The sequence below is a fragment of the Camellia sinensis genome, chromosome 9 (assembly GCF_055761805.1).
Source record: "Camellia sinensis isolate YWXY chromosome 9, ASM5576180v1, whole genome shotgun sequence".
Lineage (NCBI taxonomy): Eukaryota > Viridiplantae > Streptophyta > Magnoliopsida > Ericales > Theaceae > Camellia > Camellia sinensis.
In genome coordinates this window covers 23,031,861-23,176,039 of record NC_138969.1, presented here as the reverse complement: position 1 = coordinate 23,176,039, position 144,179 = coordinate 23,031,861, and the positions used below count along the sequence as shown (strand labels likewise).

The following is a 144,179-nucleotide window of genomic DNA, read 5'->3' as shown; positions in this document are numbered from 1 at the left end:
TTCAACAGCAAAAAAAACCATCAAAACTTAATTCTTATTTCTCAACCTATATTCAAATGCTTCAGTACTTTATTAACTATTTCAAAGCCAATAATTGCTTCAATTGCGAACTATACAAAACAAAAATGAAAGAAAAGTAAAGAAAAAAGACATGTTGGCATTGAAATTCGTGGAAATACTAAAAGAATCAGAGAAAAGAAACAAAGATACATAAAAAAAAAAGTGAATTTTTACCTGGTGGAGGAGGCAAAAGAGTGGATTTGAAGTTTAAAAAGTTGGGTTTTGGAGATGGGTCTTTGATTTTCAACTTCAACTAGTCTCTCTCTCTCTCTCTCTCTCTCTCTCTCTCTCTTCAACATTTGGGTGTGCGTGTGGCTCAGACGAATGCTTCGGAATTCCAGAAACCAGTGAATGGCGGCTGAAACTTTTCCACAGCAAAATAACAAGGTTGATTATAATTACACCAAGACCCCCAGTTATTAGCTAATATTAATATTTTCATCCGGCTAAATTCGTCTAATCAAATCGATTCGTCGCATTTTGGATGGATTTGTGATGATAAGAAGATAATTGTGGATTAGTTTTTTTCAATTCGTCTAGTTTTGGATGGTTAGTAGATTTGAGATTCATTTGTCAACAACCGAACTGTCAAATCGCGGCATTCTTAGTAATTTGTAAGACTTTGTGTTTTTAATTTTTTTAGATATTCGGTTTGTATTTTCAATTGAAAAATAGTTTAAATATTCTATTGTATTTTCAATTTATTTTTAATTTAAAAATTCTTTTATCAAATGTTAAGGGCTTATTTGGTGACCATTTCGTTTTCAATTTTTACTTTATATTTACAAAAAATTTAAAAACTGTCATAAAAACTTGTTTGATAACTTTTTTGGCTTATAAATAGTTGTCTCAGTTTGTAAATTTGAGAAAAAAACGTAAACTCAAAAAATGAGGTTATGTTAGTTTTTAAACAGAAATTTAAAAATTTGACTAACAAATTTTTTTTCTAATTAATTTTTTTAAATAATTTTTTTCTTTTTTCCAATTAATTTTTTTTCTAATTATAATGTGTATGATCACGTTGTCATAAATAACAAAAAATAAACATAAATATTTTAGGCATGAACAAACATATTTTTTAGTTTGTGTTTTTAAAATTTTTCAAATATTTTGTTCAAACCAAATGTGTTTGTAGTTTATGTTTTTCTTAAAAAAAAAAAAAAAAAAACTAGTTTAAAATTTTTTTGTAAGCATACACCAAAAACGTTACCAAACGCGACCTTAGTGTTAATATTTGATATTTTTGTGTGAAAAATATAATACTTAATTTTGTCATTTTAAAAAAAAATTCAAATAAATAGTTTTTAAATAAAAAAAATAATGAAATAGTTTTGATAATGCATGATTTTTTTATACGAATTTATTATTGATATTTGACAATTTACTTGATAATCTTTTGGTTATATTGAGTTTGATTGTTATAAAAAAAAATGTTCACAAGTTGTATTATGTTCAAAATTTGCATCAATCAGATAGACGAATGCGGATTGATTTTTTTCAATACACCAATCCGTCGGACGAATGACGGATTATAGGTTTTCTGACCGCAATTGAACCGCAAACACCCATAGGTAATATCATTATCTCAACCCCTCATTTATTAGGCTCGTTTGGAAAGTTGGTCATTTTAGTTGGCTTTTTGAATTGTTAATTATTTTAGTTTGATTAAAAAAAATTGTATTTTAAAAGTTGATTGCTTTTTTTTATAATTGATTGATGATTGTGAGAGAAAAAGTGAAATGATTATAGTTTAAATGTGACATTTTATCTTATTAATTATTTTAACATATTTTATCTTTATTATATATTTTAATTTAAAAAGTCATTATTAAACAGGGCCATTATATAATAGTTACATCAACCCTTTACTTATGAATCTATGTGCTTGTTTGTTTGGCACAATTTATTTTCAGCTCAAGTCAACTTATAGCTTAAAATAAGTTATTTTTGAGTATTTGGTATAGCTTAATGGTGTAGATTATACCTTTTTATAAGCTGATTTTTAGTTTTTTCTTTGATTAGGGGAGGAGCTGCTTTCCCATTTCAGCTTTTAACGGAAAGTTGAAAATCGATGAGCAAAATTACTTAAATGCCCATCGTCAATTTCAACTATTACCAAAAACCCAAGTATATAAACTCATTTTCTCAAAACATTGTTCATTTGCTCACTGGAGAGAGAGAGAGACAAAGTGAGAGAGAGAGAGAGAGAGAGGCGATTTCTGGCAAACAAACCAGAGCTCTCTCTCACTAACCGCTATCTCTTCTCTTTCTCTCTCTCTTCACGATTTGTCTTCTCTCTCTCTCTCTCTCTCACTCGCTCTCTCTCTTAATATCTACTCCGTTGTCACCTTCCGTTACCATCGCGATCGCAATTTGAAACCTAACCACTGCCATCTCTCTTTCTCTAGTTGCGTTGTTTTCCAGCGTTGTTTGCCACCGTCAAGATCGACCCGTGCTCTTTCTCTCTATTTATGATCGCGATTGCGATCTGAAACTTTAACCACCGCCATCCCCCTCTCTCTCTCTCTCTCTCGATCTGCGTTGTTCTCCGGCGTTGAAACCCTAGCTACCGGCTACGGTTAATAAATTAAAAAATAATATGTAATGAATTAATAAATTAAACAAAATTAACAAAAAGAAAGAAGAAGAAAAAAAAGAAAAAAAATCAACAATTTTTATATTGGTATCAATATTAATTGGTATTAATTATTAAAAAATTAATATTGTATATTTTTGTAATGAATTAATTATTAATTGATACTAATTAATAACAATTGTTGATTATTAATATTAATTGATACTAATTAATAATTTTAGTATTAATTGATACTAATTAATTTATAATGGAAAAAAAATTGTTACAATAATACGTCCATTACATTTTTATCAAATGTATCAATTTTTATATTAATTGCTACTAATTATATTAACTTTTATTAATGAAATAATTTTTTAAAATTAAAACTGAAAAAAATGACAAAATTATCATATAAGGGCAAAAATGACAATTATACAGTAAAAACTATTTTACAGTTTATCAACCAAATACTACTCTACTGCTTAAATCTATAATTTCACAGTTGCACCAAACAGGTTAACAGCTTATGTTCACAGCTATAATCTGTTAAATTATAATCTATAATCACTTTCTCACAGGTCTACCAAAAGGGGCCTACAGGTATTAACCACCTTAACTATGGCTTATTTTAGAAAGTAAGTTAAAAATTAATTTTTTGATTTTTTTTATAAAAAAAAATATGTAAAAAAATAGAGATAATGTGATTCAAAAAATTCAAAAATTCAAAAAATTAGCTTTAGTCGAGTTCCTAAAATAGGCCTATATATACTGTATAAATATCTTTTTTTTAGGTTAAAATACTATTGTATTTTTTTTTTTTAATAGTTAAAAGGGTTAAAATTTATAGACTCAAAGATGAGGGGAGTAAATAGATTTTATCTAATAGTTGAAGAGTCTAATTGTAATTAATCCAAACAAAAACGCAATACTATTAATATTGGTTGTTTTTTTTTTTGGCTTTGAGGTATTAGATATTGCTGGTAGTAATATGATGTGAACAAATTTCTACATCATGAACATATTTACATTTAAAAAATGTATACATAATTTTTTTTTAAAAATGATGTGATATTAACATTTTTACACACTTAAAAATTTCTGCATACAATAAATTGTACTTTAGAAGTCCTCAATGCAGCTTGGGTGCTTCATATGCTTAAATTATATTTTACACTTTTTATTGAGAATGAATAAGGACAGTAACACACCAATTTCTATATTTATTTACACATCTATAGAGAGAAAGATGTGACACTTTCCCTCTCTCTCTCTCTCTCTCTCTCTCTACGTATGAAGATGAGGGTGGTTGTAGCAAGAATTGTGTTCCCACATTATTATACTTAAATAACTTGCTATTCAACTTAATAAACTTGTATGTCTTATAAAAGAATCAAACTATTTGAACTCTTTGAGATTATCTCGGAAAATAAACAAATCAAATTTAAACAATTTACTAGACTCTTCCGGTTTACAGTTCTAGCATTAGAGCAATGGCATTAGAAAATAGAAAGTGAGAAAATTTATTGCTTATGAGCGCATCTATACAATTTGGTTCATATGATGGTTTTGTGCAAGAAAAGGAATAATCTAGTGACTTCAATAATGGCAGTAAGTTTGAATTCTGAGTTTTGTTTTTGTAGTCTGATGGAGGGGGCTTTGGATGGATGGTGGTGGCGGCGGTGGTGGGGGAGAGGTGGAGGTTGAAGGGTGGGAGTAAACAGAGGAAAAATAACTCGAGCACCTCTTCCTTTCAGAACCCGGAGTCTCCGAATACTATTTTTCACCATTGATGTTTTCAATACTGATGAATACTATCAAATTTATCATTCATCATCCAAAAAGGTTCTAGTTTTCGAGAAATATACATAAATCCCACTAAAGTTCTGAAGCATCATCTTGGTAAACTTGGCACCAGAACCAGAACCAGAATCAGAATCAGAATCAGAATCAGAACACAAAACCGGAACTCTTAAACAAGACCTGACAACTCGCTACTACATCTCATCAACTTAAAAGTTCAACATGTTTGCTGTTGGGCTGAAAGGTACATCACAATCTACTGGTTTGGCACGACCAAGAATGGCCTCCAAGGTCTGTGCATAGGCACTTGAAAATCCCATTAGTGCCTGGAACACATTGGGGAGGCTTGTTCGTAGGTTATTCAGAATCATGGCTCGGGTAACCTGGACTGAATGATGATACTTGGCCTTCTCGTCATTCATTCGTTTTTTCAGAGCCTCAACTTTAGCGCGCTTGACTGATAAAGGATGCTTTGGATTCAAAATGGAATTCGCATCTTCCACATTAAAGTTTCCCTCGAGCTTCATCTCCATTTCAGACAGAGAACTTAACTCCCTTTGCAGTCTTTTCTCAAGCTTGTCCGATTTTTTCTGCAGGTTGAGTTCTTCTTCCTGCTGCAAGACTATAGAATGTATAACTGATAAAAAGGTCTTAATGGCCTCTGATGCTACCTGTAAACATGGCAGATTGTCATAAAAAAATTTAAAAAAAATAAAATAAAGTATTTGTAGAACATAGTAGAGATAAATGAGTTGTAATGGATTCTTATATAATAAAGCATGTGAAAGAGTAAAAGGGTGACCTAGTGCATCAGGTTCCCACTAAAGCACAAAAAGAGTGGTTAAAGCAATGATAAATGGTTTTATAAATTTGATTTCATGGCCACCAGATGGGAGAACAAAGAATAACAGTTATAAAAGATCCAACAAATGAGAGAATTCAATCATTTATTATATTTGAGTTCTTCAGAAAAGTAACCTCAGCCTATGAACATCTGTTTTTTTTTTCCCTAAAACAAGCGAGATATTTCCAATCCATTATAAAATATTGACCAGGTTGAACTCTTAATAAACAGTTCTGGTTTGTGGAGTGTCCAAATGCTCTTGATTCAAATTCATTCACAGTTATACAACTAGACATATCTCTTTACCCAAGTGATTGCTATTCCAATAAACAACAATGATTGGATGTTCCTAGATCACCCTATTTGAAAACCTACAAAACAACTTCCACAATCCAAAAAGGACATTATTGTGTAAGCTGATCTTAATTCAACCTATCATCATAATTTTCTAACTGCTCAGATATCTAATGTGGTTATTAGTCTAGTTTTTTTATAAAAATAAATAAATAAATTTGCAAGACACAATTTGACTACCAACATACCACCTGAGTCTGGAACTAGCAAACATAAGCCAATTATTGGTTCTACTCCTCCCTGAGGGCTGCAAATTTTCTAAAAGGAAGTGGACTGAACCATATATATGTATATATGTATTTGTATTTGTATGGTGTTAATTGATAATGGCCCCGTTTGGTAACACTTATAAGTCAACTTATTCAGTTTCTTTGCTTGAAAACAAAATTTTGCCTAACTGTTTTTTGTTGCAATTTTATATTATAACTTATTTGACATTTTCAGCTTATTTGACCCCCCATAAAAAGAGGTTTTCTTAAGCTACAATTTGTAGCTTTTTTTAAAAAATTACTTTATAACTCTTAAATACATATTAATTATAACTTGAGAGCATTCTGCATATTTGTACAACAAAAGAAGTTATGTAACAGCTTATTTAACCAAATAGGTTCACCTTTTTTCACCAATTACCAAAAGTTGAATCGAACCAATTTACAATTTATTTCAAGTCTTTTAAGATAATAATTGGGGAAAAAAAAAATTATAATCATAAAAACTAATTTAGAAGTGATACCAAACGGGACCTACATAGAAGTCAGATATCAGCTATTATGTAATAAGAAATGTAAAGAGCTTGAACATAAGATCAAATAGTATAAATACCTTATCCGGGAGCCTGTCAAGGGTCAGCTGCCATTCTTCGCAAAGGGTATGCACTGCAGATGAGCTACCACTCTGTTGAGAGTCCTCTGCAAAGCACTCAGTGAGTTGTATCCACCTGCAGAGAGCTCTTACATACTCTCCTTGAGCTTTTATAAGTTTGCAGAAGCTATTGTACCATGAATTAACCTCTGTTTTTAGCTGAGCTGCAGCCTGGCGATGATAATTAGTAGTTGGTTCGACGCTTTGCTGATTTGTGAGATGACTCACTTGCTGGGATATATGATTCTGAACTTGATGGCACTCATAGATTGTTCTCCACATACTCGTCAGCCTGAACAATTAACAGAAAATAATTTTAAAAAACCTCTGGAAATGGAGAATATTCAGCATTTAGAACATGCCAACATGAAATAAAGGGAAAAGGACAGCAACAACAAAAATAAAAAGAGGTTGAAAGCTAGATAGGGAATTTCTCTCTCCAGACACAGAACAGGGCTGCTCGCGGGTCGGTTTTGGCCAGGTGCGGGTCAAAACCGACCCGACCCGCACTTATGCGGTTGGGGAAAAATGGACCCGCAACCGCCCGTGATGCGGTTCGCGGTTTGTGCGGGCGGGTGCGGTTCGGTTTGCGGTTTAGTGTTTTTTTTTTATTTTTTTTATTTTTAAACTTAAGTAAATTTGACATTTTTTGTTACTTTCTAAACATTTTTTTTTTTTTAGAAGAGTTATAAATTAAATTACAAGATATACAATTCATGATCATAATAAATAGTCCACATGTTAGATAAGATGATATGGAACCATGCTTGAGGATAGTAATTAATCTTCCTCCTTAGCTTGCAAAAACAAACCCTTAAAAGTTAAACTAGTAACACTAATTTAAATATGCAAAAACAAACCCTTAAAAGTCAAACTAGTAACACTAATTTTAATAGTGGATTAATCTTCACTGTTTAGTTTTTAATATGCAATAATGTAATAATAGAATGACAATTCAAAATATCATATTTAACTGTGTCTAATAGACTAATGGAATATAATGATTTTTTTTTTTTTATATATATAAATAAAACTCAAACTAATAACACTAATTTAAATATCATTAGATCATGATAATGTATATAAGTGCCCATATAATAAATTTTACTTTCATCCAAAATGTAAAAATAAAAATAATAACTAGTTATCTCCATCCATCCAAAATGCAAAAAATAATAATAATAACTAGTTATTTTTTCTTAAAAAAAAAAGATGCGGGTTGCGGGCGGGGCAGGTTCGACCCGAACCCGATCTTTTGCCAATTTCTTGACCCGCACCCGCCCACCTACCTACATCGAAACCGCCCAAAGCACTGCGGGTAGGGTAGGGTCGGGCGGTTTGTGCGGGCGGGTGGGTTTGTTGCCCAGCTCATGTCAACATTGAAGTGGCTAAGGATTCATTGATTTTCTTGTTGTCTTTGAATTAAATATTCATATACATGAATATCAAATAATAATTAACGTGTTGTATGTTGTCAGTGAGGGGTGTACCCCATGACAAAAATTCACAGCTATCCTTGTTCAACTAATGTAAGATGTGAGATAAATGACAAACAAACCCATATTCCCAAACAAATCACAAAGAAATAGTCATTTTGGAGAAATTATTTTCAGCAAATTATAATTTTTAACAATCACACCTAAAGTTTACCCAATTTAGCACCAAATCAAGAATTAGTAAGAAAGAATGTTTAGTTGTAATATCCAGATCCCTACCCAGAAATTATTGAGATAAGCTGAGGATGCAGCTCTTCAACTATAAGCTCTGATATGGACGAACAAGACCTACTAATTGATTCTTCCAAATGTATTATGTCAGACTGCAAACTCTCAACAATAAATCGAGTTTTCTCAGTCTTCGTCCAGTCGTGGTCTTCATCCTGTTGCTTTTGGAGGAGTGAGGATTTCTTCTCATGCTCTAACTTAGTAATCTCTTTATCCTACAAATTAAAATAATATTTACCACAAGAGAAGAAGGATATCAGAAAAGGACAACAAAGAAAGAAATACAAAGAAAGGGTAAATTATATTGACAACCCTTGAGGTTTAGTAAAAATACAATAAGCCCCACAAGTTTGGCATAATTACACCAACCTCCTTTTTAGTAAGGTTGAAGTTTCTGAAACTAATACAGATGGTGTGTAAACACACAAACAAACAAACAAGGCAAAATGTATATTTTGATGTAAAAGATATGACAACATCATTTTCTCATCCGCATGATAAGATACGACTAACAAATTACTGATAAAAGGGCAGCTTAGTGTAATGTCAATTAAAATCTCAATGGAGTTCGATGTAATTATGCCAAAATTGTGAGACTTTATGTATTTTCCCCAAATCTCAAGGGACATTAGCGTAAACACCCAAAAGGAAACATATTACACCAGTAACTCATCTTTGATCCTTGTAGTGGATCATAGCTGCTACACCCAGACAATTCTGAGCAGTATCTGGCAGAAACATATATCAAAGATCTAATCCTCATATTCAGTAATTCAAGAAATTTCAGTTATTTAAGTTCTCTTTTTCTATCAATCAAATGCAGTACAGTGATTAACAAGTGCAATTGTGGTGGGAAGATTTCTGTCTTGGAACTGCAGTAAATTCATAAATTTTATTTTGTTTCCTGTCATTCTGTTAATATGAAGTAACCCGATTGCCATCCAAGAAGAAGAAGAAGAAGATAAACTTCAGAACATAAATAAATAAACAAAACAAAAAGAGTCAAAAGAACAAAGAAGTTTCTTGATGGAAAGTAAAAGGAAGATTGTTGTTTCTGTATTAAGAGTACACTCATGCCACAAAAATATTGGGAAGCTGAAATCCATATTAATGACAAAAACCTACTGAATAAAGCAATGTCTTCGATACTAATTCATCCCAAACAACAACAACAAATTGGCTTGAATACCCATTGAAAGAAATCAACTATAGCGGTAGAAATTCACTCCTACCATGTTGTTCAAAGTGTGAAGTAGAAGCTCAAACACCCACAAATACATTTATGCACAATCTCACACTGTATTGAGATGTGGAGGAAGAGCTTTCAAGCCAATTCTATTTCACCAATAGAATAGATGGGACTGTTATTTGGAAGTAATATAATGGTAATCACAATCTGAAATAGATGTGGAGTAATCAGGGTTTCAAGTAATATGATGGTTATCACAAGCCCTTTAAATTGACTAGGACCCTTATCATGAGCAGTTTCTCAAAAATAACTTCCACCCATTAAGGATATAGCCGCCAAAAACATCCAATGATAACCACTTGAAAATTTGATGTGGAATGTGAACAAGAACAACCCTTAGTCTCCTAATGGAGATGTGACTAACATATCATCCTCAACTTCTTAAGAATTTTAAGCAGCAGGATCCCACACACACAGAGACAGTAATATAATGGTATAAATAAAGGTGTACGTAGAGACTCTTTATGGACTAATCAACCAATTAAAATTATTAAATAGCAAAAATACCTTAACATCCTTGTAGAGTCTCTGTTCTTGAGCATATAGTTTTTCAAGTGTGATGCAATGAGCACCGGGCCTGCATGGCTCACTAGGACCACAGAACTCTGCAGCACTTCTTGTACATTGAAGTGATTTAGAAGACCAACTCCACGTCAATGCATTAAAGACCTTGGCAGAACTGCCCCTCCTCTCTGGAAATGGTAGGTACTATAAGCTCCAAGAGACACTTGGAAACTAGAAGAGCAAGTAATTAAATAACAATGAATGATTCAATACATGTATACAGGTAAGACATTTAGAGATTCAGCAGCTATATTCTTCACCAGAATTCAGTAATAAAACAAGAAATTTGATGTACAAGAGTATGTTTCACAATGACACCATAAACATCTATATCCATTTCAGAAATAGTACCCACCAAAAGCAAAAGGATAAATTAATTTCATAAAAAAATAAGGAAACACTTATTATGCTGGAATTGCTCTTATCTCAATACTGTCTTCACCATGGTCCAGGTACAAAATAAGAAATGAGTAGAGCAACTAGAAGAACTTCCTAAGCCATCACTCTTGTACAATAGACACAAATGCTGTTATAGATATAGGAACTAACCAGCTTTTTTACAGAAAATAAACAGGCTCAACAATATAAATATATAAAAGAGTAATACAAATGAAGATGTTACGAGCAACACTAAAGAAAGTTGATGGTAGCTAAGCTAAGCAAGTCTCCTCAGACAATATACAATGGAGACTAAAAAAAAATGCTATACTGTTTCAATGGAGCAAGATGATAAAATATTTACCCTTGTTGTCTTTTGAATTCTGCCAACGGAAAGTTTCACTAGAATTGATGTCCACAAGAATCACTATGTCCTTGACACCTGCTGATGCTTTCAGGAAATAATCATCTAACTCCTTAACAATACCTGCCAATGTTTTCTTGCTCCTGCAGACTACCATGGCCATATCTGCAGTGTCTTTAGTGTGCCAGCTAACCATTGATGAGCTATCGTCACCCAACTCAATGGTCTCGTGCTTCTCAGGAAGCAGATTTGCAGCATTTTTGTCAACAATATTTTCCTCTTGTTCTTCTTCCTCAAATTCAGCGTTGGCCTCTGCCCAATTTTCCTCCTCAATTGGTTCTACAAATTCTCTCTTCTCTTCACAAGGAAGTGAAGAAGGGGAAAAAGGGTCCCAAAAATCCCAGGTTGAGCTAGGAACTGGGGGAGGCGGCGGTGTGCAACTAGTTTCCTCACCAACCTCTACGATTTCTTCTTGGGCAATTTCCACCCTTTGTTTATCCTCGAACATCCTTTGTTTATCCTCAAACATCCTCGAGTCTGGGCTAAAAGTTGGGGGAGGAGGAGGGGAAGGAGGCAAAGGGGGAGGTGGTGAGGGAGGCAAAGGAAGGTCGCCAAAGGAGGTATTTTCAAGTTCCAATGACTCCGACTCGGTGAACTGACGAAGGGTTACTCCAGTATTTTTCAGTGATCTCAAATAAGTCAATTGGGCATCAGCAAATTCTCCTCTAAACCCCACCAATTGTTTCATTAACATCTTCCTATCCTTGCAAATCCTTACCCTCTCTTCTTTATCAATTCTTGAAGCAACACAGCCCATTTCTTCAATATGGATATCGTAAACAAAAGCTTTTGCTATCTAGCTTAACTAGTAAACAAAACAGGTCTAAGAAAACCAAATGCAGGTCCAATTTTGTGTAACAACACGCCTTAAAGATCAAAAGAAGCGCAAAGTAGAGTTAAACCTTACAAATTCTAAATCGGTTTGTGTGCACTTTCTTTGGTTTTGTTGAGTTCAAATGATCTTCATGCCAATGATCTTCATCCCTAAACCCAAAAAAGTTGTTGCAGATTATTTCCAATTCAGCATGCTTTCCCTGTTCTCTCCCAATTCATTCAGCAAAACAATCTTCATAACCACAATCAGAGCCCCAAAAACCTTAAAATTCCCATTATTCTAATCCTAGACTGTTACATAAAAATTGATTCAGAAACCTCAAAGCAGAACTAAAGAACATCAAACAACAATACCCATTTTGCAAATCCTGAGAACTCACAAACCCAACAAAAGCTCTCACCAAAATTCAAAAGATGGGTAGTCTTTTCATTTATCTGATTCAGATTTTGCCCATTTTACTGTGCCAAACTTTAGATCTTCATCCAATGAACATGACCATAGTCACTCCACACTCCACACTCCACATCTCTTGCCTTTTTTTCCCACTACATGAACAGTCATTCCAATGACCCAAACACCTTAAAAAAGATAAAAACAGCAAAAAGCAAAAGCACCCATGTCCAAAATCTCCATATTTCCACAACCAAACGAGCCTTTTCCCAAAATGTTCAAAATTTTAAAAATAAAAATAAAAATAAATAATTAAAAAATCAAAATTAAAAAATCAAAATGTGTCTGCTCAAAGCTCAACTGTTCCCTTTCAACTAGTCACGAGAGCCCTCTTGGTCTTTTCTTTTATATTTTGCAATATTATAAGATTGAAACAAAAATGCAATAAAATAAAACAATGGTACTGAGGCAAAAACTGCTAAAAGGACAGATCACTGAAGGAACTGCAAATGCTGTAGTTGTTGTTGCCTTTGTCTGCCAAAAAAATAAAAAAGAACTTAAATTAGGGTTTTGATAAAATGCCAGAACATACAATGCACAGAAAAGAAAAGGTGAGAATCTTCAAGAGAAGGTTTGAAAGCAAACCACTCAAGTGTGTACTCTGTTCATGCTCTACAAAGAGAGAACACCCAATTCAGATAACACAGAGAAAATGTAGAGAGAGAGAAAGAGAGAGAGGGGTGAGCTCGAAACCCAAGAGACCATAAGAAGCCTCCCAAGAGGAGGCGCATTTTAGCGATAAAACTCCAAATTCAAAAAAATGATACTTATTAGTACGGTGTACAAACGCCGACACTACACATGCGAACACGATGGTATAGGTGTGTGGAAGGTATTTTGAGAAGTTAGTAAAAAATTAATTTTTTAATTTTTTTAGTAATTTTTTTTGACAGAAAATTGGATTATTTTGAGAAAAAAAACTGACTTTTTTTAATTAAAAAAACTAAAAAATTTAAAAATTGACTTTTTACTATTGTTTCCAAAAGACCCCCATAAATCACAGTGGTAGAAATTCCATTGGAATGCGTATATTAGCATGGTAGGGGATTTTTTAAGGGGCTGTTTGGGCAGTAATGCACTTTTTTTTCTTTTTTTTTTCTTTTTTTATCAAAGATAGAAGGTTAATTTGTTAGTAAAACTATGTTGCAATTTTAAAAAGTTGTCGCTGATTCATCATCAATTACAATTCCAAACCTTTCACTCATTGCTCCTTAAGGCGCAACTATAAATATATTTATTTAAATGTACTTATTTAATAAATATATTTATATATGTCATATCATTATTTTATTTTTTATAAAAAATCAAAAAATGTCTAATAACCAACTCTAAATTAATATGATATGTTTGGTAAAATAATTTATTTTGTAAAATATTTTTAAAAAATTATAAAAACAATTTGATAAAAATAAATATTTATTTTTTATTTTTTTAGAATTATTTTTTAATAAAAATAATAAATCATATAAAAATAATTAATACATTTATTTTTAACTAAACCAATTTTTAAAAAATTATAAAAAAAAATATTTTGAAAATCCAACCAACCAAACCAATTTTCAAATCCTAAGGAGAATTAGCGTTATTATAAAATTTATTTTTAAAATGTGAGTTGTTTGTGTTATGAATTCCATTCCCATCTCCCTTTGTATGAAACCAATATCGCTTTTTAAAATTATGTTCTAAAAATATAATTTTAATTTTATAAAATATAAAAGTTAAATTTGTAAAGCATGATTCTTTTTGTAAATCAAACATATATATGCTGGCGGTGTTTGGGAAGGCATGAGATAGGCTATTTTAGTCTGAAGTTTGAAAAAAAGCTTTTTAGCCTTGAACAGTAGTTGAACCGTTGATTTATATTTTTTTTTTTAAAAAAAATGTAGCTTGGCAGCCTACGATCAGTGGCACTGTAGCCTACTTGCCCCACTGGTAGTAAATTACACTTTTGCCTCTTTACATCAATTTTGAAAAAAATGAAATTAAGGATAAATTTATCATTTCAATTTCAAACACATTTTTTAATATAACAATTCAAATGAAAATTCATCACATCTTCTCAAATACAAAAACTAAAATAATTTATTAAAATAGTAAAAAAAATCTAAAAAATAGCTACTTCCCAAACACACACCGGAGGTGTTTGGCAAGAAAAAAATAGCCTAGTTTAGGCTAAAATTCACAAAAAGACAAAATAAGCTAAAATAGTTAATAAGACAAAATATCACATCAAACCCATAATCATTTCACTTTTTTTCTCACAAGCATCACATCCAACTACAAAAAAATCCAATCATCTTCCCAAACACAAAAATTTTAGCCTACTAAAATAGCCAAAAACTAAAATAGCCTACTAAAATAGCAACTTCCCAAACGAAGCCACTCTATATGATTCAAGTGGTTACAAAATAAAGTATATGGGTACGAATCTCACTCTATGGCTCCGTTTGGAAAAAAAAAAAAACTAGGCTTTTTTGGCTAAAATAGCCACAAAAAACGAAATAAGCTATTTAGCCACAAAAAATAAAACATCAAATCCAACCCATAATCATTACAATCCTCTCTCACAAAAAAAGTCAAAAAAGTCAAAAAGCTAAAAAATTCTTCCCAAACCAGGTTAAAATAGCCCAGGCTAAAATAACCAAAAAGCCAAAAAGTCAAAAAAGTCAAAAAACCAACCCACTTCCAAACGGAGGCTATGACATTTTGAAATAATGAATTCATCTCATATATGGAAGCATTTGAGGCTTTTCTATCTACACAAAAATTAATTATAAAACTAGACAATTCTTTCATATGAGTATGAGATTTATAAAAAGATAAAACTCACCTTATATGAAAGAATTGTGTCAAATTATATTATTAATTTATATATTCCTAAACTTTTACTATATTTCTTTGAGGCTTTGAAACTTTCTCGAATTCGATAGGGGCAAAGTATTTTATTTAGGGTTGTTTTAAGAATTTTAGTTTTTTAATTTTTTTTTTAAAATCTGTGTAAAAAATGTGAAAGCTAATGTGATTTGGCACCGTTTGGGAAGAAGAATATGGGGTTTTTTTTGGCTATTTTAGCCACAAAAAATAAAATATCACATCCAATCCATAATCATTACACTCTTTTCTCACAAAAAAAGTCAAAAAAGTCAAAAAGTCATTCCCAAACCAAATTTTTTAACCCAGGCTAAAATAGTCAAAAAGTCAAAAAGCCAACCGACTTCCCAAACCAACCCTAAAATGAATTAAAAGTTAAAATATAACTTTTAACCTTTTTCTCAAAATAGCCTTTAATGCTCTACACTTTGAAGTGGCATGGTCCAAAATTCACTAACTAATTTGGTAAAAGAATAATTTCAATGACTTTAATACGATATCTTCTAATGAAAAAGAAAGAGAGAAAACAAATGAAAAACGAAAAATCTATATATGCACGAATTGTTTGGAAAAAATTTAAATAAAAATTAATTTGATTGGGAATAACATGATCCTTTTCGTAAATTCAAATAAAATTTCCTCATTTTGTGGAAGAATTCAAAATTCTCAACCTTTTCTTTTTATAATCGGATATTTGGACCAGTTTATGCGTACCTTGACTAATCTCGGGATCTTAAAATTAATAACCAGATAAACGTCTAGTTATTCTAAAGTTTAGAATGTTTGGCCTTTATGAGATTTGAACCTATAACCTCTTTAATGGTAAAAAAAAAAAATTCCAACTGTTTAATATTTAACAAAAGTCAAATGTGCAACAAATATTTAGAAATTGCAATTTTGAGACGACAACTTCGAACTAAGGATTGTTTTCGAAAATCGGTTAAAAACTAACTCTCTTTTTTTTTTGTTGTAAATAAAATATGTGAGAAATAATCTAATCTAAAATAAATTAAAAATCAAAAATTAATTTTTAATCATCAAATGAGCCCTAAATACATTAGAAGGCCCAAATGCATGAAGGATCTTTATATTTTGACATAGGACAATACAAATTTGGTCCTTTCAGAAGCTTTATGGTTTTGTGAGGGCCCAATAATTGATTAAAGTAAGCACTATACATCATTGACTTAAAAATACTTGGTCACCCCACCAATCTCCATTCATTTTCATTTTTCATGAAAAATGCACATGGGCTACTAAAGAAGATTGGGCATGTACTTTGTTAAATCATTGTTGTTATCTCAACTTTTTTGGTTTGTCAGATTTGATATGTTTGGGTTTAAAAAGTCGAAATTTTTTGATTTGAGTTTTTTGAAATTATTTTTTAAAAAATTAATTTTTTTTTATTTTTCATAATTTTTTATTTGTATTGAATTATTTATAATATTTTAAATAATTTTTTTAAAATTTTTACATACACTTAACTTTTATATATATTTAAAAAGTATAACATTGGTGAAAAAAAATATTTAAAAAATTTACTAAACAACAAAAATATTTGAAAAAATGAAATTTTAATATATTTTTAGTATTATTGTGTATTTATTAATTTTTTATTATATTTTTTTTTACAAATATTTTACTCTTTAGATACATCTAAGTAAGGTGTATCTAAAAAAATATTTAAAAATTTAAAAATGTTCACTAAAAATAAAAATAAAAAATACAAAAAATAAAAAACAAAAAAAACCTTAATTTAAAAAAATTAAAACTAAGCACAGTGAATAAGTTTGCAATAGATTTAAATCTTTACTTGGCTTAATTAGGGCTGAGGAAGAAATCTGTATAATTCGTAATCCGATTAGGTCCAATCCAATCCGGTAAATTTGAATTGATTTTTTGAATTCGTGGTTCGTTCCGGTTTGAAAATTTAAAAATCTGTAGACCGCGGATCAATTTTAGATTAAACCCCATAATTCCATATTGGAACCGATCCGAACTGTATACAAATAGTTTATATTTATACTATAGATCCTCTCACATAATATCATTTCTTATTCCATATAAAAGCTAAACCAATTTTGTTATTACTTTTATTTGATACTATGTTTAGTTTTAATACAGAAGAAAATTCTATTTTGTGTAATGTGTATTCAGTTTTATTGTTTTTGTTTAATGCTATGTTCGTGTTTTATGAAATTAAAATGTTCTATTTTTTTTTTGTTATTTAATTATGTGAATTCGTAATCCTAAATCGATCCAATTCATATTCAAACGGATTATTTAAATTGATTCTATAATTTAAACGAATTAAATTATTTCAAATTTTTATGAACTATAAATAACAAATTGATCCTCATTTTACCCTAATTCAGACCGTTTCAGATTATGCTCGCCCCTAAGCTTAATTATTCTTCACAGTTCTAGGAAGTTACAGCTAAACCCAATACGTGCACACTTGGGAAATGAATTATCTAAAAAGGTGAGAAATGATTTGACATGGGTCATGCTTTGTTTTTAGGATAGTGGCTTTAAATCAATTGTGTTGGCCTCGTTTGTTAAATTTTATAATTGTGTTGTATATTGATTGTGTTAAATTTTATTAATTTATTAATGTAAATATTTTTTATAATTATAATTACTCTCCTGTTGATTAACCTTAAAAAAAAAAAACTAATATTTAAACAAAAATCAAATATACAAAAGGTATGGGAGTGAATATTAATATTATAATTAAAAATTAAAAACTTAGCCTATGTTTGGCAAGAAGGTTTGGGTGAGTTTGGGGCTAAAATAGCCACAAAAAACAAAATAGGCTATTTTAGCCACAAAAAACAAAACATCAAATCCAACCCCTAATCATTACAATCCTCTCTCACAAAAAAAGCCAAAAAAGCCAAAAAGCCAAAAAGCCCTTCCCAAACCAGGCTAAAATAGCCCAGGCTAAAATAGCCAAAAAGCCAAAAAGCCAAAAAGCCAACCCACTTCCCAAACGGAGGCTTAATTTCTTAGGAAGTCTTGGTTGAAGGCTCCTCGTTAAAAAATTATAGTAGTATAAGGACAAAGACAAAAAGTTTCTTAATTCCATTTTTATAATATTTTGTAGGCTAATTTTATACAGAATACCCTTATGCACTAACACACAACGTTAATTTCAGTTTTGGAATTATTTCAAAACTTAAAAATTAATTACCTTTTATATAATAAACTGGTATTTTGTAATCCTTCACCAAACTATTTTAAACAAGGCCAAGGATGTATATGAAATTGTATAGAATCTAAAATATAAAAAACTGGACAAAAATTCAATGTGCTTGCCATTCCTTAAAGAAAATGCTTAAAACCCTTAAAACATCACCCCCTAAATTCACCCCTAGTGATGAGAGATATAGTATATCAGTTGTTGTGAGTATAAATTTAAGGGTAATATTTTAAGAATTTATAGTAGGGTAAATTATACTAATAGTCTTTATAGTTTGGGACTTGTGTCACTTTAGTCCCTAACTTTTTAATTGTGACATATTTCACACTGAATTTTGAATTTTGTTCCAAATAAGGACAATTGAAGATATTATTAGATTTTTCAAGGATAAAATCATCAATTTGATAAAATATAAACTAATTTGAAAAAAATAAATGTCAAACAAATATTTTTGAATTTTTAAAAATTATTTATACCCACTAAAAATAAAATTATGTAAAATTGATAAATTTTTTAGACATTTTTTTTATCAAATTAATTTTTATTATGTGTTTGGATGATGATCATGTAAAATTAATTTTTAAAAATTAATCATGTAATTTTTATTAATTTTTATCAATTTTACATAATTTTATCATTGGGAGATAAAAATATTTTTTTGACATTTATTTTTATCAAATTAGTTTATATTTTATTAAATTGACGATTTTGTCATTGAAATTAAACAATGGTATCTTCAATTGTCCTCATTTGGAATAAGATTCAAAATTCAAGGTCAAATGTGTCACAATTGAAAAGTCAGCGACCAAAGTGACACGAGTCCCAAACTATAAGGACTATTTGTGTAATTTGCCTTTTATACTATTACGCATTATCAAAACAGTAAAATTTTACTATTTGTTCGACAGTGAATTTTCACCGCTTTTCCTCAGAGCCTAAAAATTAAATTACAAAATTGAAGGTTAATTGCAATATATATATATATATATAGTTGCCTACTTGGGGAAAAAAATTCCCTATTTTCAAACAAAAAATTTTAACATGCCCACACCTAAGAGCATCCGCATCAGTCTCAGCAAATTTTGAGTTAAATTATAACTCAAAATCTACTTTTGTATTTTAGCTAGCCTCTTTTTTATATACACATTCCATCAAACTCTCTATTTTAAAATTCTATTCCATTAAAATCTTATTTTTTATTATTTTATATTTTTTAATTTAATTATTTGTTTTAGTAATGAAAAATAGATTATAATTGAATTGGAAAAGTTTAATTAAATCATTATAATCCTTAAATGCTCCTCGTGTTTAACCATATTTTTTGGAGTGCAAAATGATGTTAAAACAAGTATAAAATAAGACCAAAAACAGTACTAGAGTAACAACAGAACAGTAGCAACATAGCAACACAGGAGCCAGCATTTTCCTTCTTCTCATGGGACATCCTGGGGGACATCCTAGGGGACATCCTGAGGGACGACCCCAGCTTTGTTCCAGTTCAGTTTTGCTGCCCACAACATACATACAAGGAAGCTTTGCTCCAATTCAATAATAGTGGTATCAACTGCTGCCCACAACATACAAACAAGGAAGCTTTGCTCCATTTCAGTAATGATGGTATGAGAGATAGTGTTCTTGCCGGCGGGAGAAAGAAGCGCATGAAAGAAAATATAATAAAAAATTAATTACCTTGTGAATAGTTCCTCGCTTCATCAGAAGAGAAACTGTAACTTTGTCAAATTAAATGAAGCCGATAGCGACTCTAATGCATCAACATATTTACAGTTTAGCTCTCTGCATTAGCGTCAAAGTCGTTGCAGCGACTCTGATGCTAATGCTCTAAGTATTCAACCTTATCATCTTCCTCAACCCTAAATTTAGGGCAACTCCCAAGAGTAACAGTGTGATGATGACCGAGAATCAAAAGGACAATTATTGTCATCTCTCTATCATACTATTAATGATGAACTTCCCCGTATGTGAATTAACTAATAATTTGAAAGAGCAAATTAATAATAATAAAGTTAGTTGAGGTTAGGTTAATTTGTGACTTTCTAAACAAGCTTACAACACACTAAATGATCAACTTATTGACTTCAAATGGTTTAGCTATCAGTTTGGCTTCTTCCAGAAAAAGTCCTAGTTGTCATCATATTTGTTATAATTTCTAATTCCTTGGTTGTTTGGAAGTGGCCATTCTCTGAGCTAAATGAACTAACCACTCCTTAAGCAACCACATACTGCAATGCAATCAATAAAATTATAATATATTTATAAAACCTATCAATATGGCAGCTACATTTGTCCTCCTTTGGAAGGTTCAATCCTAACCTTAGTCAACAAAAAAAACAAAAATGTGATTAGCTTATAGTCCTAGAGTTTGTTTGACAAGTAGTTTTGTACAAACCAAAGTTTGATCTCAAAAGAAGTAATTGTATAAGTTTAAATTTATATATAATTGTACACAATTATTTGCCTACGAAGTCTTTTTATTTTTTATTTTTTTATTTATAGGCATTTGCCTTTGAAGTCTTGATATGATATTATGTATGATATAGTTATTTTTATAAAAAAATAAAATAAAGAAAGAATATTTGCAATACACGTCATAAAAATTAGATAATCAATTATATAAAAAAGTAAGACACCACATGTTGTATATATATAGAAACATATATACTATTTAAATTGTAAAGTAGAATGGCAGAAGTTTCATTTTTTTTGTATATAAAATATTGTTTCACATAAAAAGTTTATAAAACTTTTCTTCATTTTATAATCTTTAATTATGGATACGAGGGAGATTCTCCAATGTGAACATAGGCGTGACATGGGCAATAACGTGCAGTGGCGCATTCTTGGCACTTGTTGTATACAAATTAGTTCGCGTGGGTAAGACACCATAATTAGAATTTCAAGTTTTGTTAATTAGGGTTGGCCTGGGAGGTGGATTAGCTTTTTAATTTTTTGATTATTTTAATTTGAGATTAAAAAGGTTCATTCGGAATATATTTTTTTATTTTTTTAACTTTTGTGAGAGAAAAAATAAAATGATTATGATTTAGATGTAACATTTTATCTTATTGGATTAAAAAACTTATTTTGTTTTTTTGTTGCTATTTTAGTTAAAAAGCTTCTGCTTAACTTATGTCAAACGAGGGCTTAGTAATCATAGAGCTGATTAATTGTTCATATGGCACAAGTTTGCATGATATTAATATCAATATATATATACGACTTTATGAATGTATTATCATACAAATAATTTTTTATTTATAAAAATATAATTATTTAGGCCTATTTGGAAAAGATGATTAAAAGATTATTTTTTTTGAAAAATATGTAAAAAAATATGAGAGACGATATAACTTCAAATGAATTAAAAATTGAAAGATAACTTTTGACCATTCCCAAAATAGACTGAGCCTCCGTTTGGGAAGTGAGTTGACTTTTTGACTTTTTGGTTTTTTTGACTATTTGAGTCTGGGCTCAAAAGCTTGGTTTGGGAAGGGCTTTTTGGCTTTTTAATTTTTTTTTGTGAGAAAAGAGTGTAATGATTATGAGTTGAATGTAATGTTTTGTCTGTTGTGGCTCAAATAGCCTATTCTGTCTTTTGTGGCTCAAAGAGCCAAAAGAGCCCAAATGAGCTCTTCCCAAACGACACCTAAGTTCTTTGATATATGGTGCAGCCATGTTTAAAAATTAACATATCCGAAAGAAGAAAAACTACAAGCATCGAATTTTAAGATTTTTCTTTGACATTGACTGTCATATTTGTTTGTTAAATTAAAGTGAGGTAAGATTATAAGTATAATTTAATTAAGTGATAAGATTAAAGTGTAACAATATTATATTAGAGATGTAAAATAAATTATATTTATTTGAGTATTAATATTGTAATATTAATTTATTAAAATTAAATTTATGAATTTATGTAAAAATCATCAATATACAAAAAGTGAATTTGTTATTTTCAAGTGAGGACAAAATGGCAAAATATGGAGGATGTATATATTTTGCTATGCTACTATGATATAATTTAAATATCATTGTGAGAAAATTAATATGGAATTAGTAGACTAAAATTACAAATAATTTAATCTTGATTATTGTGAGTAAAAATTTATTAAATCAACTTTTGTTGTAGAAACAAAAATATGGAAAAATAAAAAAACAAAATCAGGTTGGGAACATGGCTAAAAAGAAGCCGGTTGAGCCGAGAAGTTAAGAAGCGTCACGCGCGAGCAGCTTTTGAATTATTATAAATAGAGGCCTGACTTGCGTTATTATTATGAGTCTGTCTGTCTGTCTGTGATCGGCGCCATTTAAGGGCGCGCTAACTACGAGGGGCTTCGAGTATCGAAAGCGTAATCCAAAAGGCAAGCAAGCCTAATTTCATCATTATTAATCTTGTCTGCCTCTTATATTATTTTTTAATTCAAAAACAATCCCATACCAAAAATAAATAAATAAAAATCAAAAAAAAAATTATAAAAAATTTCTTGAATTTATTATTCTCGTTTTTTTAAAGATTGAGCTAATACTAAAAAGAAGAAAAAAAATGATGTTTACCCATTATTTATTATACTTTCTTTACCCTGTAATTTGTTATTACTGAATTATTTTAAGATTATTTTGGGAAGCACAAAAAAAACTGACACGTGTAAAAAGTAAAGATGTGATGTGGTTAAAAAATAGAGTAATGTTAGAGATTTCAAATATTCTATAAAAAAGTTTTATCAAATGTCTCACATGGGTGTGGGCTCCACATGTGTGGATCCCACACCTATGTGAGATATTTGGTAAAACTTTTAGTAGAATTTTTTGGGCTTCTAGCATTTTTGTAAAAAATAATAATAAACTAATAAATTGATTTTTTTGATATTTTCCAAAAAAAAGCTTAGGTCAAGTTTGGCATGTTGAAAAAAAGTCAAAAAATCACTTAAAAAATTAAAAAGTTATCACTATTCACCAAAAGTCAAAAAGTACGGCTGCACAACTCTCAATCCTAATTTTCCTCTACACACTAATTTATACAATTTTTTAATATACATTTTTTCATAAAAATTCAAAAAGTTAACCCAAACATCTATATTTCTTTTATCAATTTTTTAGTCCAAAAAGACAAAAAGTACACTTATTTAGGACACCCTAAACAACCCCTTAATATATCTTACATCTTATGTCTGTAACAAATTTAAGGGTTGTTTGGGATGATCTAAATAAGTGCACTTTTTGTCTTTTTACGAAAATATGTGTAGAAAAGTAGAAAGGTGATGTGATAGAAAAAAGATAAAAAGATGAATTATTTTAAAGATGCCAAACTTGGCCTTAGTAGTGACACATCATATAATAAATAAAATATAATAACATATTTTGATTATTATAATGTTATTGATTTTACTTTTCTTCATTTGAAATAAGAGTAAGGGGTTGTTTAGGATGATCTAAATAAGTATACTTTTTACGAAAAGATGTGTAGAAAAATAGAGAAGTGATGTGATGAAAAAAATAAAAAGATAGATTATTTGAGGTATGCCAAACTTGGCCTAAGAATGGAAACAAAACTTTGAACTTTGATAAGAAAATGTTATATAAATTAATAAATCTTATAATATTTTATTACTAATGTATTATATATGCAATAATAAAAGTTTAGAATCTAAAGTAATTAAGTAATATAAGAGACCAAAGTTCTACTAAAACTTCTACTAAATGTCTCATATGGGTATGAGATCCACATTATATGAGTTCCACATGAGATATAAAATTTTGGTAAAACTTTTAGGATTCCTAGTATTTTTTAAAATAATTATCCCACAATTTAAAACACCTCGTTGGTTGTGTTTTTGCTCAATAATACAATAAATACGTGTTTATATGGTCGGAAAAATAGGAAAATAAAAGAAAATTAAAAAACATGATTATTTATGTAGTGTTACGGATTCTAGTTAAAGAATTTAAGACAAGGCATATTGCAAAATTCAAAAATATAAAGGTACCTTTATGACAAATTTATTTGGTTTGTAATTATTTGTCTCCGATTAACAATTAAGGTTAATTAATTTGAAAAGTTGAAAGGTTTTCTCTCCTTATTTATTATTTTTTCTGTTTTTTTTTTTTTTGGGCTAAATTATTGTTTAAAGCAATTTTAACCAAGGCCTTGTTATGAACATTTTTTTTTTTCTTCTCTTATTTGAAAATATGAATATTAATTGAAAGTACAAATAAAACAAAAGAACAAGTTTAAAAACTTCATAATATTTTTTTTGTTACAGCTGAAAGCAAAACACACAGGAAAAGAAACACAGGACAACAAAGGGCTAAGCCCTCGTAGTACCAACTCCAAGCATTTCCTCAACTACTAGGACTCTAACAGTTTCGGGAGGATCTTTAGCCTCCGTTTGGGAAGTGGGTTGATTTTTTAACTTTTTTGATTATTTTAGCCTGGACTTAAAAGTTTAGTTTGGGAAGGACTTTTTAGCTTTTTAACTTTTTTGAATTTTTTTGTGAGAGAAGAATATAATGATTATGGGTTGGATGTGATGTTTTGTTTGTTATGGCTAAAATAGCCTATTTTGTTTTTTGTAGCTAAAATAGCCAAAAAGGCCCAAACCATGGCTTCCCAAACGAAGCCTTAAGCATTCCCACTAGGGATGTAATCAGTTCGGCATGGTCGGTATATAAGTAAAAAATTACACCGAACCGATAATACCGGTTTTATTATTTTGAATACCGATACAGGCCACTTCTCCTATCAAACCGCACCGAATCGAACCGATTGAAACGGTTCGGTTTGTTGCAATTTAATCGGTTTAAGATTTTTCAAACTTGAGTCACTTTTAAATATAATCATTAATCTATATAAAAATATTAAATTAGTTATTTGTCTACCATTCAAACATATCCAATCCATCCATTTAATACATTTCAATTTCTAAATTAACAAAAATAAAAATAAAAAAAGGTTTTAAAATACTAAGGTTTCAAGAATAATGAGTTAGAGTTAAAATTAATATAATAAGAGTTTACAAACTTAGATTATAAAGATGATAAGGTTAATTAATTAAGGTTTATTATACTTATTAATATCATTATATTATTAGATTATATATATATATATATTATAAATACGATATATGTTGAAACAGTCGGTTTCGGTTTAGATCGGTGCACAAGATGCTTAAACCAATACTGAACCGAAAATCAAAAATGAATCAAATTAAAAAATCGCACAAACCGATTCTTGTTAAAAAACAGACCAAATATAGCCGGTTTGGTTCGGTTCAATCGGTTTGGTTGGTTTTTTCGATTTTTCTTACATCCCTAATTACCACATGGTCAGTCTGTGCCACTCCAAGGTTAGCCAGCATATCAGCAGCTCTATTGCTTTCTTTCAGTGTGTGTCCAAGGGTACAATTGCATCTTTTCAGCAGGAACTTAGTATCCTCAATGAGAGCTCTAAAAGAGGAGTTGTGACTTGGACCATTTTGTATTAGGTCAACAACTTGAGCCGCATCAGTCTCTATTGCCATATTCATTGTGCCTTTCTGGAAAAGAATTGTTAGTCCACGATAGATAGCCCATAATTCCGCTTCCACACCAGAACAGTGGCCCAGATAGCCATAGTAGCCCCATACCCATGTACCAGCTTCGTCCCGCAGGTGACCTCCGTAACCAGCTTGTCCAGGGTCACCCTTAGAACAGCCATCAGTGTTGAGCTTTAATGTACCTGCAATAGGAAAACACCAGTTAATAGTTGTAGGAACTGTTGAGTTGGGATGGAGAGGAGAAAAGAAAGCCTCTTCAATCTCATGAGCATAGGTCCAAATACTCTTGAGACTAGCTTGAATGGGATGGTTCACATTTTCAAAAACCATAAGATTGCGAGTTTTCCAAATCTGCCACAGAGTGGCAGTGAAGAAACGGTACCACTTAGTTTCAAGAAATACATTTTTATTTTTCAAATTGGACGCCACCCATTCTGCTAGAGGTTGTCTGCAACCCTCCTCCCACCATTTAAAGTCTTTAATTTCAGTCCATATAGCTTTGGCACAAGGGCACTCTCGAAGGAGATGACTTAAATCTTCACTGTAAAGACCACATCTGGGACACACTTCAGTGGTTGTCATATTCCTCCTAAACCGCATTTGGTTGGTTAGCAGTCGGTCATGGAGGATGAGCCATAGGAAGCATTTGAGCTTTTGAGATATTTTAACCTTCCATAACCATTTCCAGATCCTCCCATCAGATTCCTGGTTAGAGATAATTCTATAAGTAGAAGCCGTGGAGAAAGTTCCGTCGGAGGTTCCAATTCAAGTGGGTGAATCAGTGTAAGTCATAAATCTGGGTCTGTGAATCTTAGTGATCTCTTGAAGATCTTGTTGGGTAACAATATTGGCAATGAGCTCAGTGTTCTAATTGTCTTCCTCATCCAGAAGTAAGCTCACCTTATCTCTGTCATTCACCTGAGTGGAAGGGTAATGTTAGGCAAAATGTTGCAAGCCACACCACCAGTCATGCCATAATGAAATGTTTTCCCCATTTCCTACATTCCATTTCAACCCATTTCTGAGAATGTTCCTACTTCAACAAATGCTTTTCCAAATATGAGAAGCTCTCTTCTCCATAGGCCAGTTGTAAATGCTGTGATTTCTAAGGTATTTATCTTGTAACACTTTGCACCAGAGTTTGTTTTGATCAGTAAGGATTTTCTAGCCTAATTTGGTCAGTAGGGCAGCATTATTATCCCTGGCTTTTCTGAGACAGAAACCCCCTTCCTCCTTAGTCCTACAAACCGTATCCCAGTTAAGTAAATGGACTTTCTTATGGTTATCAATGTCCCCCCAAAGAAAGTTCTTATTAATTTTATCAACTTCATCACAAAATCTTCTAGGTAGCTCCATGATTTGCATGTTATAACTGGGGATGGCAGACATAACAAATTGTATAAGGGTGGTTCTACCTGCAAAGGATAAATGTCCGGCCTTCCACCCTGAAAGTCTTGTTTTCAGTTTCTCAAGAATGTCATTAAATAAGCTCTTATTAATCCTCTTATAAAGAAGAGGGGACCCTAGATACTTACCTAAGTCCTGGGTGAGGGGAATGCCATATTGATAGCTCAAAGATCTTGCATAATTAGAAGAGACATTTTTTTAGACAAACATTTTTGATTTCTGAAGACTAAGTTTATGTCCAGACATCTCACAAAAATCATTAAGAACCTCCATGATGATGTTACAGTTGCTCTGGTCAGCTTTGGCAAAAAGGATAAAGTCATCAGCAAAAAATAAATGAGTAAGAGCAGGACTATTTTTAGATACTTTGATGCCCTTCCAATCCCCTACATCAACCTTAGAGCGGATCATATTGGAGAGTCTCTCCATACAAAGTACAAACATATAAGGGGAAAGAGGGTCTCCTTGTCTAAGTCCCATTTCATTATGAATGCCTTCTACAATTTCCCCATGCCAAAGAATGGAAGATTGGGTGTTAGTAACACAATTCATAATCAAATCAATCCAATTTTCATTAAGTTGGAATTCCTGAAGGGTGTCCCTTATGAAATCCCAAGATAGCCTATCATAGGCCTTTTTCAGGTCAATTTTAAAAATCATACCCTCTTTTTTCCCTTTCATGTGTCTAAGGGTGTGCAGAATATCCTGGGTGATGATGATATTATCAGTAGTATTTCTTCCAAGTATAAAGCTGCTTTGATTAGGGCTAATAAGTGTGTCAAGAAGTGGTCTAATATGCCCCACAATAATTTTAGTAATGATCTTATAGGGGACATTACAAAGGCTGATTGGTCTGAATTGTGTAATATTTTCAGGATTTTCCATTTTGGGGATCAAAACAATAAGAGTTTCATTAACTTCATTAGGGATCCTCTTATTATGGAAGCAATTTCGAACAAAATCACACACAGAAGGGCCCACAATATTCTAATACCATCCTTACCTGGTGCTTTAAAAGCCCCAATACTTTTAACAGCACTCAGAATTTCAGTATTGGTGATGGGTTTCAACATAATCTCATTATCATCATGAGTAAAAAAAGTAGTGTTAATATTACTCCACTGAGCTAGATGGTGAGCAGCCTCAAATTTAAAAAGGTTGGTGAAATAGGTAAGGATAATACTCTTATTTCCCTCCTGATCAGTAACCCAGTTCCCCTCATTATTTTTAAGGGCATTGATCTTAATTCGTTTGGTGATAGTGGAAATATGGAAGAACTTTGTATTTCTATCACCAAGAAGGATATGCTGAGACCTCGACTTTTGAAACCATAACATTTCCTCTTGCAGAAAAGTATCATTATAAGCTTTAATGAGTTCTCTTTCAAGAGTTAGGAGACTATGAGGGCAAGAGTTGGTCAAAGCTTTTTGAATGCCCTCAATCCTAGCAAAGAGAGTTCTTTTTCTTTTAAAAATGTTGCCAAATACCTCTTTATTCCACTTGTTAACTCTAAGGGTGAACTTAGAGGTGGAATAAAGCAGATTATTATGCATGTCAGACCAAGAAGAGGAAATAATATGAGAGAGGTCAGGATAAGACATCCAAGCAGCTTCAAATCTAAAGGGTCGATTAATGGGGTTAAGAGAGTGCATACCTTGGGTATAGACAACAAGAGGAGAATGGTGAGAATAAGTTCTTGGCAGCACTTTGACAGTTGCTTCGGGGAACATGGTTCGCCAATCTTCATTGCATAGAGCCCTATTCAGCCTTTCCATAGTATTAACAAGCCCTTGTCTGTTGTTTGTCCAGGTCATTCTGGGACCCGAGCTTCCTAAGTCTAACAACTTACAGTTGTTAATTCTTTTAAGGAGTTTTTGGGGCCTAGTCGAACTCTGGTTAGTTGAATAATTGCTTCTTTCACTCTGGTTAGCGTAGTCATTGAAATCTCCTGCCACCAACCAAGGTTTTTCCATACTGTTCGCCACTTCTTCAAGTTCAGTCCAAAGATTGTCCCTCAACAAAGGATTGGGGCTAGCATATACAACAGCTAGAACCCATTCCTCATAGTCCTCCTTGTGGATGGTGGTATGTATAACTTAGGGACCAACTGAGGTAGCTCGAACATTGACATGATTAGTGTCCCATAGTATCCAAATCCCACCAACTTTGCCTATGGGATCGACAATAGTAGAAACTGTAAAACCCAGCTGATTGAAGAAGTCTCCCATTTTGCTGAAGGCTACTTTAGTCTCCATGAGTATCAGTATTTCAGGTTTATGAGATCGAAGAATCTCAACAAGGTTACGCTTAAAGGTTTTATTGCCAGCACCGCGATAATTCCAAATTAATAATTTGAGCAAATCCATAGATGGAAAAATAGGGGGACAGTCAGTTACCCAATCCTTAAGGATACTACGTATCCGTATGTGGTCGGCCTTCGCTGCTCTTATGGAGGTTATTTGGATCAAGTGAAATGGCTTCATTGGGTTGTTCTCCCAACTTGGTTCGATTGTCAACCGTAGTTGCTCTATCCACCAAACGAAAGCGACGAGGTGAGCTGCTTCGGTCTCTGGTTCTAACAATAGTCCCACTACATTGGTCTGCTTCTGATGTTGTTGCACCTTTAGCCTGGGTGGAACTGATTGATCTTGCCTCTCTATCTTTCAATTCACTGGGGTTAGGGGAGATTGTTTCTTTCTGCTGACGGTCTTCAAGACTAGAAGTGTGAGAAGAACTGAGAAGGGGTAAGGCCACCTGGGTTGGCGTATGAGTAACCTCTACCATGGTTTTGTCGTGTGGGATAGTTCCCAGTACATTCAATGTCAGTTTGACTTATGTGATCCTGGCGGTCATTGGGGTGGCTGAGGGTGTGTGGGTGGTGATAGTCTGGGAGTTTTGACATCATATCACTATGTTGATATGTTGAACACTCTTCTATTGGAATTGAACTAGTTGAAAGCTGTAGCTGGGGATCTGGTTGCTTGGAGATGGGTTGGGTCTGGCCAATTTTGGTTTTACCTTTGGGGTCCGGTGTTAAGTGGGGTCCCATTTGAATGGGTTGAATTTCAGTTTGGGCTTTCTCAGCCCTAGTTCTTGTTGTTTTCTTGCCTCGAGCATGATCTCCTGGTCCACCTTGATAGTTCTCTTGGTATTTGAATCTATTGTTGTTTTGGATTGGACTAATCCCTTCTTGTCATTTTTTGCTCTGGGCCAGCTTCCGTCCCCGTTTTGTCACTAACATCCAAGGGCCAAAAGTGGTTTCCTCCTCCTGTTGCAGTTGCAGATGGCCGTTGGTTGTAGGCATGCTTGTGATTTGACCACTAACACCGAAACTGGCTAGTTTTTGCCCTGTCGCCGTTGATTGGGTGGCCTCTTTGAATCGACATGCTTTCTTTTGATGATCAATCTTGCCACACAGAAAGCAAAGTGAGTGCAATGATTCGTATTCAATATTATAATATTTACCTTCTAAAATAAACTTGGGTTTGAATGGTGTAGTGAGGTCCATTTCTATGCAGATTCTGGCGAACTTCCCCCTGGTGGCCATTGCTGTAGTCCAGTCAATTTTGAGAGGTTTACCAAGAGATTCGGCAATTGTAAATAGGACTTTATCCTGATAATACTCAATCGAAAGTTCTGGAAACCAAACCCAGATAGCGGTTTTGGTTTCGAGTGCCTACGAAGGCTTGAAATTTGGCTCCCAACGCCTCATAGTGAGATAATGGTCCATGATAACCCTAGGACCCCTTGTATAGACTTTGGAGTAATCATCATTTTCTGAAAATTTAAAAAGAAAATAGTTGTTGCCAGATCAATAGCATTGAACTCTCCTTGGAGCCTCAAAACGTTTCCCACTCTAGTACAAAGCATTTTATAGCCTATGCTCTTGCCCAGAAGCTTGACAATAAGAGAGCTCTCCCATGGTTTTCTAATTTTTTCCAAAAGTCTTTTCGGCAGTGAGATTTTGGGGAAACCCAAATGATCTGAATGGCTAGCCCCAATTGTGGAGTTATCTGATCTTCACTCGGCTCATCCTCTTCATCAGACGAAAGGATTTCAACTCTATCATCAAAGATATAATCCCCTATCTTGGGTTCTGTTAAAGCTGCCTTGAAGAATTTAGGTTGAGCAGACTGTGTAGGAGGAGGGTTTAGCATCGTGGATCTTTCCCTTAGATCCTCAGTTTCCATATCCATCTCTTGCTCCATCTGCTTTTCCTCCACTGAGTTTGTACTTTTAATTTTCTTTGTGCTCCTAATTAGATGATCCTCTTCCCCAGTAGACTTTTCATAGTTGGGTGAAGTGCTTTGGTCGGCGATCACCGTGAGAGAGAGTCACGTAACAAAAAACTTCATAATATGATTCCATACCACGCCTAAACATAAAACAAATGCATCACTCTAATGCATTAATAAGTTGTACATTATTTTAGTACCATGCATAATTGCTCTGACAATAACTTGCCTCGTGGTCAAATAAATTTTGTTCCATAATGGGTTGTTTTATGAAGTTGGTTAAAAATTATTTTTTTGATTTTTTTAAAAAATATATGTAAAAAAAAAAAAGAAGAAGATGATGTGATTCAAAAGCAAGTTAAAAGTCAAAATTTGACTTTTAATCATCTTTCTAAAAGAGCCAATTATAAGAATAAATTATAAATTAGTGGGACAATGCAAAAAATAATTATCTTATACATGAAATTTTTTATAGTGCAGCCCTTACACAAAGAAGAAGTTGCACAAAATATAAGAAAGACTTGTACCATTGCATCACTATGAAAATGCAAGTATTCATTTGGTAAATATTTTGAGGCTAAAAAAGTATAAAAAAATAAAATAAGTTATAGAAACCAATAAAATAAAATGTCAAATTCAAATTATAATTATTATAATTTTTCTCTTACAAAAGTTAAAAATATCCAAAAACAAAAACCAAACGAGACTAAAAAAGGCAGGTTAAAAAGTGTCAACACAAAAAAATTGTTTACCGTAGTCAATGTCAAACGAATCTTATTCTTTCACCATCCCACTCTTTTGCAATTTTCCCATAATATAACATGAAACTTTAAGGCTCTGATTGGTTATGTTTTCAAAATGTGATTCTACACTGAGTTTTGAATATGGTGTTTGGAACGTGTTTTGGAAACACATTTCCAAAACTCTACAGAGAAGTTTGTACCAGTTGCGCTTTTCAAAAAAAAAAAAATTTTGTAAATTTTGCCTAACGGGTCGTCCGGCCGGTTGACCGGAATAGTGATTTTTTTTTTTTTTGCAATTGATATGTTAATTTTTATATAATCAAAAAAATACTTTCTGAAATTTTTAAATTTTTTTATGTGCTTTAAAATAATTTTGAGTTGTATGTTTATGAGTTGTAAATTTTTGTATCAAATATCAAATGTCACATCAACAATTTCTCAGTCAAATCAAAACTCTTTTCAAAACTCTTTACCAAACAAATTTTCTACACTCAAATCATAATTCCAAACCCCACAAACTCAAAATACAACTCATAGGGTGTGTTTGATTGGACGGACTGGAAAAGGGGGGATTAGAATCCATCGGACTTGAGTCCTGGGACTGTGAATCTCCCGGACTATTTGGTCGGATTGGATATGTATCCTGTGTTTGTTTTTTCATGGGATTAGATGTCTGGATAGGACTATTTTCAGTGAATCCAACGTTTGGTTAGAAGGACTGGATAGGATAAATGAACAAAAGAATATTTTACCATTTTTCAATTGTTTACTAAGTAATAGCAATATTAAACATATCTTTAATATTTTAATTATTTTTAATTAAATAAATTCGTTTTTTTTTAAATTAAATAAATAAATAAAAAAATATCAATAAAATTTGTTTTAATTCCAGTTAGCCAGATAAGTGGAAGCAGTAGTACAAGTAGCAGTAGTTCTAATCCTCAGACAGATTCCCAGAATCCTCTCCAAATGTGCAGACATTGTGAAGGCCTTTCCAGAAATTTCAAGAAAATTATGGATAAAGGCAAGAAGGTCAGTGAAGAGCTAGACCAGCTCCGAGATGAAGAAAAACAATTGAGAGCAACCATTAGAACCTTAACCATCCAGCTTAAAAAATTAGCTCCAGAAAGAACACCTACCTCCTTACCTAGCCCAGAAATCAAACAACTCACCAGTGAGGAATTTGACCAATTGAGTGCTAGAATGTATTTCTTCAGGCATTCTATCATTCGATCCCTTTGTGAGAAAAGCCAAAAAATAGAAGACCTAAAACCCTATATTTATACCTTAGCTGGAGATAGCAGAAACGACGAGTTAGTCATTATTCAGCAGTTTCTTCAAGATCTCTCCATAGCAAGAGTTGACTGCCCCGACCTAGCTTACCAATGGACCTATACCTATGAAGATGTATCAATAAAATTTGTTTTAAATCATTATTGTATAACAAATCATTATTTTTTTTACATGCAAAACTTTACTGTGTTTGTTTATTTACACAATTAAATTTTTTTACACAATTAAATAAATAAATAACCACTAAATTTGATTTAATAAAATACTGTATAACCTGTATAAAAAATTTATATTATTTTTTTAATTAAAATTTTAAATAAATTTTAAATAAAACACATATTAAAATTTAAATAATGAAATTAAATAAATTATAAACAAAATTTTAAAATAAAAATCAATAAAATATCTATAAAAAATTATTTAAAAAATTTAAATAAATAAAACATCAATAAAAAGTTAAATAAAATTATTTTATTTTTAAATCGAGACATTTAAATTTTATTAAATATAATACATAATTAAATAGTAGAGGGTCAAAATGGTCATTTTCGCATCTAATCCCAACAGTGAATAGTCCCCCACATTCTATCCCACCCCCCCTAGGACACAATAGTCCCCCATATGGGGGACATGGAGTCCGGCCGGATTCCATGTCCGGCGGACTAAAAAAAAAATCAAACGGCGGATAAGGAACACTATTTGGATTGTAATCCAAATAGTGGATAGTCCCCCCCTCCAATCCCCCCAATCAAACACGCCCATACTCTCAAATCATAATTACAAAACTCTACCAAATGCAACCTAAAGCTTCGTTTGGTATCGGCTAATATAGTCAATTTTTTTGTGTCGAGACTTTTTTAACCTGATTTTTTTGTCTTTTGTGAAAGAAAAAGTGTAATGATTATGGGTTGTATGTGATATTTTGTCTTATTAACTTATTTAACTTATTTTGTGCTTTTTTAACCCCAAAATAATAACCAAACCAGTATTATGCAATTACTCAATATGCACAAATAGAAATCATTTTTTAATTTTCTTTAATTTTTTTTAAAAGTCTACACCAATCAATTAATTTTGGAGAAATCATAAAATAAATCACATAATTTAAATATTGTAATAAAATAAACTCTAACTTTTTAACTTTATCAATTTGAATTATAAAATTTTGATTTATTTTCAATCTAAAACATCTATTTATTTTTATTAAGCAAAACTGATAAAAAAATTCGTATTTTAGTCATTAAAATCAACAAAAAAAAGTATATTTTAGTTATTTTATATATACTTACATTGATTTTTGTGACTAAAGTACTCTGTTTTCGTCGATTTTATTTAATAAAAATAAACTAATGATTTAGATCGAAAACAAATTAAAATATTAAAATTTAAATTAATAAAATTAAAAAATTATTTTGTTATAAGGTCAAACTCTCTCTCTCTCTTTTTTTTTTTTCCATTAATTTTGCATGAAGTGCTAGACTATAAAAGTTCTGGCCTCTGTTCAAACTCATATCATTGTCCCATCCAAATGGATTGATTCCAACTATTTAATTACACATAAAAATTTAAAATTACCCATTTAAAAAGAGTAATCAACCATTTTCTATCATTATTTGGGTCTTGCTTATAGAATTTTGAAGCTCAGACAATATTAAAAAAAAAAAAAAAAAAAATTTAATCAGTGTATTTGATTTGAGTTTTTTGAATTAAATTTTTTGAAAACTTAATTTTTTGGTTTTCGTATTTTTTTTGTTTTTAGCGAATATTTTTAAAATTTTAAATATTTTTTTTACTTTTTTAGATACACCTTACTTAGATGTATCTAAAAAGTAAAAAATTTGTGAAAAAATGTTTTAAAAATTTAATAAATACATAAAAATATAAAAAATATACTGAATTCTCGTATTTTTTTTTTATATTTTTGGTATTTAATAAATTTTTAAAAGGTTTTTTTACAAAATTTTTACTTTTTAGGTATATTTATGTTAGATATGTCTAAAAAGCAAAAAAAAATTGTTTAAAATATTAAAAAATTCAGTAAAAATAAAAAAATACGAAAAACAAGAAAGTAAAATTTTTTAAAAAGTATTTTTAAAAAAACACAACCAAACAAGTTGATTCTTATTTATTTAAGTAGGTGAAGAGAAAATGACTTTAATTGATTTCCCAATGGTGATGGAGGCATCACTCTCTTTGCCCATAACTCCAATTATTTGAACAATGGCATAATTCAATTCAAAAAATTTTAAAGTTGTGTTTGTTTTAAAGATGGGTAATTTTTTTTTTTTTTGGTTTTTTTAAAGGATGGATTATTTTGAGAATGATGTTTTAAATTTATATTTTACAAATAATATCGCACCCATAAATGAACTTACACCCCTTATTAATATTATAATGTGAGGACAATTTGTCCTATCCCGCATCCTCCATTTTGATTCATGTAAATTTTTTTACATCCCTAATTACTATTATAATGCAAGGACAATTTGTCCTATCCCTGCGTTCTAATTTGTCCTATGCCTGCGTTCTCCAGGTGTTTGGAACTTGATTTTTTGATTTTTTTTGGTTTTTTTCATCAAAAGGCAAACTGATTACAAAATTAAAAAAAATAAATTCAAACAAAATATCACATCAAATTCTATAATCATTTCATTTTTTCTCTCACAAATATCACATCCAACTACAAAAAAAACTCAATTATCTTTTTAAATATAAAAAAAATTTTCTCCAATAATATCTTATAACTAAAAAAACTTACAAAAAAATCCACTTCTCAAATGTAAATTTTTTTTATATTTTAATAATAAAACAGAAAGAGATTACCCTCAACACTTCTCCATTCCTACCCACACATCTTGCTCGCGCTGCCCCATCCTCTCTCCATTTACCATCACTTCCATAAATTTTTTTGTTTAGCCCTTCTCACTTGTGTCCTATTTTCAAGTTTCAAATCATTTAAACAAAAATTATTAAATTATTTAAACAAAAATTATGTCTAGAGTCGCATCTCATTCCTACCATAACTTCCCTAGTTTTTTTTTTAAAAGGAAATTTACATGTCAAAGGCCTGTTAAAAAATTAATTACAATTTCATTAAAAAAATATATATGACTTTATTTTTTAACATTTATAGCTCTTGTTTGGCATAAGTTAAACGAGAATTTTTTGGTTAAAATAGTTACAAAAAAATAAAATAGGCTTTTTAATTCAATAAGATAAAATGTCACATCTGAATTATAATTATTTCATTTTTTTCTCACAAAAGTAAAAAAAATCAAAAAAACTATCTCAAACGAAATTTTTTAGCTCAGGTTAAAATAGTTAAAAAATTAACCTACATCCCAAACGTACCCATAATATTTTTCACTAATTTAAAAATAATTTTCCCAACCTCTACTGATATGAAATTAACCCTTTTTTTAAAGTCCTTTTTCCCAATTGATATAGTCATTTTTACATTAGCAACGCTCCATTAATGTATTTTTTAAATTTATTTTAAATATTATGTTATATAACATTATTGTTGAAATAATAATTAGAAAAATGTTTAGGACTTCTTTTTTTTGAGAGGTTTTATGACCTCCAATTTGATTTTGATTTTTGATATATGCAGAGAGTCTATTTATATATGTATAGACCTCACATTATGAATGGTTAAAATTACGGTGGGAATTGTAGGATGAGTGATGATTTAGAGCATTAAATTTGAAGTTTTAAAAACATCACTAATGAGGTGGTAATGTAAAAAAAAATAAATAAATAAATAAAATAAAATAAAGGTCAAACTATCAAATTAATGATAAGGTCCATATGATACCACATTATTAATGGTGTTAAATTAGTGGTTGGAAGTATTTTTTATTGTAGGATTATGTATGTATGTGTCCCTATCAATTTTAATAATTATAGGCCATGAGAAAATCATTCCATTGGATACTGGTCTAAAACGGTATATATCTCCATTCAAATAGGGCCCACTTATTGTTATTGCACGAGACCGAAGACTTTTCACAATTCATACTTGGAAGTAGGTTTTATTCTTAAATTAAGGTCGAGTTTGCGAAGTGAATAAAAAGTTAAAAAATTATTTAAAAAATTAAAAAATTAATATTATTTATTAAAAATTAAAAATTACGGCAGTATAACTTTTAATTTTAATTTTTTTCTACACATTAATTTATACAATTTTTTAATACATATTTTTTTATAAAAATTTAAAAAATTAACCTAAACATTCATATTTTTTCTTTAATCTTTTAGTTTAAAAAGGTAAAAAATACACTTATTTAAGACATTCAAAACAATTCCTAAATCTACCACATTTATATATGTGATATATAAATAATATATATATATATAGAAAAAAATAATAAATTATACAGAAGCTAAAGCGAGGCATCCACATGGCCTAGCTGTACAAACAGATACATGTTGGTACGTTACTTCCAATTTTCAAACAACCCCATCATTCATTAGAATAGAATTTTCCGCTAATAAATTCCAGATTATCTTTTTAGGACACATTTCGATTTGTTTGGCTTTGATTTTCAAAATTTTATATATATATATATATATTTATATTTTAATGTTTTTTTATGAGTTTTTTAATATTTTAAGTAATTTTTTTAAATAAATATCAAAAAATATAAAAAAAAATTAGTATATTTTTTATATTTTTGTGTATTTATTAATATTTTTTTATAAATACTTTATTATTTAAATATATCTAAATAAGTAAAAAAATTACTTAAAATTTTAAAAATATTTATTAAAAATAAAAAAATATGAGAGATAAAAAATTTAATTTTAAAAATAACAATGATAGAGACTACTAATTTTGGAACTCTAAAAAGACCATTAATGACATGACACTCAATAAAAAAAAATACAACACCAAAATCAAAATATCAAATTATTCATAATGAGACCTACTGCCACATCATTAGTAACAGCACTAATTAATACTCCACCTATTTTCCTTTTAAAAAATCAGGTCTTTCATCACAATGAGTATTTTCGAAGCCAGAGGACCCACATGTGTTTTGAAGAGTGTAGTTTTCAGAACAGCCATTAATTTACTAGAGAAGTCCCTTTTTTTGACAGATGGGTATTGCACTTCACTTTGTGTTTCCAAACCACTATAATACAAGGGATTGGAAATCAACACAGTGATTTTTTTAAGGCAATTTTGAAACTGTTTTTGTCCATAGACACCCATTTGAAACTGGTTTGGGTATGAGAGAGTTCAGAGATTTTGGTCAGTTTTGAGGCATATAGGGTTGGATTTTGGAATCTTCTAGTGGATTGAGTGAGCAGAAGGTGGGGCAGAAGCTTGGAGGGGTTGACCTAAAACCTGTCTGATTAGGGAATCTTTTTGGGTGGTTTTGGACTGAGATTTGAGTCTTGTGTGGAAGTGGGTTTTTTTTCTTGGTGTTGTTCTAGGGACAATTACTGGAAGCAAAGATTGTTTCTAGGGTTTTGGTGAGTGTTTCCGTCTATTAGGGGAAGTTTTGCTATAGTTGGGAGGTTTTGGGAGGTGGGTTCGATCAATCTTTGGTGGGTTCAAGAGTGGAGGCTGCATTTTCATGGTGTTCCAAGGATCTGAGGGTTTCTGGGTGAGATTTGATTTGGAGTTGTAGTTTTTGAGTGCACAAAATTGGTGGGTTTGTGTCTGTAATCATGAAAGTGCCTTTGGTTTGGGGCAGTTACAAGTGCATTGCCCTAAACTGAAGGGTTTATTTTGGTTGAATTGAAGGGTTTTGGAGTTGGAAAAAAGGGGTTTTGTAAAAGGTCTGTTTGGCTTGTGAATTAGCTTTTGTTTCTCACTGACGCTGTGCTCTGAAGTTTCAGTTGGCTTGAAGTTGCAAAAATGGCTTGTATGAAGTTGGGTTCCAAAACTGATGCATTCCAGAGGAAAGGACAGGCCTGGTATGTTCTCTGATCTCTGTAGTTTGCCTTCTCTGATATCTGTAGACTTCAATTTTTGTAAAATTCATTTGACCATGTTATTTTTATCCTGTGAATCCAACAGTAGGAGAGTTTCTCTTCATTTTCTTCTTCTTTTGATTCCTTTCCTTGCGTTTGGTCTATGTACTTGTGTGTTTGTGAATTCATTTGTAGATAATTATTACAAGCTGGTTGAAATTGTTCTGGTGTTCTTTTTTTCTTTTCTTTTTTCCTTTTTCCTTTTTTTTTTTTGTTTAATTTTTAAATTAAAGCATGGAGCATTATCGCATCATCTATTGCTTTTGCTCCGCAATTTGCATCTTTAATTTCTTTTCTGACTGGTCTCAGTTTTTGTGTATTAAGAGAACTTTAAGGCTCTGTTTGGATCTTGGACTTGGGGAGGAATTTGTAGAGGAAAAAGAAACTATAAGAGAAATGTGAATGACATTTTTCATTCACGATTCTCTTTACAGTCTTTTTCCTCCACAAATCTCTTTCCAAATCTAACATCCAAACACAGCCTAAGGTTTAGGTTCTGAATGGAGATTCATGTTTTCATTTTTTTACTTGTTCATGCTTTTGAAATTTGTTACCTTGAGTTGGAATTAACAGGATAAAATTGGGTGAATGGTCTCCAAATTCCCCATTGCTATGCTCAAATGGCATGGCTTGTTGAGTTCTTCAACTGTTGGTGGATGTATCTGCCAACAGAGTATTAAATGTTGTCCACATGTATATGTTGGGTTGTTTAGCAACAATCTGGTTGTCAATGACAATGTTATGATTTGCAAGCTATCCTGCTGAAAATTTTTACACCTTTTATCTTAATGGAAAGAAGAATTTATGACACAAAGCAATGAGTATCCTCTCATTGAATAAAAGAAAAAGAAAGATTAACCGATAGTTCTGGGAGGGACTTGAGCTATAGCATGTCTTACTTTGCTTTTACTCGTTTCCTTGCATCAAGTGCGATGTTGCCTAGTAGTTTGGCACCATGAACTTGACTGACAAGGACAACTCTGGTTTCAGAGGCATTATTGTGAGGAACATCCATCAAGTTGGGTTATTTGGATGGATTCACATTTTTTGGTATTTTTTGCTCCTGGCATTCTATGTAATATTCATGTGTATGTTACCATTACCCTATTCATTCAAAACTTCTTTGATCATGGCTTTCTTTTATTAATCATTTCATGCAAAGAGATTCACCCTAGCTCCCTTTCTTGACCATAAATGTGGTGCATGTTCATGAGATGTGACTTATAAATGTATGACTTCAAGCAAAAATGTTTGTTTTCCCACAATGTAATTTGACCTTTCTTGTTTGAATATTACTGTAGGTTCTGCACCACTGGCTTGCCAAGTGATATTGTTGTTGAAGTAGAGGAGATGTCCTTCCATCTGCACAAGGTAGTATATATATGTTTCAAATTTTAGTGAGTGATGTTAATTTAGTGGTGACTGGTCTCTGAGATTGCTTATAAATCCGATCTTGCTTCTTGTAGTTGTATAAGCTACACTTTATTGAGTTTCCAATCAATTATCTTGAGTAAAAATGATTTTACATAGTTTCATGGTGTCTTGTGTGTGAAAGATGGTAAGTGAGCTGGAGTCGCATGTTTATTGTGCTAACACACTCCTTATGTTTGTGTGTGTCCTTTTATTGGCATTTGCCAAGTGTCTTGTGATGATTCTAGGCCCCTAGGGTAATTGCTTCGATTTTTCGCTCTCAAGTCTTATATTTTAACCTTACAGATGTTGAGAGGGGGAGATGTGAGGAAAATACATGAATTTTTGAAATATAACTTCTTTAATTCCTGCATGATTTTGATCAATGATCTGGTATTCCAACTGATGGAAGTTGTGCCATTTTCTCAGATCTTGTCTGAAAATCAAGTTGGATACAGATCTTGCAGTTTGGGTCTGAACCCTGATTATGGATCAGGATGTGACAGGACTGATCTTGGATTTTGGTGGAATGGATCCTTTGTTGAATCAAATGGATATGCATGAACGCTGATACTATATTTTGCACATGTATTAAGGTCAGGTTTTCGGATCTAAGATCAGAGTCAGACTTCAGAGCAGAAATATTGGCTTAATGTTTAGGAATGCTAACCAGATAGTTAAATGGGTAATCCAAGATGAAGTTTGAAGGCTTGAGCAACAGCCAAATTAGAGTTTGAGAGTTTAAATTGGAGGCCAATAGGTAGGATGAAGGTTTCAGGGTTAATTTGGGGCTTGATTGCCTTGGGTTTTGGGACTGAAAGAAAGAAGAAGAAGGAAAATTCTATGACATATAACCCATGTCAAGCAATTTGCAAAATTACACTAAAACCTTATAAGATGACTTGAATTTGTCCAGCAACACTCTAACCTATAAAATATTATTATTAAAAAAAAAAAAAAAAAACTGATTTAACCTTACACAAGTTAATTACATCTGAAGTGATCTCCATGTGGCATTCTAGATTTGCTCTTTTGTTCTTTCCATGCTTTTGTACTGAAATGAGATATATAAAATCAGGTCATTGATTGGTTTGGGCGAGATCATACAAATCGAAATAAGGTTTTTGGATGGGTTTTCATCTGGTTTAGGTCAATTCCTATATGTCTGGACTTCCATTTTATCCCTACAATTATCGGCACATCACTTTGTGTAAATTTGCTCCTTTTAATTTTGTGTAAATTTGCTCGTGGTCACTTCACTTTGTGCAAAAATTTAAATGTGATTTGGTTGCAAGAATTTGAATTCATGTTTTTTGAACCATAACAAATGCGGTGCAAACCTGTACACATGTATGGGATTCAAGGAGGACCTTGATATGGAGATATATTTTTTTCCTCAAAACTTCATTTCGTTTTTGTGATCTCTAATGTCTTTTAAAATTCATGCAATGCAGTTTCCTTTGCTTTCTAGAAGTGGGGTTATGGAAAGATCGATCGCAGAATCATCCGAGGACAGTGAAGAGGGCTGCGTCATCAAGCTCCCCGACATCCCTGGTGGAGCTAAAACATTTGAACTCGTAGCCAAATTCTGCTATGGTGTGAAACTTGAACTCACTGCCTCAAATGTCGTGTTCCTACGCTGTGCCGCTGAACATCTTGAAATGACAGAAGACTACGGAGAAGGCAATCTGATTTCACAAACCGAAATATTTCTCAATCAAGTTGTCCTCCGTAGTTGGAAAGACTCTCTGAGAGCACTACAGACCTGTGACGATATTCTCCCTCATGCCGAAGAACACCATATTACAAAGCGATGCATTGAGTCTTTAGCCTCAAAGGCAAATACAGACCCAAATCTATTCGGGTGGCCTGTTATGGAGCACGGTGGGCCCATGCAGAGTCCTGGCGGGAGTGTATTGTGGAATGGCATAAGCACAGGAGCGAGACTAAAAAATTCTAGTTCAGATTGGTGGTATGAAGATGTGTCGAATCTGAGTTTGCCTCTTTACAAGAGATTGATTTCGGCCATGGAATCTCGTGGAATTAAACAAGAGATTGTTGCAGGGTCTCTCACTTTCTATGCGAAAAAGTACCTTCCAGGTCTGAATCGGCGTCAGGGGTCTGGTGAGTCGAGCAGTCGTTTGGCACCGGCCCCGCCATCTGAAGACGATCAGAAACTTTTACTCGAAGAAATCGATCGGTTACTTCCGATGCAAAAGGGCTTAGTCTCAACTAAATTTCTCTTTGGTTTACTTCGCACAGCCATGATTCTTCGAGCGAACCCATCTTTTGTATCGAACTTGGAAAGAAGGATAGGGATGCAACTTGATCAGGCGACTCTGGAAGATCTCTTGATACCCAACTTCTCATATTCCACGGAGACTCTTTACAATGTCGATTGTGTGCAGCGGATTCTTGAGCACTTTCTGGCCGTTGATCAGGTGACGGGTGGGGCCTCCCCTTGTTCAGTTGATGATGGACGGTTGATGGGGTCACCATCTTTGACACCAATCACGATGGTAGCCAAGCTGATCGATGGATACCTTGCCGAGGTTGCCCCCGATGTTAATCTGAAGCTCCCCAAGTTTCACTCTCTTGCCGCTGCTGTTCCTGACTATGCTAGGCCCTTAGATGATGGTCTTTATCGTGCAATCGACATTTATCTGAAGGTAAAATTTACTTTATTGCTACATAGAAAGATTGACCATGAGTAACTTTGTTGTTCCTGTGTCAATCTTAATTGATCTACTGTCAATGAAAGCACAATAGAGTCTCCCTCAGGATGAATTGGTAGGTTGTGTTTTGGTTCTAGGAATATTGAATCATGATTCCTGTCTTGTATTTCTTTAATGCATGGAAAAGCAACATGGATACGGACATGGGTACTGACATGGGATGGGACACAATTACTTTGAAAATGGTAAGATATGGACACACTGAGGATTCAACAAAAATCCATATTTTTTGACGATTTTTTATTTGCTAGTTATATTGATATAAGAGAGCCCAATATATATTTGGGTGTATATTTGGTTTTTTTTTCACTTTTCCTCTCTTTGTTTTCATATATTTTACTTTGATCCCAAATTAGTTTTTCTAAAATTATATATAAAAAAAAAAATCAGAAGACACACGTCCCTAACATGTCCTGCAAAAAAGTAGCAATTAAAAAATTGACACACCATGTGGCGTGTCAGTGTCTGACGCATGTTGGACACGGCACCTGTTTGTAGTGTCCGTGCTTTCTAGGATTGGGTTCATTCACTTTGTTAATTTGGGCTTATCGACCTTCCCTTTGTTTGCCATTCGGCAGTCACACCCATGGTTGGCAGAGTCGGACAGAGAACAACTCTGCAGGTTGATAGACTGTCAGAAGCTCTCCTTGGAAGCGTGCACCCATGCTGCGCAAAATGAGAGGCTCCCTCTTAGAATAATAGTCCAAGTCCTCTTCTTCGAGCAACTCCAACTTAGGACTTCCATAGCGGGCTGTTTCTTGGTCTCTGACAACCTCGACGGTTCAAGACAATTACGAAGCGGCTTGGCTGGATCCACCGAAGGAGGTTGGGCTACGGCTGTGAGAGAGAATCAGGTGTTGAAGGTGGGTATGGATAGCATGAGGATGCGGGTTTCCGAGCTTGAAAAAGAGTGTTCGAACATGAGGCAAGAGATCGAGAAGTTGGGCCGAGTAAAGGGCAGCTCGAGCCCATGGGGAAGCGTGTCAAAGAAGTTTGGGTTCAAGATGAGGTCACAAATGTGCAGTGCTCAAGAGGGGTCGGTTAGCAACCAGAATAATAACGGGGTTGGAAAGATTGAGAAGGCGAAAGACAAGAATGGAAAGCCCAAGAAAAACTTGTCATCAGACGGGTAAGAACTAAGAACTAAGAACTTTTCTTTTATTTTTTGTACTTTATTTTTATTTTTATTTTCTTGTTAATGGTTTTCAAGTTTTTATTGTTTGTATTTCTACTTTTCTTGTTTTTTTGAGTTTAGAAAACTAAAATCAATCGATATTTCTGTGTCATATTTGTTCAATGATGTTTTTTCATGATTTAAACCCTGCAATGGAGATGGAGTATGTAGCAAGTGTATTTTATGTTTGTTGACAGTACTTTGCATTTGAAACTGTACAAGTTGGTTCCTTAATAATTGTACACCCTACAATGATGAAATTCTTGTTGAGGCTATGTTTGGGAGTAACTTATTTTTGGATAAATTACACTGTTAGGTCCTTTTAACCATAGGAAATTTCACTTTGATTCACGTAGTTTCAATTCAAACAATATAATTTCAGTTTTGTTGTAATTTGATTCTTTTGTTACTTATCGTTAGAATTTTGAAAAGAAACACGAAAAAAAAAGAATAGCACTTTGGTCACTTTTTGCACGTGTTGTTTCTTGGTCCAAAATGTTAACCACGTGTGACATAGGAGCAATGTTGCACCAAAAATGAAAGTATGAGATTCAAATTGAAAGTGTGAATTAAAATGACATTTGGGTATGTGGATTGATGTTCTATTATGTATAAGTTTTGAATATTTATTATTAAATTAAAATTGAAAAGCAATTCAAGTGGATCCTTGAATTGGTAAACTCATTAATGACAGGATTGGTCGCAATCAGAATAGCATCACTATTGTCACAAAAAAGGCATTGTCTTGGTGAGATGAAATCCAAAATCAAATAAAAATCATTTTACTAGTTGCCACATACATAATATCACATCGAGATGTCAATTTGTTTTTTGCTCTCAATGAAATTGGGATATTTGAACCTCCTGTTTTATGGTTCTTGACATTTCATGTTTTTGAATCGAGGCTTAGCTCGGTTTGCTTTAAAATTCAAGCAATTAAGTAATAATTTTTATTAACATATGTTTTTAGTACAGATTAAGAAAATTTAAAAATATTATACATTTTTTTATTATATACACTTACACTTTTGTAAAGAATGTATAATCTATTTGAGTCTTTTAGCACAAGTTAACAAAATATTTCATTAATTGATCAATCAATTCATAGAAAGAGCAATTTACCTATGGACCTTGATAACGCGCTTGTGTTAAAATTTTTTAGAAGATTATTCTGTATGAATATATATATATATATATATATATAATAAAATATATATAATATTTTTAAGTTTTATGAACATGTGCTGAAAGACACACTTTGACAAAATTATTTAACTATTGAAGTTTATAGATCTCAATAAAATAAACACAATCACACCATGAAACACAAGATTTCAAAGTAAAATAAGTGTAATAATTTAGGGAGAAAATTGCGATAGTACTCATAATCACTAAGCCTAGTTTGGCATATCACAAAATGGGGTTTTTTTTTTACTAAAGTAGTCACAAAAAAACAAAATATGTTTTTCAGCCAAATAAGAGACAAAATGTCGCATCTAAACCATAATCATTTTATTTTTTTTTTCTCACTAAAGTAAAAAAAAACCTATCTCAAATGAGACTTTTTAGCCTCAGGTTAAAATAGTCAAAAAGTCAATTCATATTTCAAACGAACTCTAAATTAAATAGTTATAAAACACAATTGAAAGATCTAAAAGTCTTTTACCTAAAAAGTTTATCTACAATTGAATTTACGAATTAACTTGATTTATGATCTGTGAATGTTTAAATAAGTATGAATCAATCTAAGTGAGACAATTTATTTGATTTACTAAAATAAATTGAAATGACATAGAATGGAATAATTATTTCTTAAACTTTCATATGAAATAATTATTTCCTTGGAAATGACAATTTAATTTGTAATGTACTTTGTCAACATTTTTTTGATCAATCAAACATAAAAATAAATATTTTGACAAAATAATTATTTTATTCCGCTTTATTTCACTCAATCAAATATTACTTTTAATCAAATCATGATTTTATACTATAGATTCAAGATCAATGAGATTCATCAATTGTTAGAGATGATAACGGAGTGACGCAGGCGCCCCTCTTCAATTGGAGGAGATATCACTAATTTTCTCATGATTTTATCTAGTGAGAATCATCATCCCTTTTTTTAAAAAAAAAAAAATTCCCAATGGAAAAACATAAAAAAAAAAAAAAGGAAAGAAAATAAGACCAACCATCTCTGATTTAGAGAAAGAAGGTTGGGCCATCCAGTCAATACCAGGGCCCCAGGGGCCACTTTGAGGATTCATTTCATATGAATCAATTATGAAAAATAAAATAAAATTGATTCGATAGAAAAATATATAGGGTAAATTATATTTCGTCCTTATATTTGGTCACCTTTTTGTTTTAACTTTTAAAGTTTATTTTTTTTTCATTTTAATCTTTCATGTTTTAATTTTTTTTTACTTTACTCCTAATATTAATTTCTGTTAAAATTAAATAAAAAATAATACATTAACACATATGTAATATAAAAATATTTTACTATATATAATTCATACCTCTGATATAAACATGGGAAATCTTTTTTAAAGTCCTTGGTATTAAGATTTTACAGCATAAAAGGCACTCAATATTTTCATAATATCTAAGGTCCCTCAAGTTGATCCAGAGAAAATTCTCTCCAGAAAAATTCTGGAAATTTTTCTGGATTTCAGAATTTCTCTCCAGAGAAATTCTAGATTTATCTCCAGAAATTTTACTTCGGAATTTCTCTGACTTCAGAATGTGTTTTAACCAAATTTATCTGACTTTGGAATGTGTTTTAACCAAATTTAAACTTGTGTACTTTTGCCATTCTTTTTTTTTTTGTGTAATAATATTTAAAATTTAGCTTTGGTAATTTAGCTCACAAAACGTCTATTGGCAATGGAAGAAGAAAGGAAGATGTTGAAAGAAGCTTTGGCAAAGTGCAACAGTGAATTACAAGCTTCTAGGAGTATTTGGCAATGGAACTGAATTTTCTCTGGGTTGCGAATTTCTCTGGTAATTTAGCTCACAGAACGTCTATTTCGATTATTTTTCTTCATTTGAATTGAATTTTCTCTAGGTTGAGAATTTTCCAGAGAAATTCTCTAGGTTGAACCAGTGCTCTGCTTCAGAGAAAATTGAGTTGGTCCAGAAAATTCTTTGGTTTGGTCCAGAGAAATTCTCTGGATTCCAAAGCTTCCACAACACAAACAAACAGTATAATATATACATACGTACATATACGACTTCACCAATTTTACTCAGTTAAACTTCACTGAGTTTTAAATCAGTGGAGAGAGAGAGAGAGAGAGATAAATTCCACAAGTAAAGCAAAACCACTCACTCACTCTGCTATTAAGAGGGAAATGAAGAACAAGAACACAAATATGGCTTCTCTCTTTGGTCTCTTCTCCACCTTTCTCTTCATACTATTAACCACCGCCATCAACACCCCTTTTGTTGGAGCTTTTAAGGAATTCAGAGTTGGTGATTCTGAAGGTTGATGACAGCCTAGTGACAACCACGCCGCGTTCTATGACCAGTGGGCTGCAACCAACAGATTTCTTGTTGGAGATTCACTCCATTTCGAATACAATAATGACTCTATTCTTGTGGTAGACAAATGGGACTACTTTTACTGCAACATGAGCAATCCAATCTCTACTTTCAACAATGGCAACAACACTATAGTTAGCCTTGACAAGCCTGAAACTATGTACTTTGTCAACGGAGACCCTGATCACTGCAAGAACGGTCAGTGATTGGTTATCCAAGTCATGACTTGTATGCATAAGCTGGCGGCAACGGCGGCGGCGACGCCGTTGACGGTGTCGGGATCGTTTAAGAGTTCGAGGAGGCGAGCTCTGCAGAGGTTGCTGAGTTTGAATGCGGATGAGTTCTTGAATTTGCTGCACGGGTCGGATCCGATGACGGTGGAGCTCAATCGGCTGGAGAATGAAGTCCGGGGTGAGGAATAAGAGTTTATCTGGACAGGTCTGAGAATGGAGAAGTTTAGAGAGAGAGAGAGAGAGAGATAAGCTTTGATTTGGTAAGGTCAAATTTCTCTGTGATATGTTTAGAGACCTTAGACATCAAAAAATAATTTTGTGGATCTCTTCCATTACGAAAAGTGGGAGAGGGACCCTAAACTAATTTTCCCTATAAACATAAGGACTCAATGATTGATGCTGCCACCCTCAAACCCTCCGTTAGCGGTTGAATAGGAAGGTAAAAAGGAGTTTTGTTGTTAATATTATTCTCTCGTCCTGTAGTTCTTATTAGATTCCAAGATCTTGATGCAATTCGAGGAAAATAAGTTTGCTCCTGCAGGTTTATATCCCTCTAGAATGCCTTATAAGCCCTTCTATGTATCTCTCTTCTTTCCTAGTAGCTAGCTGGTTGGGGAGGTTAGGAAAGAAAAGCAAGATCCGACAAAATACTATTGATTCTAAGAAGACAATAATGAGAAGGACGACAAATCCACTCGCGATTTATTAAAGAGCAAGAAGCTCAATTGATTTGAATCCAATTCGTGAGATGGCAATGATCCTTAGTTGGTCATCGCCATAATGTAACCTCGTTTTTCTTTTATTAAGATATGTCTAGTTAGTATTTGATCAAGAGATTAATTGACTTTGAAACATAAAATAACAAGATTAGAACCTTATGTGGACTACGAACTAACAAAAAGAAGAATGCTTTGAGTTTGTGTGGGTGAAAATTTGACCACACTGCCCGCTTAGTGATCAGCTTGAGAGCACAGGCAGAATAGATGGTTTCAGTAACCTGTAACAGAAAGAAAAAAGCTCCGGCGGTGGTTCTTCCACCCGGGGGCACTCCGACGATCAAGTCAGTATATTTCTCAAAGATAATCAAGTATTAAACTCAATGCTCAAAACATAAATTGCATACCTTAGACCCACGGGGGTGCCTCTCTTTTATAATATACTCAATCCAAGTCCCACTAGAAGTATGACTTCTATGAACTCCAATTTACTGTTTACTCTGGACTCTTTGAGAGATAAAGATAAACTCCCTAAGAGCTTTATCCTCATCTTGGTTAAGTCCCCTCTTTTCCTTAGGACTCTTGCCCCTTATCTCGGATTCCGATATCTTCGGAAATGACCTCGGCTTCTCCGAGATTACCTCGGCTTAACTACCAGGGCACGTGGCACCTTGGCTGACACGTCAGCGTCACCATGCCACGTGTTGGTATTCAGAAAATATATCCCCACAACTGCCCCCTAGGTTCTATTACCTCGGCATTCTGAGGTGATGGAACCTATTCCGATATTTTGTCACTTCTTTTCTGAGTAATGGCTCAAAAACTGATTAGCCAAGATTATCTACTTTCAGCCGACGTGTTCTCTTCGGAGAACATGGCTTCGGTCGTACTCTCCCACGCGCATGAGCTGTCATGCATATCAAACTGTTCTTTTCACGTGTTTTGTATTCATTGGAGCGTGTCAGTGACGCGCCTGAAAGCTGTCTGTTCGTTCGTCTGCGCCGTCTGACGCGTGCGTTGCTCTAGGCGTAATAATTACCCTAATTTTGCCGCCGTTTCACGTTTTTGACAAAACTTTTCCTTTGCCTCTATTTTCCCTTCACTTTTTCATTCTGTCTTCTTGCTCTTTCTCTCTCTGAAAGCTCTTTCTTCTTCGAATCTGCCATCGCTTCAATCTCTCTTCTGGAACTGCTCTTAATCCCTCATTCTTGCGAAGCCTTCTTTGCTGTTGCAACCAATTTCTGAGCTCGGCGAACATTGCCCCGACTTCACTTGTTTCGGTAAGATTCATTCCCTTCAATGTTAATTTCTCTTTCTGTGCTTTTGTCTGCCTGTTGCCATTACTGATATTGTTCGAAGCCTTGGATTTATTTGTATCTTGAATTTGTGACTATACCTTGAACTTCTATACTTTTTCACCATTCTCTTTGCCACTGTTCTTGACTTTGTTCTTGAATCTGAAACTTTATCTTTGTTTTCTCTTTTTTGTATCTGCCTCAGATCTGTGCCTTCAATCCTGGTCTTTATAGTTCTTAGGTTTGGGATTTGTGTGTAGAACCTTCAATTTTAGGGAAAACTGAAATAAGCCTTATCAGCCATCTCTTAGATCTTTACCGAGGTTCTTGTAACCCTTCCCAAAAACGCCCATCTTCTGAAACATATTTTAAATTGACATAATGGGTATGTGGAGGCATAGGGTAAATACCCCAACAAAACTTGAATACTTTAGGCAGGAATTCTCTATCCCAGCCGATGTTCATCTTAAACTAGCTGGGGACAGTGATACCATTATGCCCACAGACCATACGATGCCCTTTCCCATTGTAGCTTTCACCGAATGTGGACTTCGGCTGCCACTTGATCCCCTTTTTCGTCAAGTTCTCCATTTCTATAAGCTGAACCCCATGCAACTTACCATTAATTCTTATAGGGTGATTAACGGTATTATTGCTTTAGCTAGGCAAGAGAACCTTAGAATTACCCTGGCCGACCTTCAATACTGCTATACCATGTGCCCCCTTGACCTGAAGGATAGGGGTTTCGTTTATTACCTTAAACCAAGATCTACTCAGTACAAAATCGTAGCCGACCTCCCAGACTCCAACAAGGAGGCTGGAGATGATTTTCTCATTGCTTCTGGAAATTGGGAATTTGGTCCAGATGAAGATGTCCACCTCTACCCTCTTCCTCGAACAATTACAGAGGGCAAGAGTAAGAGCCCTGAGTCAACACTTAGTTGTTTTTATTTAAGTCCTTAATACTTGTTTCTGACGTCTGTTTCTTTGTCCTGCAGATCTTCATCAGCCACCGAAAAATTTTCGTCAATCCTTCTTCCCAGGAACAGATCTAAAAACACTCCTTAATCTTCCAATCCATAAACGAAAGGCCCCACTGTTACTAAACTTCATCCCTACATACAAATCCACTTTACCCGACGTCCCAAGAAAAAGGAAGAAGAGTCTTTCTCCACCCACAGCCACAACCTTAACTGCTTCTACATCCCGAATAGATCAAGAGTCCACATCTGACCCAGCCGATCTTCCATCAACTTCGGCCCCCTACTTAATACCAATTCCTGAACGTAAACGTCGACGAAGGCTTGTAAAGACTGCCGAAATGGTTCGTCCAAGGCCTGTCGTTCAAGACCTTCTCGCCGATCTTCCAACTGATACCGAAGCCACACCAACGCAATCAATGCTCCCACCCAAACCAAAGAGAGTTAAAAAGGCTCAGCCTAAGGCCAAGGCTACAAATGCCGAGGCTGAGGATGCTTTGCCGATTGCTAAACTAGCAGAAAGCAAAAAATCAGCCTCTACTTCAACCAAGAGGTCTGCTGAGGGCCAACCCTCAGGGTCTACACAATCAAAGAGGCCAAGGTCATCGTCTGCGACGACCTCGGCGTCAAAGAAGCCCGATGTTCCATGGGCTCCTGAACTAACCCTGGAGGACAGGCCTATCATGGCCAGTGAAAGTGCCGACGATATTAACGTTGGTGTCGCCCTTAGCACTGCTCTTCTCCTCCCAAATGATTTGGAGCGAAATGCTAAACTTAGTGAGTATGAGAACTATGCTCTCATGCTCCAACATTCTGTTAATGTAAGTATTTCTGTTTGTATTTGTGTTTTTTCCTTCTGTTTCTTTCTGAGAAAATTTTCTGACACTTCTGTTTTTATTCAGGCTATCCAACATGCCCATTCATTTTCAATGCAATCCTTTGAAAATCGTCAGAGATTGGTTGATATGAAGAGGGAAGCATCTTCAATGAAGAGAGAGATAAAGGCCCTTGAAGTAAAAATGAAAAAACTGGAGGATCAGGCCGAGGCTGCAACGAAAGTCCAAACTTTAGCTCTTGAGAAGGCCGAGGCTGCTGAAGCCGTTAAAAAAGTTGCTGAAGCCGAGAAAAGAGAGGCTGAGGCTAGGAAGGCCCAAGCGGAGAAAGAACTCCAGCAGGCTCTGGCCACCAAAGAGGCCGAAGTCAAAGAGGCCGATGAAAAGGCCTCTGCTCAAGGCATGGCCGACGTCGCAGAAGACTACAAGCTTCAAGTCAGGCAGGCATGCAACAGGGGATTTTCCCTTGGTTGGATGTCTTTGATAAAGAAGCTTGATCTTCCTGCTGACTCGCCATTGCGTCAGGCCGACGCTATTCCTTTACCATTTCCTCCACCTCCTCCTGAAGGTGAATCAGAGTCTGAGGCCGATGCCGTGGATGAAGATGAAGAAAAAGATGATGGTGAGGCCTTGGTGAGAAAACCCAAGGATGCTGCCGAAGCCAAGTCCCCTCCTCCTGCTGAGCAGGTTATGGACTTAACTTTGGATGAGGAGGGTGATGAGGTTGAGGGGGCACCCAAGGAGACTGCCACTGGGCAGCTATCGTCCAATCTTCTCTTGGTAGAAAGAAGTGTGGAGAATACAATCGCAGAGATTGATGCCGAGATACAAGCGGAAAAAGTAGCCGACGTGGTACCACCAGAGTCGTCCGAGGTCCCAGTCCCTGCAGTGGCTAACAGTGAAGAATCTTGAGAAAATTGTCCTTTGTACTTTTTTCTTCTTTTTCTGTACTTTGCACTTTGTGCTTTTTTACTTTCTGGATAATGCAAAACTCCTTCTTTTGGCCGACGTGGTTTTTTTTTTTTTTTCAATATGTAACTGCAACAGTTCTTCCTCTGAATGTTTTAATCTTGTGATATTCTGTTGACTGCTTCTGCATAGTCTTGTACTTAGAAAATTTTTTGCATGCTTCCTTATGTTGCTTTATTTGTGCAATCTTCTCGGGATTACATATCTCGGATATAACCATAAGACTTTTACTTCGGCAAGATACTAACCTGCAAACTTTTCATAAATTTCAACAAGTATAGAACATATATTTCGGAATGTAAACTTTGCAAGCTTCTTCTCAATTCTTAACAAGTATTAAATGGTAATCTTAGTCTAACCTACTTGTAAATTGCTACAAATTTCAACAAGTAATGAACAATATACTTAGCCTTTATTTTAACCTGTAACTTTCTGTATACCTCAGCGGGTGATCATATGTCGGCTTAACATAAACTTGTAAATTGCTACAAATTTCAACAAGTGTTAAGCATCTTCCCTAGGGTTTATACAACCCACATATTGCTATGAGAACTTAAGCAATAACCTCGGCCTATCTTCGACTTGTAAATTGCTACAAATTTCAACAAGTGAAGATAAGGAATCAGCTTAATTCCAACTTGTAAATTGCTACAAATTTAACAAGTGAATTAAGGAATAATCTCGGCTTAACTTCAACTTGTAAATTGCTACAAATTTCAACAAGTGAAGATAAGGAATCAGCTTAATTCCAACTTGTAAATTGCTACAAATTTCAACAAATGAATTAAGGAATAATCTCGGCTTAACTTCAACTTGTAAATTGCTACAAATTTCAACAAGTGAAGATAAGGAATCAGCTTAATTCCAACTTGTAAATTGCTACAAATTTCAACAAGTGAATTAAGGAATAACATCGGCTTAACTTCAACTTGTAAATTGTTACAAATTTCAACAAGTGAAGATAAGGAATCAGCTTAATTCCAACTTGTAAATTGCTACAAATTTCAACAAGTGAATTAAGGAATAATCTCGGCCTAGCTTTGCCTGAGTTTGATATGTCTTCAATAAACATCCATGCATAACTTTATCAATCATACATGTTGAAAGGATTCTGAAAAGACTTTATTGATGATATCGGCCAAACAATGATGTTTATCTAATGATAGAAAAATTTCAAATTACAAGTATTCCAAGGTCTGGGCAATGCTTTGCCCTCATTGTCCTCAAGCCGATATGCTCCATTGCCTAATACTGAAGTAATTCTGTAGGGTCCTTCCCAGTTTGGGCCAAGCTTGCCCTCCCTGGGATCCTTCTTGTTCCCGACGACTTTTCTTAGGACTAGGTCGCCAACTTGAAAATCTCTTGGATTAACCTTCTTGTTGTAAGCTCTGGCAAGCTGTTGCTGGTATACTGCAAGCTGAATTGCAGCTCTCTCTCTTCGTTCTTCCAACAAATCCAGATCTCGGGCTAAGAGTACGTCGTTGGTGCCATTCTCTACTCCCTGGGTTCTGATCCCTGGGATGCCGATCTCCAAAGGGATAACTGCTTCTGTGCCATAAGCCATGGCAAAGGGGGATTCTCCTGTTGATCTTCTCGGCGTAGTCCGATATGCCCAAAGCACGTTGGGCAATTCATCTACCCATTTTCCTTTTGCTGCCTGTAGTCTCTTCTTTATTCCGTCCAGAATTACTTTGTTGGATGCCTCTGCTTGCCCATTGCTTTGAGGAAAACTTGGTGTTGAGAAATAATTCTTGATTTTGAATTTTGCACAAAAGTTCTTGATGAGTTTGCTGTCGAACTGTGTTCCGTTGTCGGCAACTATTGCTCTTGGAATCCCAAATCTGGTGATAATGTTTCTCCAAATAAAATTCTTGACGTCCACATCTCGAATTTTGGCAAGAGGTTCTGCCTCTATCCATTTTGTAAAGTAGTCTGTTGCTACCAGCAAGTATTTTCTTTGCCCAGTTGCCTGGGGAAATTGTCCAACCAGATCCATGCCCCATTGGGCAAACGGTCAAGGGCTGGATACTGGGTTTAGGTCGGCAGCTGGCTGATGTATCAAAGGTGCAAACCTTTGACATTGTTCACACTTCTTTACATAGGCTTCGGCATCCTTTTGCATGTAGGGCCACCAATACCCCTGGGTAATGGCCCTATGGGCTAACGATCTGCCCCCAGCATGGCTTCCACAAATTCCTTCATGAATCTCGTAAAGAAAATCTTCAACCTGCAAAGGGTGTACGCACCTTAAAAGTGGTCCAGTGAAGGACCTCCTGTAGAGATGGCCTTCCGCTGTTAGACTGAATCTGGCCGATTTCAGCCTAATTTTATGTGCTTTTTTATGGTCTTCTGGCAGCTTCCCCTCTTTTAGGAATGCAATGATTGCATCCATCCAGCTTGGTCCAAAGCCCACGCACATTGCTTCTTGTTCGGTGCTCTGTTTATCTATACTCGGGGCCGACATGTAGTCGATCATAATTGTCCTTGTTTTTCCAATTTGAATTGAGCTGGCCAGGTTGGCTAACGCGTCGGCGTGGGTGTTGTCATCTCGGCTAACTTGGAGTAATCTGTAGTTCTGGAATAGGGCTGCCAGTCGGATGACTTCCTTTGCATATGCCGACATTCTTTCGTCTCTGGCTGCAAATTCTCCTGTTGACTGGTTAACAATCAGTTGTGAATCACAAAAAACAATTACCTCGTCTGCCTCTGCTGCTGCTGCTAGCTTTAGCCCTGCAATTAATGCTTCATATTCTGCTTCATTATTGGAGGCTTTGAACCCCAGACGGATGGACTGTTCTACAATTTCTCCATCTGGAGATATCAGCAGTACTCCTGCTCCTGCTCCCTGGCGGTTTGAACTTCCATCGACGAATAGTCTGAATGAATCGCCGATGTAGATGCTGCACGGTGTAGACACCCCATTTTGACCGACCTTAAGACTCAGGCGTCACCGATTGAGCGCTTGGTGATGTTGCATAATGTGCTTGTTCAGAAGTTTCGGAGTTGCGGCCGTGAGCCCTGCCTCCGGACTCCCGAACCCTTTTCTGTGCCTTGTCTCGGTTTGCGAACCAGACTCGATTTTCTCTGTTTCTTTTCCTGAGGGGAGGGAGAGGTCCCGTAGACCATCTCTCAATGTCCGTAGGCTACATTTGGTGGCCGTAGGCCATTTTTCCCATTTCGGAGTCCGGTTCCCGGTTTTTCGGAGCCGTCAGGCCGTGTGCCTCGGTTCAGGACCGCTTAACCATCTCCTATTGCTCTGATTTTTGGCATACATCTTATTTCATCCCTTTTGAGGGACACTGGGGGCTGAGAAACCCACTTCGAGGTCGAATACCATTTTCAGTATTTAACAGCCCATTTTCGGGACCCCGAACTGCGTGTTTTGGCCCCGGAACTTTTGTTTTGCAACGGTTTTTGCTCATTTTTGGCAGGTACCTCTGTTTTATCACAAGGAAGGTCACTGGAGGGTGGGAGGCTAGTAATTGTTGCAGCAACCAGTTATCTCTCCTCCGGAGCCTCCCGGCGCCCGTTTTTCGCACTTCCGGGCTAATGTTGAATACCTTAGAGCTAGTGTTGCCAACTTTCAACCACATATCTGTGATGTACACACATGAGAGGCCCCTAAAAGTTCATGGCCGGCCATTAAGGTCACCTGACCCTTTTGACCCCTTTCTTCCGGGCTAATGTTGAACCCCTTGGACCTTTTTTCTTGAACTTTGAACCACATATCTGTGATGTACACACCTGAGAGGCCCCTAAAAGTTCATGGCCGGCCAGTAAGTCAACTTGACCCTTTTGACCCCCTCTTTCCGAGCCATTGTTGAACCCCTTGGGCCCACTTTCTTGGAATTTCAATTACATGGTTGTGTTGTACACACATAGGGCTACCTCCCCAATACCTGGCCGGCCAGAAAAGCTTGTTGACCCTTTTGACCCCTAGCCGGCCGGCTAGGGGGTGTGGCCGGCCGGCCACCTCCAGCCAAAGTGAGCGGCCGGCCGTGCTCTCCTCACTGTACCCTTTCCAGCTGTGGGGCAATATCCCCCAGATATTTTCTGTATCCGGGGGATATTTTGGGAGAGAGAATTCCTCTCCAATTCACCCCCCTTTTACACCCCTTTCTTGACCTTATAACCAGCTGAGGGTCTTCTTCTTTAGGGTTGAAAAATTTCCTCTCCAAGCACAAACCCTAAACTCCATCTTCTTCTTCTTCAAATCTTCAAAAAACCCTAACTCCTTAATCTTCATTCCTTCTACACCACCAAGCTCTACCACCACCATCTCATTTCCAGCAGCAAGGGAGGATTCTTGAAGGCTAAAGAAGCTGCAAATCAACCCAAGAAGCAACAAAAGCTTGGATCTTCAAGGGTAAGTTACACTTTGATCCTTTTGACCCTTTCCTTTGATCTATTTCTAAGCCTCATTTCTTTTTGGTTTCAAGCTTCGGCCCTAACTGAAAAGGGCCATATTTTGAGCTCATCTTCACTTCTCATTAAGGGCTCAACCCTGTTTGAGCCCTCCACAATACACTTGCTTCATTGACCATCTTGTATGTCATAGTTTTGCATGCTATTTTTGACCCATGAGCAATTTATTTTCAAGCATGTTGTAAACTGATATGAGGCATATTTTGAGCCCCTCTTCAACATTGGAGAAGGGCTCAACATTGTTTGGTGTTTCCATATGTCACTTGTAGTTATATCCCCTATTTGGCCCCATTTTTGCATAAATTAGTAGCCCTCTTTGCTTCTGTTTTTGGACCTTGGTCCGAACTGAAAGTGGTCTTATTTTGGCCTATACTTCATGTTTCATTCATACTTTTTTTCTGTTTGGAGATTATTTTATATACTTCATGTTATAGCACCTTTTGAGCCTTGTTTTGCATCACATTTTTAGCATGTTTGTATACTGATTTGAAGTCTGCCATATACTGTAAATGTTCATATTTTTGGTTCATCTTCAGTGTTATAGAAGGAAATTTTTCAGTTTGAGTTTTGCTTATACCACTTGCTTCATTACCCCTCTTTTGGCCCCTATTCTTGCATGCTATTTTTTCCATACCTATATTTGCTGTTTGGCCTTGTTTATAACTGTAAAAGTGCATCTTTTGGGACTGTCTAGCTTCTGTCTTTGCATTGCATGTCCATATTGTGCATGTTTAGCATAGCTATAGGCCATTTCGGGTGCCTAATGTTGCATTTCGGGACAATTTCATGCATTCGGTATCATTTCGCTACATTTTGGGACTGTTTTTCCCCACATTTTGTTGCTGAAATCCTGTTAGTATGCTTGCATATCATTTTTGCCATGTTTCATTGCATTTCATCATTGCCTCGGTTTGCGTGCCCGTGTGCACGCATTTCGAGGCACTCCATTTTTATCCGACGGCATCCGATGTGAGTGTGGCTGAGGCTCACTCATGTTGGTATAAGCCCATTTGTCATTTCCATGTCATTTTAGCATCGCCTCGGTTTGCGTGCCCGTGTGCACGCATTTCGAGGCACTCTATTTTTATCCGACGGCATCCGATGTGAGTGTGGCTGAGGCTCACTCATGTTGGTATAAGCCCATTTGTCATTTCCATGTCATTTTAGCATCGCCTCGGTTTGCGTGCCCGTGTGCACGCATTTCGAGGCACTCCATTTTTATCCGACGGCATCTGATGTGAGTGTGGCTGAGGCTCACTCATGTTGGTATAAGCCCATTTGTCATTTCCATGTCATTTTAGCATCGCCTCGGTTTGCGTGCCCGTGTGCACGCATTTCGAGGCACTCCATTTTTATCCGACGGCATCCGATGTGAGTGTGGCTGAGGCTCACTCATGTTGGTATAAGCCCATTTGTCATTTCCATGTCATTTTAGCATCGCCTCGGTTTGCGTGCCCGTGTGCACGCATTTCGAGGCACTCCATTTTTATCCGACGGCATCCGATGTGAGTGTGGCTGAGGCTCACTCATGTTGGTATAAGCCCATTTGTCATTTCCATGTCATTTCAGCATCGCCTCGGTTTGCGTACCCGTGTGCACGTACTTCGAGGCATCTCATTTTTATTGTATTTATCATCGCCTCGGTTTGCGTGCCCGTGTGCACGTACTTCGAGGCATCTCATTTTCATTGTATCTGTCATCGCCTCGGTTTGCGTGCCCGTGTGCACGTACTTCGAGGCATCTCATTTTCATTGCATCTGTCATTGCCTCGGTTTGCGTGCCCGTGTGCACGTACTTCGAGGCATCTCATTTTCATTATATCTGTCATCGCCTCGGTTTGCGTGCCCGTGTGCACGTACTTCGAGGCATCTCATTTTCATTGCATTTATCATCGCCTCGGTTTGCGTGCCCGTGTGCACGCACTTCGAGACATCTCATTTCCATTGTATCTGTCACCGCCTCGGTTTGCGTGCCCGTGTGCACGCATTTCGGGGCATCTCATTTTCAGCATTCCGTCATTTTCTCGGTTTGCGTGCCCGTGTGCACGTACTTCGAGGCATCTCATTTCCATAGCATTCTGTATGTTAGGATTATATCTTAGTTGCATTTCATGCATATCATGCATATTGCATCATGTTCGGAATAGGAGTTAGCCCGGGCACGGGAAACGAGGTACATTTCGTACTCCGAGTGACGGAGTGTGTCTCAATTCCCCAGTCACCGACACTCCGGATTATCCATGATGGAGTTAGGTTTTAGCTGTAGTTTCATGTGCATTCATCCTATATTGAGTTGTGCATTTCGATTCTTCGGCCATCATGCCTCGGTATGCGTGATTGGTGGCACGAGGATCGAGACATGCATATATCTGTGCAGATACATTGCTATGCCCCTTTCCTGCTCTCTGTTACAGCAAAACGAAGAATCAGCAACTTTTGGGGCTTGGCACGCATTTCAAGAAAAGGTGTCAACAGAGGCTAATTGGGGCATTCCGGTGGATTTCCGCGCAAGACAATCCGGACATGCATCATCCATCAGAAGCAAGGCAGTCCCTGGCTTGCACGCCAGTTTTATTTGCTTTATTAGTTAATTCTCTAATTAATTAGGATTTTGTAATATCTTGGACTGTAATATTCTTTTATTCGGGACTGTAATATTCGGACTGTATATTTATTCGGACCCTCCGTGTGAGGGCACAACTGTAATAAGTGTGGGTGAGTGTGATGTATGTCTTCCAACCCCACGTCTTTCTCCCTTTTATTTATCTGCTTATGATGGTTAGATTAGGGCATATTTAAATTAGCATACAGTACGACAGCATGTTTGCATCATTCATCTGTATTGCATGCACCGGGCTCGGCGCACCATACTAACTGCATCGTATTTTCAATTCCAAGTTGAATACATGATAGTTGTAGCATTTCATATACCATCTTAGAATAGCCGAGCCTGCTATAGTTGCATTTTTGCATGTGTTGCATTAGGCATTTCTGTATACATAGGGTCATGCATGATTTCTAATACAGCTTCTATTTTGGCTTGGAGTACTCGGTAAGCTTTATGATTTAGCATCCTTGCATGCGTGTGAGTGACTGCCATGAATAGCATGCTTACCATGAGGCTACTTGCTTATGTGATATAACTGCCTGAATGCCTGTGGGTGAAGGTTGGGTTATCTGAATTGGAATAATTCATCAAATGTTTGTTTTAAGCCCACTAGACAGTGGCAACATCATCTGTTCTAAGCCCACCTGCGGGTGGCAAAAATCTGCATTTTAAGCCTACTTGCGAGTAGCAAACCACCTTTCAAAAGCAAACATGAAATGTTTTGTTCCAATTCAGGCGACTCAGTCTATACTTGTATGCTGTGCGCATCACATAGTAACCTAGGCTAATAACCGGAATAAGAACTCACAATGTTTTCAAAAACAGATATCACGGTTAGTAGAGGCCGGTCTATGACCGGGCGAGCGGGGGTGCTCACGAAGTGACCTTCCCCAATCGTACCCAAGTTCCCGAGCCGAAGCAACTTTGGTGATGACGGACACGTGGCCTTTTGGCACCGAGTCAGGGTTTCCTAAATTTCCCAAAATAAAATATTTAGGTGGCGACTCTGTATCTGGCAAAGCAGTCCATGTTTGGCACTTCTTTCAAAAAATCAGTTTTCTCAAAACGATTTGCCGGATTTGGACTCTTTGGTTCAGATTAAGAACCGTGACTGCGAAAGTCGAGTCCGAGCTGTAGCGAGGTCCCCCGCGGGCTTGTTACACACGGTCTGAGTTTTTCTTTCTCTTGCTTTTTTGTCTTTGACTGGGATTCTTTTTGCTTGTTGGGGCGATGCTCATCTTGGCTCGACGGAGCCCGAGGTGTGATGGCTTCAGGTGTGAGTTCTGCGACAAAGTCGGCCAAAACTTGGCCCTTTATTGCTGTTCTTGGCCTAAATTCTAGGTCAAACTGGTCCAGTGTTACTGCCCATTTTGCTATCCTTCCTGTTAAGTCTCCTTGATGTAATAAGGACTTCAGTGGGTGCTCTGTTAGGACCACAATCTTGTGTGCCTGAAAGTAATGGCTCAATTTCTTTGAAGCCATTACCAAGGCTAGCATTAATTTTTCCAGTGGTAGGTATCTTGTTTCTGCGTCAGCCAAAGTCTTACTTACATAATAGACAGCCTTCTGCTCCCTTTTTTCCTCTCGGATTAGCACTGCACTAACTGCGTGTTCAGAGACTGCTAAGTACAAAAACAATTCCTCCCCTGGAACTGGGTTAGAAAGGACCAGGGTTGTGGTCAAGTACTTTTTTAGGTCGGCTAAGGCAGCTTCACATTCTTCTGTCCATAGGAAGTCTGTGGCTTTTTTCACCAGGTTAAAGAAGGGTCTGCACTTGTCTGAGCTTCTGCTGATGAATCGGTTTAGGGCTGCGGCCCTTCCAGTGAGCACTTGAACTTGCTTTGCCGATGTTGGACTCTGTAGTTCCAGGATGGCCTTGATTTGGTCTGGGCTGGCCTCAATGCCCTTTCTTGTTACCAGATATCCTAGAAATTTACCTGACCCAACTCCGAAGGCACACTTCGAGGCGTTGAGTCGGAGCCGATATCTTTTGAGTATGTCAAAGACCTCTTCTAGGTCGGCAAGATGACCTTTTGATTCCTTGGTCTTTACGACCATGTTATCGATGTAAACTTCTACTGTTTTGCCAATCAGGTGTTTAAACATCTTTGTCACTAACCTCTGATAGGTTGTTCCTGCGTTTTTCAGCCCAAAAGGCATTACCTTGTAACAGTACAGGCCTTTCGGGGTGATGAACGCGGTCTTCTCCTCATCTGGAGGGTACATAGCAATCTGGTGGTACCCTCTGTATGCGTCTAAAAAACTCATCCTTTCATGTCCCGAAGTGGCGTCTACCAGTTGGTCGATTTTGGGCAGAGGGAAGCTGTCTTTGGGGCAAGCTTTGTTGAGGCTGGTAAAGTCTACACAAACCCTCCACTTGCCATTCTTCTTTTTTACTACTACTGTGTTGGACAGCCATGTTGGGTACTGGACTTCTCGGATGGCCCTGGCTTCGAGGAGTCTGTCTACCTCTTCCTCTACTGCTTCGACGTGTATTAACGTCGGCCTTCTGGCTCGTTGAATCACAGGCTTTGCCGATCTGTCGACATTCAGACTGTGGCAAGTGACCTCGGGGTCAATGCCAGGCATTTCATAAGGTGTCCAGGCGAACGCCTCTATGTTTGCCCTTAAAAAATCTTCCAATTCCTTTTCCTCCTCTCTAGCTAAGCCTGAGCCGAGAAGAAAAAATCGTTCTTCGTCGCCCTCCTGGACGAGGATTTTCTTTAGCGCCTCTTCGCTTTTCTCGGCTGGTTCTTTCCCGACGTCTTCTAGGACTTCCATGTCCTCATCTTCAACTTCTGCTTTCTTTGGCTCCCGTATACTACAGGTGGACTTTATTGCTGCCATGGAGCAATTTTTGGCTTGTAGTTGATCCCCTCTGACTTCTTCAATCCCATGTTCTGTTGGGAACCGCAGTAGTTGGTGCAACGTTGAGGGAACTGCCCCCATTGCATGCAACCACGGCCTTCCCAAGATGATGTTGTATGGTGAGGGTGTGTCAATTACCAGGAATTCTGTCTGGATCTTCTTAGTGCCGGCTTGTACCTCCAAGCTTGTTGCGCCCAGTGGCCATGTTGGCGTTCCATTAAAGCCGACCATCGGGCCGCTGGATTGTTCTAAGTCATCTAGGTGAAGGCCCAGCTCCTTGTAACATCTGACATACATGATGTCACAGGAGCTGCCTTGATCTATTAGGATGCGTTTCACTTGGCACTCCCCAACCTGGAGGGATACTACCAAGGCATCATTATGCGGATGTTGGACCAGTTCTAAGTCGGCTTCAGTAAAGGCTATCATTGGCCCTTGGCATTCTTCTGGCCGATGTCTCTTTTCCCCAACTTGGTAGATATGCTGTAAATGCCTTACCCTCTGGGTTTCTCCTCTGACTTCGTTTTCGTTGACCCTTGAGTGGATCACATTAACCACCCTCGGTTCTCCTGCTTGTGGTAGCTGTGCTGGGGGAGGGGGCGCTGCTAGTGCTTGAGGCAACCTTGCCTGCTCTTCCCTTGTTCTGGCCTCATCGACCAGGTCCCTTAGAAGGCCTTGTCTTACCAGGTCCTCCAAGTGTGCTTTTAAGGCTCTGCAACCTTGAGTTGGATGCCCTTCTTCATTGTGGTAGGCACAACGTCTACCAACGTTCCTTCCCATGAATTCCCCTGGTGCTCTTGCCGGCGCCCTGAAATAAGGTTGATTTCGAATCCGATCTAAGATTTTATGGATTGGGATCCGGAATACCGTTGTTACCGCCTGCTTATTTCTTAATTCTATTTCTTGTTTGGTCGGCCCATTGTTGACTCGGCCTCGCTTTGGCGAGCCGTTTCCCTTTTCTTGTTTCACCTCTTTGTTTCCCGATGTATCTTCTTTGGCCTTGGCATATTTCTCAATTCTTGCTATGAGTTCTTCCATGCTTTTTGGCAATGTTTTTGCCAAAGACTTCCGTAGTGGGCAGTCATCTTTCAGGCCGTTCTTGAAAGACACGACTGCTACTTCCTGGTTGCATTCGGGTATTCGGTTGAACACCTCGTAGTATCTCTTCGCATAGGCCCTAAGGCCTTCTTCCTTGGTGATTCTTAGAGCCATCAAAGCATCAACCCTCAGGGGTTGCAGCTTGTTGGTCACGAACCTGGCCACAAACATCTCGGCCAGGCCTTCCCACGTCTTTATGCTTCCTTTTGGTAATTTATGGAACCAATCGGATGCAATTTCTCCAAAGGATGAGGGGAATACTTTGCAGAGCAATGGCTCGTTCCCGCTATATAACGCCATGGAATTCAAGTATAATCCAACATGAAAGTTTGGATCTGACTTACCATCATAGATTTGAAACCTCGGCATACTGAATCTCTTGGGTGGTTCGAATTTGTCCAGTTCCACCGAAAAGGCTGTCTTTGGTTTTACTGGAGAGTTTACCTCGGCTTCTGCATTCTGCTGCCTCCTTTTGAGGTAGTCCCTTAGGTCTTCTTTGCTCCTCCCTGGAGCTCGGCTGTCTTTGGATTTTAATCTTTTTGGTACACTGCTTTCGGCCTCGATGTGGGTCCGTTTGGGTCTTTCTTCATGGGTTGTGTCAAAGTGGAGTACTTGCCCCTGAACATGTCGATGTTCTTTGGGCTCTGGATTCTTCATGTGGTGCGTCCTTCGGGACTCTTCTTGCCTCGGCTTTTCCCGTCCGACTTCCCTAGAAGGTCGGTGAGAATGCCTTCCGCTCCTGGTGTGCTGAGGGACCTCGGGGATTGTTTTTCGTCCGCCCTTTTGGGTGTTGGTTGCTGGTATCGGTGTATCTTGTAGCGGGTATGGTGGCTGCATTACAATATTTTGCATCATGAAGTTGACGACTGACTGAAGGTCTGTCAACTTGTTCGCCAATTCTTTTACTTCCTCATCCCTCCGTAGGCACCTGTCCCTCCATACCTGGAGGTTATCTTCATTGTAGTACTTTCCTTGGTTTGTTCTTTTTTACGTGTCGCCTTCCAGGTTGACATCGTTCTCTCTGTGACCCTGGTCACGGGCTTCTGTATTGTGGTTGTTTCCTTCAATGTCAAGGTCTATTGGTCTGTTACTCCCAGAAGGAGCGTCATCCCCAATATTTTCCTGCTGTCCGTTACTGGCCATCTATTCTTCCTTCGTTCCCACAGACGGCGCCAAATTGTGTGGGTGAAAATCTGACCACACTGCCCGCTTAGTGATCAGCTTGAGAGCACAGGCAGAATAGATGGTTTCAGCAACCTGTAACAGAAAGAAAAAAGCTCCGGCGGTGGTTCTTCCACCCGGGGGCACTCCGACGATCAAGTCAGTATATTTCTCAAAGATAATCAAGTATTAAACTCAATGCTCAAAACATAAATTGCATACCTTAGACCCACGGGGGTGCCTCTCTTTTATAATATACTCAATCCAAGTCCCACTAGAAGTATGACTTCTATGAACTCCAATTTACTGTTTACTCTGGACTCTTTGAGAGATAAAGATAAACTCCCTCATCTTGGTTAAGTCCTCTCTTTTCCTTAGGACTCTTGCCCCTTATCTCGGATTCCGATATCTTCGGAAATGACCTCGGCTTCTCCGAGATTACCTCGACTTAACTACCAGGGCACGTGGCACCTTGGCTGACACGTCGGCGTCACCATGCCACGTGTTGGTATTCAGAAAATATATCCCCATAGAGTTCTAATATAACAATATATTTTTTATGTTTTATGACAATTATTATGACATTTTTTTTGTCTAATTTTGAACAAAAATTAACTTAAAAAAAAAAAATTAAGAGTCAAAATAAAAAAATAACCAAACATAAAGAAGGCAAAGTGAAATTTACCTTTTTTTTGTTTTGTATTAATTGTAAAAAAATTTAGTGTAAATTAATTTAAAAAAATTATATTTATCGATTTATTTAATGATAAATATGACCAAGCTGTATTATAATATATAACTTTAAAACACAACCAATTCACACGGAATATTTTTTTTTTCCCTGGTAAAAACGGAGACTTTTCTACAATGCCTTACTTCGGTTAAAATTATAAAATTAAAATTCAATGCTCCATTCAAAGAAGCCGTCTCTCTCTCTCTGCTTCAAAGGCGTTTCTCCCTGAATTCTCTCTCTAAAATCCTCTGTCTCTGTCTTTTCTCTGCACTTATTATTATATACAATTATAATTAATTATTATAACATATTATATATATATACATATTTATATATAAGCCAGTGCATTTCCAATCTCGGTGGTTCTGCGATTTCTTTCTCTGTAGATTGAATTTGGATCTGTAGATCCGAATCAGAAGAAGAAGAAGAAGAAGAAGAAGAAGAAGAAGAAGAAGAAGAAGAAGCAGCAATGGATAATGGAGAGAAAGAGGGCTCGGACGACAATGAATTCTCACCATCTCGAGTTCAGGTCGGAGGTCGCAAGTACAGGCCAGTTGTTGCTCACGACAACGATCGCGCTGTCCTCGAGATGTCTTCTCTCGATCCTGGATCTGCCTCCTCTTCTCCTTTCCCCAATCGCGATAAGTATGCCCTAATTCAATTCCCTCTCTCTCTATCTGCGTTCCTCAATCCGAATCTATATATGACGTGTCGTTTCTTTGTCAATTTAATGTATTATTTAGTGGAAAGTTTGAAATTACTGTTAAGAACTTTAAATTGATCATTTTTTATTTGGGTTTTGAATCTCTGTTTTGCAAGCTTGATAATCGTTTTACTTGTTTGTGGTTTTTTATTTTTTATTTTTTTAAACACATTTTATCGGTGAAGAAAAAGGAGCTGTAGAAAATAAATGGCTTTACGATTATGGAGAACTAGATAAAATTGGGGAAATAATTCTACAAAATTATTACAGATTCATGAAAAAGTTTATGATTTTAATTTATTAGTTTGCCACTTATTTGTATTTTTTTTTCTAAACATCCCTTGAACGGATATTTCCCTGATAAAATTCAGGGCGGCATAAGCTAAGGGATGACACCTTTATGATCTACGGTATATCTTAATACTTAAAAAGAAAAACATAATTTGAAAAGGATACAAGACACTACGGTTTTTACGCTTCTCTCACCATCCTCAATTTTCAGTCACCACAAGCATCACACATAGTTGATGCTCCGTCTATCCACATTACTAGTACCCTCATATGTTAAATATCCCAACCAATCTCACTTTCCGTCTCTTTCTCTCTCCTGCACTAATTCAATCCTTCATGGTTGCCAGCATTTTCTAATTGATCATCACTTAATTTTTGCTTACATCCCTATAACCACCAATACAAGTTAAACTCCAAAAAACCAATTGCTCCACCATTGTCTTCACCACCATAACCACTGTTATTGTTGCCAAATGTGGCCACAACAAATGCATACATACATATATACTCTCTCTCTCTCTCTAATGAAACTAGAGAAACATCCACCAATGGTGGCCACGGCCATCTAAAATCGTTGCCATCAAAAATCCCCTTATCCACAATTATGTTAAAAAATCCTTTTGTAATTGTTTAGTGGGGTTAATGTCTTGGTGGATTTGTTAGGATGAGAAAGGAGAATCCTGTAGGGAATTAGTGGAGAGAGAGAGAGAAGATGCTAGTCTTGTATGTGGACTGTGATTTAGTTATGAGCACTTTTAATGTTGGTGGATTAGCAATGTAAATAGATCTAAGGTGGATATGGTCGTGTCGTGGCTTATGGAGGAGATAGTCTAAATAAAATTATGATGAGAGAGAGAGAGAGAGCAAAAAAAAGTCTTATTTTTATCTAATAAAATTAGATTTTTGATTTATTGAGACCGGTATATGCTAATGAGGCTAGGGTAGTGGTGTATTTCTTATAAATATTTTATCTGTTTGGTTATATTTGATGGTGTACGAACATTTTCTTATTTTATTGTGCTTAGTGTCTTTCTTTACACATGGTGATCCCATAAAACATATTGTCTGATCTTATGAAAATATCGTGTAGGATGACCGTAAAGTTTGAGAATAGTTAACCAACTAGGCCTAGCCTAGTTGGTCACCATGACTTTCCTAAGGATTTAGTCCCCAGGGAGAGGTCATGGGTTAAACTCTCCTTAGGAGAATTGAATTAAAGGGGCAAGCACTTGGTGCTTTGCGAAGGGTGGGGATGCTAACTCCCATATGTGCTAATCTAACAACTAACAATTGACTTTCGCCGATCAAAAAAAAAAAAAAAAAAAAGTTTGAGAATAGTTGGGGAAACATGAGTGAGTATCGAATAACTATAGGCTTGCGTCAGGAACGGTATTGAGTTCTCATCTTTTCTACTAATGATGGATAAACTTATCAGGCATGTTTAATAGGATGTCCTGTTGCTTATGTTGTTTGCCAATGACTTAGGTTTTAGTTGATGAAATTAGTGGTAAATGGTATGTTAGTGATATAGAGATATCATAATTTTAAGGTTTTAGGTTAACTAGAACAGGGTTGGAATATTTAGAGTGCTATTTTAGTAAAAATAGTATTATGAAGCGAAGTATGGTGAAATAAGATATCAAAAGTTTCCTAAAAATAGCCTCTTTTGACATCTTGGAATAGTAAGTTGTGGAGGATATTGCCTATAGACCTAGACTAGGATGATGCAATGGAAAAGCACTCCAAGAATTCTTTATGATAATAAAAGTTTTGCTAAGCTGAAGGGAAAGTCTTATAAGATAGCCATAAGGCTAGCTATCATACATGATACAAAATGTTAGGCAATTAAGAAACATGTTTAGATAATATATGTAATTTAAAGAAAAAAAATATGTTTCTATAAATTTAAATAGCACCTATTGAAAATAAATTGAGATAAGAGTATGTTGAGATGGTGTAACATAGGCTAGCTAATGCGTTGGAGCATAGCAACTTGTTCCAAGTTGAATTTCACAAAAGGATATCTAAACAATATATATGGCTTATGGCCATGGGAAGTGACTTGTTGCCTCCTTCTATGAGCAAAGATATGGTGTTGTGACATAGAGTGAATTGGAGAAGAAAAATCCCTGTACTTGGAAGTCAAACTTGGTTTAGTAACATAGGTAAAATGGGTTTGCTATATAAATTGGATAATGAAATCATCTATATTTGTCATAGTCATAATGGTGCAGTAACTAAGAGGAGTTTTTTTAGCAAAGTGGGGGGGTTGTAATTTTTGAAAACATACATGGTCTTGTATCTTTCCTAACCTCATTATAATTTGGTTTATTTTTGTTGACTTTTAATTGAATTATTCTTTGTGTTTACAAAATTTAAGGAAAAGAAAGCAGTAATATCGGAGAAAATGAGATTCTTTTGTTGTGTGGGCTTATATGAAGTGGACAAAATTAGTGTGGTAAAAATAGGCAGTCAATTATGACATATATGACTTGATACATGTAATATATATCTTGAATGATCTCCTTAATTTGACACAACATGCATATCATTGCATGCATCACTTCAGAAGTTGTATAGAACTATAGCTACATGTTGTAATTTTTTTAATCATTTTTTATGTTATCACATTATTGAATGCTTTTAATTTGCACATAGTGGGCGGTGTGATATGGCATCTCTTCTCCGTTAAATAAAGTGTGCGCTGCTCATCAGAGTCGCAGTCTTAGCATCCACGTCCTTAAATGGAATAAAGAAGTTAGATATGCTTACATCTACAAAAACATTTTTTGAAAAAAATATGCAGTTATGCATGTATGTTGTATGAACTTCAGAAAATATTGTTTTTGTTATTTTAGCTCATTTAGTTTTTTTTTTCTTCATAAACTGTTGCAGGAAAATAAAAGTGAGCACGAGTTCTAATGTGAGAGAAGGGTCATTGCCAATTCATGCAGGAGCTAATGGCCCTCAAAGGGAATCTAAATTGGAATTGTTTGGTTTTGATTCTCTTGTGAATATTTTGGGTCTTAAGAGGTAAGAGTGAACCTGATTCATTTTTATTCCTTAAGTTTCCTTTTCACTGCTATGAAAATTTTAATAATTGCCGTGTCTTCTTTTTTTTAAAAAATAATTTTATTTTGAGCAGCTCTTTATTCACTTAATATGAAAGATTGCTGTTGTTATTGTTTCAGAGTTTACCATTTCTTTCCAATTGAACAGAGGGTGTGGGGGGAGGAGGGGTGGTTTCACGTGAACTCCTTTTGAATTTAAGACATTTCTTCGATTGATATGAAGTATTTACTTATGCTAAAGTTGTTCATTATTTCGTTATATCTTGGTAGTATGCTCAAGAGGTGTTAATTTCAGTATGACAGGGGAGCAGATTCCAGCACCTTCTAGTCCTAGAGATGGTGAGGATGCTTCTACAACTCTTGAGCATCCAAAGGTACCTAAATTTTCTTAAGCAAGTTGCCAAGTGATTCATGAACCTTTCCTTTCTTTTGTGTTAGTAAGTACTACTACTTTTGATAGGAGTTATATTGGGTTAAATGTGTTGATAATGATGCTACTATTTATCGTTATTATTGATTGCCATGATCTGTTGTTTTATAAAACATAATTGCCGGTGAAATTCTATAATACCCTGTTTCACCAAAAAGACTCTTCCATGTTTCACATAGAGTTGGTGTGTCAAAATAATAACTATTTTACTTGCTCTTGGTACCATGAAACTAATGTAAACTCAAGGATCTGCATATTTCCCCTAAAATTCCCACAAGAAGTGACCTCACTTTGGAATTTGACAATTTAGCGTAACATGCAACTTCTTCTCATGAAACAGTAAGTTCTTAGCAAATTGCATCACCACTTGGCCATTAAAACAAATTTTAAGTGCAGTAGCAACCATTCTGCCAAATCTGTCTCCATGGAGTTGTCTTTGAAATTAATTTATTTTCCCAGTGAAATGTGATATATTGGAATTTGTCATGTGGTACAGTCAAATGTTACTTTTCAACCAAATCGTTGTATTATGATTTTGCTGCATTCACCGACTTGTCACTTCTTCCCAGTTATTCATCTTGGACAAGACAAATTGATTAGTGGAAAACAAAAGTTCCTGGAATAGCTGTTCTCTGAACTATATCATATCATTAATGGTTGGGGGGGGGGGGGGGGGGGTGTGGCTGAACTGGGCTTATTTGTCTTATTTAGTATTTTAAGTGTAAGTAGCAGTTCTTTGGACTATAACCTGTGCAATAGTTACTTAATTTCTGAAATTAATGGCTCTCTGATTTATTTAAAAAGGGTTGATAGTCTCTGTTTAGTCTTTCTACAGAAAGCCATTTTAGTTTTTTATTTATTTTTATTCAGAAGGATATTAAAAAAAAAAGAAAAGGGGGGGGGGGTGATAGATAACCTAATTCGAAGTTCACATGACTGGGAATCCAAAAAATCAGTTTGGTATGACATAATCAGTTTGTTTGGTTTTCAGTTTTCAAAAACAGTTTTCTGAGTTTTCAATTTGTATTTTTATATTGTTTATGATTTTTTTAAATATTTTTATCAATTTTTTTTTTTTTAAATTTTTAGATTCACTTAATCTTAATACACTCAAAAAGTTTTAAAAATAAAAAAATAAAAAATTGTACAAAAATCTTTATTGAATAGAACAAAATATGAAAATGTATTGAATTTTCGTTTTTTTTTTTTTTGCATTTAGTGAATTTTTAAGTCCCCCCCCCCCCTTCAAAAAAAAAAAAATATATATACACTTTTTAAGTGTATTTAGATTAGGTGTATCTAAAAAATAAGACATTTGTGTAAAATATTTAAAAAAAAAACTTAAAAAAAAAAAACACGGAAAACAAAAAACTCAATTTTCTGAAAAGTGAACTCAATTTTCTGCAACCAAACGTGGTGAATAGAATTAGGGGAATAGAAATGATGCATATTTACCTGTGTTGTTGTAATATACTTCTTCATTGTAATTTTAGCTTGTTATAATATCCAAACCAACCTTTCACGGCCATTGTTTGGCTAGGTTTTTGTCACTCTGAGGCTTGAAAGTTGACACATTGGTCATAGTTTACGGATAGTTTTATAATCTCTCCCTCTTAGAAACTATGGTGTATGGTATTTGGATGCTTTTTCATGTCTCTGATGTGCCCTTGTGATGCAGACTACGGGCCTCAAACTAGGGACGATGATGGGAGTGTTTGTTCCATGCTTGCAAAACATTTTGGGAATCATCTACTATATTCGATTTACCTGGTAAACTTCATATAACTGATGTTTATCTTGGTGGTTTTTCCAATTATTCTATTTTGTTCTATACGTAGGGGCACTTGTGTGTATGCCTCTATAAGTGCTAGTGCACCTCTTTATAGCACAGTGTATTTGTCCATTAAGGCTGTCTATCAAATTTGTGGTATCAAATGAGTATTGCTTGGTTCTATGTTGGACAATCATATAAAACTTCATTTTCCTTTGATATCACATATTCCTCATGTTTTCTCAACAATGTTCCTGTGTCTTTTTCCCTTATACAATAATGTGATTTTTGAAACTTTCTCAAACTCTCTTACTAATGGTAACTTTCAATCTATCCTTTGATGCTTGCTGTTCTAGTAAGTATTAATTTGGGACAAGTACTCTCGAAGGGTATTTCTGCTAGATCACTGCTAGTTCCAAAACCTTAAGTTGTTAGGAAATGAGTCTAACAATGTAAATCAAGCTATCCAACACCATCCCTCACATGCAACTCTATCTTGCACATAAAGATGCAATCATCCAAACATAGAGAGAAACAGATGCAAATGGAGAACAAATGCAGATGGACCGGAGAAACTTGAACCTAAGACCTCCCCTTACCTAAGTTTTGATATCATGTTAGATCACCACTAGTTCAAAATTAGGAAATGGGCCTAACAATGCATATTAAGATATCAACGATTGTTTTTGATTTGTATACTTGGAGAGCAGTATCTGACATATATTTTTTAGTTTCTTTTTGGTGGACTTCTTGAATCCCCTTTGTTTTTTTGTACTTATTTCATCTGTTTTAATTAAAATTTCTTTGTTGCTATAAGAAAAAATAGAGAGTTGATGATTTGAGTGTCCTGTTTAGATAGCAGTGTTGGATGCATATCCCATACTGTTGTGCTTCTCATATTGGGTTGACAGGGGTATGTTGAAGGAAATAGAAGGGCCCATACTGTTTATTATTAATCAGCATATAGGTGAATGTGACTAGGGTTAGGTTTGTGCGGATATATTCTAAATACTAGAAAGTCCTGTTCCTATTCCATCCCTTTTACTCTTCTGTTGGTATTTTTGTATAAATTTTATTTATTTAAACCTTTCGTGTGATAAATTTTTTTCCGTATTTTGGTGGACTTGATTAGACTTTGATGGTCTAATTCTTTCTCTTTTACCCCCTCTCTTGTTGAATAACTAAAGACGATAGTATGCTTGTGTGTGTGCGGTGCATGTGTGTTCTTTTTTTCCACCCCAGGGGTTGGGGATGGGTGGGTTAATTGGACATAATTTGAGCCAATTGCTTTTTCCGTTGCTGTGAAAATTGCAGGATTGTTGGTATGGGTGGAATCGGTGAATCATTATTGCTAGTTGCCTTCTGTGGCTTATGTACTTTCCTGACTTCAATTTCCTTGAGTGCCATTGCAACTAATGGTGCAATGAAGGTATGACACATATTGGTTTTTTAGTTGTACTACTAGCTTTGCTTGTTGGTTTCATATTCAGAGATTCTCAGTCTTGATGTAAGAAGTGGAAGTCTGATTCTTCCAGGACTCTAATAATCAGTTTTTTTTTTTTTTTGGGAGGTGTTATGTTAGAATCAACACTGGAAATATTTTTTCCTACGAACTTCTAAATACAATCTGCTTTTACATTATGTTTTTACATGCAATTGAAGGAAAATTGGGTAGCTTTTCATTTCTGGTTATTTAGTTACTAGGGCTATAGGTCACACATTTCATTTCTTTTTCTTTTTTTTGTTTTTGTTTTTATGTTTTTGTTTTAGTTACTATTGTCTTGATGTAAGAAGTAGAAGTCTGATTCTTCCATCACTCTAATAATCAGTTTTTTTTGGCGGTGTTATGTTAAAATCAATACTGGAAATATTTTTTTTATACAAACTTCTAAACATAATCTGCTTGTACATTATGTTTTTACATGCAATTGAAGGAAAAATGGGTAGCTTTTCATTTCTTGTTGTTTAGTTACTAGGGCTATACGTCACACATTTCCAGTACTAATATATTACAGCTCTCTCCAAGCTTGTTTTAGTTGCACACTTATACTATTGGCTTTATGTAGAGGTGGAAACTCAACTCTAAACTGTGAACCCGCCCAGTTAAACTTAAATCCATTAAAAACCTGTCCAAATATGTAAACGGGTTTAAATGGGTTGCATCTTGCAAATCCAATTAAAATTTTGGATATTTAAAATTGTGTTTAAAAACCCGCAGCAGCCACCGCGACTTCCCTACTCTACCAACCCTCCCTACTACTAAAGTGAGTAAAATTTTAAGTGGTTGTTAGGAAAATAAGCAACACAAGTGATAAAAAAAGATATAGCCCCATAAATAAAGTGATACCAGAATTACAAAATTAAAAACCATGTTATCTCAATGAGAGTGATTGGAACAACTTTTGAACAGCTAAAATGGTCTTCAAATCTTCACTCCTATGTCCCATAGAGCTCGAGCATTTGAATTGCAGCCAAAACTTCTAAAATCAATCTCAAGTATTAGAGAGCAAGAAGAAGGAATGACCTAATCTGTACCCACAAGCTGGAATAGATTGTGCCATAAAAATAGCAACTGGAAAATGCAAGAATATATGGTCTATACTCTCATGATCCCTTCTACACATGATACCTCATTCAAGTAACAAGATGCAAGTCTACTTTTCTTGAATCATATCATTAGTATAGAGCTTTTTATGGACCACAGACTATGAAAATACTTGGGTTTCATATGCATTCCAAATCATTTTGTGAGCATCAAAGGGTGGCACATCTGATTACCAACAAGCTTATCAAAGAATGACTCGCAAGAAAAAAACCCGAGGAATGAATGGTCCTAAATCTTCCATTACACACCCTTTCTCAAAGACGCATCATGAAGAATATAGATAACAAAGTTACCAATCCATTAGCTTGACGATCATTAAGATCTCCAAAATAATTAAAATTCCAAGAGTTCATTGCCAAAGAAGAGGCAACTGTTGAAGCAATAGAACATTATGATTTTGGGACAAAGGATACCACTGAGGGAACAAAAACATAAATAGACTTCACCCCTTCCACACGTCTTTCCCAAAACAAATGGACTCTCTGTTACCCATACTAAAGTGAAAAAATTGCTCAAAATAAGGAAGACCTTGGGAGGTGCATTTTCATGGAGCTCTAGAGCTGCCCCTACTAACCACCTGAGAATCCTTGCTCTTGATGATCGAATGCTATAGTGAATCATGTTTAATAGGAAATGTCCATGACCACTTCCCAAGTAAAGCCAAGTTCTTATCTCTAATGTTTCCAATGACAAGAACTCCCTTTACTTATTGGAAGAGACACCGTCTCCCAATCAATCAAATGATTCCATTTACCCCTCATCCTTACCTTCCCCCAAACTCATTAACTAGTCAATTCTATTTGCCACACCAATTGGTATTCTAGACTATGTCAAAAAATAGATAGGTTCATTGGACAACACAGGTTGAACCAGAGCAAACCTACCTCCCTATAAATAAATGAGTTTTTATTGATCTACTTGCTTATGAAAATTATGTGGGTTCTTGTTACATATCTGAAAGCATAAAGTTGATTGGTTCTTGTTATGTAGTTTAATAGTGGAATCTTTACTAATCTACTTCCTTGATCCATCAACGGTACATCTAGGGTGGGGGACCTTACTATCTCATTGGTCGAGCTTTGGGTCCAGAAGTTGGAGTCAGCATTGGGTTATGTTTTTTTCTAGGGAATGCGGTCGCTGGAGCTCTGTGAGTGTATATCATTACTTTATTTATCATGGCATGGTATTTTGTATGGCTGAAGTTGACGAGGATGATGGAAATGAGGCTAACCATTATTGCACCTAGTTCAACAGAAGATTTAATCACAATGTCCTAAAATTATCGTCTTTGTTTTTTGTTGCCTAATGTTTTCAGTTATGTGTTGGGAGCTGTAGAGACTTTTCTAAAAGCTGTGCCGGCTGCTGGGATTTTCAGAGGTAATCTCTTGAGAAAGCTCAGGAAATGACATTCAAATCTTTGTTGTAAAGTAAACTGATTCTTGCTACATTTGTATTGATATGACCCTGTGGAGCTTGTCAAAGCAGAAATTTGCCTAATTTGTGTTCTGTTTAATTTTGCATTTGTTCCCTCGGCAACTTCAATTAAGTAGCATGAGAGTTGTACCAAAACTCCCATCATAGACTGGTTTCATCTTTGGAATACCTTCAAGTACTTTAGTGTAGTACGTCTTGGGCATGTTTGGTTTGTCTCTCAAAACATGTTTTTGGAGAAAAAATTGCAAAAACATGTTTGATTGAATTTTTTTAAAAAAAATTCCAAAATCACTTCTCTTTACTACACATCAATCAATCACTTTTTCTCTCTCTTCTCTCTTCTCTCCTCAATCACTTTTTTTCTCACACCCATCTATTCAATTACAAAAAAAATATCAAATCATCCCAAACTCCAAAACTATTTTTAAAATATACAATCAAACAAATTTTCAAAATTTCTAAACTCTCTCTAGAAAATTATTTTTGAAATAATATCTCAAAATACAAACCAAACAAGGCCCGTTTGTTTTGTCCAAATAGCATTTTTGTGCATGTGGTAGTCTCTTCTGGTTGCAGTCCCTGACTTGTCAACTTTTGATGTTACCTGATACCTCTGTTTTCTATACATCTTATGAAGTTGGTCTCATGAGTGATGGTTGGTTATTGGTAGTTGTGCATAATAATGAATCATTTTTCAAGGATGTTGAGTGTATCATGTACCTCCAAATTTGATTTTCCTGCCCATTTTATCCATGCAGAAACTGTCACAAAAGTCAATGGCACATCAGTAGAGCCTATTTCAAGTCCAAGTCTACATGACCTGCAAATTTACGGGATTATTGTGACCATCATTCTATGTTTTATTGTGTTCGGTGGTGTAAAAATGATCAATCGGGTCGCACCTGCTTTTCTTATCCCCGTTTTACTCTCAATTTTCTGTATATTTGTTGGGATTGCTGCGGCAAGGAAGGATCATCCAACAAGTGAGTGTTCTTAACTCTTTTTCGCCTACTTTTCTATTTGTTTTTTATGTTGCATGTTGTCTAAACCATAAATATGATAGGCAATGGCATGCATGGTACTAATGTAGATCAAGCCTCTCATACTTGGGACGTGGATGGCTGAAGAAACATTTGGACCACGCATGTGGTGCCTAGGTCCCAGTCCCAGTTAGAATTTATAAATGTCAAAAGTTAAAAAAATTCTTCTTGATATGCATCTTTGTCTTTTAATTTTTTAAATATGATTGTTTTTTGAAAAAGAAAGTGAAACCTCAAAAGTGACTTGTTTTCTTTTTAACCTCTTGCCTTCCTGATTTTTCTACTGCATAGCTCGCTAGAGAAAGCACCAGGCATGATTTGTCAAAGCTCATCGCCTAGTAGTCAAATTGTGTAGCTAAATCTAGATTTCTTCAACTAGTTGGTGACTTCTTTTTTCCGTCACCATTGCTTCACTTGCAAATAGGCTCATTACTCTTCTGAGGTTGCTAAATTGCTTGACCAAGACAAAATTGCCTTCTAACATCATGGACTTTTGTTGTTATTACCATAATAGTTCCACTAAAAAATGGGTAAATTACAATAAACCCTCCTAAACCGTGGCCCTTTTCACGTTGCCCCCTAATGTTTAAAACTCAACACTTAAGCCCCGTCATGTATATAGGTTGCAAATGCTATGGATGCCGTTGAGGAAAAATGTCTATTTAAAATTTTACACTTCAACACCCCACCGTTATCGTCCTCAACCCCACCCACAATCTCTATCTCTTTCAAAACAACCCACTATTTAGCCCGCCACCCTATTGCCAACCCCCACCACCGACCACCTCCTCTTCCCTCTGCCTACCACCAGTCGATTGAAACCCCATTCGACAGTCTCTCTCTCTCTCTCTCAAACACACACACACCAACTTGGCACCTACCATTGTTGATTGCTCGAGAAGATCTCCAACCAACTTGGTGACATTGATGAGGTTTATCAGCATGACTAAGGGCATTGCAGATGGAGGCAACAACCTTGCTGGAGCCGAACCAAGCGTCAGTTTTAGCTTCTACTTCCCTAGGGAGAGATAATCCACCATCAATCGAAAATGATCAATTGAACATCAACAATAATTTTAGCAAACAATTACCCTTAACATCATTTTAAACATGTTATTCAAGGATTGTAGAAGAGAGCTAGGATTAGGGTTAGAAATCTTACCTTAATTTCAAACTTCAACTTGATCTTCTAGCTTTTCCATTTTTCCTTCCTTTCTTTCTCTCTAGCCAAGCTAGTAAAATCTTATTAGATTAGCTTCTCTCTTTCTTTTTATATTTCTTCACTAATCATAGGTATTATCATAATTAAGAAAGACGCAAGTCTCTATCTGTCTCAATCCATTTTCTGCTCAAGTAGGTGATGTCAACCACGCAAGTAAGGAGTCTTTACACTAATTAATCATGTTTAAGAATAATTAATCAAGATCATATCGCTAATAATATGTTTCCTTGTTAATCCTGATTATTCTGAATTAATCACAATTAACTTCTTACATAATTTCTAGAAATGTGACTCACATTGGGATGTTTAAGGTTTAAGCACCTTGATTAGGCTAACCAATTTTAGGGTAAGTTAATTAAATCACATTAGAGACATTTTACTAGACATGCTTGCACATTAAAACTTACATTTTACAAGGAAAACACAGGGGGTTCTCATATTAACAAGAAATGCATATCAAGTTATAATTCACAAAAGGAAGGCGTGTGATACTTGAATCATTCTTGTAAGAAAGAGGAAAAACCATAAATGCACTTGTGAAAGAAGTGATAACCACCAATATGCTATGAAATGGTAGGATAGGGTCATTACAATACTTGATTGAATGCTTGATGCAGCTGGAGTCACGGGTTTGAGTTTGCAAACGTTCAAAAACAACTGGAGTCCAGAGTATCAGACTACGAACGAAGCTGGAATACCTGATCCTGAAGGAAAATCAGACTGGAGTTTCAAGTAAGTTGTGCCACTAATTCTAGATGCTACTGATAAATTTTGTTGGTTGCAATGTGTTCATTTCATAATTTGTGTCAATTGTCCGATTTTGATATTCTTTAGGAAATTGATGCTGTGACTTTTTGGATCACTTCAACATTTTGTTAGCCCATGTTGGTGTTTTCTAAATTCAAATAAATTTTGCCTCTCATTCTAAATTTAGTTATATATATTTTTTTTCTTTTTTTTTTTATTTGAAAAAAAGAAAAGAATTAGTAGAACTTTTTGCTTAATCATATACTGCGGCTTTGCTAGTTGTATTGGCTTTCTCTATGAGATGTTTGCGAGTGTTGGATGAAAAATATTTTGTTTTATGTATTTGTTTTTTGTCATTATATACCATAGGATTTCTCATTGTATAGTCAACTTTGCATCCATGCTATACTTTTAAGGACTATAATGTTGCTCGTGCAAAAGGCCAACAATTCTGGGTTCAAGTTACCTAATAGCATGAAAATGTCCTAGAAATTCTGTTGTCACTTCATGGTATTCATTTTTTTGATAAGTTAAGGGGTGCGACCTAAGCTGTTGGTTGCCTGTTTAATTAATGAATTAATGTTTTTTCGAGGGACACGTCGGGGACATGCCATCTAGTTCCCCCCCCCCCCCCCCCCCTTCTTTAGTGCTTTTGGTTGGATGTTGAATGTTTATTACTTTTTTTTTTTTAATTTTTAAAACTAATAAGATTTAATCTAAAAAAAGAAGAAGAATAAGAGTTAATTTAAGAGTGGGGTTTTTTATTTTATTTAATTAGTATTAGCTTTTGTCAATGTTGATTGTTTGTGGATGTAATATTAATCTACATAGCAAATAAAGTATATAAAAATTTGTTTTTTATTGTCGTGACCCCACCTTGTCAGTGTCCCCATTTTTTTGAAATCACTATGTTCCGTGTCCACATCCACATTCGCATCTATGTCTGTGCTTATTAGGTTAGCGCACTTAATGGGAACCCATGGCATGAAATCTGGCATCTAGATTGTAGGGTTTTGATGATGAACATGAAACTAACAAATGGCCTAGCATGAGTGAGTACCTCAGTAGTAATGTGCATTTAGGTGATAGTGAGGTGAGGTCTAAGGTTCAAGTCAATGGAGTGGTGTTGGCCTGCTATAGTAATCTAACTCTACTAAGTACAAACCTACTAACATCCTGCCAAAAAACAAAAAAAAAGAGTGAGTACCTCAGTAGCCCAGATGTTGATACAGGATACATACATGATACAACATGTATGCTGATGTTGATACGTACTTGGTTTGTGGTTGCCACACATAATGTCAAATTTTTGTAAAAAGGAATGCTGTATACCAGCTGTGTCAGGGAGTGTTTCAGATGTGGGGTAAAGTTTCCAAAATAATGAAATTTTATTTTGAATGTTTACGCATCCACGGGGATTACATGTCTTGGTTTGTCCGCAAAGTTCTGGTTCTGACCATGTTTTTCAGTGGACAACTGAGTATCTCTTTTTATTTTTTTAATTAATTAATTTATTTTTTTCTTTCTGAAAGTAAAGAAGGATTTGTTTTTATTGAGAAAATTTTAACACACAAAAGCTTGTGGTCAACCTATAATAAGTCTTTTATTGTCTGCCTTGAGTCCCCGAGCAAATAGTGCTTCCAATCATGATAGACTTTAGATTTTAATTTTATGACTGGAGGGGCACTGTCTCCCTTTTCTTTTTCTTCTTTTCATCTTATAAGTTTGCTTCTTTTTTAACAAGTGGAGCAGTTGTATAACTGATTTAGTTGTTATGTTGGCCATGCTGTTATCTTAGTAGATAAACTGTTGAATTGTGCCAATCTTGCATACCTCTGAAGTTTGTCAACCTATTTTATTGCAACTGGATTTGCAATGAAATCATTCCCTTTTGTGGCTATTGTAACTATGTAATTGATTTTTATTTTTAATTGTCAGTGCACTGGTCGGTCTCTTTTTCCCTGCTGTGACGGGAATTATGGCAGGTTCAAATCGGTCTTCCTCTCTAAAAGACACTCAGCGTTCTATCCCCATTGGAACACTCGCTGCAACTGTCACAACAACTGGTTTATATTTTATTTCTGTGTTGTTATTTGGAGCTCTTGCAACCAGAGAGAAGCTTTTGACTGACAGGTATTCCTTTTGTATGGTTCATTAAATTGTTTCCTCATGGCAGGCATAGCTGTGTCTTTCATTTATCTCTAATGGTAGCATAGATGTTCTTGAGACATTTTTGAGTTATTTCAATATTTTACAAGTAACACAGTTCCTTGTGTTATTTGATGATATTCCTTAGTTTCCTTTCTTGGGGAGGGGAAGGGGGTTGGTTCCTTTCAAAACTTAATTTTAGAAGGCTCAACCAGAGTCAAATTATTGGGGACACAGCCCATAGGCTGCTGGGCTATACCACGGGGACTTGGTGATAATATTACAAGTTTAGATTGCTTTAACTGCAATCTGTCAAACATGGTTTGTTTCTATATTAAGAAAACAAATGGTTTTTCTTTGTTTTTCTTAATTAAATATTATAGTAATGTTCCAGAAATCAAAAACGTTTTTGGATATATAGATTTTTTTTTTTTTTGGGGGGGGGGGGGGTGAAGATGGATAGGCGTTTGTTTACTTTTGTATACTGGTGTCTAATATTAAATGCTATTTTGTTATCACTTGAATGAGTACTGTGACCTGCCAGACAAAGGAAATTATAGTGTGTTCTATCTATCTGAACCTTAAATAGCATTTGACTGCTAGTATTTTGAGTGTTTCTGCGTGTAAACTGTCTTTTCTATTATCGGAGAATTGTGTTGTTGAGATTTATGATTCAATAATCTACAGTCTGATGTATTTAGATATAAACTTTAGGAAACATGTTATCATAAAAGCAAGCACTTTATAATTTAGTCACCTTGTTGCTACCTTGGATGGAAAGCAGAAATTTGTTGGGAAGTCCTGACATCTGTAGGTATGTATATAGGTTTTTTCTTTATTTGACTTCTGTATTGTTGAAGATATACAATTTTCCTCATGTCTGGATTCATTGTAGAACCATATGATTAGATTACCTTAATGGTTACTATATAAACTTTTTTAACCTTGTAACATTTAATTATTATTCTGATCGTACTTCCCATTTCCTTGTTTCTATTTAGCTAAGAATATTTGTTCATGCTTGATTTACAAGAGAAAAATCCATATATCTGATTTTGAAGATACTGATAATTTGAAAGATTCAGTGGTTAAATCTGTGTCAATCCATGTGTCAGATTTAATTAGAAAAGGATGGTTGTATGAATTTCGTTTGATTAACTTCTGTCATTTTAGGGCGTAACTGGACTACTTATGCAGGCTACTGACAGCTACGGTTGCTTGGCCATTCCCGGCAATCATTTACATTGGAATTATTCTTTCAACTTTGGGCGCAGCACTTCAGAGCTTGACAGGTGCCCCGCGTCTGCTTGCAGCAATAGCCAATGATGACATCCTACCTGTTCTTAACTACTTCAAGGTTCCAGATGGGATTGAGCCTTATGTTGCTACCCTCTTTACTGCTTTCATATGTATTGGATGTGTCATAATTGGGAATCTGGATCTTATCACACCGACCGTTACTATGTTTTTCCTCCTATGTTATACGGGTGTGAACTTGTCTTGCTTCCTTCTGGATCTTTTAGATGCTCCCAGCTGGCGTCCCCGGTGGAAATTTCACCACTGGAGCCTCTCTCTTCTTGGAGCCTCACTTTGTATAGGTATGCTTCATTGTCATCTCTGGTTTCATTTATTTCGTTTTATTTTTAATTTGGCCAAGGAAATCTTTTAGATGTATTGATAGGAGAGAATCTAGATGTCAGTGCATCATGAAAATATTAGATTTGAAAAAGAGGAGAAATTATATTTAGAACTCAATTTCTCACATGCTTTCACTATATTGTCTTCCCTTGTTGTTCTCCATGGTAATTAAAGAAGGAATAGTAATTTCCTTTGCATTAACTTTTCCTTATCCCTCACCATATTTGTGAACCGAATGTGGTACCCTGAGAATGGATCACATACTGGTAGTCCCACAGCCATCCAAATTTCTCAACAATTGACATAAAAAATCTAAATATCATTATCAGGGTGAGCTTAAAAAGGTTGGATCTTATTTAGGAAAAGTTGGTCAACAAGATGGATAGGAAAAGTGGTTCAATCCCACATTTCTGTTTCAATTTTTCTTGTGTTCTTTTTATGTACAAATCATTATAGGGATTGATTAGTAAACCTATAAAATAAAAAAACAAAGAAGTTTAGGCTTGTTTCTCATGTAATGGTGGCAATGACAAGCTAAAGGAATTACTCATTAGCTATGTTACACGGACTCTTTGGAATTTTGAAGGTACCCGTGTCGACACGACACGACACGGGTACGGGTGCGGGATACAACTCCTTAGAAACGGATATGGCAGAAGAATCGAAAGAGGAGAGAGCAAGGAGAGAACCTGGCCTTCGACTTCAATCGGTTGCGGAGCATCGATCGATCTGCGAAGCTTGATCTGTGAAGTCGATGTACTGTGCTCCGTCATCTTTCCCTTTATCTCGATCTCGGACTCTCTTCGTCTCCTGATCTGCGAAGTCTCTTCGTCTCTCTTTCTCTCTCTCTCTCTCTCTCTCTCTCTCTTCTTTTTTTGATCAGTCTGTCTCCGACTTTTCTTTTTAATATAATTTGAATTATATATAATATAAACTATATTAATATAATATTATTCACATACATATTATATAATATTATTTATTCAAAAAAATATTATATAATATAATATATCATAAATAACATAACTTTTATGTCTAAAATTAAAATAATTTATTTTATCATATATAATATAATTTATTTTATGTCTAAAATAATGTTTATAATTTTATTTATTATTTATCTGTTATTTTTTTAAATAAAATTTGTTATTCCTTAAACTTTTTAAACTCATCTTCATATAATAAATATATTTTAAAAATAACTATTTAACGTATCCCCATACTCGTATCCTAATTTGGATCCGTATCCACGTATCCTTAATTTTTAATTTTAAAGTGTCTGACCCTTAGATGCACACTTGTACCCGATACCCGCACCCGAGTCCGTGTAAGGTAGCTCATTAGTCATTATATGCTAGGTTTATCTTGCACTGATTGCCTATATAGGTGTTCGTGTGTGCCTGTGTTCATTTCATGCATTTCTGAAATACAGTCCGCTGTTGTTTTTGTTTTTCTTGCAGTGATTATGTTCTTGATTTCTTGGTCATTCACTGTGGTCTCTCTAGCTCTCGCCAGTCTCATATATTATTATGTGAGCCTTAAGGGAAAAGCTGGGGACTGGGGTGATGGCTTCAAGAGTGCATATTTTCAACTAGCACTCCGTAGTCTTCGATCTTTAGGAGGTGCGTATACTTGTCCTAAATGGTAATATTGCATATTCTTCTTTTGATAAATGCTTGAATAGATTATAGGTTTGGTATAGTGCTTTTTTTTTTTCTCTCTCTCTCTCTCTAATAGCATCATTCTCATATTGGATGAAATTTTTTCCAAAGCAATTCCACGTGCATAACCTTGATTCAGCAGTGCTTAGTTATGACTAATCAGATGTTTTAACCTCTGTATGTGAATGCAGCAAACCAGGTCCACCCAAAAAACTGGTACCCCATTCCCCTCGTATTCTGCCGGCCATGGGGCAAGCTACCCGAGAACGTACCCTGCCATCCCAAACTCGCTGACTTTGCCAACTGCATGAAGAAAAAAGGCCGTGGAATGTCCATCTTCGTATCTATATTAGACGGAGACTACCATGAATGTGCTGAAGATGCCAAGGCTGCTTGCAAGCAGCTTAGTACCTACATTGACTACAAAAGGTGTGAAGGCGTAGCCGAGATCGTTGTAGCCCCCAGTATGTCCCACGGCTTCCGCGGCATCGTCCAAACCATGGGTCTCGGGAATCTCAAGCCCAATATCGTCGTGATGCGGTACCCTGAAATATGGCGTCGTGAAAACCTAACTGAAATCCCGGCCACATTTGTAGGGATAATCAACGACTGCATTGTTGCAAACAAGGCGGTTGTTATTGTCAAGGGCCTCGATGAGTGGCCTAATGAGTATCAGAGGCAATATGGCACGATTGATTTGTATTGGATTGTAAGGGATGGAGGTCTCATGCTCCTGCTCTCCCAACTTCTCCTCACTAAGGAGAGTTTTGAGAGCTGTAAAATTCAGGTCTTCTGCATTGCTGAGGAGGACTCTGACGCAGAGGGGCTCAAAGCTGACGTCAAAAAGTTCCTATACGATCTTAGAATGCAAGCCGAAGTAATTGTCGTGACGATGAAATCATGGGACGTCCAAGTGGAAGGGGGGTCCCAACAAGATGAATCCGTGGAGGCTTTCACCAGTGCTCAGAAGCGGATTGCGAGTTACTTGACGGATATGAAGGAGAATGCTCAGAGAGAAGGGACACCACTCATGGCTGATGGAAAGCCCGTGTTCGTCAACGAGCAACAAGTAGAGAAATTTCTCTACACCACGTTGAAATTGAATTCAACGATATTAAGGTACTCGAGAATGGCGGCTGTCGTGCTTGTCAGTCTGCCGCCGCCCCCTGTCAACCACCCAGCATACTTTTACATGGAGTACATGGATCTGTTGGTCGAAAACGTGCCTAGGCTTTTGATGGTACGAGGATATCGTAGGGATGTTGTTACTTTGTTCACATAGTTGCTTGAGAAGCGGATAATCGGAGGTAATTGTCTAATCTCTCTTATACTTTTCTTGTTCATATCTCTTCTTTTTAATGTTTGTACGTTATATTTAGATTCATTCTTTTCACAACTACCTTGTTATAGTGAAATTTTATGTCCCGGTTGAAATTTTGGAAATTAGCTGGTCATTTTGGATCATAAACTTGTGAATTAAAACCTTCCATATTGCTAGATTGATTGAAATTTCTGTTCATTGAAGTTTTGTTTTTGCTGGTAACGGTTTCTCCTTGAGAATTAATCTAGATGGACTAAATTACTGTTTTTTTTGTAGAGCTGGATTGTGTTATGAACACATTTTATGATTTGTATGATGTGTATTTCTATGATTATGATGTGTTTTTTGTTTTAATTTTTTTTGTATTTTGGAAACAAAATAATAAAAAAATAAAAAATATTCATTGCTTTTGTCTGGTCTTTGTTTATGTGCGAAAACATTTTGTCGAAAATTCAAAACCAAGATTTTTAGAAATTTTTTTTTTCTTTCTGAATATGGTTTTCAGAACAATTCGCCAAAATAAAATTTTTATAAAAATTTATTGTCTTAATATTACCCAACAAACATTCTACCTTCTGAGAATATTTTACACAATTGATAATTGTTGTAAGCTCCTAAAAACCATTTACATATTAATGAATGGTGTGTGAAAATATTAGAAATAGAAAATACATTATTAAACAAAACCACATGAAAAGATTTGAGCTCAAGTTATGGCTAGCTAGTTTTACTGCATTGTATTGATTAATTTTGCGTAATGGATAGATAAAAGTCCACACATCGGGTTAGGGATGCAACTTGAGTGTGCTCAAATTCCCGTAATTTGAGCTAACCTTGAAATTTTTTAGGGTTTAGAATTTTGAATGAAATTTGGATGGGCTTGAATGGAGTAACTTGAAGCCTCAATTGTATATTTAAATGTATAAATTAATAGTTGTTGGATGATGGTAAAAGAATTTAAATCGTCAGATTATATTCAATGTATATATTTTAAACTAGTAATAAAAATACAATTTTTTTTTTTTTCACTTAGAAATTGCAAAGTTTATCGTAGAGGCATATCAATTCTTCAATTCTCAAATCTCATATTATATAAATTATTTGTTTTAATGTCATTAACGATTCTATTCAAAAACAAAAAATTGTTATCGAAACATAATTTGAACAAATTAAGGTGAATTCAGGCAACTTGGGTTTAGCTCAACTCGGGCATAAACAACCGTCGGGTCAAACATGGACAAACAATCTTGGATTGTAATATAGCTTACAGCCTCTCAAATCGTCTAAGTTGATTGGAGTTTTGTACACTGAGCTGTCCAATTTTTAAAATAAATATATAGTCTATGTTAGTATCAATAAGCTGCCAAGTAACTATTAAATTATGAATATTATATAGGCTCTCTGTCAAGAATACAGCAATAACTTCAATTTTCTCCTCCTATCCTAATCAAGGCTAAAGCAACAACTTTAAATGAGATTTTTATTTATTTTTTAATATATTTTTTTTATATTTGTGTAAAATATTTTATTTAAAATTTATTTTGCTTACGTTTTTAGGCAACAATTTACTAATTAAATCTTTATATTAAAAATTTGCGAACACGTCAATTTTTATTAATAATTTAGCCAATTCACTTCATCTTTCTTTTGAAATAATTGATTTGAGGTCAAATTTTTTAGGTAGCATTTGGTAATGTGTACGTTTTTGGTTTATGTTTACAAAAGTTTTATAAATTAGTTTTTGTTTATTTTTAAAAAAATATAAACTACAAACGTGTTTGATTTGAACAAAATATTTGAAAAATTTTAAAAACATAAACTAAAAAATATGTTCGTTCAGGCCTAAAATATTTATATTCATTTTTTATTATTTATGAGATCATACACATTATAATTGAAAAAAATTAATTGGAAAAAAATCAATTGGGAAAAAAATTAATTGAAAAAAAAAAATTATTTGTCAAAATTTTAAATTTCTGTTTAAAAATCAATGTAAATTCATTTTTTTAGTTTATATTTTTTTCTTAAATTTATATACTGAGACAACTATTTATAAATCAAAAAAAAATTATCAAAAAAGTTTTTATAATAGTTTTTAAAATTTTTATAAATATAAACTAAAAATTAAAAATGAAATAATTACCAAACAGGATTATCATATGATTTTAAAAAATCTTCTCTTTCTTTTTTTTGAAGCAACGATCATAGGTATTGTCTCTGTGCAATACATGCATTTAGAAGAAAAAAAAATTAATTCTAATCTTCTTAATGAATCGTATGTGAATGATTAATGAAATTGTTATGTATAATAAAATAAAATAAAATAAATATTTATTGAACAAAATCACAAATAATAAATTAATCACTACCAGGATTCTAGTGATTAATTTAAGTAATGGATAAGATAAAATGGAATGGTACATCACATATTCTCTCGAACTCCGTAATGATTGGATTTTTGTATACGTAACTGTCATTTTATTCTTTTAATAAATATAAGGGAGAATTTTTTTTGTAACAAAAAATAAATAAATATAAAGTCCTTGGCATTAATTGGCATTAGTTGTCTCCATCAATAATGCAACTTAGTGTTAACAACAAGAAAGGAAAATAATTTTAATTTTCTTTTTCACCTCTCCTAATTATTTAAAATTAAAATTAATAGCGATTACGTGATCGTGTACTCTTCCTTGTTGATGTAGAATATTAGATTCTAAATATATAAATATAAAATAAAATAAAGATTTAAAGTAAAGATAGCAATTGGCATAACGATAGCAGTCGATGTCTCTGTATTTTTCGTTTATAATTAAAAATAAAAGTAGAAAGTGATGCAAGAATAAATTGCACAAAAAAACAAAAAAGAAAAACTAGTCTCTATCTTTTTCTTCAATTGTGTTTATAATTTTTATTTTGTTTAAAAACGGAAAATATACTTAAAAGATATGAAGTTTATTTTGTTTATAGTAAAATATTATTTTAAAATAAAAGATAGATATAGGGTTGGTTTGGCAAGGGCTCATTGGGCTTTTTTGACTCAATGAGCCATAAAAGACAGAATAGGCTCATGAGCCACAACAGACAAAACATCCCATCCAACCCCATAATCATTACACTATTCTCTCACAAAAAAATCAAAAAAGCCAAAAGCCCTTCCCAAACTAAGCTTTTGAGCCCAGACTCATATAGTCAAAAAAGTCAAAAAGCCAAAAAACTAACCCACTTCCCAAACGAAAAGATATACTAAATCAAAAGATCAAAGAGAATGAAGTTTTTTAATTTAAGAATCTTCTGAAAATTCTTAAAAGATATACTAAATTAGAAGATTCTATTTGTTAGGCTTTACATCATAAGATTATATTTTTATGAGGATTAGTATATCTTTTAGAATCTTCTGATTTAGTATATCTTTTAAGAATCTATCCTCACATCATTTTCTTTGATCTCACATTAAACCAATTGCTTATATAATTGAACATTCTAATCTCACACTAAAACAAATTCTTATAAAAATAAACATTCCAATCTTACATCTCACACTTCTATGATGTGTTTGCATCTTTGATTTATGGAGAAAATGAGTAGAATTTTTTTTTTAAATATGCTCTTGTTTTTTTTTGTTTTTGTTTTTGTTGCTGTTGATTCAGATAGGAAAATGAGAAGAGTAGAAAATGACATATATTTGTAATTAAAAAAAAAAAAATCAATTTTCGTTTACTTACCCATAATCTATTTTCTATTTTATTTTTCTTCAATAAATTCAAAATCCAAACAAAATCTTTAATTTTTAAAAGTTTCACTTCCACACCTTGCTTAGCCATCCTCAATTGTAAATTCAAACTTCGAATTTTCTAAAGTTATTTTTCAAAGTTTTGCTCTTTTTTTTTTTTTACTTGAATTGTGTTTGCATGTTTGATTTTTATGTGGGAATCTTTTCATCTTTGGAAAGTTGTTTGGCCTTGTCTTATTGGTGATTTATATGTGAATGGTTTTATTATTTTAGCATCTGTCTCTATATTCCACATACTAAACCATTTTTAAAATAACAACTTATATATCGAATAATATCATTTTTTATCCAAGAATCTTCATCACATCCAAAAAATGTTACATCTCAAACTAAAACAATTGCTTCAGGTCACATCCGAATAACATCATTTTGTTTGTATCATTCGATATCTGATTTACTGAACCGACTAATTGTGTTTTTACCAAAAAAAGAAAAAAATGAACTATAAATGTGATTTTGTAAATAAATTATCTTTTTTTTTTTTTTTTATAATAAACATGACCTAATTATGTGTCTTAATATCTGATCAATTTAAATTTTTTTATGAATAATTTTTTTAAGGAATCCTACAAAATGGATGCTACTTATCATAATAACACACAATATCCCCATGTTGAAATTCCACTACGTAATCAATAACCTTATATATATATTTTTAACCAGGTGTCTTAAATTCAATAACAATATAAAGAGTAAATTACATTGGCCTACCAAGGTTTTAAGAAAATACAGAAAGTCCCATAAATTTGATATAATTATATTGAACTCTCTTAAGGTTTTAATTCATATAACACTTAGTCCAATTTTCGTCAGAAATTCTTTAGTTGTATTAATGAGAAAGTCATGTTCTTATCTCTTTTAAATTAAAATATATATTTATATTGTCTATTTTTGTCTCTTAATATTATTTACATTAATTTGATCTCTTTAAACTTATTAAAAGAATTTCAATGTCATTATTTTTTTTTTCTTTTTAAAAATGAGAATGTAATTATGATAAGAGTGTAAAAGTCATTATTGAGCCACTATCAGTGAAATTGGTGTCTTTCTCACTATAATTTTGATGGAATTAATGGTATGAATACAAGTCAGAAGATAGAGTGAGGGATTTTCTCACCCTTTTTTGTTTTTTTCCTCTCTATCGTAAAGTTTTGGTTGAAAAAAACTGCTCTATGGGAAGGGTGAACACATACCAAGTTTTTCCACTGAATATAATGGGTCCGAAAAATAAACACCTCCCCACATTGAAAGTCAATGCATTATCTCTTTGAAGTCAATTTGATTACCAATGCTGTTTTTATTTATTCATTTATTTATTTATTTGTGTCTCATCTCGTTGCCATCACTTATAGACTATGTTTGAAGTATAAATTTAAATAGGGTTTAGAAAAAAAAAAGATTATAATTAAAATATAAATAAAATATAATTATATTTTATATATTTTATTCTTTTTTTTTTTTAAATATTTCTATTCAAATTCATACTTCAAATCCAGTCTTAAAAATTCAAAAATAAAAAGAATTCAAGGATGGCGCCGAATTCAAAGCCCAAAAAGAGGGCTATTTTAACAATTTTAGCCTCCGTTTGGGAAGTGGGTTAGCTTTTTGGCTTTTTAATTATTTTAGCCTGGGCTATTTTAACCTGGTTTGGGAAGAACTTTTTGGCTTTTTGCTTTTTTGACTTTTTTATGAGAAAAGATTGTAATGATTATGGGTTGGATTTGATGTTTTATTTTTGGTGGCTAAAATAGCCTATTTTGTTTTTTGTGGCTATTTTAGCCCCTAACCCACCCAAACCTTCTTGCCAAACACCACCTAGAAAAGTAATTAGAAAGGCTACAAAGAGGGCTCCCATTCATACACATTCCAATCATAATAGCAAAACAAAAGTGGTTAGGCTTTGTTTGGGTCGGTTATTTAACCTTCTCCTAGATTTGACTATTAATTTTTTGGTTAAATCACATTGACTTCCCATAAAGTTTGAAAAAATTACAATCAATTTCATAATTTTGATATGATTACATTAATTTTCTTTTCAGTAAGGTTAAAAAGAATGAAATTAATGTAATTGATATAAAGACACGGAAATACATAAAGTAAAATATACATTTTATTATAAAAGATATGACAACATTATTTTTTTATTCATATAATTAACGAATTTCTAATAAAAATGGCACTAAGTATTTTATGAATTAAAAGGAATTCAGTGAAAAGTGAAACTTGTTATATTTTTTTCCCAATTTTAGGAGAAGTCAGTATAATTTATAACTTTTATATTATATAAAAAAATAAAATAATAATTGACTCGATAGTTGAAATTTTCACTTATCAAGTATGATTCTTTCTTTATTCTTCCCATCCAGCCAACTGTAAAAGAAAGAAAAATAATAAAAACAAAAAAAGACATGCGTTTATGTTAAAATTATTCAAATGCATGCCAAAAGAATATTGCTAACGGTTGGGATTAACTTCTAATCTCTCTCTTTTTTTTTTTTTTTCAAATTTTAGTTTCATCTCTTCACTTTCAATTGTGATATAATTAACTATTTGATATTTCAAATAAAGTTACAATATCAACATTTTGTCTATCTAGTGTGATTGAGACTATGATAATTGACATGTATGCTATACACATCAAACTTTTCATGAGACAATTAAAAATGAACAAATTATACTAAAACTTTAATAAAAGTGTAGGGAATGGGAATCTAAGTGAAACTATTAAGATGCTAATGAGGCAAAGAAAATATCACATATATTAATTTTTCTTCCGTCTCATTAACACCAATGAATGGAATGATAATATTTACAATTTGATTTAAAATGTAAGAAATTTAATCTCCACAATCGAAAGTGAATGGGACAACACGAGATTTTGGTAAAAATTCAAAAGCTTAAACTGTAATTAACCCAAAAAGTAAATTGCACACACAATTTGTGAAATGATTTATAAACAAAAAATGATCTACAGACTAATTAATTTGACGAACTTTTTTTAATCATCAATGTGACAGTAAGCAATGTGACAAGTGTTTTGCATCAATTAGCAAAAATATTATAAAATTAATTTACTTAAAATACTATATAAAAAGTATAATTTTTTCATTTTCTCATGTTATACAATAACAAAATTTTAAAATATGAAACAAGACTTGGTTTTAATAATATAATTAATGCCACATTATTGTGAAGTAATAATTATAATGGATCATGTTAGTAACAGTCCTAAGAGTTGTTAATAATAATAGTAACAAATAAAAAAATTTATAATTCTACTAAAATTTTCATATATCTCAAAATATTTTTACACATTTCAATGTACTTCAATAACAACAGTTATTACGGTTGTTTTTAACATTTTTTTCAAATAATATATCTTTCTTAAAATCAATAACAAAATAAAACGGAAAATTACAACCCCCACCCAAAAAAAAAACACTAATGACTTGTTTGGTAATCATTTCATTTTCAGTTTTCAATTTATATTTACAAAAATTTAAAAAATTATCATAAAAACTTGTTTAATAAATTTTTTTTTAGTTTATAAATGGTTGTTTCGATTTATAAATTTGAGAAAAAAACGTAAACTCAAAAAATGAGTTTACGTTGGTTTTTAAACAGAGATTTAAAAATTTGACTAACAATTTTTTTTTTCAATTAATTTTTTTAATTATTCTTTTTCAATTATAATGTGTATGATCCTATTGTTATAAATAACAAAAAATAAATATAAATATTTTAGACCTGAACAAACATATTTTTTAGTTTATGTTTTTAAAATTTTTCAAACATTTTGTTCAAACCAAACGCATTTGTAGTTTATGTTTTTTTAAAAATAAACAAAAATTAGTTTATAAAATTTTTGTAAACATAAACCAGAAACGTAAACGTTACCAAACGCTACTGTTTGATCCTATAACAAAATAAACATTGAGTTTTTAATTTTGTATAATTTAAATAAAAATTTAATATAATTTTAATTTAAACCATTAACCTATTTTTGACAAGTAAAATTGATAGAAAATTAATTTTTGGTCATTAAACTCAATGTAAGTTTATATAAAATATCTAAAATATCACTTTTCATTGAGTTTAATAATTAAAATATTTTTTTTCATCAATTTTACTTAATAGAAATAAGTTGACCCTAAAAAAAATCAAAATTTTAAAATTTAAATTTTATAATATATTTTGATGTTACTTTTTTTTTTCCTCCAAAAAAATAAGATTTGAATCTAGACATGAAACTAAAATGCATTCAGTAATAAGGCTCGAACCTAGACATGAAACTGAGAAGGGTTTTGGGAAGTTGGTAAAAAGTTGATTTTTTGATTTTTTTGGCAAAAAGTTGATTTCTTTTGGCTAAAAAAATTGATTTTCTGGGGTAAAAAAACTAAAAAATCAAAAAATTAACTTTTTTAACTTGTTGCCAAAATGAGCCTAAATAAAATGAGTAATGTTAGGGATCATGAAAAAAATATCATGAAATGTATTATGAAAATTTTTCATCATTTGATTAGTGCGTGGTGTTTTATTGTATGTATAATTCAAAAGTGAAGAATCTTTTATGATCATTTTCATAATATTTTTTTTATAATTCCAAACATCATTCAAATAAAATACATTATAAATGAAGTTTGACCTCACATGAATCTGCGTGTACAGTTGTTTAAGGAATATTGAACAACCTCACTACCACCAGGTCCACACCAAGAAAGGTGACAGTTGTAGTTTACCAACCGTTATGTGAGGGATTGAATCTCCGCCGTCCAATTCTCGAAACCATCACCGATCAAACCACGTATAGCAAAACTCGCGATTCACTGCCAACATTTGGCGTCGATTCCATCTACACTTCGTGCGATTTTAATTTTTGACAGCTGCCAATTCCTCGTGCCAAAGATAAAAACTAGGGGATATAGTAATGAGAATGGGCTTTTCTCCCGTTTATAAAGTAGATTAGATTGTATTATTAGATTTATGAGATTTGTCATAGATTTTGTTTTGATATTTGAATTTTTTAATGTGTAAAATTTATTAAGTATTTTATTTATATAAAAAATTATATTAATTGAATATTAAAATATCTTTTTGCAAAAATAAAATACTCAACGAATTTTTACATATTGAACAGTTTTTAGATCATCGAAATGAGATCTGTAATGAGCTCCACAAATCTAATAATACGGTCCAATCCACAAGCGCATTTGACACTAGTGATACAGCTTTCCTTTGGGAATAATTTTTTTAATTTGAATTTTTTATTTTTTGGGATTATTTTAGCCTAATTAAAAAAGTTTCGTTTAAAATGAATTATTGACTTTTTTGTATTTTTGTGAGATAAAAAATGAAATGATTACGATTTGAATGTGACATTTTATCTTATTATTTTGTCTTTTAGTAGGCAATTAATCCCAATCATTTTGCTAAATGAATTTACAATATATATATATTTTTTTTATAGAATCATGAAAAGGTATAATATTTTAATTATTAAAGTGTATAAATTTTACCACTACTTTATAATTTTTTTTTATCACTCTGTTGTTATTCTCCAAAAAAACTATCTAATCTTATATATATATATATATATTTTATATAATTATTTTTCTTTATATAATAATACTTATATATAATATTTCTTACTAACAAAAAGTTAACAATTATATGATTATATATAATATTTTATTTATATATATTTTTATAGGATCTTTGATCAGCAAGATTAGTACTAAGACGATTAATAATCTATAGAATTAGTGTAACAATCTATAGAAATAAATAATACTTTATTATTTGCCTTTGTTGTTCAATGAATTTGAAGATATATAATTTTAATGTAAATGTCTATTTTACATTATTAGTTGTAAGATTACAAAATTTATGAGTTTTATTGGATAGAATGTCCATTGAAATCTAATTCAAATAATAAAAATTACAATTGAATATGAGTCCTATGATTAATAATTCCAATCATTTATAATAATTTGCCCAATCAAACAAGTTCTTAAGGTAAATGTTTAAAAGAATTAAAAAGTTGAACATTTTTTTAATGAAAAAGTCCATAATACAACAAAATTGACCACAAAAGTGTCAAGAAATTTAGACGAATGGTGTAAATTTCAAGCTATTGATTGTTGTGGGGCCACACATCGAGTGATTTTTGGGGGGGGGGGGGGGGTTGGTTTTGAAGACAATGATAGGTGATCTAAAAAATTATGGTTTGAATGGTTCAAAATATAAAAGATGATGTCGTTTTGAGTATAAAACAATGTTGTTTTGACACATTTGAGTCATTCGAGTCACAAAAATTTGAGCCATCAAACATTTTCAGGGGAGGGTTTGGGATCTGAAGCATTTTTTGGTATCTTTTTAAATTCATTAACATGACAAAAAAAATACTTGTATCACCATAAAAATTGCGGTGCATGTATCAATTAGTGTATCAGTACTAATTATGAAATTATTATTGACCTCTTTTATTATATAAATTATAAATATCAAAAATATATTAAATTAGGTCACATCATTAATTAATATAGTAATTAATATATTAATTGATTCATATAGTATTATTCTAAAAATTGAATTATTCTCCCACTGTCCACCTTAAAAGCAAATTTTCCAATTTTCTTACCAGATGATTTGGTTGTAGTATTTTACTAATTTTAGTAAGTCAAAAGATAATCTATCTACTTTGGGAAAAAAATTAAGCCATTTTTAGTCAAATAAGTCAAAAAAATAAAAATGTTTCCAAACATGCCTTTAATCAAATTTGACCTTCGTTTTTTTTTCTTTTAAAAGTTTTGTATAGCCAAAAACTTTAATATTCCATTTATTTAGAATGAGATAGAATGGAATGAAATGATTAATGCCCCATTGTGAAGTAAATAATAATAATAATAAATTTATAATTCTAATAAAATTTTCACATATCGCAAAATAGTTTTGCATATTTCATTGTACTTCAATAACAACAGCTCTTATGGTTGTTTTTAGCATTTTTCTTAAATAAGATATCTATATAGGACCTAACTTTTTTTTTAACAATAAATAACAAAATAAAATGGAAAATTACCAAAAAAATAATAATTCAAGATTTGATTTTTGTAACAAAATAAACATTGAGTTTTTAATTTTGTCAATTTAAATAAAAAATTTAAATTTGTTTTTAATTTAAACCATCAGCATATTTTTGAGTAAGTAAAATTGATAGAAAAATAACTTTTTGTCATTAAATTCATTGTAAATGCACATAAAACATCTAAAATATCACTTTTCATTTAGTTTAATAACTAAATATATTTTTTTTCATCAATTTTACTTAACAAAAATAAGAGGATGGTTTAGATTAAAAATAAATCAAAAGTGTAAAATTTAAATTGATAATATTAAATTTTTATAATATATTTTATTGTTAATGTTATTTTTTTTTCTCAAAAAATAAGACTCGAATCAAGACATGAAATTAAGGCCTCGTTTGGAAACTTGACCATTTTAGTTGGCTTTTTGAATTTTTAGCTATTCCATGAGATGAAAAAAAAAAGTGTTTAGAATGATTTGTGAATTTTTTGTAGTTGAATTGATTGGTTGTTATGAGAGAAAAATTGATTGATTGATATTTAAAATATGATATTTTGTCTTATTAATTATGAAATTAATGTGTTTTTTATTATTTATTTTTATTGGTTATTTTCGTCAAAAAAATTGTTCCCAAATTGGGCATATAAAATATTTGTAATAAAACTTGAATCTAGACATGAAGAATACATTATAAATGAAGTTTGACCACACATGAAGGTCTGGTTTGAGAATAAGTTATTTTAATTATTTTTTTTAAAAGATGTATAGAAAAGTAGAGAGAGTGATACAACAATTTATAATAATTTTTTAGTTTTGTGACTAAAATACATAATTATCAAACGAGACCTAAGAGTTTGTTTGGTACCTCTTAAATAAGTTATTTGAATCATATTACGTTTTTATTTTTTTACATATTTATTTTGTAAAAAATTAAAAAATACACTTATTTAGATCATTGAAACAACTTAGTTTGGCAATAGGTTTTTTCAGTTGCCTTTTTAGTTTTTTGGGCTATTTTATCTTGGGACTAAAAAGTTTGTTTGATTTGACTTTTTTGATTTTTTTGATTTTTATAAGAGAAAAAATAAAATAATTATGCTTTAAATATGATATTTTATCTTATTAATTTATTTAACTTATTTTATGTTTCAAAAATGCTAGAGACTCTAAAAGTTCTATCAAAAGTTCTACCAAATGTCATGAGTGTGAGACCCACACCATATATGTTCCATTTGGATCCCACAGTCATGTGGGACATTTGGTAGAACTTTTAAAATGTTTAGTACTACTATATGTCTTTTGTATTTTTTTAATAAAAAATTATTTGCCAAACAAAGCCTTAAACATAGACAGCTGTTTAAGGAATATTAAACAACCTCATTACTAGGTTCACACCAAGGAAGGTGACATTTGACCAATCGTTATTTGGGGGGAGACCTAAAAAAATTATGGTTTGAATAGTTTGAAATATTAAAAATGATGTCGTTTTGAGTATAAAATGATGTCGTTTTGACACATTCGAGTCATTCGAGGAGGGGCAATGATAGGTGACCTAAAAATTTATGGTTTGAATGGCTCGAAATATTAAAAATGATGTCGTTTTGAGTATAAAACGATATCGTTTTGACACATTCGAGTCATTTAAGCCACAAAAATTTAAGCCATCAAACATTTTCAGGGGAGGGTTTGGGATCTGAAGCATTTTTAGGTATCTTTTTAAATTCATTAACATGACAAAAAAAATACTTGTACCACCATAAAAATTGCGGTGTATGTATCAATTAGTGTATCAGTACTAATTATGAAATTATTATTGACCTCGTTCATTATATAAATTATAAATATCAAAAATATATTAAATTAGGTCACATCATTAATTAATATAGTAATTAATATATTAATTGATTCATATAGTATTATTCTAAAAATTGAATTATTCTCCCACTGTCCACCTTAAAAGCAAATTTTCCAATTTTCTTACCAGATGATTTGGTTGTAGTATTTTACTAATTTTAGTAAGTCAAAAGATAATCTATCTACTTTGGGAAAAAAATTAAGCCATTTTTAGTCAAATAAGTCAAAAAAATAAAAATGTTTCCAAACATGCCTTTAATCAAATTTGACCTTCGTTTTTTTTTCTTTTAAAAGTTTTGTATAGCCAAAAACTTTAATATTCCATTTATTTAGAATGAGATAGAATGGAATGAAATGATTAATGCCCCATTGTGAAGTAAATAATAATAATAATAAATTTATAATTCTAATAAAATTTTCACATATCGCAAAATAGTTTTGCATATTTCATTGTACTTCAATAACAACAGCTCTTATGGTTGTTTTTAGCATTTTTCTTAAATAAGATATCTATATAGGACCTAACTTTTTTTTTAACAATAAATAACAAAATAAAATGGAAAATTACCAAAAAAATAATAATTCAAGATTTGATTTTTGTAACAAAATAAACATTGAGTTTTTAATTTTGTCAATTTAAATAAAAAATTTAAATTTGTTTTTAATTTAAACCATCAGCATATTTTTGAGTAAGTAAAATTGATAGAAAAATAACTTTTTGTCATTAAATTCATTGTAAATGCACATAAAACATCTAAAATATCACTTTTCATTTAGTTTAATAACTAAATATATTTTTTTTCATCAATTTTACTTAACAAAAATAAGAGGATGGTTTAGATTAAAAATAAATCAAAAGTGTAAAATTTAAATTGATAATATTAAATTTTTATAATATATTTTATTGTTAATGTTATTTTTTTTTCTCAAAAAATAAGACTCGAATCAAGACATGAAATTAAGGCCTCGTTTGGAAACTTGACCATTTTAGTTGGCTTTTTGAATTTTTAGCTATTCCATGAGATGAAAAAAAAAAGTGTTTAGAATGATTTGTGAATTTTTTGTAGTTGAATTGATTGGTTGTTATGAGAGAAAAATTGATTGATTGATATTTAAAATATGATATTTTGTCTTATTAATTATGAAATTAATGTGTTTTTTATTATTTATTTTTATTGGTTATTTTCGTCAAAAAAATTGTTCCCAAATTGGGCATATAAAATATTTGTAATAAAACTTGAATCTAGACATGAAGAATACATTATAAATGAAGTTTGACCACACATGAAGGTCTGGTTTGAGAATAAGTTATTTTAATTATTTTTTTTAAAAGATGTATAGAAAAGTAGAGAGAGTGATACAACAATTTATAATAATTTTTTAGTTTTGTGACTAAAATACATAATTATCAAACGAGACCTAAGAGTTTGTTTGGTACCTCTTAAATAAGTTATTTGAATCATATTACGTTTTTATTTTTTTACATATTTATTTTGTAAAAAATTAAAAAATACACTTATTTAGATCATTGAAACAACTTAGTTTGGCAATAGGTTTTTTCAGTTGCCTTTTTAGTTTTTTGGGCTATTTTATCTTGGGACTAAAAAGTTTGTTTGATTTGACTTTTTTGATTTTTTTGATTTTTATAAGAGAAAAAATAAAATAATTATGCTTTAAATATGATATTTTATCTTATTAATTTATTTAACTTATTTTATGTTTCAAAAATGCTAGAGACTCTAAAAGTTCTATCAAAAGTTCTACCAAATGTCTTATATGAGTGTGAGACCCACACCATATATGTTCCATTTGGATCCCATAGTCATGTGAGACATTTGGTAGAACTTTTAAAACGTCTACTATTACTATATATCTTTTTAATAAAAAATTATTTGCCAAACAAAGGCTTAAACATAGACCGCTATTTAAGGAATATTAAACAACCTCATTACTAGGTTCACACCAAGGAAGGTGACATTTGACCAATCGTTATTTGGGGGGGGGGGGGGGATAGGTGACCTAAAAAATTATGGTTTGAATGGCTCGAAACATTAAAAATGATGTCGTTTTGAATATAAAACGATGTCATTTTGACACATTCGAGTCATTTAAGCCATTTTTAGTCAAATAAGTCAAAAAAATAAAAATGTTTCCAAACATGCCTTTAATCAGATTTGACCTTTGTTTTTTTTTCTTTTAAAAGTTTTGTATAGCCAAAAACTTTAATATTCCATTTATTTAGAATGAGATAGAATGGAATGAAATGATTAATGCCACGTTGTGAAGTTTTGTATAATAATAAATATATAATTCTAATAAAATTTTCACATATCGCAAAATAGTTTTGCATATTTCATTGTACTTCAATAACAACAGCTCTTATGGTTGTTTTTAGCGTTTTTCTTAAATAAGATATCTATATATGACCTTACTTTTTTTTTAACAATAAATAACAAAATAAAAAGGAAAATTACCAAAAAAATAATAATTCAAGATTTAATTTTTGTAACAACATAAACATTGAGTTTTTAATTTTGTCAATTTAAATAAAAAATTTTAATTTGTTTTTAATTTAAACCATCAGCATATTTTTGAGTAAGTAAAATTGATAGAAAAATAACTTTTTGTCATTAAATTCATTGTAAATGCACATAAAACATCTAAAATATCACTTTTCATTTAGTTTAATAACTAAATATATTTTTTTTCATCAATTTTACTTAACAAAAATAAGATGATGGTTTAGATTAAAAATAAATCAAAAGTGTAAAATTTAAATTGATAATATTAAATTTTTATAATATATTTTATTGCTAATGTTTTTTTTTTTTTTTCAAAAAATAAGACTCGAATCAGGACGTGAAATTAAGGCCTCGTTTGGAAACTTGACTATTTTAGTTGGCTTTTTGAATTTTTAGCTATTTCATGAGATGAAAAAAAAAGTGTTTAGAATGATTTGTGATTTTTTTGTAGTTGAATTGATTGGTTGTTATGAGAGAAAAATTGATTGATTGATGTGTAAAATATGATATTTTATCTTACTAACTATGAAATTAATGTTTTTTTTATTATTTATTTTTATTGGTTATTTTCGTCAAAAAAATTGTTCCCAAATTGGGCTTATAAAATATTTGTAATAAAACTTGAATCTAGGCATGAAGAATACATTATAAATGAAGTTTGACCACATATGAAGGCCTTGTTTGAGAATAAATTTTTTTAATAATTTTTTAGTTTTTTTTTTTTAAAAGATATACAGAATAGTAGAGAGAGTGATACGACAATTTATAATAATTTTTTAGTTTTGTGGCTAAAATACATAATTATCAAACGAGACCTAAGAGTTTGTTTGGTACCTCTTAAATAAGTTATTTGAATCATATTACTTATATATTTTTTTACATATTTATTTTGTAAAAAATTAAAAAATACATTTATTTAGATCATTGAAACAACTTAGTTTGGCAATAGGTTTTTTCAGTTGCCTTTTTAATTTTTTTGGCTATTTTATCTTGGGACTAAAAGTTTGTTTGATTTGACTTTTTTGATTTTATAAGAGAAAAAATAAAATAATTATGATTTAAATATGATATTTTATCTTATTAATTTATTTAACTTATTTTATCTTTCAAAAATGCTAGAGACTCCAAAAGTTCTACCAAATGTTTTACATAAGTGTGAGACCCACACCATATATATTCCATTTAGATTCCACACTCATGTGAGACATTTGGTAGAACTTTTAGAATCTCTAATATTATTATATATCTTTTGTATTTTTTTAATAAAAAATTATTTGCCAAACAAAGCCTTAAACATAGACAGTTGTTTAAGGAATATTAAACAACCTCATTACTAGGTTCACACCAAGGAAGGTGACATTTGACCAATCGTTATGTTAGGGAATTGAATCTTCAAAACTAATTCTCGAAACCATCATCGATCAAACCACGTATGGGAAAACTCGCGCTTCACTGCTAAATTTAGCGTCGATTCCTACCACTCTTCGTGCGATTTTATTTCTGACAACTGCCAATTCCTCGTGCTAAAAAAATTCAGGGGACAAAACTGTACAGTGATAGAGAGAATATATATATATATACATATATAATTATAAAAAAGAATAATATTTTAATTATTAAAATATATAATTTTTATTATTAATTTATAATTTTTTTTCCTGTTATCCTGTTGTTCCCCAAAAAAAACTATCTAATCTTTTTTTAATATATATTTTATATAATTATTTCTCTTTATATGATAATACTTTATATAATTTTTCTTACTAAAAAAAAGTTGTCGACAATTCTATGATTATATAGTATTTTATTAACTTGTATTTTTAGAGGATCTTTGACAAGTAAGATTAATACTGAGATGATTAATAATTTATAGAATTAGTGTAACATTAGTTATTTAAGTGGATTAGTGAAATAACTAATATTCTATTATCTGTGTTGTTTTTCAATGAATTTGAAAATATATAATTTTAATTATATGTTTGTTTTACATTATTAGTTGTAAAATTACAAAATTTATGAGCTTGGTTTGAATAGAATATCTATCGAAATCTAATTCGAATAACAAAAACTACAATTGAATGTTAGTCCTACGATTAATAATTACAATCATATGTTATAATTCATCTAATAGTATAAGTTTTTAACCTAAATGTTTAGAGGAATTAAAAAGATTGTATATTTTTTAATGGAGAAGTCCATAGCACAAGAAAATTGACTAAAAAGTATCAAGAAATTTAGATCTATGGTGTAAATTTAAAGTTGATGATTGTTATGGGGCTACACATTGAGTGAATCTTGACAGTAGTAGGTGTTAAATTGCAGATTTTATTTATTTTTTTTATTTTTAAATTCAGGATTTGAAGCTTTTTTGGGTATCTTTTCAAATTTATTGACATGCTAAAAAAAAAAAAAAAATACTTGTACCACTATAAAAATTGAATTAATCTCCCACTGTCCACCTTAAATGCAAATTTTCCAGTTTTCTCATGATGATTTGGTTGTAATATCTTGCTAAAAAATGAAACTATATGTACCAATTAGTATACCAATTAGTGTATTAACAGATGATGTGACATAATTTAAAAAATTTTTGGTGTTTGTATAATAGTTGAGATCTATAATTTTGAATTGACAATGTTATAATATATGTTGGTACATTTATTAATATACTAATTAATATATATAGTACCACTGTTTATTAAATTATTAAAGTCAAAAGATAATCTATCTACTTTGGAAAAAAACTTAAACCATTTTTAGTCAAATAAGTTAAAAAAATAAAAATGTTTCCTTACATGCCTTTGTTTAAATTTGACTTTGTTTTTTTGTTTAGCCAAAAACTCTAATATTCTATTTGTTTATAATGAAATGAAATGATCATTTTTTAAAATCATCTATATTTATGGAATAATCATTTCCTTACAATAGTAAATGATAATTTCATTTATAATGCATTTTTCATTATTTTTGTAGTCAATCCAACTTAAGAATAAATATTTTGATGGAATAACCATTTCATTCTAATTCATTACAGTATAGTAAACCAAACACTTTTTAAAAAATTACAAATTACCCCCAAAAAATTGAAAGTTCACTAAAAAGGAAAAGACTCAAAAACCTTTTCTCAAATAAATACATCATTTGAATAAAAATTATAGTATAAATACTTAAAATAAGATTTAAAATTTATTTTCTATTTAACTCACATTATATTAAATTCAAATCTAAATTACACTTAATTTTTTTAATTTTTATTGTATAATGTTGCGTTATATAGCTTGAAAAATACTTTGAACCGAGGAGAAATTATTCAATACTCTTGGAACAATAATTTATTATATTTATAGGTTAACATTTTGTCTCTTAAAACTCTAATACAAAAGTGATGGATCCCATAATTTAGAATAATAACTGCTCATTTGGAGCACCACTTAGACTTGTTTCACGAGCATTAAATAATTTCTTATGCAACAAAACTTATCAACCCATAATTTGTCAAGAATGTGTTTATAAGATGGAAATTAAATTGATAAAAGTGAGATATATGAATAAAATGAATTTCAACAATTGATTCCTGCGTTATTGATATAGCTTTTCCACAAAATATGCACCTTTATATGACAACTCAACCCAAATCGTCTAGGATTTGGGGTTACTGATATCCTTTATCCACAATGCTGATTGTTGTGCGGTCTATGGGAGTTGTTTTGTATTTTTATTTTGATAATTTGAATTGTTCAAATTTTATGAAATATTAAGAAGAATATATTTGTAAAAAATCAAGTTAATCAGATATCGGTAATCCCTTCATCAAAGCATATTTGTTTATAAAAAATAAATAAATATTTATGTATCAAACTAAAGTGTTTGGGAACTTGGGTTGAGCTAAAATATCAATAAAAGACAAAATATATTAAAATAGTCAATAATATAAAATATTACATTCAAACTATAATTATTTTACATTTTTTTCTCACAATCATCAAATCAACTAAAATAAATAACTAGCATCACAAACACAATTTTTTTTTGTCACACTGAAAAGTTGTTTGGAGTGAATTACGAAAGTGTACTCATATATTTTATATATATATATATATATATATATATTTAAAAAAATTTAAAAATATAATTATTTAAATCATTCCAAACCATTCCTAAAATGGTGAATTATACTAATAGTCTCTACAGTTTGGGGCTTGTGTCACTTTGGTTCATGACTATTCAATTGTGACATATTTGACCCTGAATTTTGAATCTTGTTCCAAATAAGGACAATTGAAAATCTCATTAGATTTTTCAAGAGTAAAATCGTCAATTTGATAAAATATAAACTAATTAAAAAAAATAAATGTCAAACAAATTTTTTTTAATTTTTAAAAATTATTTCTACTTACCAAAAATAAAATTATGTAAAATTGATAAATATTTTAGACATTTATTTATTTTTTTACCAAATTAATTTATATTACATGTTTGAATAATGATCATGTAAAATTAATTTTTAAAAATTAATCATGTAATTTTTATCAATTTTACATAATTTTTATCATTAGTGGATAAAAATAATTTTAAAAAAATTAAAAATATTTTTTTAACATATATTTTTATCAAATTAGTTTATATTTTATTAAATTGACGATTTTACCTTTAAAATTATACAATGATATTTTTAATTATCTTTATTTAAAATAAGATTTAAAATTCAGAATTAAATATATCTAAATTAAAAATTCAAGAAACAAAATCACACCAATTTAAAATTATAGAAATTGTTAGCGTAATTCGCCCTTCCTAAAATAACGAAAAATACAGAAGGCCAGCCCTATATAAATGCGGCCGTGACGATTAACCTTTTCACGCATCAACCCCAACTTGCTTATTTCTCACCGCCATTTTGACCCCTTTCCAGCTGGTACTCTCTCCTTCCTCTACCTCTCCTTCGTCTCTGCATGTTTGAATATACTGTGTATAGAATCTTTGACTTTTTATTAGTGTATAGATCTGAATATATTTGTTTTTACTCGTAATAATTGAGTAATGGAGGAATAGATATATAACTTTGGCCCATTTTAGCAATAAAAAAAAAATCATCTATTTTTTTGAATTTTCTTATTTTTAGTATTTTTTTTTTCAAAATTATGTTAGAATCTTGTTTAGAAGAATTTAAAAATATATTTTTATTGAAAAAAATAAAAAAAATTCTAGAAACTAAAGCATTTTAAAATTTTTTCAAAAAAGCTCACTGCAATTAAAATAAGCCAAAAAAAAGAGAGATTAAATTGTTGATATCTTACGCGTGATTTGCGTAATGGAATGAATTTTGATTTATATAATATATTAAAAAAAAAATTGAATGTTCGTTGTCAAATGTCAATTGAAGGCCCCACGTAATCTATAAGAGAGTCCTTGTGTCGATCGCAACTTTTTTGTTATTTATCTCAGACCCGGCAGCGAATATTGCTCTGTCCATTTATATACCAGAACATTTTGTAATCTGCTTCATTGAAAGGTTTTGAATCCAAATCTTCAAGATATAGAGGTATTTTGTAGAAGATAGTATTCAGATTAAAAACCACTTGAAGTCATTTTTTTTTTTGTTGTTATAAATCGTATTTTCTGACAAAGACTCGACTCTGTTTGGTTGCTCTAGAAATGGAGAGAAAAAAGAAGGAAAACAGAAATCGAATTTCGGATGTGTTTTGGGTCAAAATTTAAACCTCGTTTTCATCTGAATCGTTTTCTCAGCAACCACACATACACCAAAACGCCTTTTCCGCTTCCTGTTGTTTTTTAGAAACAAGTAAACCATATAGAGATGGTTTCTCAGCAACAAAACAAAGTTTCAGTAAACACTAGCCTAGACAGTTATCTCCCCTGTATGTAGACATTTTCATTCATTTTCTCGGGAACCAAACACTCATTAAACTTTCTCTTTTTGTCCAGAGATGGGGTACGGAAACGATGGAGGAGGAGAGGGAATCAAGAGGAGAGGTTGCACATTCTCAAAAGGCGATTTTCTCCCCGAAGAATCGTTCCAAAGTTGGGCCAACTACGGGAAGGCTCTGAAGCAAACTCCGGCGAGGCTGATGGACCGCGTCTTGACTCGGTCACTCGACTCGGCCGAGTTGGAAGTGAAGGCTCGGAGCAATAACGAGATGAAGAGGACTCTTACTTGGTGGGACCTCATGTGGTTCGGCATGGGTGCTGTGATCGGCGCCGGAATCTTCGTCCTCACCGGACTTGAGGCCCAATCCGTTGCCGGACCTGCCGTCGTCTTGTCCTACGTGGTCTCCGGCGTCTCTGCCTTGCTTTCTGTTTTCTGTTACACCGAGTTCGCCGTGGAGATCCCTGTTGCAGGTTTGCTATCTCACTTCTCTTCTCACCTTCTTTTTAATTTTTTTTTACATGAATTTTAAAAAATAAAATAAAAATTAAGGTGTTATAAAAATCATAAAAAAAAACCCCCAAAATATTGCCTAACGTTTGGCAAAATTGAGAAGTAAACTTATTTTTTTGGGATTTATTTTTTCTAAATTTTGTGTCAATTTTTTTGTTTGTTATTATTTCAACTTGAAAAAATTACTAAACATGAAAATAACTTAATAAGTCAAATTTCATAAATTAAAAATGCTTACAAGAATGAATTTATTTTTCCAATTTTTTAAATTTATTTTTAAATATAAAAGTATAATCATTTAAGGCATTATTTAAAAAAAAAAATCACTATAGATAAAAATAAGCAAGACTAGGCCTTGTTTGGGAACATGAATTTTTTATTTTTGTTTTTACTTCTATGAATGTCAATTATTTTTTTGTTAGATTAACATCTATAGGAGGTAGACCCCTCACCTTTACAAAACATCAATTATTTGTCTCATAATTCAACTCTTCCTTTTCCCTTAGAATTAGAGTCATGGTAAGAAATATTGAATTGTAGTTAAAAAGTTAATATAAATTATCAAATTATTCTTTTTGACTTTCCATATGTCTTTTCATAAAAAAATTAAAATATTACTAAAACAATCTATTCTCCACCGAGTGTTAAAACAACTTAACTCCAAAACAAACCTTAAAAGATCATAAATTCATTTATAATTTATAATGATGTATTAAGGAAGTTCATATCATTGTTAGATGTGTAATAAATTAAAAATTAATACATATGATATCATATCATTGTGGTATAATTGTGATTTTTTTTTAAACATTTTCCTAATTACTCAATGTTTGCCCCAATTTAGTATCATTTATCATTTAACTTTTATGAGTATCACATTTTAGATTATTAGTTACAAGAATGAAAATAATTATAAATTTGTTCATTTCAACTTTTGATAATTTGTTAAAAAAAGATTTATCCTGTTTTCTTAAATAAGTGGTCACATAAATTTATTATTATTATAATTAAAACAAAAGAATAACTTCAAAAAAAAAAAAAACTTCTTTTATTAATTAAACTGAAAAAATAATCCAAAATTCCAATAAAAAACGATATGGATCATACTAAAAAATAGGCCATGAACTCGTTCAAATTCAGACTTATAATCTAATATTACGTAAGACGTCCAAATACGCCAGAACGGTGAGAAAGCAGTGAGTGGCTTTCCAATTTTTTTTCCGAACTAGCCGATGATGAGATATGAATGTCTAACTTGATAAGTCCAACTTCCAAGTTTCACCTAACATCCAGAGTCCCTATTCTCGTGTGCGAAATTCCTGCTCGCTCTAATTAAATTGGAACTAGTACATTAACTTAAGCACGCTTACGAGTTGACTTATTTTAATTTTTTATTATTATTTTTTTTAAAAAAAAAATAGATAGAATGATGATTTGATAATGTAGAAGGAAAATTCTAAATATATATAAAATTTAGGAAATATTAGTGAAATGTCCCTCTCCGACTTTGTGCGGTAAGAGAGGTCTAAAATATTTTTTTTATTAGTTAAGATCTCTCAATATTTTCACAGATTCAGAGAAATTTTGTCTGACTCAAAGAAATTTTAAAATTTTATGGTAATCAGAGAGAAATCTGAGAAATTTCTCTTTGAAAATTGAAATTTCTCTAAGTGGAACAAAATTTCTTTAAGTCGAATTTTCTCTATAAAAATGTTAAGAAACTTTAACTATTATAAAAATATTATATATTTTTTATTTTATAAAATTTTAATATCAAGATCTTAAAAAAAATTCCCATAAAATTTATATAAAATAGGCCTTAAGGGCGTTGGGAATAATTTTCTGTCACTCCAAGCAAGTGCGCTAGCATTTTAAGTAAGGTTATCAGGCCACCACATGTCTCGGTATTTTTTAGCGATAATGCTACGTAACTCAAATTTTGTGGCTCAAAAGTGACTCAAATGGCCAAAACGACGTCATTTTAAGTACAGAACAACATAAAAATGGCCAAAACGACGTCGTTTTGGCCATTTGAGGCACTTTTGAGCTACAAAATTTGAGTTACGAGACATTTTCCATTTTTTAGACAGTTCCACCACGTCTTGTCTGGGTATTTTTTAGACAGTTCCAACACTTCTTTAAATTCCATGTCGGTAGTCAATTTTTAACGACCAATTCAAAGTTACAATCGTAATCAAATGACATTGAATTATATATATATATATATATTTTAATATGATTTATTGACCTGTCTTAGCACTGTTTTTAGCTATCAAATTTAAGAATTTAAGTTTTTATTTGGGATGTGAATTAATTTTTTGAGTTTCTGACTATTTTAATTTGGAACTAAAAAGTTTCGTTTGGGATAGACTTTTTAGCTTTTTTGACTTTGTGAGAGAAAAAATGAAATGTTTATGATTTAAATGTGAAATTTTATCTTATTGGAATAAAAAACATATTTTATCTTTTTGTGGTTGTTTTAGCGTAAACATGACATACCAAACAAAGCCTAACAATATGGAGGAATTCTAATATACAATCCTTCAAAAATGGCGTATTATATGCGACTCTAATTATAACTAATTTTTTTATTTAGTTATGACATTAATTTAGTTATGCTTCTTGTTGTGTTTAATTATGACATTTTTTTTTTTAGTTATGATTCGGAAAATTGAAGTTATGCCATTTTTATTTTTAATAATAAAGTAGATATGATCCACCCCCATTGAATTAAAATGTGTGCACCATAGTGTTTCTCCATTCTCTCTCTACGTGGGAGATTGATTTTTCTTAAGTTGTCATTTCAACTTAAAAGAATGTTTGGATTTAGCAAGTTCATTTTGAAATTAATTTTTGTGTTTCAAACTGTTCCCCTTTTAGGAGTCGTTTCTTTAAAATCAAGTCTAACCATTTTGAGTCAAAATTTAAATGTTTAGACATCGGTAGCTATATATTTGAATCAATATGAACGGTTCAGATTACTGAAGTCGATTCCAAAAATAGATCTATCAAACCCAAACGTTTTCTAAAGTTGAGATGATCAATATGAGAGAAACCTAATCCGAGAAAAGATTCTATAAGGCTTATTTTAGGGTCTATTTTTATAATTCGATCCATTAGAATAAATGTATTAGTATAATTTCATTACATTTGTTTCAAAGTATACTGTGAATCTTTTAAAGAATAAATCAGATAAAATTATTTAACTACTAATATCAAATTAGTTTACTTTTTTCATAAATCATCTACATACAAATACTGAAAAAAATCAACATCATCATCAAAGTGTGATGGATAAGCCCATAAAATGTCATATGTTATCCAAAAATGACTCTCACCATCCCCACTGATTTTTGATTGACTTAATGTGTTTTTTTTTTGTTCTCCACTCATTCACCCCTAAGTGTATGTGGGGGGTGGCAGGGGTCACCCCATGTAGGGGTCTCTAACACTGCTGTATTTTATTTGAACTACACACAAGTTAAACATCGCATTTATCTCATGCTTTGCATAAATTAAAAAAAAACTTTAATTAATAATAATTTTAGATAATATGAAAAATTAATTAAAATTTTACTATGAAAATAAAGTGTAACTTGTAGATTTAAAATTAACAAATTATGAGTCATATGCATAATAAATTTCGTATACATGGTAAAATTTGTAAAAGTTTAAATAACTGTTTTTTCTAGTATATAATAGTACTAGCGAAAGCTTACCACATATAGAACAACACTGCTCCGACAACCAAAAATTTCAATCACCAGTGTCTGTGATTTTGATACTCTTTTTTTTTTTTTTTATAATTTTTTTTATGTACCTATTCTTTTCATCCATAAATATTGTTGGAAAAAATAAATGATTAAAGATTTTGAATTTTTTATATTTTGTGTTTTGTTATAATTTTTTTTTTTAATATTATTTGACATAAACTAAAAAAATTTACTTCAATCCCTGCATTTGGCTAGCTGGTGAAAGATTTTACGACGTTGTGTTTTGAAATAATTTAAATAAATATATTTTTTAATTTTTTATAAAATTATGTACAGAAAAATAAAGAGAAAAATAAAGAGATAATATGAATTACAAACTCTGAAATTTTCATTTTTACAGGTGGTTCATTCGCCTACTTAAGAGTAGAACTCGGCGACTTCGTAGCCTTCATAGCAGCCGGTAATATCCTCCTTGAATACGTGATCGGTGGCGCCGCCGTAGCGCGTTCATGGACCTCATACTTCGCCACCCTCTGCAATCAAAAACCCGAAAACTTCCGCATCCACGCCCACGGCCTCGCCAAAGGCTACAACGAGCTCGACCCCATCGCCATTGGCGTCCTCATCGCCATCTGCATCATCGCTGTCGTCAGCACCAAAGCCTCTTCTCGCCTCAACTACGTTGCTTCCGTCGTCCACATCATTATCATTGTCTTCATCATCATTGCCGGTCTCATCAAAGCTGAAACCAAGAATTATGTCGATTTTGCGCCTTTCGGTCCTCGAGGGGTGTTTCAGGCTTCGGCAGTGTTGTTTTTTGCTTATGTTGGGTTTGATGCTGTGTCGACGATGGCGGAGGAGACGAAGAACCCAGCGAGGGATATTCCAATTGGGCTTGTGGGATCGATGGTGATTACTACCACTGTGTATTGCTTGTTGGCTGTTACTCTTTGCCTTATGCAACCGTATGCCTCGATTGATCCTGATGCTCCGTTTTCCGTGGCGTTCCAAGCTGTTGGGTGGGATTGGGCTAAATATATTGTTGCTGCCGGTGCACTCAAAGGTTCTTTTTATAATTTTATTTAAATTTAAACTCTTATAATAAATTGGGTTAATTCATTTACCTTTTTCCTTTTGCTTTTTAAATCCTTACTTATAGTTGAGGAATCAAAATGAACAAGACTATAAATTAGGGATAAACTAATATTTGTGTCTGGGTATAATTAACCCGAATAAAATTGCACAAATGAATTAAATTTAGAAAATGACTTGCAAATAAAAAGTTACATAGAGCGTGTGTTAATCACAGTTACTGTCGGTTTTTTTTTTTTATTGAAAATGAATAAACTTGAAGAAGCCGCAGCATTCTCTATTGAAATTTTTTTGTACACAAATTAAACTTTAAAAACATAGAACAGTGGGATTGAAAATGATTAATTACACTTTGCCCCTCAACTAGAATGCCATTTTGGATTCTTTAACTAGTAAAATTGTTTCATTTTCTCCTTCTGAAAAGTGATTACTGTGACCATTGTTTTTGAAAGTTGAGGCAGTTCTAAAATTTGAAGAACAAATTCATATTCAATAGTTGAAAGAAGGTAGTCTAGATAAACATGTAATAACTATTTTAATACTCATTGTATTTCTTGTCGAAAGAATATGAATTAGTGACGAATGATAATTGCCAAAGAAAACAATATAAATTTTTTGAAAAAAGATTAATAGAAGGAAAAATTGGAGCAGTAACGAATTAGAATTATACATAGAATGATTGTTGAAACTGTTTTTAATAATTTTGTTAATTTTGACAGGTATGACATCAGTGTTGCTGGTCGGAGCGGTGGGTCAGGCTCGCTATCTGACCCACATAGCCCGAACCCACATGATGCCACCATGGTTTGCTCTCGTGGATGCCAAAACCGGCACACCCGTAAACGCCACAGTAAGCATGCTGGCCGCCACCGCAGTCATCGCCTTCTTCACCAACCTCGGCATTCTCTCAAACCTCCTCTCAATCTCCACCCTCTTCATCTTCATGCTAGTTGCCCTTGCCCTCCTCGTCCGCCGCTACTACGTGGCCGGTGTCACCACCCCAGCCGATCGCATCAAGCTAATCGTCTGTCTCCTCCTCATCCTCGCCTCTTCGATCGCCACTTCAGTTTACTGGGCACTCTCCCAAAAGGGTTGGATTGGGTACTGCATTACAGTTCCCATTTGGGTTTTGGCTACAATTGGGCTCAGGATTTTTGTTCCCATGGCAAGGCAAGCCAAGCTTTGGGGAGTACCATTGGTACCATGGTTGCCATCTGCATCCATTGCGATCAATATATTTCTTCTTGGGTCGATTGACAAGGACTCGTTTATCAGGTTTGCGGTCTGGACTGTTTTTTTGTTGGCGTATTATTTCTTGTTTGGATTGCATGCTTCATATGATACGGCGAAGAAGTATGAAGGGGGGGATTGGAGGAAGGTTGAGGAGGGGAACAAGGATGGTGGTGTTGTGGATAATCAAAGTTCTGAAGCAATTCGTCCTGTTAGTAGCTTACATATGGTAGAATAGTTTGTTTGGGAGTTTGATGTATTGAATGTTATGTGCAAAGCAAAAGTGGGAGTTTGATGTGTTGAATGTTATGTGCAAAGCAAAAGTGTTTTCTATGTTTTAATCATTTTATATTTTATATTTTTTTGAAAATATCTAGTTTTTATATGCATGGTGGGAATGTTTTGTTCCATTAATAATTGAAAGAGTTTCCATGGTTTGGGACTGGTTTTCTCAATGCAATTTTGTTAATTTTTGTTTCTTTTTATTTGTAGTGAATTTTAAATGTTGTTTGGGATCTCCCAAATTTTATCGGCCTCTTTTTAAATTTTTTATTTTTAGTGATTTTTTTTTTTTTAAATTATGACATTTTTTAAAATGTTGTAACAAGCGAGGCATAATGGAATGAAACAGCTTTTGAAAAAAGTGTTGTATTTTAAACTCTTAGCATCATATCGTATCATTTTGCACTATAATGAGATTGAATGGAAATGTGCATTGTGCATTTGCCCAGTCAGGTAGTGAACCGACGTCATAACTTAACTTTCTAAGATATAACAAAACCTTAGCAAATTTACAACTCGATAAGCAAAACACAATAGTGTTGACAACTCAATAAACAAGACTCAAACAAAAATTGCTTAAACAAAGAGTAACAACTCAAAAACACGAAACACGACAGCTCGACAAACAACTCGATAAGCAAAACGACAACTCGATAAACAAAACAACAACTCGATAAACAAAACTTAACAAAACAAAGTGTACTTCGGACGATCTGGGCAACGGAACGCATCCGAAACAGAGGGAAATAGAGGCTTTTGACACACCCGTTGCATGGAAATGCTTGAAACTTTCTGTTGGAGGGTAAAACAGGGCTAAAAACACACATTGGAGCATGGCCGGCTACTTTTGGGAGCCGGCCGGCCAGATTTATTGCAAAAGGGAGGCCACCAGCCAGGTTTTGAAAAAAGAAATGGCCGGCCTGCCAGAAAAGGTGGCTGGCCGGCCACTCAGCTCAGCAACCGTCAAATTTTTGACACTTGTCCCCAAAATAGTGTCTTTTTCTCTTTAAAAGCCTTAGCTCCGTGGTTCATTCAATTCGTCTTAGTTTTGCACAAAAATGGAGGCGTTTCTCGTTGAAAATCTCACAGCTTGGATCGCTTCTCTAGATGGTTCGGAAAAGTTAAACTTTCGGGGTTTCGGCTTGAATGCACTATTCACGCTGAGCCGCACTCCGCTACATCTTCCTTTCCTCCATGCCGCAGCGAGGTTTTGGAACCCGGTGACGCATGTCTTTAGCTTCGGCGGGCAAGAGGTATGTCCAACTTTTGAAGATTTTCAAGTTTTGATGGAATCTGAAAGTCATGAAGAGATCTTGCCCCAGTTCCGCTTTGGCCACGCCCAAGCTTTAGGGCGGATGTGTGGACTCACTGTGCATGATGCTCGGTCTTTGATCTGTAATGGGGAACTGGATATCCTCGGTTTGATTCATCGCTTTTCTGACGCTGGTGACCGCAGCAACCATTATTGGCAAGGTTTTCGACAATACGCCCTTTGCTTGTGCCTGCAGTCTCACTTTCTGCTTTCCCCGGGCTTTGGCGGATTTAGCATTCGTCTGATTGAAGTTGCTCAAGGCTTGAAAGAAGGAAAGAGCTGCATCGCCATGACCTTAGCCGAGACGCTGATGGGCTTGGATGCTATCTATTGCCGGGAGACGACTAGATTTGTTGGGAGTCCACTGCTGCTGCAGGTAATGTTTCCCACCCAATCTTACATATGTATTTGCTCACATCACTCGGCCCTCGGGCTCGGTTTTTTTCACAAAAACCCTTTTCTCGCTTTTCCCTCACCGTACATCTCTCTATTCTTTATTCTCTCATTTTTCATCCCTCCCCAGGTATGGTTGATAGACAAATTACAGGTTGTGGACTCTTGCCCAGCCTACTCAGCCCGAGGCTATTTCTTTCGACAGCGCCTAGTCGATGCCCCTGATGAAAGGTGGTGGTTTGACTGGATGTGCAATTTGTCTGCGGGTCGCATTGCTTGGCGTTGTCCTTGGCTCAATCTCCCGGCAATGAGCTATAGCATGTCCCTGCTGATCGGGATCCAGTTGATTGGTCTGACCCACTGCGTGTTCTACTTTCCGTTCCGGTTCCTGCGCTAGTTCGGTCATGATCAGATTTGCCTGCCAGAGGGGATTGAGTACCCGGCTGCTTTCCCGGTCCGAGGTGCACAGCTTGCCCGATATGCCACAGCATGGAGGACTAGAGAGCTCTTGGCCCCTGCTCCCACTTTCAGTTGCACTTTGTCTGACGAGTGTTGGGACTGGCTTAATGAGGAGGCACAGGTCGAGCCCAGCTTGGCATCAGAGGCTTCGACCAGCTCTGGGAGGGGGCGCAGGGATACTTGACTTGACTATGCCCCGGATTTATTGCTTTATTAGTACTTTCAAGTTTTCTTTATGAATGTAATAAAAAGTAACTTCGATTGTATGCAAGAGTAGGAGAACTCTGTTTTGAAATCAATGAAATTGAAGGTTGTGGTACTGAAAACTTTCCGCTTTGGTCCAAAAATGGTCTTAGTTGTAAAGAGATTAATTTGAACAAACTCAACTTTTATTAAAACTTTTCAAAACCATTTTCGATATGGATCAGAACTGGATGCGCCTAAGATCTGTCACTGAGATGCACAACCCCGGATCTTAGCAACTGGAAAGTTGCCCCTAGTCTGAATGGTACCGCGACACCGTGTGGCAACGGAAAGCTGCCCCTAGTCTGAGAAGCACTGCACCGGAGATTGCGATAAATGCCGATGGATAAAGATGACTGAGATGGTCGAAATGGACAAAGTTGATTGGGGAAAAGTTTATGGCTGAACTTCAGGATGAAGTTTCCTACGTATCCCAAAGATGAGAATCAAGCCTTACGTAGTTCAGGCTTAGGTTCACTCGGGTATTTTCACTCTCCTTTTACGCTCTAACTTTTGCCAAGGTCGCCCTTTGCGGGTTTTCAACCTTGCGAGCTCAATTTTTATATTTTCTAATTTTTTGTGCTCTAACTTTTGCCTAGGTCGCCTTTTCGGGTTTTCGCCCTAGCGAGCCTCTCAGGGGTAATATTTCTTCAACTTGTCCATGTTGATCGGTTGGGAAAATTCCAGGCCATCTAGGTCCATCAGAACCACAGCTCCACCTGATCAGATAGCTTTGATGATATAGGGACCAGTCCAATTAGGTCTGAACTTGCCCCCTTGGGTCGTGGATGGGAGCTCGGTTGTCCTTGAGTACCAAATCTCATTCCTTTAGATTCTTAGACTTAACTTTCTTGTTGAAAGCCCGAGCAATTCTGCGCTGATAACCTTGAATATGGTACAGTGCTTTCAGTCTTCTCTCATCAAAAAGCATGAGTTCCTCAAACCTGCTCTGCTGCTAATCTGCTTCGGCTATTTGACACTCAGCCAATATTCGCAATGACGGAACCTCAATCTCGATAGGTAGAACGGCTTCCATCCCATAAACCAATGAATACGGAGTCGCTCCGGTAGAAGTTCTAATTGAAGTCCTGTAGCCCCACAGAGCAAATGACAGCTTATCTGGCCAATCCCGGTAGGTTTCCACCATCTTCTGCAGTATGTGTTTGATATTCTTGTTGGCGGCCTCGACCGCTCCGTTGGTTTGCGGCCGGTATGTGGATGACTTATGAAAAGCCACGTTGTATTTTTCCAACAAGCTAATCACTTCCTTCTTGAAGTGGGAACCGTTATCTGAAATGACCTCGTTCGGGACCCCATAGCGACAGATGATGTTATTTCTGATAAACTTCGCAACGTGGGACGCCTTTAACACCGCATAAGACTGGGCCTTAACCCACTTTGTGAAATAATCTATCACGACCAGGATGAACTCATGTCCATTCGACCTTTTCGGAGTGACAGCCCCGATCACGTCAATTCCTCAAACTGAAAACGGCCATGGTGAAGTCATGTTGTACAACTTCGACGGTGGGATATTCATGCGATTTGCATGGATCTGACATTTGTGGCATCGCCGAACAAAACTAACACAATCCTCCTCCATGGTGGACCAATAGTAACCCTGTCTGAGGATCTTCCGTGCTAACATTACTCCGTTCATGTGTGCACCGCATTCCCCTCCATGGGTGGCCTCCATCAGGCGCTTCGATTCCTCGGCATCAACACACAGCTTATGCATTCCCAGATGACCTCTCTTATACAGCTTACCCCACAGATGATGAACTGAATGGCTATTCTTCTGATTGCCCTTTTATCCTTGGCATTTACCCATGGCGGATATGCTTCTTTCTCCAAGAAGTTCCAAATGTCGTAATACCAGGGGTTTTCATCCTGAACCTCATCCATAGCAACAATCGACTCATAGGCTGGCGCAAATTTATGGTCAATGATGACTGGACGCATCCGGACTCCAAACGGGATGTCTATCATGGAAGATAGAGTTGCTAAAGAATCTGCGAACTTGTTGTTCTCTCTTGGAAGATGAGCAAAGTTTAGCTTCTCGAACCTAGGAATTAACAAGTCCAAGGTCTGGTGATACAGCATCATCTTTTCTTCTTTGACTTTCCAGTCTCCTTTTGCTTGAGACACAACAAGGTTCGAGTCACCGATGACGTCCAACCGTCTTGCCCCTAATTCCAGGGCTGCTTCTAGGCCGGCAATGCATGCCTCATATTCTGCTTCGTTGTTCGAGACTTTGAACCGGAGTTTGAAGGCTAGAGGGATACGGGAATTGTCGGGTGCTATCAGCAACACTCCTATCCCATACCCGTATTGATTTGACGCTCCGTCAAAGTACATCGTCCAATATTCGTCGTCGATGTGAAAAATGGCTTCATTTGGGAATAAGTACTCAACTACTTCACCTCCTTCGACTGGATGATCGGCTAAGAACTCTGCCACTGCTCTTCCTTTGACTGACTTGCGTGTCACATATTTCAAATCGAATTCGGAGAGCAACAGCAACCAACGAGCTAGCCTACCCGTAAGTGCCGATTTCTCGAAAAGGTATTTGATGGGATCCAGTCGTGAAACCAACATTACGGAGTGAGCTAACAAGTAGTGCCGCAGCTTCTTGGTAGCCCATACCAAAGCTAAGCAAGCCTTCTCCAGCGGAGTGTAGCGGGTCTCGTAATCCAACATCTTCTTGCTTAGATAGTAGATGGCCCTCTCCACCTTATCCTCTAATTCTTGTGCAAGCATGCAGCCCATTGTAGTCTTAGTCACTGAAAGGTACAATATCAACGGTTTTCCCGGCTCTGGTGGCGACAACACGGGCGGGTTCTGTAAATATTTCTTGATCTGTTCAAAAGCAGCTTGGCATCGGCCGTCCCATTGGAATTTCTTGCCTTAGTGGTTCACAAGTCAAGGTTAATTTCGAGATAAACCGTCTTATGAATTGCACTTTACCCAGAAAGCCTCGCACCTCCTTTTCAGTCCATGGTGGTGGCATTTCTAAGATGGCCTTGATTTTTGAAGGGTCGACCTCGATGCCCCTTTGTGTAATCAGAAATCCCAGCATTTTTCCCGCTGTAACACCGAACGTACACTTCTGAGGATTTAGCCGCAACCAAAATTCTCTGATCCTTTGAAAGAACTTTTGCAAGGCGGTGTAGTGGCCCTCTCTTTCTTTGGACTTGACAATCATGTCGTCCACGTACACCTCAACTTCTTTGTGGATCATATCATGCAATATTGTAGTCGTGGCCCGTTGATATGTAGCTCCAGCATTCTTTAATCCAAACGGCATCACTCTGTAGCAGTAAGTCCCTCACGGGGTGGTGAATGCAGTCTTCTCCCGATCTTCAGGTGCCATTACTATTTGATTGTATCTTGAGAAGCCATCCATGAATGAGAGTAAAGCATGCCCTGCTGTGAAATCCACCAACTCATCAATATGCGGCAAGGGAAAGTCGTCCTTCGGACTAGCTCTGTTTAAATCCCTGAAATCCACGCACACCCGGATCCTGCCATCCTTCTTCGGCACTAGAACGATGTTGGCCAACCAAGTCGGGTATTCGGACACCAGCAGGAAGCCTGCATCGATTTGCTTGGTGACCTCTTCTTTAATCTTGAGAGCCCAGTCCGGACGGATCCTTCTGAGTTTTTGTTTGACAGGTCGGGCCTCGGGGTCAAGGGGGATCCGGTGCTGTACAATCTCAGGGTCGATCCCAGGCATGTCTTCGTAGGACCACGCGAAAACATCTTTGAAATCTTTTAATAAAGCGACTAAGCGCTCGCGTTCCTCCGAAGACAACGTGGACCCGATCTGGACCAGCTGCGGGTCCTCCTCAGTACCAATATTCACGGTAATGATTTCATCCGTTAAGGGTTTGACAAATCTCTCATGCTCCTGCTCAATTAAACGTTGCAAAACCGGAGGAATTTCTTCCTCGTCGTTTTCATCAAAATTTTGAAAGTCTGAGTTTATGCAATAAATTAAGGGCACAGAAAAGTACTCAGAAACCACAGTTACTTATTTCTCATTAAGCATATCCAAATTGTCCGAGTTCTCGGTTACAACAGACTCAAATGAGAAAGAAAAAGACGACCTGGACATAACTGTGGCATCCGGGTTATCATCCCCAAGATTACCAGACTCAGACTCAATCGAGCTGGAACCTGATTCCAACTCACAAGACTCAGTGGAATCAGATTCCGGCTCACTACCTGACCCGGTGCTGCTGGACAAAAATCCCTCCTCGTACTGCCAAGTGAGAGAGGGTGCGATCGATGCATCCAAAATAGTTGCTGGTAGGCCCGCAGCCGTTTCATCCTCAATCATGGAAACCGAGAAGTTATCCTCCAAGCACTTTTGGTCGATCGAAGGATCTGAAAGTAGACATGCCAGCGCTACCCCCATCTCAAGTTCGGTGCCTTAGGAATCCACTGCCTTACACTGCCCAATCTCAGCTGATGGGTCCGTCTGCTCTTCGGCAATATCATCCCCGGGTAGTTGCAGGTCGAAGAAGATCTCGAAACCTGGCACACGCTTCTTCTCCGCGTTTAGCCACGGCTCTGGGAAGCCGCAAAACGGAAAGTCCTCCCCCTCTCGGACGAAGCGTCCGTTTAGGGTACCCTGAATGGGCCTATGCATCAACTCAAAAGGCTTCCCCGCCTTCTTTGCTCTGGCTCTCCCAGCCATCTCTTTACCCTTCCTCACCCAGTCCTCGTTGGTGGGCATATAACCCAAGCCAAAGGTATGAGGGTTGTGTGGCACTTCGGCCAATGCTGTGACGCCCTTCCGGCCGCTCCTTCCTAATCCCATCCTGGGGATGTGTTGTAACTTGTTCATGAGGTAGACGGATTGAGCACTGACGTACACCCCTTCATTCACAGCCATAATATTCTGCACCACTCGAGCCTCAGCCAAAGTGAACCCTGATAAGAACACATCCTCAGTGCCATGCTCGATTTCCAAGACTGGTGTGGACACTTCCGGCGGCAGATGGATTGACGAATTCCTGAAGACAATAGCCACCCCCTTCCCGTGAGGGTACTTCAACATCTGATGCAAAGTGGAAGAGACTGCCTTTACTTGGTGCAACCACGGCCGCCCCAAGAGTAGATTGAAGGTTGCGGGAACGTCCAAGACATGGAATTCAACGTTGTGTTGTCCGGGACCAACCTGGGTCTGAATTTTGACAGTCCCCATCACTTCCCTGCTAGTATTATCATATGCTCTGATCACCTAAGCAGTCGGCACGAAGTCCACGGGCTTCAACCCAATTGCATACGCTGTTCTGGCTGGGCAGACATTGATGGCGGACCCGGTATCAACAAGTACCACCGGTATCCACTTGTCTCTACATTCCACGAAAACGTAGAGGGGTTTGTTGTGATTTGTGCCCTTAGGTGGTAGTTCTTTGTCTGAAAAGGTTAATGCCGGGGAACCTCCTCTCGGAAAAACCAGCCCAACCAGCTGTTCTGGTGTAGTATCTATAGAGAGTTTGGCCTTGTCCATGGCAGATAAGACAGCCTGTCTGTGTACTCGCGACGCCATAAGCAGTCCCCAGATGGAGATGTCTGATTGTATCTTCTTTAACTGTTTGAGTACAGCCTCCTCTTCAAGCTGTTTCTCCTTCTGTTTCTCAGCTTCTTTATCCTTCCTCGATGCCTCGGGTTGGTCTAGGTGCAGGGGCTTGAAGTACCGCCCGCTTCTTGTCATGTGATCAACCTCATCGAGGTACCAGGTGTCGTCTGGCTGATTGCTTCCCTAGTCTTCGTCTGTGTGGGCAAGACATAAGTCATCGTCTTCCCACCACATTCCGTTGGCATTCAAAAGGCACCTGTCTGGCTCGGGCCCGTTTGTACTCACAGCACTTTCAGCTTGCATGCTCACAGCATCCTCTGTTCTTGTGCTCACAGCACTTCCGATCCCCTTATAGATTTTAGCTTTCCCGGTTCTCTCAGAACCCTGTCGTTCTACCTGCGTCAGTGCAGTTTGTTGTTCAACTTTCCCTATATTCACAATGCTTCTGTCCTGAGCGAAATTCTTTGTACCGGCGCTCTCCGGCAATGCACTCTGACTTTCGGCCGTTCCAGCCATCACTAGTACTCTTGCCCCTGTTTGGCCTTGTTTTGGTTGAAATTCTACAACGTCTGGTTGATCATCTAACCATCTGGTAACTTCTGCCGACTCCTCATATTCAAACCAGTTGACTACCGCATCCCCTGATTCTTGGTCACTGAAGAACTGGAGGTTGGCAAGGCCCTCTTCTACAGCCGTCAGATTGCCCGTTCCTTGTTCAAATCTGTCCTGCTGAATCACACATAGTTCTGCTTTTTCTGGCAGCCCTACACTTAGCTCAGATTGGCCCACTGACAGGATGTACTCACTTGGGTCGTAGGTTTTCCCAGCAAAGTTTCCAGACTGCTCAAACCCTGTTTCAACCATTCCATCCTTCTCTGCAACCTCTGTTGCGTTGTCTTCCACAGTCGCCACCACTGGCTCAGGTTGGGTTGTAGAGATGTCCAACATACACAAGAAGTCAGTGCAGTCGGGGAGGAGCACCTCCGGCTTAGGTAGATGGGTAGGAGTAATATAAATGCTAGGATCGTAAGACACGACCCCAGTCTGGATAAGATTGACTCTTTTGGGAGGTGGAGCTTGGTTGTGTGTAGGGAGTGGATTGGTTGTGACGTTAGGTTTCTTTGGAGGTAGAATCACATTTTTGTCAACGAGGTCTTGACTCTCGTGACGCAGCCTGAAACATTGGTCAGTATCATGACCGTGCTGCTGGTGATATGCACAGTACTTGGCTGGGTTATGAAAGGGTGGAAGTGGATTTGGTAATGGCCTCGGCTCTAGGGGTTTTAGATGCCCCTTTCTGATTAAGACCCCCAGAGCCTTAGACAAAGGCATGTACAGTGGGGTGAAGGTTCTTTGGCCTCTGGGCTGGTATTTAGTGGTTTGGGTATTACTTCCGGATGCACTGGAGAAGGGTGTAGCTGCCATGGGCCTTGAAAGGGGAGGGGGAATGGTGGCGACCATGCTGACCTCCGAAGCTCGTGCGGTTGCAGCGCCACTCGGGCCTGCGTTATTGTTGCGGTTAAATGTTCTCCGGGGTTGCTCCCTGTCCTGGTCAATCAGACCTTGCTTCATCGCATCCTCGATTTATACGCCCATCTCATGTAGATCCGAAAAGGTGGGGAAGGGGAGTACAATCATCTTCTGCATCAATTTTGGTTGGAGATTGCGCACAATCATCCTGATTTGGTCCTTATCAGTGGGCCTCGAAGTCATCATCGATGCCTTTGCCCTCCACCGAGTTACGAAATCTGAGAAAGTTTCTTTGGGCTCCTGCCTCGTTGTTTCGAGATCACAAGTTGTAATCTCGATCTGGGTATTGTACGAGTACTGCGCGGCAAAGGCCTCGGCCATTTCATCCCAACTTCTTTTTACCTCATCTTCTAACTTCGCGTACCAGATAGCGGCCACACCTGACAGGGTTCGGCCAAACAGCGAAAGCTTTTGTGGTCGGGTTAGGCCCATTGGCCCTAGTATATCTGAGAATAACCGGAGGTGGACCATGGGATCCCCGGATCCGTCGAAACGATCAATCTGCGGCATTTTGAATCTATCTGGCAACGTTACGGCCACATTGGTATATCCGTCCTCGATATCCGGAATAGCCTTTACTCCTTGTGATTTCTTGAAAAGCTTCTCGAGCTTGCTCAGTTTCAGAGCTGTATGGTCTATTTCGAACTCGAAGGGAGAGTTCGGGTGGTTGGGTGTATGGGTCTTGGACAGTTGAGGCGGAAGCGGGGTCGGAGCTGGCCCCGTTGGAAGGTCTGTGTCCTCTTGGATGTTCTGGACATTGGGTAAGGTGTTCTGGGTGTTTGGCAGGGCATTCTGGACAGTAGGTGCTTGCTCGGGTAACGGGACCCCTGGTGGAGGAGGAACTTGATGTGAGGCCGATGCTGCATTTTGCTGTTGCAGTCTAGTGATTAGCTCGGCCTGCTAAGCCATGACTGTGGCCTGCTGTCTAGAGAACTCTGCTTGGCGGGCGTCCTCCTCCTGCATTTGTTTCATGCTCTCTTGGAGCTGGCGCATCATTTCTTCCATCCTGGCAGTATTCTGCTGATCTTGCTGACTGACTGGTATGTGTATCTCTATGGCAGAAACTGACACCTCAACCCGGCTATTCACTGCTAGGGTAGACCACTGTTCTGGTAACCTCTGCTCAGACACACTGTGTCTTCTTGGCCTTCTTCTGACAATTGGGGGTAGAGAATGAAACACTGGCTGTCCGTCAACCAGATCCTCGGATTGATTGAGCCGACGACCTCTTGTCCAAAGTGCTTGGGGAATATCTACTGGGTCGGAAGCAATTGTGCTAAAACTGCCCTAAAAGATAAATAAAGCAATAAGGAAATAAATAAATAGATAAACGGACAGCATAACAGCTAAAAATAAATACACAACACACGGCTGGGCATAACAACACACGGTCGATAAGCTGAATACACATTGTCCTCAAACACTGATCATTATCCCTGAATCACTGTTCCCAGAGACTGAATCTGATACCCGCAGATAACTGATTCTTAAACACTGACTGATGCCCGCAGGCCTGATGCCCAAAATTTGCAAACTGATACATGGAACCGCTGTAGAGACACACTCTGACAGCACATAATAGATAATTGAGAGCCAAAACACCCCTATGTTAGGGTAGGGTTTTCCCTGTCCTATTTTGTCAGGAGCTAGGGTTTCGCTACGCACGCAGCGGTTTCAAACAACCTATATCGGGTAAGCAACCTGTCATAGTTTGGAATGGTCACTATGGATTCCGAATATGCACTATATCGGGTAAGCAACCTGTCAGGAGCTAGGGTTTCGCTACGCACGCAGCGGTTTCAAACAACCTATATCGGGTAAGCAACCTGTCATAGTTTGGAATGGTCACTATGGATTCCGAATATGCACTAGGTCGAATAGTCAAAAAGGGTGCCCCGGTAAAACCGGGGTTTGTGTTCCCATACTGGCAGAGCCCACAACCGGTCAGCCTTATGGTCATGTCTTGACAAGACAAGCCTCCGGCAAACCGTTCAGGAATAGCAGATGGCAAACACGGTGTCCTAGGAGCACCAATGCAAATGCAATGCAAAGAAACACACAAGTGTAGTCAAAAACAGATATCATGAGTTCGAGTCAAGTTCTCTAACTCCGCAGCAGAGTCTCCAGAAACTGTAGACGTCCCCGAACGCCCCGGGAGGAACGAGCTCCCGTTCCGTTCGATATTGGGCTCACTACAGCTCAGGACTCTCAAATTGTCACAGTTCATAATCTGAACCAAAGAGTCCAAATCCGGCAAATTGTTTTGAGAAAACAGATTTTGAAAGAAGTGCCAAACATGGACTGCTTTGCTAGATACAGAGTCGCCACCTAAATATTTTATTTTGGAAAATTTAGGAAACCCTGACTCGTTGCCTAAGGCCACTTGTCCGTCATCACCAAAGTTGCCTCGGCTCGGGAACTTGGGACGATTGGGGAAGGTCACTTCGTGAGCACCCCCGCTCGCCCGATCAAAGATCGGCCTCTACTAACCATGATATCAAGTTTTGAAAACATCGTGTGTTCTTATTCCGGTTATTAGCCTAGATTTACTATGTGATGCGCACGGCATACAAGTATAGACTGGATCGCCTGAATTGGAACAAAACATTTTATGTTTGTTTATTTGAAAATGGTTTGATGGTGCTACCCGCAAGTAGGCTAAGACGTGGATTTGTCACCCTTGGGTGGGCTTAGAAAATATGATTTTGCCACTATCTAGTGGGCTTAAAACACACATTTGGTGAATTGTTCCAATTCAAATAACCCAACCTTCACCCACAAGCATTCAGGCAGTTATATCACATAAGCATATAGCCTCATGGTAAGCATGCTATTCATGGCAGTCACTCACACGCATGCAAGGATGCTAAAGCATAAAACTTACCGAGTACTTCAAGCCAAACAGAAGCTAATTAGAAATCCATGCATGATCCTAACTATACAGAAATGCCTAATGTAACACATGCAAAAATGTAACTATAGCAGGCTCGGCTATTCTAAACATGGCATATGAAATGCTACAGCTAACATGTATTCAACTTGGAATTGAAAATACAATGCAGTTAGTATGATGCGCCGAGCCCAGTGCATGCAAAACAGATGAATGAATGCAAACATGCTATCATACTGTATGCTAATTGAAATATGCACTAATCTAACCATCATAAGCTGGTAAATAAAAGGGAGAAAGATGTGAGGTTGGAAGACATACATCACACACACGCACACTTATTACAGTTGTGTCCTCGCTCGGAGGGTCCGAATAAAATAATATACAGTCCCAAATAAATAGTACAGTCCAAATAAATAATACAGTCCAAATATGTACAGAATCCAAATTAAATAACAAATTTAACTAGGAAAGCGGTAAACTAGCATGCAAGCTAGGGACTGCCTCGACTCTGTTCCGAATGATGGATGATGTATGCTTGGGTTGCTTGGCACGGAAATCCACTGCGATGCCCCAATTAGCCTCTGTTTGCGATTGATTCCGGAATGCTGTGCAAGGCCTTTGAAAGGCTACTGATTCTTGATTTGCTGCAACAGAGAGCAGGAAAAGGGCATGGCAATGTATTTTCACAAATGTATGCATGCCTCGATCCTCGTGCCACCAATCACGTATCTAAATGTATGATGGCCGAGGAGTCGAATTGTGCAACTCAATATAGAATGAATGCATATGAAAACACAACAACACCTAACTCCATCATGGATAATCTGGAGTGTCGGTGATTGGGAATTGAGACACGTTCCGTCACTCGGAGTACGAAACGTACCTCGTTTCCCGTGCTCGGGCTAACTCCTATCCCAAGCACAATACAGCATGCATGATATGCATGAATGCAACTAATATACAACCTAGCATGCACAATGCTATGAAATGGCATACACGATGCACGAAGTAACATGGCATACACAATGCGTTAACATACAACCTAGCATACACAATGCTATGAAATGAAATGGCATACACAATGCACAATGGACTTATACCAACATGAGTGGACCTCAGCCACACTCACATTAATAGCCATGAGATGAAAAAAGAGACACTCGCAATGCGTGCACACATGTACGCAAACCGAGGACCGATCCTAAGGCACAAATGCCACTCTAACAAAGCATGGCAAGGTATGAAACATGGTATGCAAACATGCAAATTTCAGTTCCAAAATATGATGCAAAATAGCCCCGAAACATGGAAACATGGCACCCGATGCATGAAATGACACCCAAAACATGAAATTAGGTACATGGAATGGCCTATGGCTATGCAAAGAATGCATTATTTGAACATAAAGTGTGAAGACAGAATTAAGAAAGTCCCAAAACAAGAATCTTTACAGTTTTAATCAAGGCCAAAAGGTGAACACAAATAGGACTAAGTTAACATGCAAAAATGGCCCCAAAAGAGAGATAATGAAGCAAGTAGTAGATTCTGGCCCTAAATGGCCAAGATCCCTTCAACAGAGTTGAAGAGAGGCTCAAAACATGGTACTTTACAGTTTACAATAAGCCACGAAAACAAACACAAGTATGGCTAAACTATTGTGCAAGAAATGGGCCAAAAGGGAGACAAAGAAGCAAGTGATGGTTTCTGGCCTCAAACAAAGGAGGGCCCTTCAACAAAGTTGAAGAGGGGCCCAAAACATAGTGTTTTACAGTTAGTGACAAAACCCAAAACAGTGCACATGCAAGCTTAAAATACTATGCAAAATAAGGCCTAAAAAAAGGTTTAAACACAAAGAGCAAAAAAGGAGCTTCAAACAGAAAAATTCCCTTGATAAAACATGAATAGGGGGTCAAAATAAGGCTATTTATAGTTTGGACCAGAGCCTATAAATACAAGCACAAAGGGCTAACAAAACATGCAAAAATAAGGCCAAAAGAGGGATAAAGAGGCAAGTGACAAAAGGAAGCCTCTAACAGTGAAGAGCCCTTCAACAATGTTGAAGAAGGGCTCAAAATAATCCACTTTACAGTTTATAACCAAGCTCAAAAAAGTTTACAAATATGCCTAAAATACTATGCAAGAAATAGGCATACAAGAGAGGTAAAGAAGAAAGTGTAAAAAGGAAGCCTCAAACAGGGAGAGGCCCTTAAACAAATATGAAAAGGAGCTCAAAATAATGCTATTTTCAGTTAGGGTCGGAGCCCAAAAATGCAAGCAACTAAGGCTTATATACAAAGCAAAAAAAGACTAGAAAAGGGAAGAAAGTGACTCACCCTTGTAGACCAATGCTCCAACAACCTTTGAGCCAAGTTTGGGAGTTCTTCACCTCTGGAAATCAGCCTCAAGCTGCTGGAATGGAGGATGGGGGTGTGGTGCTATGAGGTGGTGTAGAAATGGTGTAGGGTTTGGGGTTTTGGAGCTTGGAATATAGAGAGAGAGAGAGATATAATACAAGAGCCTTAAACCAAATTTTTGTAACCCCTCAAATGGGAGCTGGAGGGCTTGATAGGGGAAATGGATTCAAGTTTCCCCCAAAAAATGCAGCCCCCCGGATACACAATCTGGGGGGAAAAAAAATACATATCTGTAATGTACCTGGAGAGAGGATCAAGACCGGCTGGTTTGCTAGGGTTTAGGTGGCCATTCGGCCTTCCCCATGGCCGGTCAGCCAAGGGTCAAAAGGTTCAATGAAGATTAATGGCCGGCCATGCCAAAAAGAGGGCCTCCCATGTGTGCACAACACAACCATGTGGTCAAAAACTGGAGAAAGTGAACCAGGAGAGAGAAAAGGCCACTTTTAGGAGGGGTTCAAAAGGGGCAAACACAATTACTGGCCGGCGATGTGATATTGGTGGCCTCCCAGGTGTGTACAACACAAATATGTGGTTTAGGGTTGGAAAAAGTGACCTTAGGGTGGTCAACATTGGCTTCCAAGTGAGAAAAAACGGGCGACGGAGGGCGATGGAGGAATAAAACTGGTTGTCAGAACAATTACTGGCCTCTCACCCTTCTAGGACCTTCTTAACAATGAAACAGAGGTCCCTACCAAAAATGAACCCAAACCGATGCAAAATGAAGGTTCGAGGGCCGAAACGCGCAGCCCGAGGCCCCGAAAACTGACTGTTAGGCACCGGAAGTGGTGTTCGACCACAAAATTGGTCTCTCGAGCCACAATGTCCCTCAAAAGGGAGCAAATAAGATGCATGCCAAAAATCGGAGTAAACGGAGGTGGTTAAGCGGTCCCGAACCGAGGCACACGGCCAACGGCTCTGAAAAATCAGAAACCGGACTCCAAACGGGCAAAATGGCCTACGACCACGAAACGTAGCCTACGGCCACTGAGAGATGATCTACGAGACCTCTCCCTCCCTTCGGGAAGAGAAAATAGAGAAAACAGAGCCTGGTTCGCAAACCGAGGCAAAGCATGAAAGAGTCCGGAAGTCCGGAGGCAAGGCTCGCAGCCGAGACTCTGAAACTTCTGAACGAGCACAATATGCACCATCACCGAGCGCTCAATCGGTGACGTTTGAGTCTTAAGGTCGGTCAAAAATGGGGTGTCTACAGAGTGAAAATAATTGTTTGGAATGTCCTAAATAAGTGAACTTTTTGACTGTTTAGACTAAAAAATTGAGGAAAAAAATATGATTGTTTGGGTTAATTTTTTAACTTTTTATGAAAAAATGTGTATTAAAAAATTGTATAAATTAGTGTGTAGGGAAAAATTAGGATTGGGAGTTGTGCAGCCGTAATTTTTGACTTTTGGTGAATAGTGATAACTTTTTAACTTTTTGAGTAACTTTTCGACTTTTTGGCTTTTTGGCCACTTGCCAAACTTGGCCTAAGTTGGCCGGAGTGTCCAGGATGAAAGTCCCGAAATCTTAATTACGTTTGAATAACGTAGATAATTGAAGTATTGAAGTATTAATGATATGAGTTGTAGTCTCATTTTGAATTGATGATGATTGAAGTGTTAATAACATGAGTTGTTGTCTCATTTTGAATTGATTATGCTTGAAGTGTTGATAGTATGAGTTGTAGTCTCATTTTGAACTGTTCGGTTAAACAATGAACTATATCTATAAATTGATTTGGATAATACAACGAAAAGGGATTGAAATGTGGTTATGAATATGGATTGGTTATGGAAGAGATGTACGTTGGTTTTTATGAGTTAAACATTTATCAGATGCTAATGTTTTAGTTATTTCTCATATTTGGTTTAGCGTATCCCTACTGGGCTTTGGCTCACCCTATATGGGACATCATTTTCAGGTACAGGTGATATGCTGCCTCCAAGGATGTTGCTTAGGAGGTTTAGAAGCTGAAGGCTTATTTATTTATTTATTTATTTTGTAGTTATCATTTCTATTACATGTAATTCAAGCCAAGGGCTTAATATGTTTAGAGTTAGAACTCTCTTTTGTTGAAACCAAGTGTTGACTTGGAAAGTTGTAAGCCCATAGGGCATTTACTTTTGTTGTCAACATGTAATACCTTTTGTAAGAAACACTCTGATGAATGAATATATTTTACTTTCTCATGCCTATGGATATTATAAATGATTGGTTTATGTATTTTTTTTAGGGCGTTACAATAAATATATGAATTAATGACTTATATGGTATGTATGCTGTTATCGACAAAACATTAACGACTTGAAAAAAAAAATGTCATAGAATGTACAAACTACGATATGCATTTAATGTATGCCGTAAATAGTTAGTTTTGTTGTAGTATATGTATCACAAACTCGTAGTCTCATATTGTTGGTGACTTGAATCATAAGATATGTTTTTGTATCATGTCGAGATTCAACTCGTATCGCATGATTAATTAAGTTTTACATTCTTCTTCACTTTGGGCCCCATTAGCTACTTTTTATTGGAACAATCTTCTGTGTAAAATAAATAAGTTGAAACCAAATCAAACAAATAAAATAAATTACTTATAGAATTTATTTACCGAACCGAATAAATAATTAAAAGATTAAGTCGAGTGTATGACACTCTGTCTTTAAGACAGATTCGTTTCGCTACGGTGCATACGTATAAAAGGCGTCTATCCCCCAAGATACAATGATTTTCACAAATTGTAGTAGCACTTCAAACAATTTATACGGTGAACCAAACCTGTGTTCTCTATTCTAAGAAAATTTCCTAAAATAATATGTAGAATATATATGCAAAAGAGCACAAAGGAAGGAAAGAAAATAGATTTTCGGAATGAAGAAAAATGCTGGAAGATGGTTTGTATTTATAGGGCCGAACAAGTTGTTTTCAAACCTGAACAGGTGCAAGATCTATTTGAACCCAGTTTGAATCTGTTCAAATCTGCCTGGGCAGATTTAAATTTGTTTGGAAATAACTGAATCTGTCTAGTGTAAAACAAGTTAAAAAACTGTTTGGACAGTTTAATCTATTGTGGAATTTGGACTTGGAAGAGGCACAATTTTTGGACAAAAAATTTGAATTAATTTAATTTTGAAATTCAAATAATTTCTTGCAAGAATGTGAAAAAATTCAAATAAATTTTTGTCCAAAAAATTAATGTTAGAAGTGGCTCGACCCACAACCCCCACCTGCGCCCGGCACGGCTCGGCTCGGTTCGGCCGGCGGTGGCGGCGCGCGTGTGTGGTGGTTTGAGCCAAGATTCAATTTGTCCATAACTTCTCCCTTCTACAAACTTAGGGTGCCCCTTGGGACCTAACCCAAGTGTTGTCACCTAGAACTTATATATACATAAGTTCTCTTAAGTTTCCATTATGGGATACCCATTTCAAGAAAACCCACATTTTTTTTCTTTAATAGTCTATTCCACGAACCCGAAAATGACGTCAACTTTCCATTTACTCATAAATGGTTTCGACGAATCGTCTTCACCGTGTGACTTGCCATGTAGCAAGGAACACATCACCTTTTTGGACCCACTTTAAAAGAAGTGTGGGACCCACTCAATTTTGGGCTCAAAGTTGGCCGAAAATAAGCCTATAAATCCAAAATTCCAACAATCCCCCACATGAATGGAATTTGACGGAGAGAAAATGCAACAACATGATCTAATTATAGAGAGTACAAAATTTAGAAATATTCTGCAAATGATAGGTAGCTTTTGGCTTCGAACCTTCCCTTGTGAGACACTATCGGATTTACTAGCTAACCAGTGAACATGATGTTTTGAACTGTTCAGCCATTTGTGTAAACCAAGACAATAGAACTCATATAGTATATTGCCAGACACCATTGTGTTCATTTTGGCCCTATACAACCTGGTTTTTCATGAGTGCTCTAGAGAATTGTAGCCCTTCACAAATCTCATAAGACCGGCCTAGTTCACACTCATATAGGTGATTTTTATGAAGAGTATCCTGCTATACTCCACTTGGTATACCTAGATATAGGAATCATTAAAAGTATTACCTAACTTAAAACGCTGCAAATGTCATTATTTCATTATAGAAATGGGTAGGTGTTTAGCTCCCCAGTGATCTTTATGAGTCATACACAACTCGATTGTCCTTTTGAACCTAGATCTTAGGATCTCCAATCAATTAGGTTGGGTTGCTGTTGTGGTAACTCTTATTTAATAGGCTTAAGCCCCATTCCCATCGATGAATTCTTAACTAACTCTTTTGCTAACCCTTTGATTAGTGGATCCGGTATGTTGTTTTTAGACTTCAAATATTCAATTAAAATAGTTCCATTAGAGAGTAGTTGTCTCACGGTGTTATGTCGACGACGAATGTGTCGTGACTTACTATTATACATATGACTCCGTGCTCTACCAATTGCTAATTGACTATCACAAGTTTGCATATAGTAGGCACCGGTTTTGGCTACACTGGAATATCTTCAAGGAAGTGACGAAGCCATTCTGCTTCTTCCCCATCTTTATCTAAAGCTATAAATTTTGATTCCATAGTAAACTTGACAATGCAATTCTATTTGGAAGATTTCCAAGATACAGCAGCACCACCAAGAGTAAAGACATATCCACTGGTGGATTTTGAGTCTCTAGTATCCGATATCCAGTTTGCATCACAATATTCTTCAAGTACTGCTAGATATCTAATATAATTTAGCCCAATGTTACGAGTAAATCGGACGTATCTAAGAACCCTTATAATAGTTTTCCAGTGTTCTACTCTTGGATTATTGGTATATTTATTTAATTTACTTATTGCATAGGCTCTATCTGGGCGAGTGCAATTAATCAAATACATTAAGCTTCCAATAATTTACGTATACTTTAATTGAGAAATACTTTCCTATACATTCTTAGAAAGAAACAAATTGACATCCACAAGTGTTCTAGCAAGATGATCATCATCTTTGCTAAATTTGTCTAGTATTTTCTCAATGTAATGTGATTGTGACAAAGCATAACCTTCTGATATTTTGGTAATTTTCATACCAAGAATTACATCAGCAATCCCCATGTCCTTCGTGTCAAAATGTTTATTCAATATTTTCTTGGTAGTTTTAATCCTGTCATTATTACTATCAATGATGAGCATATCATCCACATAAAGACATATTATAACCGTTGTTTGTGTTTTTAATATAAACACATTTGTCACATTCATTAATTTTGAATCCACTTGACACCATTGCCTTGTCAAATTTCTCATGCCATTGCTTTGGCACTTGTTTTAAACCATATAATGATTTAACCAATTTATACACTTTCTTTTCTTTCCCTGGAACAGAAAATCATTCTGGTTGTTCCATGTAAATTTCTTCATCTAACTCACTATTTAAGAAAGTGGTTTTAACATCCATTTGATGAATTTATAGATTGTATAAAGATGCAATGGCAATTAGCATTCTAATGAATGTTATTCTAGTAACTAGTGAGTATGTGTTAAAATAATCAAAACCTTCTTTTTGTCTATATCCTTTGACCACAAGTTTTGCTTTGTATTTGTCAATTGATCCATCCGCTTTTATTTTTCTCTTGAAAATTCACTTGTACCCAAGAGGTTTACAACTTGGTGGTAAGTCCACTAATTCCCAAGTGTGATTTTGCAAGATGGATTCAATTTCGCCGTTTACAATTTCTTTCCATAAAGGAGCTTCAGGACTAGACATAGCTTCTTTGAAAGTTAAAGGCTCATTTTCTAACAAAAAAGTTAGAAAATCTAAATCAAAAGATTTTGAGATTCTAACATGTTTACTACGCCTAGGTTCCTTTTCTTTATTTTGATCTATCTCTTGCTCTTGTTCTTGATTATGACTAGTAATAGTATCATAAGATCTTTTATTAGTATTAGTCTCTTGTCCTGTCTTGTTTGGAAATATAAGTTCAAAGAACGATGCATTCCAAGATTCAATAATAGTATTTATATACATTTCAGAATGTTCTGACTTAAGAATCAAAAACCGATATGCACTACTATTCCTGGCATAACCAATGAAAATGAAATCAACGGTTTTAGGACCTATCTTAGTCTTTTTAGGACTAGGAATAGCCACTTTAGCCAAACACCCCCACACTTTTAAGTGTTTGTAGGATGATACTTTCCCATGCCACATTTCATAAGGTGTTTGTTTCACTTTCTTCCGGGTTACTTTATTAAGTATATAATTAGCGGAAAGTATTGCTTTCCCCCATAAGTTCTGAGGTAATCCAGAACTTATTAACATGGCATTTATCATTTTTTTTAAAGTCCTATTTTTTCTTTTAGCAATTTCATTTTGCTGAGGTGAGTAAGGAGCGGTGGTTTGATGAATTATTATATGTTCTTTACAAAATTCACCGAAAGGTGATTTATATTTATCACCTCTATCACTTCTAAGTTTTTTAATTTTCTTACTAAGTTGATTTTCAACTTCATTTTTAGTTCGAATTAAATAAACATAACTATATCTAGTACAGTCATCTATGAAAGTGATAAAATATTTTTCCCACCTCTAGTTTGAATTGATTTAAAATCACAAATGTCACTATGAATTAATTCAAGTGGTTTCGTATTTCTTTCAATTAAATGAAAAGGAGTTTTGGATAATTTTGCCGCAACACAAATTTCACATTTATGATTTGAATCAATGTCAAATTTAGGTAAACATTCCATATTAATTACTCTATACAAAGATTCATAATTAACATGTCCTAATCTACTATGTCACAAATTTGAAAACTCAAGCAAGTAAAAAGAAGATGTATTTTTATTAATAACTGAGGGTACAATGGTCATTACATTCATCTTGAAAAGGCCATAAGACATATAACCTTTTCATACATACATCCCACTCTTAGTAAGTACAAATTTATTACTTTCAAACACTAGCCTAAACCCATTTTTACTCTGCAGAGATCCAGAGACTAGATTCTTGCGAATGTTCGGTATATACAACACATTGTTAAAAGTGAGTTCCTTTCCAGATGTCATTTTTAAAATAATCTTTTCTTGTCCTTCAACTTTAGAAGTAGAGGAGTTGTCCATGAAAAGTTGTTTATCGTTGTCCACTATAGAATAAGATGTGAACATCTTTTTGTCGGCACAGATATGGTGAGTAACACCAGTGTCCACCCACTATTCTTTAGGATTTCCGACAAGGTTTGTCTCAGAAATAACTGCAGAAAGATTTATGTCCTTAATATCATTGGAAATTTTGTCTATTTCAATCTATGGACTTCAGCAAGCTTGCTACGGCAATCTTTGGCCCGATGTCCCTCTTTGTCACAGATGTAACATTTTCCATTAAGCTTGTACTTTTTAGTTTCTCCTCATTTAGATCCTTGTGAGGAACTTTCTCTAGAAAATTTCTGTTTCTTGGATTTTGGAGTATGTTCCACCACACTTACCTTTGACTTTATTGGATGCTTACCAGCCCGATTCTCTGAATTCCGGTTGTCTTCCACAATCCTCAGACGCACAATTAATTCCTTCAAAGCCATTTCTTTGCGCTTGTGTTTGAGGTAGTTCTTGAATTCCTTCCAGTCTTGTAGCAATTTTTCAATTAGGCAGCAACTTGGAAGGATTCATTAAAAGCATGAACGTCATGGAGAATGAGTTGGAGATTTTGAACTTGGCTGATCACGGTCTTAAAATCAACTATCACAAAATCCAGGAATTTGCCAACTACAAATTACTTTGAACCAGCAGCTTCTATTTTGTACTTTTTCTCCAAAGACTCCCAAAGTTCCTTTGCCGTTTTGATAGGACTGTAGACGTTGTATAATGTGTTGTCAAGTCTGTTCAAGATGTAGTTTCGGCAAAGGAAATCAGCATGTTTCCTGGCATCGACCACAACAACTATTTATTGATCGGTTTCATTCTCTTTTAGAGTAGGAGCATCTTTACGGAGAAAATGTGCCAGGTTGAAAGTAGTAAGATAGAACAACATTTTCTACTGCCATCTTTTAAAGTCAGTTCCTGAGAATTTCTCTGGCTTTTTACCGTGATTAACTGGCACAGTCACAACAGAAGGAGAGGTTAGAGCAATTGCAGCCACCATACCAGTATTTGTTTGAGTATTAGTTTGACCAGTTTCAGTAACCATAAATTCTAAATTATAAAATAAAATTATAATTAGAATTTTATACTACACAAAAAATTTAAAACAAAATTACAGAATTTAATTTTGTAAAAAATAAAAGAGACAAGAATTATAACTTTATTTCCAATTATTTTGAAAATAAAATAAAATTTTATTTACCAAATTAATTCCACATTGAAAATTAAATTTCTGTAACACTTCAAAAATTAAAATACTGAAATAGAATTTTAATTAATGAAAACTCAAAAATTATTTTGAAAATCAAAATTAATTTATAACCAACTTCACAAATAAATATTCTAAATTGTTAATGACTACCAGTATATTACTATCAGTAGTCAAAGAAAATAAATAATATATTACTACTATTTGTCAAACAATATATTACCACTATTTATTTATCCAACCATAATATAATTTTGTAAAACTACAGAAAATAATTTATGTACGAAGAAAAGGAAACAAACGAAAAATTCTGTATAAATAGACTAATTTGAATGTGTCTTAAGATTGTTGGAACAATCTTCTATGTAAAATAAATAAGTTGAAACCAAATCAAACAAATAAAATAAATTACTTATAGAATTTATTTATCGAACCAAATAAATAATTAAAAGATCAAGTCAAGTGTGTGACACTCTATCCTTAAGATAGATTCGCCCTGCTACGGTGCTTACGAATAAAATGCGTCTATCTCTTAGGATACAATGATCTTCATAAATTGTAGTAGCACTCCAAATAATTTATACGGCAAACCAAACCTGTGTTCTATACTCTCAGAAATTTTTCTAAAATAATATGTAGAATATATATGCAAAAGAGCATGAAAGAAAGGAAGAAAATAGATTTTCGGAATGAAGAAAAATGCTGGAAGATGGTTTGTATCTATAGGGTCGAACAGGTATGTTTTCAAACTTGAACATGTATGATTTCAAACTGGAAAATGTGCAAGATCTATTTGAACCTAGTTTGAATCTATTCAAATCTGCCTGGGCAGATTTAAATCTGTTTGGGAATAACTGAATCTGTCTAGTGCAAAACAAGTTAGAAAACTGTTTGGACAGTTTAATCTGTTGTGGAATTTGAACTTGGAAGAGGTACAATTTTTGGACAAAAAATTTGAATTAATTTAATTTTGAAATTCAAATAATTTCCTGCAAGAATTTGAAAAAATTCAAATAAATTTTTGTCCAAAAAATTAATGTTAGAATTGACTTGACCCACAACCCCCATTCGCGCCCGGTACGGCTCGGCTAGCTCAGCCGCCGGCGCCGGCGCGCGCGTGGTAGTTTAAGCCAAGGTTCAATTTGTCCATAACTCCTCTCTCTTCAAACTTAGGGTGCCCCTTGGGGCCCAACCCAAGTGTTGCTACCTAGAACTTATATACACACATAAGTTCTCATAAGTTTCCATTGTGGGATACCCATTTGAAAATAAGGGTAAACTGCCAATAGGTCCTAATAGTTGAACATAATTCCCATTAAGTCCTATTGAAATTAAGCCTTGGTAAAATTGTCGCTAAAAATAATTTTTTTGTGACAATTTTTTTTATATATGTCGTTAAAAAATGACAATTAGTGACATTTTTTGTCATGATTTTTATAAATTGTCGTTAAAACTTACAATTAGTGACTTTTTTTATGACAAATTTTTTCCATAGGACCTATTAGATAATAAGTCCACTTATTAGGATCTACATGTAAGTAAGCCTTCAAGGAAACCCACATTTTGTTTCTTTAATAGTCTATTTCGTGAACTCGAAAATGTCGTCAACTTCTCGTTCACTCATAAATGATCATGTGACTTGCTATGCGGTAAAGAACACGTTATCTCTTAGGACCCACCCCAAAAGACGTGTAGAACCCACTCAATTTTGGACTCAAAATTGACCCAAAATAAACCTATAAAACCATAATTTCAACACTTTTTTCACTATCAATCACACAGTTGACACTCATTTAACAGTTATGAACTATATTATAAAAAAATCTCATATAAAGGAGACCCAAATTCAAATAAACTTGCCATAAAAATTGACTCCCATACTCCTTTTGCTACAAGAAAGTAAACTACTACCATGAATCTAATTTGATTGAATTTATATATATCTTATTAACCAATTTGGTCATTGATTATATAATTTAGTAGCTTGTTTTTGCAATATATTTATATATTATATGAAAATACTTATTTTTTATTTATCTATATTTATATATATTAATGTATTTTACGATACACGGTAGGATACGATACATGATATGTAAAAGTAATATAACGATACACGATACATATCACGATTCGATAATTAGTTGTTGAACTATATTTTGTATGTTGTTAGACCACTAATTTGTGGTATGTGGATGACTTTGCACACATTCTTAGTAAGTAGTTATAGTTATAACTTGAAAAATGCTTGGGAGCACTAATTAGTGCTCCCACTAATTAGGTGGCAGTGGGTCCCGTCATTCATGATGTGATGTTTTGGTCTTGGAGTTGTATTTTTTTTATTATTTTTTTATTTTTTTAATGCATTAGTGCTATTAGTGGTGATGTTTTTAGTGGGATGAATCATTGTTGTTTTTATGTTATAAACTTGTAAATAGGCGTTCTCTTGTTTATTATTTTTATAACTCATCGAAACTGTAGCCAAGCTCATGGGTATCAACTGAACATAACCTAAACCTTGTCCAACTATATTTATCAGTCACATGGATATTTTTCCTTTTGCAATGGACCAAGTTGTGCCTATTTTAGATACCTGTAGAGATGACAACATGGTAGTTAAACCTAGAATAAAAATTTCAAGGTTGACTAGTATCATTTGTTTTGCAACTAGGACTGATGTACGAAATTGCTAGGAAACTCAAAATATTGTATGCTTTGTGGTGGGAAAAGGTTGTGAAAAGCTTGTGGATAATGTGGTTCTAAGTAAGAAGTATGGGGTTTGTAGACAAAGAAGAGTTGAACTTGGTTCATTTTTCAAATTATCAGTTTTCTTGATTTGCATGACTTTGTTGTGTTGATAGAGTTTTGTGCATTTAAAAATATATATATATCACCTATAAATGGCCACATAACCTAACTTGATGCATAATATGACCGAAGGACTCATATTGGAAACCATGTCTGATCAATCTAGAAATTACCAAACTACTAGTGACCTCTAATTAAATATAAGAAAATCGTTCTAGCAGCATAGATTCCAAAAACTATCTTAAAAAACCACTCAAATTGAACAATAACTTTTGTTAGAGAAAGTCCAATGCATGCTGATGTAGGACAACTGCAAGTATTACTCTTCTACAAATAGTGCGCCCAAATTTGATGTATAGCAGAAAATTTGGGTTTTGGGCTATTTTAGTTGATTTTTATTTTATAAATATAGAGGTCAATAAAAGAGTAAATGAAAGGAGAAGATTTTGGGCCTGGGGTGGTTCTGGTTTCTGTGAACAGTACCTGTGAATGGCCCTTTGCTGGTTTTATATTCTTCCGCAAGTTAGGGTGCGAGGGTTAAGGAACTATGATATTTGAGTGTTGAATACGGGCTAATGCAGATGTGGTTTTGTGGTTCTAGAAGCCAAAAAAAAAAAAAAAATACTCATAGAATTAGGATGTAGGCATCACACCCAGATTCCCAAGGGCATCACCTAGGGTGGAGGGAATTAATCAACGCAATGCACAAGAGGGCTCAAAAGCTTCAACTCAAAATCGACTTTGTTGAATTAAAAGCATGCTTTATAGGGACATTTGAGAAATCCTACTCTTAATAGGATGTGACGTAGCTGGAAACTAAGGATGTGTTTGGATTTTAAATATGCAAAGGGAAAAGAAATGGGAAGTGAGAGTGGATGAAATAGAAGCTAAATTACACTATAAATACTTAAAATAATATTTAAAATTTATTTTCTATTTAACTCACATTATATTAAATTCAAATCTAAATTACACTTAATTTTTTTATTTTATTTTATAATGTTTCCGTATATAGCTTGAAAAATACTTTGAACTAAGGAGAAATTATTCAATACTCTTGGAACAATGCTCTATTATATTTACAGGTTAACACTTAATATTTTGTCTCCTAAAACTCTAATACCAAAGTAGTGGATTCCATAATTTAGAATAATAACTGCTCACTTAGAATACCACCTAAACTTGTTTCACGAGCATTAAATAATTTCTCATGAAGCAAAACTTATCAACCCATAATTTGTCAAGAATGTGTTTATATGATGAAAATTAAATTGATAAAATGTGACATATATGAGTAAAATGAATTTCAACAATTGATTATTGATATAGCTTTTCTACAAAATTTTGTATCTTTATATGACAATTCAACCCAAATCGTCTAAGATTTGGGGTTACTGAAATCCTTAATGCATAATTGTGATTATTGTGTGGTTTGTAAGAGTTGTTTTAGGTCTTTATTTTGATAATTTAAACCGTTCAAATTTTATGGAATATTAAAAAGAATATATCTGTAAAAAATTAAGTTAATCAGATATCGATAATCCATTCATTAAAACATATTTGTTTATAATATATATGTGTATATATATATCAAACTGAAGTGTTTGACAACTTGGGTTGGGCTAAAATATCAATATAAGACAAAATATATCAAAATAGTCAATAACATAAAATATCACATCAAACTATAATCATTTTATCTTTTTTTTTTTCTTCACAATTATCAAATCAATTAAAACAAACATCTATAGTCACAAACACAAATTCTTTACTCACACTAAGGGGCTGTTTGGGGTGCATTACAAAAGTGTACTTATGTATCTTTTTATTTGTTTGAGTTACATAATATCTCTATTTTTAGGGAGATTGACCAATAAGTCCTGTGTTTTGGACTTACAATTTATATAGTCCCATATTTTTTCTTGTGATCCATTTAGTCATTTTGGATATGTAATGACTCATTTGCCCGCCACATTGGAGTGTCACATTATACACTACAAGAATTTATACTTTTGGCGACCAAATTTGGCGACTAAAATTTTAGTCGCCAAAAGTATCACTTTTCGCGATTAAAAAATGTATTAGTTGGCGTTGGTTTAGGATATAGTTACTAAATTTTTTTAGTCAAGAAATATTAATTATTGGCAACTAAATTTAGTTTTAGTCGGCAAAAACTTCACTTTTAGCGACTAAAAATTGTATTAGTCACCATAAGTATATATTTTAGGCTATTAATTTTTTTTTTGTCGTCATATATTATTTTTTGCCAAAAAAATAAATTTTAGTTGCCAACTAATAAGCATATTCTTATGATTACTCTATGCAAACCAAAAAAATTAGCCGGCGTTCCTTAAGTTTTGGTGACTAAAAAAAACATTAGTCGTGACATATAATCTTTTACCATCCAAAATTATTTTTAGTTGCCAAAAATACTTTGGGCCACTAAAAAGTTAGTCGTTGTTAATTTATCTTCAGCCACAAAATAGATTAGTAGGCACATATATTTCATTTGTCGACAAAACATTGATTTAGTCGCTAAAATGTTAAAAGTTTAGGGAGGAAAACAATTTATTGCTGCCTGCGCTTCTTCTGTTAGACAAAACAATATTCGAACTCTCTCACGCCTAGACTGTCTCACCACCAAACCTCACACGAAATCACTTCACCACAGCCCATCGTACGGAGGACGTCGGCATGGCTACTGCCACCGCCGGAAATCACCATCGCCATAGACGCAGATCACAGGTTCTCTCTTTCACTCTCTTCTGCTCACTCTCTAGCTCTCGGTCTGTCTGTGTGTCTCTCGCTCTCTCGCTCATAGTCTCTCTCTATCTATCTCTCGTGCTCTCTCGCCCACCTCTGTTTCCCCCTTTTCTGATTATTGATTTAGGGTTTAATTTCGCGTTGATTTAGACTGTTCCTCTGTTTCCGCCTTTTCTGAAACCCAGATCTGCAGAGATCATTGTGAACGGAGTTTTGCAGGCTTTCTTAGTGCTTTCAAAGCAAGGTAGTTGTAATGTATCTTGAGGCTTAAGAATTAAGCAAGGATTTTGTAAAGCTTACATCTCGAGTGTTCAAGGCTGAATTAAATTTGCAACCTTTTTATTTTTATTTTTATGCATGTGATATGTTCTTTGTTTTAGTGATTTATAAGTGATCCAACGTGTTTTAATACTTTGTTTTGTATTGCTTAACATATTGCCATGTTTTCACAAACAATTTATTTCTTAGATTGTTTGCTCATGAGTGTATTCTTTGATTCACTTTTTTGTTTGATTCTTTTGTAGTGTTACTTGTGAAATACTCTTTTTTTGGAACCCCTTTTAGATTGTCATATTTGTAAACCCAACAAATTGGTCATTCATTTCAAGAGGCCTCTGAATTTTATCTTCTATGTATTATAGTTTGTATGTGTTAGTAAATTTGTATACATACAAATAGCTATGTGAAATGGGAAGCCAAGGCAGCAACAACTATGGGTGTAGAAAAAAACCAACTATGCAACACCAGTAACAGTTATAGGTGTAAAAAAAATATATTTAGGAGATGTATGTTGCCTTAAGGAGTGGAGAGAGCTGCTAGGGGGGGTGTGATAGATAGATGTTACGGAAGTGAGATGTAAAAATTCCAATGAGTGGGAACCCTATTGGGTTTGGGTGTCAAGGACTCAATTATCTTTATGTAAGGAACTACAGTTTTGTTGTTGTTGTTGTTGTTAGTTTTTTTTTTTTTTTGGATCTCACCATTATAATTTCTATTGTTTATACTAGATTTATCTTTCTCGCTCGTGGATGTTGGCCGGTGTGGGCCAAACCACATTAAATATTGGGGTCTCTTTTATGTGTGTATGCGTGCACTATTTATTTTGGGCATGCTTCCACTTAAAAGAAATCTTGAATGTATTGATTGATGAATTGATTACAGAGATTTAGTACTTTTATATTGAATTTAATCATAACAAAGTAATCTAACCATAACAAACTAAT

The 144,179-nt window shown here is 34.5% G+C and overlaps 5 protein-coding genes across 12 annotated transcripts in view; 3 read left to right on the top strand and 2 right to left on the bottom strand.

Moving 5' to 3' along the window:
* EDA35 (temperature sensing protein-like protein) overlaps positions 1-574 on the bottom strand; it is a 4,107-nt gene extending 3,533 nt beyond the window's left edge. Inside the window, exon 1 of one of the 2 annotated variants that reach the window (XM_028241475.2) lies at positions 235-574. The gene's annotated coding sequence lies outside the window, so the exon portion shown is untranslated. The remainder of the gene's footprint in view (positions 1-234) is intronic. The other variant, XM_028241474.2, reaches the window with a different exon arrangement.
* Positions 575-4,430: 3,856 nt separating this feature from the next.
* On the bottom strand, positions 4,431-12,940 carry LOC114297109 (benzoyl-CoA reductase subunit C, putative (DUF630 and DUF632)). Of its 3 annotated transcripts, none has more exons than XM_028241473.2 (7): positions 12,707-12,940; positions 11,739-12,595; positions 10,777-11,641; positions 9,978-10,162; positions 8,213-8,436; positions 6,459-6,789; positions 4,431-5,109 (listed from the first exon to the last, which is right to left on the bottom strand). In XM_028241473.2, exons 3-7 carry the CDS (start codon positions 11,591-11,593, stop codon positions 4,648-4,650), a joined length of 2,019 nt encoding a protein of 672 aa, XP_028097274.2. In that variant the 5' UTR covers positions 11,594-11,641; positions 11,739-12,595; positions 12,707-12,940; the 3' UTR covers positions 4,431-4,647. The 3 variants fall into 3 exon arrangements, with proteins under 3 accessions (XP_028097274.2, XP_028097273.2, XP_082742429.1); XM_028241472.2 differs by having other exon boundaries at positions 11,744-12,595; positions 12,707-12,885; XM_082886303.1 differs by having other exon boundaries at positions 10,777-12,595.
* Positions 12,941-38,430: 25,490 nt separating this feature from the next.
* On the top strand, positions 38,431-44,922 carry LOC114297111 (Phototropic-responsive NPH3 family protein). 2 transcript variants are annotated; one of them, XM_082886302.1, is made up of 5 exons: positions 38,456-39,350; positions 40,709-40,778; positions 41,247-41,413; positions 42,272-43,486; positions 44,131-44,922. In XM_082886302.1, exons 3-5 carry the CDS (start codon positions 41,378-41,380, stop codon positions 44,683-44,685), a joined length of 1,806 nt encoding a protein of 601 aa, XP_082742428.1. In that variant the 5' UTR covers positions 38,456-39,350; positions 40,709-40,778; positions 41,247-41,377; the 3' UTR covers positions 44,686-44,922. The 2 variants fall into 2 exon arrangements, with proteins under 2 accessions (XP_028097277.2, XP_082742428.1); XM_028241476.2 differs by lacking the exon at positions 41,247-41,413 and having other exon boundaries at positions 38,431-39,350.
* A 21,409-nt stretch (positions 44,923-66,331) lies between these two features.
* On the top strand, positions 66,332-86,475 carry CCC1 (cation-chloride co-transporter 1). Its single transcript, XM_028241480.2, has 13 exons — positions 66,332-66,835; positions 70,080-70,217; positions 70,551-70,629; positions 72,364-72,455; positions 73,771-73,885; positions 76,108-76,208; positions 76,377-76,438; positions 77,254-77,478; positions 79,375-79,489; positions 81,443-81,637; positions 82,850-83,250; positions 84,751-84,912; positions 85,143-86,475. The coding sequence occupies exons 1-13, from the start codon at positions 66,660-66,662 to the stop codon at positions 86,231-86,233; spliced, it is 2,952 nt and encodes a 983-aa protein (XP_028097281.2). The 5' UTR covers positions 66,332-66,659; the 3' UTR covers positions 86,234-86,475.
* Positions 86,476-106,389: 19,914 nt separating this feature from the next.
* AAT1 (amino acid transporter 1) lies at positions 106,390-114,329 on the top strand. 4 transcript variants are annotated; one of them, XM_082886301.1, is made up of 4 exons: positions 106,390-106,439; positions 107,471-107,884; positions 112,038-112,700; positions 113,449-114,329. In XM_082886301.1, exons 2-4 carry the CDS (start codon positions 107,473-107,475, stop codon positions 114,195-114,197), a joined length of 1,824 nt encoding a protein of 607 aa, XP_082742427.1. In that variant the 5' UTR covers positions 106,390-106,439; positions 107,471-107,472; the 3' UTR covers positions 114,198-114,329. The 4 variants fall into 4 exon arrangements, with proteins under 4 accessions (XP_082742427.1, XP_082742425.1, XP_082742426.1 ...); XM_082886299.1 differs by lacking the exon at positions 106,390-106,439 and adding an exon at positions 106,888-107,066; XM_082886300.1 differs by lacking the exon at positions 106,390-106,439 and adding an exon at positions 107,118-107,403.
* The last annotated feature ends 29,850 nt before the right edge of the window (positions 114,330-144,179 follow it).

Excerpts from the sequence above, each read along its gene's own strand:
- LOC114297109 (XM_082886303.1), bottom strand. The coding sequence starts at position 11,593 with ATGGGCTGTGTTGCTTCAAGAATTGATAAAGAAGAGAGGGTAAGGATT. Across the intron at positions 10,163-10,776 it reads GAATTCAAAAGACAACAAGG|AGAGGAGGGGCAGTTCTGCC; the intron begins GTAAATATTTTA and ends TACCATTTCCAG. Across the intron at positions 6,790-8,212 it reads CTTATCTCAATAATTTCTGG|GCTGACGAGTATGTGGAGAA; the intron begins GTAGGGATCTGG and ends TTAATTGTTCAG.
- LOC114297111 (XM_028241476.2), top strand. The coding sequence starts at position 39,292 with ATGGCTTGTATGAAGTTGGGTTCCAAAACTGATGCATTCCAGAGGAAA. Across the intron at positions 39,351-40,708 it reads CAGAGGAAAGGACAGGCCTG|GTTCTGCACCACTGGCTTGC; the intron begins GTATGTTCTCTG and ends ATATTACTGTAG. Across the intron at positions 43,487-44,130 it reads CAATCGACATTTATCTGAAG|TCACACCCATGGTTGGCAGA; the intron begins GTAAAATTTACT and ends GCCATTCGGCAG.
- CCC1 (XM_028241480.2), top strand. The coding sequence starts at position 66,660 with ATGGATAATGGAGAGAAAGAGGGCTCGGACGACAATGAATTCTCACCA. Across the intron at positions 66,836-70,079 it reads CCTTTCCCCAATCGCGATAA|GAAAATAAAAGTGAGCACGA; the intron begins GTATGCCCTAAT and ends AAACTGTTGCAG. Across the intron at positions 76,439-77,253 it reads GGCTGCTGGGATTTTCAGAG|AAACTGTCACAAAAGTCAAT; the intron begins GTAATCTCTTGA and ends TTATCCATGCAG.
- AAT1 (XM_082886298.1), top strand. The coding sequence starts at position 107,343 with ATGGTTTCTCAGCAACAAAACAAAGTTTCAGTAAACACTAGCCTAGAC. Across the intron at positions 107,885-112,037 it reads CGTGGAGATCCCTGTTGCAG|GTGGTTCATTCGCCTACTTA; the intron begins GTTTGCTATCTC and ends TCATTTTTACAG. Across the intron at positions 112,701-113,448 it reads TGCTGCCGGTGCACTCAAAG|GTATGACATCAGTGTTGCTG; the intron begins GTTCTTTTTATA and ends TAATTTTGACAG.